Raw genomic sequence first — 139053 nt, 5'->3', positions numbered from 1 at the left:
ATCTTGGCACTCCATTGATGTGGCGGTGGATTTTTTTGCATCAGCTTCGTCACAACCTCCGCCAGGGCGAACAGCTTGGACGTAGCGGCGTCCATCTCCGCAAGGCTGATCTTGCAACTGTGCTCGGCCCCCGCTGTGCGATAGACCGCCGTTAGCATTGTGGCCTGTGCCTTCGTCTCCGAGGGTCTTGCCAATCCGCACCCCTCCAGCATCCGTGAGCAAAATGTTGTCGGCGCTCAGGGTGGCGAGCACTCTCCCCCGGTCGCGCAGATGCCTGATTCCCTCGAGGACCTGCTACACGTCAGCTTGGAGCCGCCAAGGACAAGCAAGCCATGTAGCTTCGGCATTCCCGGTTGAACAGGTCCTTATCTTTGAGGGTATTAGACGTTTTGAGTAACCTCGGTAGATCCCGTTATATTGGGATAAAGAATCTTTATTTCTTCGTATTTCTTTTGTTCCCTTCTCATTCATGATTCGGTTCGTATCCCGATTTATCACTTACTGTCTAGAATATGTGAACACAATCACTGATATGTCGCGGTGTTATAATTATAGATCAGTCCAGCCATTGGCCGGTTTGAAAACGAAATTCACCGAAAATACCTGTTCACTTTCCGCGAATCCATCAGATTCGCTTGCCAAGGAGCAATTGATTTCGTTGGATCTAGATCCTACCTTGGACATAGTTTTAGCCTAGAAGACCCAGATCTCACACCGACAGCGGCTAATTCGCAAGTATCGTGGGCTCAGGACAGTGGAATATCACTGGTCGCTGATCAACGTTCCGAGATACTGCAACGACGTTCGTTTGATGATCCATGAGAAATAAATGACGCCATGCTGACGATAAAAGCACTTTGTGTATATTTTCGCCCGTACAAAGAAGCAGGATATCTAGGGAACGACGATATCTATTATGCCATTTACCTCAGAGAGCGGACTACTCAAAACCTCGTTCGGCAAATTTGCCGCAAGTTACCGATTGACGAGACAAGGGTGAAAGAGATTGTGTACCTAAGCTCCGACAAGGTCGTAGGAGCTATGAATGACCAGGTTGTCCGGGGATTATCCAATGAATAATCATTCGATGTCGAGTCAGTGGCAGCATCTCACGACTGTCAGGGCGATATCGATACTATTGAAAGTCTGCAAATCCGAATTCACTTATGACGACACGAACCTAATTTAAAGGCCAAATAATAACATCGACTTACCTTTTATCTCTGAACAGTGAAGTGCTACAATGAATTCAGATTATGTTACTCATATGAAGGGGGCGGAGTTTCACAAAATGGATGCGACCGAAGAAGCTAATACTTAAAGCTCGAGTACGTTAGGCTATGGGGCATTTCGGCAAGCATGGTTTGGCCATGCCGGAAACTGTAATTACGGTAAATTAGGCGGGCTACCAGAGATACATCAAGAAAATACTGTGGGGACCTTCTTTGGCCCAATCGGGCCTAGCGCGTTCTAAGTGGGGCGCTGGGAAAGAAAGCCTGTGTGTACGAGGGATAATCTGTTTTCGAATTCTACTAAATGTTGACAGCCTGGAATGCGCCCTGGTTTCCGGGCCGTTTCCCCATTTCGGTAGTTGCGTTAGTGTGGACAGGGGTTGTGTGGGTTGTGTGGGTGGGGTTGTACAATTCCTGACCTATCGATAACGCCACAAATGTTCTCACTGGCTGGCAACAACCGAGTCGCAGGTTGGTCGTAATCCGAGCGCTTTGATCTTGGGAACTGAGTACGTTCATGCAGATCTATCACATGCTAGTCTCTTTTTATATTAGCTCTTCCCTGGTTTTATTTCCATTTCAAAGGCCAATGCTGCAGTTCGAGTTCTTGACAGCTACAAAGTCTCCGATCATGGCTATTGCGGAAAGTAAGATACTCTTGGGGAAATTGGAGGCCGCATGTTCGTATGCAGAGCATAATGGATGTAATCAAGTCCAGCATGTCCTGTCTGACAAGCATGTAAGCCAGTCATATCTAAATTTTATTCACGGTCTAATCAAAAGCAGTTTGTCGACTGTCTTGCAAAACTATGGAAGCACCTACCTGAGTGCTCGAAGAAACAGATTGATCCTGCCGGCCGCAAACGCACCGGGAACGCCGCAAAGCCCCCCAAGAAACAGAAAATTCAATTATCTGAACCTTTGAAAGCGAACCTTGATCAATGGGCAGCAGATAATGACTCCTTCCTGGACACGAAGTGCAACACGGAATGTTCTTCGGCCACGCGTTGTCCAGTTGCAGCGATCTATCAAGAACTTAGGGAGGCCGAAATTCGCAGTTCTGGGAATATAATGCGTATGCGTTTCCTAAAAGTCCTCTTTCATCATCTGAGTGACCGGTTCTGCGTAACCTATCTTCGACCCAACGCAGTCGAGTGGATCACTCGCAGAGTTGTCGGAGCGAACTTGGATGACGGTGACACGCTCAAAATCTCGGGCAAAATTAAAGACTGGGCTTTTGTAGGAGCAAGATATGATGCATTATGCAGAGATTTAGGGAATTATACCGTGGAAGATTACAGGTACTTAGGCAACTTGTTCCGCCTACCTGACGATGTCACCGACAGATTGTGAGTCAAGCAAGAGGCTTATAACTCCAAGCTGACCATGTCACAGTATGTTGAAAGAACTTCGAGTCAAAGGTGACTCCAGGAAAGACAAGATCGACTCGTTACTGCGCCGCGGTATCTGTGAACTGAACCAAATTTCGGCCATGGACAGTCTGGCAAATGATATTTTTTGCTCGCTGTGGAATAATATCGAGTTATCTATTTCGTCCGAAGAAATAGAAAATGGAAGCGTATTCAGCTCTTTGAAAGGTAGTGGTTGGATAACGGCCCGCAACCCATTAAGTAGATGTTGACATATTTTTTTCCACAGATTGGCGCAGTCTACCAGGCACTCGGACAGTCAGACTTCAGAATGGGGAACGCGCAAATTTAGCATTCTCCAACCCGGCACAGAATTCGGAATTGTTTTCACCCTCCACCTCTCTATACAGTGACAGCGAGGTCGCAAGCATGTCAGGTAGGCTATTGAAACTCGAATAAAAAAACTGCTTCCTTTACTGACGGTGCGCTGAAAAAAGGTGATAGGGAAACTGCCAACCGGGTGGAAGCGTATGGAACTGAACTCCAGGGAGCCACTCCGCCAGTCACTGATGCGGCGTTGGCCTCTTGCAGTTCAGATAATCAGGCCTATTACACGTTCAGGAACATGTTCGGGGACATGCCGGATCCTTTTAATACGTCTACTGAGCGCCAGGGGGCCGCTCCGCCAGTCCCTGATGCGGCGTTGGCCTCTTCCAGTTCAGATAATCAGGCCTATTACACGTTCAGGGACATGTTCGGGGACATGCCGGATCCTTTGAATACGTCTACTGAGCGCCAGGGGGCCGCTCCACCAGTCCCTGATGCGGCGTTGGCCTCTTCCAGTTCAGATAATCAGGTCTATTACACGTTCAGGGACATGTTCGGGGACATGCCGGATCCTTTGAATACGTCTACTGAGCGCCAGGGGGCCGCTCCGCCAGTCCCTGATGCGATGTCGGCCTCTTTCAACTCAGATATGTTCGGGGTGCCCTCGGATGCTTCTAGTAGACCCCGAGGTGGCACACCACCCTCTCCTTTGGGTGTGGCCGGTAGAGGTTTCTATGTTACCAACGGACTGGGCGGTGCTAGATTTGGACCAGGGGGTGTTCATACTAACGTGCCATGGCAGCCCATGACTGTTGGATAATTTCTATTCCTGTCTTTCGGAATGATGGTGTTTCTTAAGTAATATTACATCTTTTTAGATTTCATGAATCATTACTAGGTACAATGAATATCGCAGCTGCCCCCGAGCTTAATATAGGCTCATCATCAACGCAAATATAGGATCCTCCCAGCAATTGACCTCCGGGTGTTAATCTGACGTTTTCGGACAATGGTATGAGGTATCCTGGCTTTTGATCATTCAACAGTTTCGTGGGTCTTGACCAGTACACTAAGCGCCCTATCCAACGCTACTAGAGATCAATAAAATGCCCTTGTGAGCCAGTAACCGTGCTTACCTCGTCGATTTCCAATGCCACTTTCAATTGAGAAATCTTTTCATCCAATAGCGTTCCCTTGTACCTCTTGTTCCCGTTCTCATCCACGTCCTCCTCGAGAAGCTTGCCCTGGGCATCGATCATCTCTTTGATTTCATTGCGGATCACCTCGGCCGCATGAGGCAGTTGTTGGGGTTTCATTCGGGCGGCTGATGACGCAGAGCGACTGGGAGCCGTGATGGCCTATAGAGATGTTAGACAGGCATCGTAATACCCATGAGATGAAACTACACACTATGATATGTAGAGGAATAGACCTCCCTCGAAGTCTTTTCTGTGTTGCGGATAGAGGAGGGGTAAAAAAGGGGAGTGGGAGGGTAAATTTCCGAGTTGGGCACCAAATCACATGACATGACTCTATTCCGTGTTACAGGATGGATCGAAATCAGTTTCACCATTCGCACGGTGACCCCACGCCAGCTGGCGAAGGCAGCACAGAACGAGCCATCGGTCGTGTAAGAGTTATTTGGGATTTTGGAGTGTGTACGCTGTCCGTCGCGTTTGGCGGTTAACGGTGAAAGCGGTCATGAGACCGACCCACGGGCGATTTAAGTCCCGTCGGTCAACGTATGCGCAATCCTCGACTTAGATGCATCACCGTTGCCCGGATAGCAAGCACGCGTCGTTCAATGAGACCGTCAGGTCTACGGGTACGATTTTGATATTAAATGACACCTCCACATTGGACGAGGCATCGTCAGCGGCATCCTTTCCATCACGGGACTAGTGATAAACGTTTCTAGCGGATAGACTGGTGCTTGTAGACTATAAGAGCAGCCGTTGTAACAGACTGCCAAGCTACATGCCCTACCTGCACAACCGAATGGGACATATCGTCTCCATAAAGGCCTATGTCACCAAGGGTTTGCCACTCCAAATGCATATATCATTGAGCACCTTTCCAGTGCCAAGTTCTGGTCTGCCTTCAAACAGGCCAAAAGATGTAACTCCAGATTGGCCCTTTTCCTGCAACAAAGACACGACATATTGATAAAGGAGCTTTAATTTCATTTTCAAACGAAGATGACTTGACAGAATCTGTCGGGCACGCTCAAGGATCGGGACAGATGTGACGCAGTTTCCCGCGGAGCGCATGGGTTCACGCGTCGTTCGTGGAATGTGCTGAGCATGTTGAAGATTATCCCGTGGCCACCTTGAAGAGACACATAAAAGAGATCATGCTGAATTTGTAGGTACAAGCAGGGTGGATTCAGAATTCACAGCCAATTGATTCACGAAGTGATGACAGGGCAGACCCCATAGAGTACTGCCAGGAAGGTTCTCATAGTGCGTCTGAAGCCAGTAAAGCCTCCGGGAAAAATATTGAAAAGGCATTTCTGTTGATGAACTTGTGCGCTAAGTAGGTACTGTAGTTCAGAGAGGTATCAGGTAAGAATAAAGAGTGTCACAGATTTTCTTAAATCAGGCCAAGGGTAGATGTAGGCAAGCGTGGAATAGTTCTATCTACCCTTTCCGCATAACACGGTATATATCCTACCTGCTATCATTGAAGAACCGCTCGCTGATATTGTCACGCATGAGGTCTATAGATAGCCAGAAGGCAGAGTTACCGCAGCGGTCCGGACTATTCACGTCAATCCGTCCGCTGGATAGAAGCAGATTGACTGCTCCTAGCTAGCCATCACTGGTAGCAATATGCAACGCCGTGTATCCATACCCATTTTTCGCGCAAAGATCGACATTTTCTTGCCCAAGCAATGATTTGATGACTTTGAGGTTACCGAAATGCACTGCCTGCATTAAGAGCATTTTGCAGCCTGAGTTGAGGGCGTTGACATCCAACCTAACTTCAGGGGGAACCTCAAAGCGTTGATTGTCTTGGCGTGGTCTGGAAACAAATCGATCCACTCTCTGGCCGCCCTGGAGGATCTCGAATAACGACATTGTCGACTGGAACGCAGCAAAATTCTCGCTATGATTTCGTCGATGAATTCGCCCTGCATCAACGCGACATGAAGAGGTGGCATGTCCTCGGAGTCTGTACCAGAGTCTGCGCTATATTTAATAAAGACCTCCACTCTTGCATGGTCACGCGTCTTGATAGTGTACTATAGCATTTTTCGCCCTAGAGTGTCCAGTAAATCTATTTAGGGATGAATCACCGTACCCACCCATCAAAATCAATGTTTACTCGCCATATCCCGCTGAACGGGCTAATAGCTCGCGTGATGCCTCCGCGGGGCTGAGAGATGTGGGTCCGTTGAAGATTCCGGGTTTAAAGACGTAGCTGTCAAAGAATATAGTGAGTGGCTTGCTTGAGCGTGCCTAACAGATTCTGTTAAGTCGCCTAGGCCTTTGGTCGAGTACGTGGAAGTGAAGAATTTAGCTTGCGAACTTTTGAAACTTTTAGGATATGCTATGCGTGGTATTTGTGACTGGTCAATAACATCGATGAGGCATGGGCCGTAGTCGTCGCATCTATTCTTATCGCATAGTTTCCCGCTTAGTGGCCTGCTATTGCTGCTTTCTCTGGATTCGCATACTGGTGTTTTTCCGGACTTGCGCGTAGTGGAAGTCTTCCTTGAGCCGGAATCGAATAATGGTCTTTGCTCGCCCTGGGCGTGGCGAAGGCATGGTGTTTTTTGGAATTTTTTGCTTGAGGTAGACTCTAGATGGATCGTCTAACATTGGTGTGGCGTTTGATGACTTTCGCGTTCTTCGTCGCATTGGCCTGTAAGGAAAGTAGGCTACTGTAATATACTATATCGAAGTGGATTGAGCGACGGAATCGATCTATTTATGTTGTAAGATTAGCTCACGAACTAGTAGAGTTAGAACATCGAGTATGTAGTGATATTGGCGGGGCCTCCTGCCTAAGACTAAATGCGATGGTATTAAGTTCTTGATTCCCACTGTCTGTGACGGTAGAATGGGCTGGAAAAGAGGCTTTCCCCTCTTCCCTGTAATATTGAAGCCTTATACTATTTGCTCCACTGCGTGATCGTGATCTTCCGACCGAGCTCCTAATTGTAGGGCTGTCCTGATTCTTGAGGTCGCCGCTAGAAAACTGATGGTGAAACATCCTTGAATTACTAAAACTAATCTCCCACTACACCCTGGTGGGAGCTTCTATATTTGTCTGGAATACCTAAGGGGATCAAAAAGTTGTGTAGTGTGGGTAGCGATCGTGTGTTAAGCGCTAAGTCTAGCTAAGTTAATATATTTACTGAGTGATCCACATCTTTTAAACCGATTGTTAATATATATTATGTTTGATGCATTTGAAAATGATCAAGTAGCTGGTAATAAGTCTTCTGATGTGGTGTGCCCCGTTGGCTTGCTTGGCTAATTAGTAGTGTGGCAATAGACCACTGTAGTTTTCCTCTATACATCGAAGGAGTGGTAGATGTTACCTATCTGGATACTGAGCTGGCACCAAAAGAAAGTCTTTCCTATTTATATCGCCTTATAGTTGATGGTTTTGGTAGCTCTCTTAAAGTCTCCACGCGGTAGAGAAGCCTCTAGGTCACGTAGATAGAGTATAGTGCTTGTTTTGGGAACGAAGGTAGTATGGACTGTCGCCCTATGAATATGATCTACTATGATCTTTCGAAGATCAATGACCTAAGCAATACTGAGTATGGGGTCCGCATTGAGCCGACCTTTGCTAATTGTGTAACGATCCACTGTCTGGCAAATGTGTACTGATGCGATTCTACCTACTACGAACCTGACGATAACTTTGTAATTAAGGGTTGCGATGTCGGTATAGATCTGAAGGTCTCTTTTTGCCTATACTTAAGCTCTTGACTTAAAGCTTGTAATTACTATTTGACCGTCGTCTGTTGAGCCTATGGCCTTGTAAAGTTTCTAGATAATCGGAAATATTGGATTTACCCTATCTTGTATCTTAAACCTTTAGTTTGGACACTGTCACTATAGTATACGGTTCTATTGGGACTTAGTCATTTAGTACTTGACTTACCTCCCCGTTGGTGGCTCGATGAGTCGCTGGTGGCTTAATGATTATAGTTATAGCTTACGTCGCACTACTGGTGTGCCTAGCTTATCCTATTAAGATAATACTATCGATTTAAAATGGGTAATGGCTTCGTCTCTTTGAAATGACTTATATTTTTGGTCAAGAATTAACAAGGTAATATAGAAAGTGAAAATATGATGTTCTAGACCAAACATTTGTTAGATAGTAGACCCCATACGGCTTATTTAAATCTGAAGTTACCCCTACTTTGGTATATATCGGCTGTGAGTCTTTTGCTTTACTACCTCTTCGATAAGATTTCCTAAATCACGATTCTTATAGGATTTGGCAACCTCGGCTGGCAATGCTAAATTATTAGGTACTTTTGGACCTTCGAGCAGTCTGCTGACTATTATAGAGTCTTCTTGTCTTATGGCTAATAGGAGTGCTATCTCGCCCTAATAATTGATTAAATCGAGGTCGATGCGAGGATACTCAAGCAAGATGTCTAGGATATCTAGCCTTCTGTGACGAATAGCCACAAATAGCGCTGTCTCTTTATTAGGGCTGTGTAACTGGTTGATTTATAGACGATCGCCTTGCTAGATCAGCAATTCTACTATGTTAATATAGCCCTTATAGGTTGCTAAAAGTAGTAGCGAATCACTATAGCGGGTTATAGCATTAATTTATGTCTTTTTATGAGCGAGCAGTAGTTCTATAACTATAGTGTTTCCTTCCTATATAGCCAGGTAAAGAGGGGATTGAGAGCCACTGCGGAGGTTCGGGTTGAGGGCCGGTAGGCCTAAAAACCATCGAAGGGCAATTATATCTCTTCTAAAGGCTAGATGGTGAAGCGAAGTAGAGGGGTCATTATATCTCCTACTCCTTCTAAGCGCATTGACCTCGACTCCCTCCTCTTTTAGAAGCCTCTTCGTAACACTGTCATGAAATGCAAAGGTAGACCACCATAGCGTAGTCCGGCCGTAAGTGTCCTTGTAGTTTAGGAGAGAATTTGCATGACGTAGTAGAAAGTCTACCGCTATAAGATGCCCACCCCTTATAGCTATGTGGAGAGGTGTCTTCCCTTCTTGATCTACTATGTCTAACCTTTCTCCTCGGCGGCGTATTACTCGCAATCTAGAAATATCTCCGCTGCTGGTAGCTAAGAACACTATTTCTTCACTTCTAGCGATCGTGGTATCGTTCGAACTGGTTATAGAGGACGTAGCCTTCTAGTAATCTAGAAACAGGTCCTTAATGGAGCTCCTGTTGCTAATGCATACCTAGATCTATGGCGAAATCCTATCCCGATCCTTAGTATCGGGATTGGCGCCTCTTAAGAGTAGTAGATACGCCGAGTCTCTATCGCCCTAGAAGATAGTAAGCTAGAGCACTATTTGACCTTCGCAATTTAGGCGATCGATTTTAACCTAAGGGTATTAAAGGAGCTGATTCACGATAGCAGATGACTTCTTCGCCACGCCGTGCCATAGAGCACTCTATCCCCTTATGTTTCTCCTATTCACGCGCAGCTTTGTCTCACGCAGTAAGAGATTGATGACTAGCTCTAAGCCGTATTCTACGGCTATCATAAGAGGAGAGGAATCATCGATCAGTGTATTCACGTCAGCTCGGTAAGTAAGTAAAGTCTTTATAAAGGCGTAATTGTTGGTTTTAGCGGCCTAATACAGCGTAGAGCTGTTTTAGCGCTTAATATTATATTTTATCAGGGCTAGGCGTAGCTTAGGATAAAGTTCTGGGTGAGCCCGAGCAAAAGCAGAAATGTCGCCTCCCGATAAGGTACTGGCTATGATCCAAAGAACCTCTATAGGAAGATAAAGAATCAAGGTATCGCTAACGTCTATTTTGTTCGTGAATAATGTTGCTTTTTTCTAAGGTAACGAAGGAAGTTGGTGCAGAGCGATGGAACTGATGCAAATACAATGTTGCGCGATTCAGGATTAGGATTTTTCAACAAATTAGGGTGATGAGGACATAAGAAGCTGTTAATTATTATAAATGGTGGATGGGTGGATGTTTGCTTGCTAGCTAAGCCTTACCTTATCTGCTGACACACGAAGCGATATAGTCGAGGCCCTAGGAACACAGCTGTGCACCCTAGGAGCCCCGGGCATCTTAAAGTAACTTCAGAACAATTCATGTATACCGCATATATACTTTTGCCCTTAAGAGGGCTTGTTTCTAGATATTGACCAAAGCCTCTGCGACGTTACTTAAGCCATAGTGTGAGCTAAGAAGTATATTAGTGGAGAAAAGTCAAAATTCATAAAATATATGGAACAAACATAGTATGGGTTATATTTCAGCATTATGCTTGGCTAGATGTTAATTAGCCAATATTTGGCTTTCCCTCTAATCCCAGGGCTATAAACCGGCCATGCGGACATTTATCCTGTGCATCCCGTGTATATATAGATAAGGTAAATACTCCATAGCCCTTTTCACCAGTGTCCATTTAAGTTCGTTTAGAGATTTTCTGCCTTCCTAGATGCCAATTCAACCTCCAATTTATTAAAATATGATAATCTACCGAGGTTACTCACCACGTCTAATACCTTAAGGATCCGTTTAACCGGAAATGCTAAAGCTATATGACTTGCTTGTTGTTGGTAGCTCTAGGGGCCAGCTAAATGATTTTAGGAGCGGAATACGTATTCCTAGGGCCTTTGAATTGAGGTCTAGGAGCTTGACTACTTCTAGGAACGCATAGTAGCATTCCTAGGGATATAAATCATATTCCTAGGGCGAATGAGCTGATTCCCGGGCGCCGATTCAGTCCCACGTGTAAGTAGGGTTAGCTAAGATTTAGGGTAGTATAGTAGCTTCCCAGGATCATCAATTGCATTCTAGACCTAAAGACGCCTATAGCGAAAATATATATAAATGATCAGAAAGCATACATTAAGCGCACGCCTCGTCCCACCTCTTCTTTTTTACTCATTCTATATTCATAATGAGGTCGGCCACTATTTTATACTCAGCAGTGACTACATTTTGGTTAGTTATGAGGGGCATATGACTAGCGTTATTGCACTTAAGTCTTCCAGAGAGCCCGTTTCATAGGCTTAATCTAATGGTGTTGATTTCAACTTTTATGTGCTTAGTTGTGAGTCTAGGATTAAGCTATATTAAGAAGGCCAATATTAGTGTAGGAATACTAAGAGGAGTCATCGCAGTACTTATAACATTACTAGGGGTAGTGTGCAATCCTACTATGTCGTCGGAAAATGCTGATTGTGCGTTAGTATCTTAGTATTAAGGTTCACATGGCCGGCTTGGGAGGCATGTCTCATCGACTAAAAATATATTTTCCACTTTTCGTTTATTTCTCCTGCTTAGTAAAGATATCTACTGCTATATGTGGAGTCTTCTAGTATCCGCTAATGTGGTCTACGGTGACCTTCCTTCTTTTACTAGATTATTCGGTCATAGCGTTTTTCTACTAGTGGCTACGTGGGCGGACTATGCCTAGATACTAGACCCGACTTCACGTAATATTTTGTGCATGCCAACTGTCCGTCCTTTCTATAACTCTCTTAATCATCGCCATCGTGGGCTCTATTATGAAACGTTGGTTACTATTACTAGAGGTAAGTCGCTACTCCTACTTAAATAGCGGCGTATACTAATTCAAAAAGCTCCAAATACTCATTATCGTGCTCTCTTCAATTATCTTACTTCTCTTTAGACGTTGCGAGTTGGCAATAGTTTGATGGGGCTAAATATGCCGAATTTTACGTATATAATGGTTTTGATGGCTTTATCCTCGTCGTGTTCCCCTTTAAATGCTTAGGTAAGAAAGTTAGAATCTCTAGCAGCGGGGCTCTTCCGTAGTAGAAGGTCCAGCGGAATGTTGATCAACGATTGCTCCAGTGAATAGAGAAATCGGAAAAAATCATGAACGAGTCCCATCCCAGCTATCTTCTTCTTCCAATTAGGTAGTCACTTTTGACCTAGTCCAGATGTCTCATTCAATCGACACGTCTAATCTCCAACCAGCATGTCTAATATATAGCTCATTCTCTATTGGTCGGGGAAATGAAGCTCTATTTGGCGCTATAACTGGGATCATTGCTTCACCACCACACCTATTTTTCTATGGAGGACCGCGTTTAACGAACTATATTCATGGACATTTTAGACTTTATTTGCTTATACGTTGGAGATTAAACGGACGTTATTACTTAAGACTTAAGATGTGTTGAAGCGTGGTGAAGTAGTGAAGTGGTGAAGTGAGAACTATCATTTTGAGCGCACTGGATAATAGTCCGCCACCATCATGAAGAATATACCCTTATTAAGTTATGCTATTCGGTGCCCGCTGCCGTAGATTTAATATAACCTGGATTTCTGTATAACGATTTTCGCTTCTTAGATGTTGATGGTGTTAAGAATAATAATGAAATATTAATAAGGGCCAACGTGCATCATTCAGAATTTAGAGCCCGAGTCACCGCATAAATGGAGGGCGACGGCGAACAAACACCTTTTAACCTCATGAATCTGCTTACTACGATTATATATTAATCTTTACTATTAGTTAGCGAACCGCCCAAAAGCGATGCCGAGGGTGGTATATGATTAATGCGGTATCTGTCTTTAAATACCTCCTGCGGTCCTATTTGTAGCTTCTCATTGCCTCTGCTCTAGGTGTCTGACGCTAGCCATGTCTAGTTAGTTCAATTCTATTTCATGCTATTAAGGCTTAATAAATTCCTTCACCAAATAGTATCGTCTAGGGAAACTTAATACTTCTGTCGCGAAACGAGCGGGGCCATAAACCCATATATCCAAGATTATCACTAGTCCCCTAAGTCTCTATCTTCCCCACCTACATAAGCTGGACGATATCTTGGCTGCACTGATCGTGAGAAGGGAGTCCCTATGAGATACATATCTACTAGCCATCACCTATGATATCGCCGGTTAAGTGGTCATTGCCGCTCGCCGTACCCGCCTATTACGCGAGGTGGCAATCCGAAAGTATTAAAGACAAGACGCCAAAGGTTTAATTGAAGAATTCGGGCGACTTAAACATATAAACCTTCTCTCTGTTCGTGAATACTAAATTGATGGTAATTCTATGTTCGCTCTCGTTGATGACCTACCATTAATACTTAGACATGTCGTTTTTTGTCCGAGTCTCTACCCCACCGAGGTCAAATTGGGTTCGATCCTATTGTAGGTATGCCATCTCAGTCCTTTGCTCGGCACGCTATTTATTGGCTTTATAGGTTCTAGACGGCGCCTGGTATTTAGTGGCTTCTGGCCTCACTCACCAGTCATTTTTATGTCGTAAGATATTACTTAGCCTAGATGGAATTGTCAAGATTATTTAGTGATGAATCAAAAATACAACGAGAGCGCTGATATCTGATAGCGTGCTAGGACTACTGATTATACACTAGATTAGGTAGAAACCGTATACCTCGCCGCCCTGCCGTCGATCGCGATGCGGCTTATGCAAAAATATAATAAGGAGGAAGGGGTTGCCGGAGTCACTATCCTCTATCGCTAGCTGATCGATTTAGATATAGTGCGGTTCTTATCCGCCACCGCGACGGCAGTGTCGATCGCACCCCTAAAGGAGGTGCATAAACCAATAAGACCCTAGAATATGGCTAGCCATAACTAGCAACCTCTCGTCGATTCAAAACCCGCTTAGCTATTAATCTTATCATCCTTATAAGGGCGGTCCTGCTTTCCAGCTAAAGCCTATATATATAAACCATAACCTGGCTCAGTCTACTCCATCACTTTCGCTAGGAGTTTTATCCACATTGCGTGCGTCCTGCCAGTGGACGCGGTCGGCATATATCTCACCACCCTTAGGGTCGCCTAAGACACGCGCTATGTCGTCCCTAAACGGGTGGGCTGTGTGCTCAGGAATTATTATACCTTTACTTTCTAAGGCCCAAAAGCCTATATAATCAATATACAGTCCAAGTGGTTTTCTAAACAGCCAACTTCTTTATAGAGTGTGCAAGGAATCAGTTCCAATACCCCGGCTTTATTCCTGATCTACACCAACCTCATCACGCAGTTTTCCGTCTCTCTTCATAGCCATTTTTCATCTCTTGACTGTTTCAGGCGATTGATTCCCTCATCTTTTTATGTCTCGCTGTGCTAGCCTATAACCCGCGCCGGTATATACGGCCTTCTAGCACTATCTACGAAATCGCTGAGTGCCTTGATTTTTCCCCCTTAATGGCTTCCTGGAAGGCTCCGTTTGAAGAAGATCGTCACTTAATACCATATTCCTCTAACTAAGATAGTATAGCTAGCTACTCGTATTAGCTACTATCGGACACTAGAGGACTTGCTTAACATCTCGTATAGTATCTCGTAGGGCCTGGCTATACGAACAACAGAATGCATAAGAATAGCCTGCAAACTTGGACCGAAGCTCGGCACCCCTATATGGCCTCGTGAACCCTCTTACTAAGTGGATGGGATATATTCTAACCCGTAAGCTAAGCGAATAATCTATTACCCCGTTAATCCTAACCTACCTAGAGATGCTGGACACATGCGCCTTCGATCTCGTAGTTACGCTATAATATTGTTAGTCAAACCGGTCGACTTTGCCTCGTAACCCTAGGGTGGGAGAAAGATTCGTTAGCTCCTTCTAGAGAGCCAGACTAGGTCTGAAACTGGCGAATCGGGTCGTCTGCTATTACTAGGCCGCCAGGTAGGTCTTGCGACCTGCGAACTCCTTAAGAATGAGGCTACTTTAGTCTATCTCTAAATACGATATTGACACCCTTAGGGCTTCCTAATAATAAACGATGTGTATCACTTCTTTGCTCGGCATGTCTTCTTATGATCAAACCCAACGCTAGACTACTCTAGTCCTAAGCTGATCTATTAATATATCTTCTTTCTCCCCGATATAGTGATTTGCCAATCGCATCTTTGACACATTTCAGCAAGCATTAGAAGACCAATGAAGTAAGCGACTAGTAAATAAACAATCCTCTCTAAAACATGCAAACATCTCAAGATTACTTTTCATGGCGATAGCCTTGCCATGCCAACTTCATAATCTATATCTATATGCTTATGTCGCCCTATTTGAATTGCCGGTTAATAAGCCGAAAGACCAGACACGATGAAATCATGATCATTTATGATCATCCCACACCTTAATCAGTGCCTTACAACAAACGTGAGAACCCCCATCGCTTAGGAGCTCTAGGGGACGTTGAACTAGTTAATATCGATATGCTCCTCCGCGGCCTCGGTAAGTATTATTGGTATATGGGACCTTGATAAGTCGGGCCACGCTAACCTTATAAAACAACTTAATAGGATAGTAATCCTTTAAAGCCGATAATACTAGCGTGACGTACACGGATATTCTCCGCGCAAGGCCCGGCGTTAAAATCATATCCCGAAAGCCACAGAAATAAAATTCATATATCCCAGGGTTTCCTTCCTTTATATGGCGTAATAGTCGCCATATTTACGCTGTAGCGAGAGTGGAAGCTTAGAGATAAGTCATAAATTGGCATTTATGAAATTTTTCAACTCATAGCTCCGGTGGCCAAGCCGTAGATGCCTTATGAATCGATATAGCCGAGATATGATCACTCGAACCGGTTACTAAATATACGCTATTATCTTAGGTGTAGCTATGTAGCTTAGGACCATAGAACACGTGGTGATCTCGGGGCACCGTCTATAGTCCATGGCAACCTCTTTGATCTTCACGTCTGGCTTATAGATTACTCTATCTACCTTCCTAGCTAGTCGCCACGTTAGCGTCCACGCTTTTTGCATGATAGCGGGCTATCTTATTATATCTACTGCCCTATATATCCCCCTGGGTTTGTGCACCCTAAGCGCAAGGAGCCCTTGCTTCTGGTGAATACTCTAGTATTCCCTCGCGGGTTCGCCGCCGTCTATGACTATTAGAGCTATTAATAAATAAGGTGCATTTGAACGCAACTTCTAAAACGCTAAGGACGGTTTCAACTCCCACGCGTATTAATGAATAAGATTATCCAGCATCTAGTGAGAACGGCTAGTTAGTCTACTAGGGGTCCTTCTAAACCATTCATTAGCTTAGGAATCCGATTAATTTCTTCTATTCTGGCATTAAGTGATAATGGGATATATAGTCTCCCCTAGTCGACTATGGCTTGCTTGTATCCTATATGGATAAATTCTTTAATATAAAAGCCCCTAATAATATAGAAGTCGGAAGTATGGCACCGACTTTTACTAATCATTTTCGATTCACCTGACGTTTATCGTGAAGTTCTAGGAACGGTCGGCATTCTTACGTCAAGGACAACGTTAGGAAAGTGTGATGATCTAGGAGTGTATTCTTAATCTAATAATCTGATTGGATAATCATCATCTATAAAGTATAATATATCATACATTGGCTACAATTATATTCAGGAATCGCATAAGAGAAGCAGTATATTAGGATTGAGAGGGTATACTTCAAAATTTTAGGATGATGGAGCCACTTATTAACGTGGATATCTACCGCGCGAGAATCGGGTTTAATGCCACTTATTTGATACTTTAAGCCGATTCTCCTGAACAATTTTAATAAAGATCGATATCACCGCTAACATGACGATACTTGGTTCTTTATAAGAGCCGTAGTAGATCGTATCTCATGCTACTACTTAGGTAAGGGATGGATATTAATCCGGCTAAGCTACGCTGGAGCCTAGCACGTCGAGCGGCGCGATTTTATCTACCTAGGGCGCTTGGTATATACTAGGCCCCGGCAGGAACGTAGCTAGCTGTTTGTTCTAAAGTGACTCTATTATACTCTAGATGCTATATGCTACGGAGAGAAGATTAGTATGTGTCTCCTAGAGCATAGGCTAGATATCGCCCCACGCCACTTGGTTTTAGGAAGTAAGAACCGCCATCTTGAGTTATTACTTTAGCTGGGCGATTTCCTCCGCAAGATCGCTACACTTTTGCTGCATCTATATATGGTTAGAGGTGATTTGGTGTAAATTCGCCGTCGCTTAGGTATTCTTACCCCATAGTTATTGCATCGACTACGAATCCTCTAATTGTGTGCTATTGATCTCCCCCTTAAGCTTCCGGACCTCTACATTAGCCTACTCGAGATACGTTAAGTAGTCATGGTGCTTAGCCTCCTAGTCGACTTCCTCTTAAAACCTTTTCGTCGACTATAAATCCTGGCTGGTAGTCAGCGGAATATGATATCTACTGCTTAAGGGTGGGATTTCTACTCGTAGCTAGGATTTAGATCCCTATAGGGCTTTCGTCACGCGAGTGGGAGGCCCGCTAGACTGCAAAATGTTCCCACGAGGCTTAGAGGAAGCCTTTCCAGCCAACGCTCGAGGAGGGAGGGGGGGCGGAGTAGGCATCTCGTGCAACTAGGCAAGAACCGATTCTACTACAAATAACAAAGCTCAGAAAGATAGTTTATATCGTAGCCAAAGCGGGCAACTCTAATCCTAAAATACCTAGAATAAATGGCGAGGTAGCTTACTTTTCGAGTCATACTGTGAACTAGAGCTAATTCTAATAAACCGTTGGTCATGTTTTTTTCCCCTTTTTTATTTTTATTTTATTTTTTTCTTCTTTGTCTTTCAAGAAAAGAGAGGTTTCACTAGCTTACTGATTTAATAACTAGTCTAGATTAGGTCGACCACTAGTGGAGTCCTGAGTCTGGATCCATATTTTGGTCGATCAATCTCGCAATCCTAGCGGAGTCTAAGTACAACGTAATCCAGTAATATTTTACGATTAATAACTTTATAAATCGGTTAATAACCGCCGACCCACCTGCCCACTCGAGCTTAATAGTTCTTTACGACCGCTATCTAAGTAGGCCTAGCGGGGAAATAGATAACACTATCATTTAACGGAAACTTGATTTAAAGTAACAAAAAATATTCTCGTTTGGTTTTCTTATTTACTAATTATAGTTTAATTTCCGCGATATCCCCGGGGGGAAATAACAGAAATCCGCGGTCTAGTCCTTCGTAGATAGATCCGCTAGCCTAGCCACGGCGCACCGACCGTAGTGTGCCCTATTTTCACTTTGCGAGTCTCTTACTCCTTAAGGTCCTACGATAGTGGCAATTTATGTACGGTTAAGCCCATTCATGATCATGCATATATTAGTGTCGCACTCCGCAGGGGAATGTTACCTTCTCTCCTACCCAAATTGATGATCTAGCGTGCTATAAACCTAGACTTCTATTTTTATATATAACGCGGCTCTAAGCGTCTATATAGGTTATATAACTAGCCTCTTTGAACTAGCAGGATTCCTTAACTCAGTCTAGCGCTTTCGAAAAAAAGAATTCTCTTATAACCGGTTCCGATGATCCTAGTTCATATATTTTGGCCCCGAGCCCGATGGTATATGATATAGTATCCTAGATTATTTAGGGCGGGATGGTCCCGCTAAGTAATTAGGTGTTTATCGCGAGACACCGTTAACATTCCTCTATTATAGCAAAGCAGAGTAGATCCTTCGCTACCGCGTTAAAACGCGGTCAGTAGACTAACTAATCTTTCCTAGGTGAGATCTAAAGCCTTATCCATAGTTGAGATTGGTCGGGGAACTTATGGCATATCCGCGAGCCCACTTAACTCTTCGACGGATCGACTAGTATAGTTATCTTTCCATTCACGGAGTTAGAATGCAAGGGTATCGCTAGTCCTATCATGCCTAGTCCTATGCCGATCGCCGACGAAGCAGGCTTAGGATGAACTAGAACTCAAATTATAGCTGGAAGGGTCGGTTCCTGACCTACATGCCATCACTAGTCTTCGCTAATTAAAGTTTCCTTCAATAGGTATCTATAGAGCTTAGTATCCATTTTGACGAGCTAATGGGCATATTCCGCTCCACTAAGAAGGTCAGGGAGGCCTCTTCCAAACAACCGACGAGCTATCAGCAAATCAGTAATTATAAGCTACTAGGATTGTAGAGAAGCGATAGACAGAGAGAGTTAGATAGAGAGGGGTCTTCAGAAACAATAATACATTTCTGCACGATAGTATCCAAGATCATTCCTATAAGCATGCTGTCTCCTATAGTATTCAGTATTTAGAACATACTACTAGTAGTATATTACACCCTACATCTTTTACGACAATGTTTTAGGAAAAATCTAGCCATACATAAATTACACTTTATTTAACTCGCGGATATTTGATTTTATGGCCTCATATCTAAAGCACGGCGATATACGAATCCCCAATAATACGACATGACTTACGGTAGAGGGATAGCGGCCAGGCGTGGAAAATAGACCTTTGAGCCTGCGAAGCATTAGTCTCGTGATCTAGAAAGAACTCATGATAGATCTATCTCTCACCCTGCTTCCAACGTCTTATAGGGAATTTCAAGAGAGGGGACCACTGTATGGCCCCAGCTTCACGAATCGCTTCTAGTAACCGATATACTTTTAGACTAGAGTCATATAGTATCAACGATAGACGAGATACTATAGCATGCCAGTATGGCAATAGGGTCCAGCGCGGAGTTACCTAAGGCTACGGAGTCACTGGCTCGTTTTACATCCTAGAGCGCCGTCAGAGGTTATTCTGTTTACCTTAGAGAGATTCACCAGACCTCTTAATGCGGTACTATCTAAAATAGGCCTTAGAGCGTGCTTTCCAAGACAATTTTCTATGCTAGAATAGCCAACGCGGAAGATTCTTTTCTTCCCATTAGGGCCACGTGATGGCGTCGCCTCGTGCCATAATACTTCAAAATAAACGAAGGCGATAGGATAGCAAATCGTATGGCGGTAAACGGAGCCGGCGTAGAGAACATACCATCAGGTTATTGAACGGGGAAGTCTAAGGCTTTAATATACACGGCTCCTTAGAGGTAGGTCACCACGTTCAAAAACAAACTCGCGGTTGAAGAGCCTTACTTAGTAGGTAACCGTTCTTCTACAATAATATCACCTTGATATAGTACTATCGTTCACTAGCCCTAGAACGTTCTTAGATTGATTAGCGGTTACGGACTAGCTAAAGACCCACCTAGGGAAACGGATCACCTCACCACGTTTTGACTAGTGATTTATGTATTCTCTAAGGGCCAGGCCAATGATTTTCTATAGACCTATAACTATTATGGGAAACATCGGTCATCTAATGGTCTCGATTTGTCGCCTTTACTAGTCTTTAGATTTTAGTCCACTACTTTAGTCATTAGCCATTAGATACTGGTTATCTCTATCTGGGTCTCAGTATAAAAGAGTTTTACCAGAATGTTCGGTGGAGTTCATCTAAAGCTAAGGGCTGGCATCAAAAGAAAACAAAATACAGAATAGAAAAACGAAAAAAAGAAATAAAGATTTAAAAAAAAAAAAAAAAAAAAAAAAAAAAAAAAAGGAGTGCAAATAAAAATAAAACAAAAAGTTGAAAATCAAAATAAAAAACAAAAAATAATAAAAATGAAAAACAAAAACAAAAAAGGAAAGGCTAAAAAAGAAAAGCATTTTTAAAATTCTAAAAGTAAAAAACAAAAGAGAAATTAAAATAGAAAGAAAATTTAAGGGGAGGGTGGGGAGCTATCTTAGTAAGAATTAGACCGTCTATAAATTCGCCCTATATATATAAAAGTAGCACTAATGCCCTACTCGAGTTCCTATTAGGTGTTTTCTTTTCTACTATTATAAGAAGTCACCTATATCACGGTTACTTTCCACCCTATCCTAGTAGACTCTCGATAAAGAAACCTATGGACTATATGAATGAGTCCGACGAGGTAACCCATAGCTATCGGGATTAATTGCGGTAAGTCCTAACGACCACGTCGTCTAAACGAAGAAGTATCTAGAGCCTACCGGGCTCTAGTACTAGCTTAGTGAAAGATAACCCTAATTAAGATAATAGCTAGTCAAGCGAGGAAGAGGATACTTCTATAGATAGCTATAGTAACGCGGGAGAACCGTAGGATATAGATACCACGGCCCCTAAGCAGCTCGTCGATCTTGGTATAGTCATGATATATATAGTAGAGTATATTCCCAGTCCCGTATTTATAAGGTTGATTTAGTGGTATATGCTAACTACTCCTAGTTTAGATAAACGGGTAAAGTAAGTTCATTCCCGACGATACGTGCACGGGGAATTCGTCTAACCCATCATATAGATTAACCAAGTGCTCGCTTTAGAACCAATAATCCTAGAATAAAGGTATGCAGAAAGACATAGAGAGCGCGCAAGAGACCATCCAGGATTTGAAGTTGACGGTGGCCACTTTGGAAGAAAAGATAAACCTCTTAGAAGAAAAGATAAGCCTCTTAGAAGAAAATATAAGGGTTCTCTAGCTAGGACGAAATCAGGGTAATATAAGTAAGAATCCGAAAGTGGCGCCGTCTAACCAACAAACGCGCAATAGCCGTCGCTAGGTCCTATCTAGATAGTGTGCGATGGATAGTTTAGTGCCTGAATATAGCCTTAAGTTATAATTAGTGCATAAGTAGTCCGCGACGATTATATTCGATGCCTTTACCTATATAATAGTATATCGCCTACCCCTCTAGTAAATTGCACTTACTAAAATAAAAGGGGGCCGGATCCACTATAGCTTCCTAACCTCTATGGCTAGTGGTAACTTCCTAGAAAGGTAAGACACAACTTGTCCACTAGATAAGAAAAATATGTTTTACCGTCCTTATTACAAATTATGCTAGTCTAGGCTACGACTTACGCGCGAAGCTAGAAGAGGGTAATTGATCTTAGGGGTAATAAGATAGTACCACTAATGATAAGAGGACTACGAAGATCCTTGCTGAGAATGGGATGACGCAAGGATTCTCTTTCCTATGGTTCACGAAATAAGCCCCACCACTCGCCTATGTAGATCATGGCCTCCGATCATTCTGGAGCATAGTGGCATAGGCGGCACGGGCCATATCTAAGGATATACCACGGTTCGCATAAGATTAGACATGGTAGGAAGCGCGCAATAGTATGCCTGTCCTCGCTAATAGAATCGCCTAAAGGCCATTTCCTATCTATATTTCTATATAGGTGGCGTCGCTAATAGATCAGCCCTATTCCAACAGCTATTATATCCTCTAGTCTCCGTCCTCGGCGGCTTGGCTTCTATCTCTTTTAAGTAGGTCTATTACTCTAGCATTTATAGATCGTGTAATACTAGTCTAGGGGGCTAATATACGAATGGTCAGGCCCTTATACACTAAAGCGATTTACCTAGAGCTAGAGATCATCTAGAAAGGTTAAGCGGTAATCGGATTTATAGATGCTCTACTTATATAGCCAGGTCGGGTGGAACTAGAAATTTATAGATCGCTATACGACACTAAACGCGGAGCAAGGCCAAGATTTAATCGCGGGGTTTTCGACTCGCGTGGTAGCGCTAACGAGCCTAGTACACTACAATAGAGCTAAAACTCTAGCGCACACGCGGGATGGAAAGAACCCAATAAAACGCGGTAAGAGATGGTGGGGAAACCCACGACGAGACTAGTCTTAAGATCTATTAATAAGCCACCGGGAAATATCCTATTCGTGTTCCACTGAGAAGTTTTAACCACTTACTAAAACGCGCAGTGTGGGGCAGCGATCATCCCCTTATTAGCCAAGGTCTAAGCATGAGAATAGCACAATCGTTCTGGGCAGGAAACTAGCAACCTGTAAAGCTCATGAGGCCATATCCCTGGAGGTACGTCGATTGTAATCCTACTATGTAGCCACGGTTGGTGGCTATCTTTGATGGAAGTGAGTAGCTAGATCCTAAATAAGTTGCTAAATATAGTATCGTTATATTGTACATAATATATCGGCAGCACGCTATAGGGCTTCCTCTTCTTAGGCAAGTAGCTTAGGTTGATCTCACTAAACCGGCTATGGGGCGCTTAGTGGCGCATCTACTGGCTGCGGTAAAGATTGGCCTAGTAGCGAGCTAGGGCCGAACATCCCTAGCGGTGTAGTTAGGTCCGACCAAGGCCCTTAGAATACCCCGTGTCTAGGCAACAGCGACGCCAGATATCTATTCTCAAGACTTTCCATCGTGCTCTAGACCCCATACGCCGCGGAGAGGAGGTTAATATGCGTCTATTAAAGTACAGGGTGGATATCATTCTATACCGTCTAGTCCTAAGTCCCGGCTACGGCCTCGATCTCTTACCTTAGCCGTCGAGCCTTATCCTCGAGCTCTTGGCTCTTACGCGTTAGTTAGTCCTTTTCCTCCATCAATTCGCGGATTTTATCTATTATACTAGTAGTCTCGGCATGGAGCGTCTAGATCGACAGCGCGGCACGTTTTCTCTCCTAACTCATCTTATTTTGAAGCTTTTATTTGTCTTCAACAGCCTAATCTAGGACTCTCAAGCACTCGCGGTGCACTACCTCCCAATCATCGTCGGCTAGAATACCATTTTAGGCTGGCTTTGACTTTAACGCCTAAGAAACGTTAGATAGGAATAGATTAGCTCAGATATTAAAGACACTCACTAGAGTCTCTCGTAGCCTATCATCCTAGATGGCAGGGTGTGATCTAGCCTCTATCCCCGCAGCCATAGCTTAGAGAGTTCGATGGGATGAATCACCAAAGCCTAAAGCTCGTTGGCTAGGCTTACTAGAGGTCTTCCCTTTTAAGTTGCGGGATGAGGTAGAAACCTTTAGCATATTAAATCACTAGGTAAGGAACCGCTTAATATAGAAAATGCATATACTGGTGAGGCGGACTTTGTCTATAAAGTTGGATTGGAGTATATTAAGGGCTTTTAAACCCTCGAAGTCTATAGTCTAGTATAAGCGCGCTATGGCACTACTACTGGCCCCGCAATTATGAGGCTAGTGGGCAGCGTGAGCTTTCACCGGCCCCTATAGACACCTAACCTATAGCGGGTCGTATTAGGGGGGAAAGCAGGGGCTTCTTAGATGGTTTCAACGACCACCTCTTTAAATAAGGGTCTTAGCGCTAACATGCATAACCAAACAGATCATTTTCTCACCTCACTAACTAGCCATACTAAGCTTTCCGTGTTATCCGTGAATAGCCTATTGTATTAATTTCCTACTACTCGTAACCGAGGACTTCGCCTAAACTCTAAAGCCCAGCCGCTTTATTGTAACGTAATATGGCTAGTGGGTACTATGATTTTAAAGAACGTTATTAAGATCTAATTGGCTTTATAGGGAACTATGGCGGGTTTAGCCCTGGTGCATTCGCCTTTATTTGATTCCCGTCTCTTCGTATTTTCTAGTGGCGTGATAGCTCTAATAAATATTTCAGGTCCCAAAAATCGGGCTAGTGGGGATATTCTACTTAGATATCGCGGTGATTAAGGATATAATACGCGTTGGGGTAGGTGGCTCTAGATTGGAAGCCCACTTTGAATATAGAAGAGCTCCACCTATCTTTTCTTCCCTCTCTTCGGCCATATTCCTTTAATGGATATATAAATAGCACGACTAAAAAGACACTAGTCTCCCGTCGCTCCTTACCTATCTAATGCTAAACAAGAAAGATTAAAACCCTTTTCTACTTAGTACAACGGCGTGAATACCTCTAGTCCGCATACCTCTAGGGGCTTTTCCCATCCAGATCCAAAAATCAAATGGAGTAAGCAATATTACCCCGCTCGGCATATTTCTAAATCACCAGTCAGTCATAAGATTCTATCTTATAGAGTGAGCCCACATAATTAGAAGGCCTACTCGCTCACTCGTTCCACTTATAGGTATCGAACTCCCTATATAGCGACTCCCACGTTGAACTTGAATATAGAGACTTAGAAAGCTCCCCCGCTATTAAACCCACGTCTAAGATAGATTAAGCCTTAAGTAGCGGTAAGGCTTTTAGACGGGGTAATATCTGGTGGAGGGAGAGCTTTCTAAGGGCGGAACGAGAGCGACCAAAAAACGAAGCCAGAGCTCGTAGACTCTACCACAAGAAGCATTAACTAAGGAGGGAAAATCATCAACTAAGTAGTCAAAATCATCGACTATATAGTAAGAATCGTCAACTAAAGAGTGAGAAGGACGAACTAGAGGCTAGGCTTCGAGAACTATAGCAACAGCATTAAATAATTTTAGTGGCAAATAGAGATAAAGATAAATACATTCTAGGGTCGTTATAGGGAATCTATACTAAGCTGGTTTCCATAGCTTATGCGCTCTAATCCAACAAGTCGCGTGGAGCTTGATGCATAGTATTCTAAGATATACTCTAGGATATAGGGTGCGTTCTGAACAAAATTCAAAGTATAAGATGGTCTTCTCGTGAAATGCGCTAGTTTACTATACGCGGTCGATATATGTTCTCCCCGAGATTAAGGCTATCCTCTGCAGAATTCGCTACTGAATACATATTATATACTGTAAAACTTGCTTAGTGGTGAAAATGCTCAGACCCTAGTTCATTTTAGGAAACATCCCACCAGCCTATCATGGTCCGTCCAAGTTTATAGGGTTTAGGTAAATATTTTGCATCCCTTATTAAAAACTCGTAAGCACCTACTTTAAAAATAGGCTCTTCCTGGAAGACCTTTCAATGGGTATCGGTGGAAAGACTAGCGACTACACAATAACGGCACACTTAGATATATGCTATGGTAACTATGAGTGGGGGGCTGGGGACTTAGCGTGACACTGCGGGCTCTTATGGTCTCCCGTACTAGAAAATCATAAAAGAGCCTTAGGCCCTTCCTACCTTTCGAGAAAGTAGATCTAGCTTCTAGTCTTATTTAAATAGTCGGCCCAAAGCCCTCCTACCTGCTCGATTGACTAACCGTGGATCCCCTTCGTGACGTAATGCCTATAAAGTATGAAGATATTAAGGACTCGTCTCCCAGTGATACCACTATCCAAATTTGACAGCCTCTGAGACCATTCTCAGAGACAAGGGTTCGTCTCCCGGTGATACAGTAGAATTCGAAAACAGTTTACCCCCTAGACACACAGGCTTTCTTTCCCAGCGCCCCACTTAGACTACGCTAAACTGCATTAGGTCAAGAAACGTCCCCACCTTATTAATCTAATGTATTTCTGGTAGATCACAAAAGTTACCATAATTACGGTTTCTGGCATGGGGCAACCCATACTTACCGAAATGGCCTCTGGCCAAAACTAAATTCGAAAACAGTCTACCCCCCTAGGATAAACACGCTTTATTTCTCGGCCCGTACCCGAGACCATACTAACCTATATTTAGGTAAGGCGTAAATAATTATTTCCTAATAATAGACCCTTTTTATTTCCAGAACGGCGACTTTTTGTAAAATACGGTACTTTACACTACTACCTCACTACGCCTCCATACCCCGATTTCCATCCTTCACAATATCACTATCTGAGATCTACCAGAATTCCCACGCAATATGGCACCGAGACTATCCCTATCTAAACTACATCTCATTAGTGATATAATACAAAGCCAGTCTTTAACCCATTCTTAAATGGCCGAGGCAGCAGAATGCAGCGAACAGACGATCAAAAATATCCGTAGAAACTTACGACTGTTTAGACACGTCCATACTCCCCCAACCCGTGTCGGTTAGAGACGAAGCCTAACACCACCAATGGTAGAAGCGCTCTATGACCACTTGCTAGAAAAGCCAGGTCTATACCTTGAGGAGATGGCTATCTTTCTATGGGATGAATTCCGGATGCTAGCAACCACCTCGAGCATTAGAGGGCCCTAGTGTCCTAAGGCTGGTCTAAAAAGACCGCCTGATAGAGTGCTAAAGAGTAGAGTGCCGAATTACGAGAAATCTATCTTTATAACCTCTCTAAGTTTGCATCGTACCACCTTGTTTATGTTGATGAATCTGGATATAATAAACGAATTGGGTTCCGACGGATAGGCTGGTCACCACTCGGTATAGCACTATGATAGGTGTCACAATTCCACCGTGACGAACGATATCAAATTCTACCTGCGTATACTTAAGACGGTATCGTACTCTCTCGCGTCTTTCGCGGCTCAACGGACGCCACTATGTTCGAAGATTTTATCGGTGAGCTCCTTCGGCACTGTGGAAGATAGCCGGAGCCAAAGTCTGTTCTGGTCATGGATAATGCATCGTTTCACCACTCCGAGCGGATTGCATAGATGTGTGCTAATGCGGGAGTCAAACTGGTTTACTTGCCTCCGTACTCGCCGGACCTGAATCTAATTGAAGAGTTTTTTGCTGAACTTAAAGGCTTTATTAGACGCAATTGGAGCTACTACGCAGAAGATCCCGGCCGAGAATTCGGCTCCTTTCTCGAAAGGTGTATTAATCAGGTTGGGGCAAAAGAAGCTAACGCAAGAGGCCATTTTCGGCACGCAGGCCTGACTATTGAAGAATCCGATGACTGAAAATTTGCTTTGAGCGGCAGCCTTTCATAATAGTCATTCTGCATTCAGACTGAAAGGCCGCTTCAGTAGGTAGCTAGGCAGGTAGTTTTCATTTAAGCTGACCTCTCACTGAAGTGATATGCACGCCACAACTATTATGTAAATAATGAATTGTGCGTTCCGAGTATTCGAGATCAGATTTTACTCCACTCACAAATTAGCTCTCGAACCTTAATCTGAGACACGCTCATCTAACTTCATTCTTTTCCTGCTGAATTGTATCTCCTGTCTTGCGGTGATCTATCATCAATAGTACTGTGTTGCTCAATAGAGACTTGTAGAATCTCTTATGCCAACAGCCAAAACAGAGAAGGAGTTCTGACGGTCTGGTAGGATCGCCCATCTTTCTTACCCCATTCTCAAAATATAGAGGGCTTCATCGTCGCTGTTCTGACATACCACATACAGCTGTGCTATAACATCAAGCTACACGCGGCCAACCCCGCCTCTGTATTACCTCAGATCCTGATGCAGTTCTGAACACGGAAGTTGACGATGGCATCGGATGGAGAGATATGGGCTCCTGCGAAGTCTCAAGTCCCTTTGACCGCGATTTAAGCCAAGGCAAGAGATTGAATACGCCCCCGCAGGCGAAAATGCCCAACCAAAGTGTCAACTCGCTTCCATATATGATTATGCCAAGTATGTCAATAGTCGGTCTGAACACTTCTCATAAATTAGCCACCACCGCTTACCCACACATTTCACTCCAACTCACAAACGGATACGAGCGAAAATAAATCGCCAGCGGCGTCGATACCGACGAAAAAGAAACTGATTCCTCGCACAGTTCGGTGAACGTAAATGTCCCAATAATGCCTCAGTACTCCTGCTGCAAGCAGGCATGCGCTCAATACAGCCATCAGAATGAGAGGCCACCTCAAATCGTGAGATTTAGCTTCTTTCAACGCAAATATTAACCCCGTTTCGATACCACCAAAGATAAGAAGAAGAAGAGCGACCGCGGCAATGCACTTTGTGACAGAATATCTCTATTTCGCAGTCAGTACCATGTACACAATGACGCTAGGGGGCGAACGAAACCTACCTTTCCGTAGTAGAGACACTGGGACCAAGTAACAAGGCTCAAAGCTGTAAGTATCTGAGGCTGTATTCTTAACGCCACGTTGAACTCTTTCACGATGTTGTATACCCCGAGAGGGACCCCTGCCGCAGCCCATAGTAGCATCATTGACGCTTGCAGACCTTCAGTGTTGTGCCTTCTGTAATTGATGATAATTTGGGGTAGAAGCTGAGGGATATTAGCATAAGTGAGTTAAGGCGGCGTAAAACGACGACCTACCTGGATAGACCAACAAATCTGTGAGCGTCATTAGTGGGATAAATTGAGATGGCCAACTGGTGAACGAACCGCGCCAAGAGTGCCCAACACGTTTTCTGCCACAGGATTATCCATTGTTACAAGGCACCACGATGTCAAGTTTGAAAGAGAGCATAAGAATCCGAGAAGAGGGGGGAGAAGAGTTAGCGGCAAGATAAGAACGATTCATCATAGCACGTGAACGTGGGTACATTTCCTGAAATTCTGATTGGTCCCAATCACGTGAACGATCCCGTTTAGCTTCACCTCGCCAGCCAAGATGGTTGAAGTCGTGCCCATGACGGCAGCCCCACGATGAGATCAGCAACTAGGCATGACAGGCCTGGGCGAGGCTCTAAATCCGTTCAAAAAGTGATACATTCCCTATGGACATACACGGATATACTATATATATAGTGGTCACCTAACGTTTACTTCACGTGACTCAGGGACTGATGCGGTTCCTGCCGTCTAGTTGTCTTACTGCAGAGGCCCTTAATTTGCTGGGAAAAGCTAAAGAATAATGAATAAATTGAAGCAAAAAATCACTTGTCTACTGTTAAGAAAAGTTTCGTTATCTATTTCGGAGAAATGCATCCAACACATGACCAAAAACGTCATATCCAACGCCAACACGCTTTTATCTACGCCATTTCAATAATAGGTACCCCTTTCTTCACGTTCTCAACCCAGTCAAGAATATTCTCCACGAAACTCCGGGCAATTCCGGGCTTGATCCCCTTGCCGATAAAAAATTCTGGGTTTTGATCCTTGTAGATGTGTTCAAGTTCAAATCCATCGGAAAGCGTTATATCACACGCTTGTCGAAATTCGGCCTTAAGAGCATCGTCGGATACATTGGATGCGAGCCACTCACCGTATTCTTTGACAGCTACGTCTTTGAGCCCGGGAATATTCAATGGACCCATAACTCTCAGGCCAGCTGAGGCATCTCCCGGAGTTACCGAACCCAATCCAGTGGGATGGGTCGTATTAAAATTGATACTAATGGGTGGGTACGGGGATCCACTCCCATGAATACTACCGCCTTTTCGCTTTTCTTTCTCCTACCTCTGCTGCTCCTCCAAGTAAAGCTCATCCCGGACCTCGCCTGGAACATCTTTGTGTGTCTCTAGGACACCACCCTTCTCGACATAAGTGACCAGACGCCTCAGAGTCTGCGTGCGGAGTCGATAGTGCTTTTTACCCATTAGATCCAACCAACAGTACGGACCTAAGTGGCATGCAGCCGAATCGCATTTCATCAAGTCATAAACTCGGCGCTAAATGGATTGCTAACCGCAAGCATGTTCTTCAGCATTAAGCTGCGCATCTCGATTATCAAGCATTCTCTTAGTAATGGAAGATTTACCTCTCTTCTCCCCTTTCCGTCCAGCAGATAGAGTGTCGCAATCCTCTACGTAGTTAAAACAGACCTTCAACGTGAGTCTCTTTCCATGGCAGAAGTGACTAGACCAAATCCGTAACTATTTCTCGATAGAGGCCCAAACAATATCGGTCTTGTTAAAGCGCTTGGTCAAGTCACGCTAGGAACGGTTATTAAATGCCACGACAATCGCTATGTCATCGACCCTGACCCTCTTATTGCGGGTGAGTTTCTCTCGGAGGACAGTTTATAGCTTTTCCTCTAGGAATAACCGCTAGTAGGCGCTTAGGGCCAATACGAGATCTTCCTCTATATCCCTTACCATAGCCTTGTTGTTGAGGGTGACACGCCATTCTATGCAGTAGTAGATATAGCTTAGAGGATCCTCATCGTAGATTTTATCCGCATCCTACTCAGATTCCTGGAGCAGATATAAAGTATTCGGCTGAGATCGGGTTGCGGGATTAAGATCATCTTCTACTAAGATAGATAGTGACGGACTACAGTCAGACTATGTGACATCAGGGCTTCGAAAGTATCCCGGGGTAGGAGGGGAATATTGCGATTCCTACTCCTATTGTTCGTACTCTTGGGGCTGAGTGATTTCGTCATTGTGGTACAAGCTGTCATTTATATCTACACACGATATAGGCCCCTGGAGATCCGTCAGCATAAATGGGCGATACCAGTCGTGGGTAGACACCCATAATAAATGACAGCGATAGGAGGGAGCAAGAGCCATAGAAAGCGGGAACGAGAACCATATTAGCCTACCGCGGTTAGTGTTCTACAGCAGTAGTACAGATTTCGTCATATAAGAGGCGGACGAAGACAAAGACTACGAAGAAGAGGAAGAAAAGGATGGTGTCGGTCAAGCCAGATTGACAGATCCCCCTTGCCCTCTTTTCTGCGCACAGCCCTTCTAGATCCCTCTCTAGAACTTTCCATGGAATAATACGGTATAGTACTACTATCCAAATGTGACAGCCTCTGAGACCATTCTTAGAGACGAGGGTTCGTCTCCCGGTGATACTACTATCCAAATTTGACAGCCTCTGAGATTATTCTCAGAGACGAGGGTTCGTCTCCTGGTGATACTACTATCTAAATTTGACAGCCTCTGAGACCATTCTTAGAGACGAGGGTTCGTCTCCTGGTGATACTACTATCTAAATGTGATAGCCTCTGAGATCATTCTTAGAGACGAGGGTTCGTCTCCTGGTGATACTACTATCCAAATTTGATAGCCTCTAAGACCATTCTTAGAGACGAGGGTTCGTCTCCTGGTGATACTACTATCTAAATGTGATAGCCTCTGAGACCATTCTCAGAGACGAGGGTTCGTCTCCTGGTGATACTACTATCTAAATTTGACCGTCCTTGGGTTCATTCTTAGGGTATATTGAGGGTGTCAACCTCACTAAAAAGAGATACCTCCGCGATAGGTAGGCACCTCTACGTGGTGCTAGGGACTAGTACCTAAGCTTTGTATATTAGAGCCGGGAAGCCAAGACCTACCTAACCTTGTTATACCGTAGTGTACATGAATCTATTTGAGACCTTTTAAGATCTACTAAGCCCTAGCTGGAAATCTTTATAGCCCTACGTATTCTTATGTCAAATGTCAATCTTATTGGGCTTTATCCTGCGTATTACTCAACGTGACTTAGTAAGTAATATGAACATAGCTCTATAGATGGATGGAAATCCGCAATCTATATCGTATACTGGAAGATAATGTGAAGCCGCACAGTTACCTTGGGAAATAATTTCTTAGCCATTGAAAGGGAACTGGCGTAGGCCAGGCAGACTAGTGGCGTGGGTAACGCCCTCTAGTATATTGAACGGCCGTAAACTGAAATTATTTACTGCTCCATAGATGAGGGATTCTATTAGGTTAATTCGCGAGTTAAGCCCATATATAACCATTGATATAGTACTCTAAGGGTCCGTGCTATTCTTTAGTCGACTTCCTCGTTGAACTGTTGCCTCCACTAGTGCTCCATAGTAACATGCCGTGCCTAAAGACAATCCGTTAAATGTGGTCAGACCGGTCGACCAACACCCGAAACCAAGTTATAGATCACCGGGCTCATAGAAACCCGTACTTCTAGTGGTATTATAACTCTAGCAAATTTCTCGCCATGAGTTTCTTTATAAGCACTTGGTATATTACCGCAAATTTACTTTGGGGTCTTAAAAGTGTCTGCAATATGCTCTAGGAATACCGTTCTGCTTCGACTCGACTATGGCTGCAAGCACGATCTTTAGAGTGAATTCTTAGCGCACGAGTCTGTAGGAAAATAATATAAATCTACCACTTTGTCCATATTATACCTATCACAAGTCCATAGATATTATTGTAACCGATATAAACGAAAACATCTACCAATGGCAAACACCATGCCTCCATGCAACACGAATAGCGAGATGGATAATTTGGTATGTTCACAACTCCCTCTTCTCCTATAGGCTATATATTAACCTGTACTAGAATTTCCTTCAGATTCTTTCGAGGCTCGATGCTCGGGCGCTTCGGGCAGAGCGAGCCCAAGCCAAGCTCGAGTAAGAGTTAAGTGCCACCAAAGCGAATGCCAAGCAAATAGCCGCCGAACTAGATTAAGTCAGCAAGCTGGTAGAGATATTTTACGAGGTCAGTTAGAGAATGGGTCTAGTAGTGGACTATTTATTAAAGAAGCGGGGCGTCAGAGAGAGGGATCATGAGCTGGAGTCGGACCATAAGCCAGAGTCGGTTAAGAAGATACTTAAGGAGGTGTTAAAGGAGCTAGAAGGCGATTTAAAAGCCACTAAAAGATATGATAACGAGAACGAGAATGGTGGCTTTAAGGCCACATAGCCTGCCGACTGAGCAAGTTTGTGGTGGAATGGTCAAATAATACGTTGCTATGCCTATTTACCGTGTGTACTATAGTACGCTACTGGAAAATACGACGTTATAAGAGAGATAGTCTGTTTATAGTATAGCTAGGAGTATATAGTATACTAGTCTTAAAAGATATATCGGGAATTAAATGTCTTCGAAATAGTACCGCTTATCTCGATAAGCCTAATGAACTATTAGAAGCACTACTCTTGGGCCCGGACACTTGTACGGGCCCTGGAATCTGCACTAGAAGCATGTCGGCCTAACTTTTCAAAAACTAAATCGCAAAGTACGTCCATTCCCGACGCCGCCGAGAATGACCACTAGCGATAGTTAGCCGCTCCCTCGCTGGAAGCATCTTTTGATCAAAGGCTCACGCCGTAAAGGGTAGTCTCTCATTTAGTAATCCGCGCCACATGAAGCGAGATACCTATGCCTAAGCTAATATTAGTGTAGGAGCCTTGATGAGGAGGGCAGAACGTGAAGCCCATCGCCTGGGAATGCATAGTATAGGGCCGATTCTATTAGGATAGGTTCTGTTACTGAGCGTAAGAAAGGATAAATAGACTGGAAGATATCCTATTAGCAACATTGCATTCTAGGGGGGACTAGCAGTGTAAATATAGTTTATGTTTTGGATAACGCTTCGAAAAAATATCAATAGCAAAGGTGTTCGTTGTCCTGATGGCCTTGGCGAAAGTAGTAACGCTCCATCTCTATCCTTTATATATTCCGCCCTTTACCCTTAAGCTCTGCTGGGACCTATCCTGAAAGCCTATCGCATGGCCTTATGAGACGGCAGCGGCTCGCGAAGCTACCTAGGTAATAAGACATCCTATGTTAGACTAATTTAACTCTATGCATTTAGTGATTGTGTCTAGCGATTGCATCTAGCGCTAAACGTAAAGTTTTGGTCGTTCGCGATGCAATCGGCATCTACGACATAGCATGTATCGGGCCACGGTTAATAAACGCTAATTAGGAGATTCGTTAGCTAGACAGCTCTGAAATAGCATAAGATAGATCGCTACGTTAACGCGGGATTCTTTAGGCACGATATTCCGGCACTCTCTACTATTATCGTTCCTCTAGATATATCCTTTATGGTAATAAGGATCTCTTAGTAGTCGACTAAGACTATAGTAATCAAAGATGTTTATGTTAGAAAATGGGAGCGTAGACGAGTAGGAAGATACTATGTGAGGATTTCACCGTGGAATAACATAACCCATGGCTTTATAGTGAAGATAGAGATTTATTAGACGTAAGGAGGATCACCTACTCCTAGGAGGACTAGGTCTAACGCTAACTAAGAGCGTATCAATCTGAAAGTTCTAGGGTTATTAGTCTAACAACCTCAAACGGACGGTAAGTTAAACAGGCATTAAAGTACTAGTGCCTTAGGTGACCCCACGCTAGCTGGCGAAAGTAGCACCGAACGAGCTATCGGTTATGTAAGAGTTATTTGGGATTTTAGAGTATATACGCTATCCGTCGCGTCTGGTGGTTGACGGTGAAAGCGTTCATGGGACCTATGGGCGATTTACGTCCCGTCGGTCAATGTATGCGCAAACCTTGACTTAGATGCATCACCGTTGCCTAGATAGCAAGCGTCGTTTAATAAGACCGTTAGGTCTACGGGTACGATTTTGATATTAAATAACACCTCTATATTAGAAGAGGCATCGTTAGCAGCATCCTTTCTATCACGGGACTAGTAGTAAAAGTGCCTAGCGAATAGAGTCTAGTGCTTGTAGACTATAAGAGCAGTCGTTATCACAGACTGCCGAGCTACGTTAGCTGCTAGCGATACACGCCAGTTAACCTAAGCATCGGCCACCCACTATATGGCTGAAAGAAGCCCCCAATAAAAACCAATCGCCGCTTCTTTCCCCTTCGCCAGTTTCCGAGCCTACGCCCGTTATATTAGGGGCGAGGCCCGCCTTAGACCCCTCTACGCAGCCATTAACGAACGAGAGTCCGGCTTTAGCGATTCGATATATCGCGGAAGACCCTTAGCAAACCTACGAGGCGATTATTAAGATTTTCTAGACTAAACGGGTTTTCCTTGCCCGCCATCGAAGGAATAAAGCGGAGCTTATCCACGTCTAACGCCTAGAGCAATCCCCTTCTATGGCTACCTTACGCGAGACCATAAGCTAGCTATCGCATCCGAGCTTCTATACACTCCTCGAGACTTATCATCACGCGAATCATACATTCCTGGTGTGGGAACTAGTAGCACTCTCTATAAGCTAGGTCCTGGCATCTAAGTACCTCGTTATAGAGAGTAAGATCCTAGCGATCGTTCGGCCTATATATGGTATCGGCATTAATCCCGGACGATCCAAACTAACGTGTAGCAGGTCCTCGAGGGAATCAGGCATCTACGCGACCGGGGGAGAGTGCTCGCCACCCTAAGCGCCGACACTATTTTGCTCACGGATACTAGAGGGGTGCGGATTAGTAAGACCCTCGGAGACAAAGGCACAGGCCATAATACTAACGGCGGTCTATCGCACAGCGGGGGCTGAGCATAGTTGCAAGATCAGCCTTACGGAGATAGACGCCGCCACGTCCAAGCTATTCGCCCTAGCGGAGGTTGTGACGAAGCTGATGCAAAAAAATCCACCGCCGCATTAATAGAGTGCCGAGATCACGAGTCTACCAAATCGATTAAGGAGCAAGTCTATAGAGGAGCTCTTACAGGTTAGTCTTGCCTTTCTATGTCTGGTGTTCGCGACTGACCAAATAGAGCAACATCATTAGGTGGCAAACGCGGCATGACGGGGAATTGAAGTTGCTTATGTGCGTGGCCAACAAGACCGCCTATCACCGAGTTAAGTCCTTTTCTGACCGTTCGTGAAGAACGCCATAGTATTCTATCGTGACACGGCAGACCCTCGATTTTTACTCGCGAAAGCGCGAACATAGTGGACTATCAGGCGCCTAAAAAGGGGGGGGGGGGAGTAGGGCCAGCAGATGTTGCCACTAATTATGAGTTGGGATGAACCCATCGGGTTACTCTAATCGGGCTCTCCAGCCACCTGAGGCTTAAATAACCAGGCTCGAATCTTGACTCTGGAGATGGAATTGTTCTGTAGTAGTTTTCGAAATCAGTTTGACCCCAAACTCTTTCCACTTGATTGTCGGAAAATAGTTCCTTAGTTTGCGAGCTATGATTGGATGTTATTTCAAGATTCTTGAGCCCAAACCGCTTTCCACTATAGTCAACGAATCTTACAATACGTCTTCAGTACCTTTTATGCCGTAATTTACATGAAATTAGCTGAATACGGGTCCACCCTTCCCCTCATTCTCTGCATGACAATCAAGAACTTCACGTACATCGACTTTCTGCTTACCGTTGTTAGTGCAGACGACATGGCTCCATGACTCTCACCTTCAAAGCTTGCGCTTGTTCGTGATATGGTCAAGAGCAAATATTTTCGCACATCTGAAATGGCTGAGCAGGCTGAATGTAGCAAGCACACCATCATCAGTATCCGCAGCAACTTGCGACAATTTGGAAGCTTATACGCACCACAAACCCGAGTAGAGGCCACAGCGGGGTAAAAGAAGATCAACTCAGATTGAGCTCGCCGACCGCTAAGAATCAATTGTGTATTTTGTTTATGATTGGTAGATGAGACAGCGAAGTTGGCTTGGCTGCAGCTGAATTGTGGAGTTGAAGAGTAGCTGAAATGACGCAACCAGCTGGTGCCGATCCCAATTGTCAGGCATAAATAATTCGACATATTCTCGTCTCATTCTCTGGAGATTCTAAATTTATCATCATTTGCAACATACGAGGTCATCAAAATGGCATGCAATCACTATATATCATTGCTTGATCTTTCCCAGATTAGTCACTAATGTTTTCCCAGCCAACCATTATCCGCTTCGAAGATCCTGACGCATTTGGGGAACACCATGACAAGGTCGTTGAGTAAGTTTTATATATATATATGTAGGTTTAAGGACTCTTTTAATAATCTGGTGTCTTTAGGATCCTTGAAGAAAATGGCATTCCGCAAGGTAGTTATCCTGCTACCAAGACCTTTCCTCCGATATACATCGTCCCTGAGTAAGTATTATTTCCGTTGCCTTTATATGGAGATTAATTGAGCTATTAAGTGTGTCATGGGCTGACTGGGTGATCAGGGTTGAATCCGAGGATCACCCTAGCGTATCTGGTCTGAGAGAGCTAGGGGGAGTTATTGTTGATATTCAAACTGATGATGATTAATGGTCCACTACGAGGGTTTCTAGTTATGTATAGTATATATTTCGGAATAAAGGTCTTTCTATTCCAATATACTAATGGGCCATATACAATCGCTGCTTTCTATTGTCCCTATCAGTATTACCCACCTACCTCAAACATATAGATTATTTTTAAATACCCCCAAGATGCTATATCGCACTTATGCAAACAAATCTATATAGAGAAAGCGCCGTCAGTGCTTCCACATTTCCAATTTCAGATATTGGCAGTCCTTCCTGTCCCTGCCTTCGATATTCTATCTAGTACGAATATTCGACGCATCAAAAAACCGCACACTTACGGGATGACCCGTATCAGATTCGGGAGTGGCAACAAGTGCACGAATGAGATGCTTCGCATAAGATAAGATCCACGGAGAAAAATTCCCTACCAGGATCAGCTCTACTCTGTGTGATGACTGGCGGACGTACAGCGATACACGAAAGGCTGCGCTGCATGCGAGAAGAAAGAGCGGGAACTGGCAATCCAGGACTAGGACTGGTGGGAAAGCGGAGAACGGACAAACGATCTTGCCAGATCGCCAGATCTACCAAAGCAATTTGTCGGTAAAGGTGGAGAGGAATTTTACTAGCGCAATTTGTTTCATTCAACATCCATTCTCCCTGATTCCCAAGGCATCAACTGCTGAATCAGCATAAGAAACCCCCTTTATTTTACTATGAGAACTAGACAGAAAATAGACATCTCAAGTACTGTGCAATGGCCTCATTGGCTTCTTCGGGTACTAGCGCATACTGCATCTCTCAGAACCGATACAATTCTACAGGATTCGATGTATCATAACAAATTTATTACAGCACGTTGAAAATTTGGTATAGTCATTACCACCTCTTTTCTGCCCAACAAATAGAGCGGTAATACTTCCGGGAATCAAGTCGAAAGAGTTTGGGGACAAACTGATTTCGAAAACTACTGTAAGGCGAAATTGTTTGGCTAAAGTTGATAGGGTTTGTTTGATGTGGCAATCCTAGTTTGTGCACTCTATACTCGTACTTGCATTATTCCTGATGTTCCTGATTGGCAGTGTGGTGAGGTGCTTCTCTCTAAGAATATATATATACTATACGTACATGATTTACTGCCTGCTTAAAGTCGTCCGCCTATGGTTCCTTCACCAGTAACAATATAACATAGACGCGCTTTCCTTCTAATCTACCAAGGCAACAAAGCATGGCAGAGCATAGATTACTCACTGGTCAACAACCATAGCTACGACAGCAAAAACTTCCATATAGGAGTCATCACCTCGCGCCGTACTGCTTACTTGATTCGATTATCGAGTATCCACGTGATAAAGGCATCCCTACACGCTCCGGGAGTGGTCTAGTCCCATTTAAGTAGCCATCGCTCTATGATCCCTAGTATTCCTTAAGTCGTGTCCCGATCTTAATCGCAATAGGACCGGTTAAGGTCTCTGGTGTGTCATCTTTGGATGCGGTATCCTGATTCTGCAATAAATATGCCTGCAATAATTGTATTGCCTCCGCAATGCCTGTTCTGGCCCGGACCAGCTCCCTTTCCTGGTGGTCTAACTAAGATACTATAGTCTCTATTTCAGTCTAAAGTGCGCAGATTTGGGCGCGAAGACTGCGCCCTTCACTATTAGATTCCTCTAAATAGGTGCGCGTGCGATCTAACTCGAGGCTTAAGCTATGATTGGCGTATTCGAGACTATGTAGCTTGGTGGTGAAGGACCCATCTAACTCGCTATCTCGGTTTGTTTACTACTTCCGAATACCTTTAGCGTTAGATGAATAGATAGATTTCGAAAGGAGCCACGTAACTCACCTTTACTATAACTCTTCCTTTGGTTTTAGGACTAGACTAGGGCCCCTATAGGACCTGCGGCAAGATAGCCTCGAGCGAGCGACCGAGCTCTTTATAGATCGTCTATAATAGACCCACCGTTCCGCTACTCAGGTTCGACTACAACAAAAAGGCCATTAGCTCCATAACGGACCAGGCATATCCGTCCTTAGGAGGTGGCTATAGGCGGACCTAGGCGGGAGCGATAACGAGGCTAAGTCGATCGTCTAGGGAAGTTAGCGTCGAGAGCATAGCGGCGAATAAGCGACTAACGAATGTGGGCGGCTAGAGCTTCTCGATATTATTATTTCAACAATACGCGCTTCTCGTTGCTACTTTTAGCCATTTTGCTTTAGTTAGCGATACCATATTCCTACTTAATGCTTTTATTTACGGCCCCTCCACTAAAGCCCGGCGAGGAGAGCCCGTCAAAATCGCCTCTAACTTAAATATCGGTTAGATTAAGCATGGTTCGTGGTATATTATGGTTAGCTTACCTATCTATTTAAATAATGGTTAAGTCGTCCGTTAAAGCTGTCCGTTAAAGCTGGTCTTCACCTCAAAATCCAGTAATGACAATATAAACTAAAACGCTAGATTCTAGCCACACTAATGGCCTTAAGTAAACTATAATAAATAGAATTCAAGTGGGTATTATAATAGCAGTTATTTATTATCCACCACAATCACTCTTTCTTAAAGTCGGTCCCATGCGGGTCTTAGTGGGTCACTAGTTAGACCTACCTTACGACGAACTAAACTCTCCACCGTATTGCTTTAACGCTAGAAACGGCCACCGCTATTATTTTTGAGGGCGCATTTATAGTTAAATTATCTATAAGGAGATCTCTATCTAGTGACTGACATAAGTTTAGAGGTATAGAATATGAGGAGATGGTAAAGTACGAGCGGTAAAGAGAGGGTGGTAAAGAGAGGGTGGTAAAGAGAGGGTGGTAAAGAGAGGGTGGTAAAGAGAGGGTAGTGAAGAGAGGGTGGTAAAGAGAGGGTAGTGAAGAGAGGGTAGTGAAGAGAGGGTGGTGAAGAGAGGGTAGTGAAGAGGGTTTTTTAACTTTCTTAGGGAGAGCTAGCCTTTTACTCGCTGTTAGTTAACACAAACTTTAACGACCTTTGCTATGAGAGGGGCATCTCTTTATGCCAGAGCAGTCCCACCGATATTTCTAGTGACCACGTCAGATTTTAAAGGGTAGAGAAGCCGCCCTATATACATAGCCTGAATATTAATGCTTTATGGATAGTAAGTGAACTAGCATAGTAGATAGCCGCCCTAATTAAACTGAGCAGAACGCAGCGTACAACTCCCCCGTCCCGCTAGTGACCGTTAAGTCTTCCGCTAACTTATCATCGCCTTCTTTCCTCCTATAGGCTACTCTGGACGGCTCGCGAGACCCCTGCCATAGACCCTTTTGAACCAGGTCTGGAGACATAGAGGTTAATCTTAAGAGCCGGCTAGCTTGGATCGCCAGATTTATTTGCTAATGTACTGCTATTGGTTCCCGCTTAGGAAAGCATTAGCCATATGGTCACCGCTAATGGCAAATTTAATACTATAGAAAAAGAAGTACTATATAATAGTAGAATTCCCTATATCTATTAGTCGTATATTCGTAATTAATCTCTGTTACTATAAGTGCTTTAAATCCGCCCTCCTTGTGTACTAGCGCCTGCGGTCTTATCCACGATTAGTTTCTACTTAGTCTATTAGTCTCCCGAGTGAGAGTTATTAGCTACTTAACAGTCGTAGTGAACGGCGCTAAGGGCCTAATGGCTGGGATTCAGTAGAAGGACCCAAACGCCCGGCTAATCGGGTAGATTAGCGCGGACTAGGCGTGTTAGACTGGTTAGGAAGACGCAACCCTTCTACCGCTAGCCGCGGCGTAGCTATAGTAGTTAAAGCGCTAGTATTGTGTTCTAACGAGTTCGTCTATTCGGCATTAGCGGCGCTTAGTAAATAAGCCCCTTATAGCTGATATTTCGCGACGAAAGCTCTGTCGTATATACTATTCTCTAGTTAGTGATGTTCGGCCTGTATCGGTTAATCGCGCCAGATGTTGCTTACTATTATGGGCATAACGTATAATATCCAGGCCGCTATATCCCAAGCCATAGTTCTATACAGTCTAAGTAAGCCATAAACCTATATCCTCCATAATATAGAGTCACCTCGTTCTCATACTCTCCGTGGTAGATATAGCATTTCTCGCGGCGTGAATTAGAGCTTTAGGGTGATCTATAGGTGAAACGTTTAAGCTTTAGAGCCTGCGGCCCCGCCTTATTATTCACAATCATCAAGTCAGCGGGAGCCTCGTCTAATACTAACCAGATCACCTGGTTCGCCCGAAGCATAGCTAGCGTGACCTATCGGTCTCTAGATAACGGGCCGAGTTACGAAGGCACCAAGATAGATAGGCCAGTAAGTTCAACGCCGTCCATTACGCGGGATCGCGACTAACTCCGCCTTTTAGTCCGCCTTTCAGGATTAATAGCGGAGTATCTTATTAATCTAACTAGCCTTAGAGGGCGGCGAGTTACGGGTTAAGACCGGCGCGTCTAGGGCTAATTCTGAATCGCGGCCTCGTACCATCGCTACCCAACCAGGTCGGCCTAGCGCAGCTAGTGCCATCTCGTGCAGAGGAATTCTACTGCAATATCGCGCAACTTAAGCTAGAGATTATTAACACTAAAGGGTCTCTCGGCGAGGGCGTCTAGCTTCTGGCGACCACTCTTAAGAACCTCTTTTCTCACCGCGTTTTTGCACTAGTCGCGTTTTTGCGTGATGCCACAGTAGGCATTTCCGTGCTTAAAGGGCCCACTACCCATCTCATAGATTAAGAGCGGGTTCCATAACCACGAAGGATGGTCCATTTTCGGGAAGGCCAAAGTATGTTTAAACTAGATGAAAAAAGAAATACAACTATCGAACTTAATAGTGAAGAACCGGTCATCGGTTATTACAGTGGAACAGGTATTTATAGTCCTTCTCACCAGTTACTTAAATGCATCACGGGAAGATCAATCCGCGCTAGCTATATAACGGGCTAATTTTTGACCTTTCACGGAAGATAATAGCCCCTAGGAAACCATCCTAAGCTCCTAGAACCTAAGTGACGGCCTCTAGGAACCTATCACGACACCCTAGGAATGCTCTTACAGGACCCAGGAGCTTTATGTCCCCTAGAAACCAACCACCGTGATTCGGGAACTACACTACCCACTTTAAGAGCCCGATATCTATATATTAGACTAGAGAAGTCCATAAGGTGTACACGATGAGTTAAGGATAAACGATACGCGGACCATATGGTCCATCTAGGCTTACCGAGAAAGGTACTGTTCTTTTCCTTCCTCGCACAATTACGAGCTGCTTTGACGCTAAAATGCTCGCCCCTCATATATCGCTATTGACGTCTGCGCCTAGTGAGTATTAACCAACAGTCCGTGAAGGAACCACTAAACGATTACTTTTACCCACACTTCACTGTCGTTCAAGTTAGCGACAACTTAAAAACGTTTGTGGCGGATAGGTACATGAGTAATATTTATGGCATTTCATGTCTTTATTAAGATTGTGATTACTGGACAATGCAAAATTTATTGTTCGTTAGCATCGGTCGCGGCCACCAGCCGTTGAAACAACGTGGTGTGGGTCAGGTCCGCTGTTTAGTGGAAATTGTCAATTTACACCGACCTCATGAAAGAGCCGTGCAGTGAACAGTAAACAATTTTCGTTGGAGTATCACTAAGGAATAGTTGTTGCGGTCTTTAGAATTCTATACGGATCTTGGCACTTCGACTTATATCACTATGTTAGTGATTAGGTGTAGGCGATCTAGTGTAGCGAATGGGTGGATGGTCAAGCCAATCCTAGCGAATAACTAACCCTATTCTACGGATAACTTATAATATGCTAAAGTCATAATCCAGAACAGACTTCTTCAGTCCGTACAGTACAGTGAATGCTTCTTTCGTGACTAGTAGAGGAATCGTGAGAAGTGATTCCTTCTATTAGGGATATACATGAGGCGGCCTTTAAATACTATCTTTATATATGTGAATTATTCTGCCCAGGATGACGTATCTTCCAATCACTTATCTAACTAATCATTAAGAAAGCTTTAACGATTCGAAATTTGTATTAACTAGTATATAATGAAATGAGTGAAGAATGTGGTTAGATAGCGCCTATTCATGCGAAAGAGCTTTTTCTACCTCGGGTAGACATCAGAATCAAATAAGTATATTCCGCTTTAATAATGGCACTACATTATCTAAAATTCTCTATAATGTTTCGGATGAAGAATTGCGGGTTAAGTATCAATAAATTAGCTACGGGGATACTTTATAATTCCATATCGTTTATGATAAGATCCGGCATTTCCTCTTGCCGTGGACATATGTGCAGCTAAGAAAAATAGCACCTAGTGGCATTATGGCGACACTTGATTTCCTAGACCTACTCCCGCATCTAAGTAAGACTGCCTAAGATCGACTCTGTTCGAGAAAGACAAAAAGGGTACTACTCTATTAGGTCTCCCGATTATTTAGTCAACCGACAGAGCTAGAAATCGATCTAGTGTATTCTTTCCTTAAGAAGATACGCTAAAATATAGTGGAAGATATTATTAGCGCACGTGCCTAGTGACAGCGGATCTAGACTAGGCTAAACGTATAAGATCTTGTCTTCGTAGGTAAAATGGAAAAAGCAAGCAATCAGGGCTGGAGAGTTAGTATTAGGGGGTTTACTAGACTGATGACCGGGGAGACCGTGACTAGTTGCTAGACTAGGGGGCGGCGTTGATATACTATCGAACTCTCGCCATAGTAACTCAATATCTAGATTAAGGTGATAGTCTAATAAGAAGTATAAGTACGTGGTTTTTTATATCGTAGGGTCTCGATATACTGAGTGAGACGGGCGATCTTATTTCCGATATTACTAATGCGTGATATTGGTAGACTAGGTAAAGGAAGGGTTTTAGAAGAAAAGGATAGGAATAAGTATTAAGAGGGAAAATCTAGAAACTAGCTTAATATATCTTATATATGCATTAACTAAGCACGTAGTTATTAGCTTCGTTAAAAGATTACTTCTAGTTCGCCTCTAGAGGTGACTGGTTAAACTGACTATTAGTCATATAGTACTTTACGTTAAACTATCTCCTAGGAACTTTAAGAAGAGAAGAAATACGGTGAGCTTTGTGTAAAATTAGGTTAGGGAGAACTGGCATCTGCTGACTCACTAGTGTGAACTACTGGTTCGTTTTCTAGCTTCTACCCTTCGAGTCTAGAGCCGCTGTGGTGGTCCTATATACTTTGCTAAAAAACGCTTGGGTACTTCCGCTATATCCTAACCATTAGGTCCTTAACGCCGTTCATTAAGACTATCAGATGACCGTTAACTAGCTGGGGAGATAGTGGTGGGCTAACGGGCCGAGTAGACACTGACCGCGAATTAGACTGTAAGCGTAACACTCTATCGGCACCAGTACGCGGAGAGGGCATTTTGGCCGAAGCACACACTGTTTAGATAAGATTGATTAACTACGGATGTATGATCCAATGATTATGGAGATTTTTTGGATACTGAGAACGCCGGGTCATAAATCCGGGCCTATATAGTAATCCCGCGCTTTTAGCATAGAGGATGGCAGAAATCAAAATACTAGACTAGCCTACTAGATTTTCCTATTGGTTGCTTACGGTCTAATTCATAGTGCAATAAGACTTCACGGTCACATCGCCAGTGATGGGACGGAGGAACTGTGCGTCGCGTTCTGCTTAATCGGTTGGATTGGGGGCGGTCAAAATTCCTTCGTCTCTAGTCTGGTTCGCTTAAGCTGTCTATCTATCAGGGATTGGTTTCTAGGCCATGTAAGGCGGCTTCCTCTCTAAAGTCTGGTGTCACCGCAAACATCAGAGGGACTGCTATAGCATAATAGAAAGAAATGCCCTTAGCAAAGGTCAGCGGTCGGTCGTAGCATACCTAAAGCTGGATTCTTGAGTCTATTCCACTGAGTCCCGCCCACGGGCACTAGTTCTTCGATGTTCTTTGACTATAGGCTAGGTTGGCTATAGACTAGGAACTGGTCATCACATTGACCGTTAAAGCCTATGCCAACTAAAAGCGAGTAAAAGGCAAAAACCCTAGAAAAACCCTAGAAAAACCCTCTTTACTACCCTCCACCACCCTCCACCCCGCTCTCCACCGCTCTCCACTGCGTTTACTTTACTTCCTTTGGAAAATATTAATACCTCTTCATTCATGTCACTTAAATTCGCCTATGAACTCACTTAAGATGAAAGGACCATGGTTTATAAATGGCCCTCACAAATCATCTAACCTTAGTCTCTACCTCCAGCGTTGAAGTAATGTAGTTGAGGTCGGCGCCTAGTGGGTCTAACTAGTGACCCACTAAGCCCCGCATGAATTTATCGACTTAACTGACCTTAGAAAAGAGTAGGTGTGGTGGACAACCACCAACCACTGTGGAAGCACCTACTAGGATTCTACTTGTTTTAATTACTTGAGGACACCAGTGTGGCCAGAATGCAGCGCCTCAATTTACGCTATTGTGGTCGGGATTATGATGTGTAGCCTACCTATGCTCATCCGACGCTAATCTCCGTAGACGATTGACTTGGCCTCCTCGCTCCCGGTCAGGTCCGCCTCTAACCGCCCCCTAAGGACGGATATGCCTGGTCCTTTATGGAATTGAGGGCTTCCTTATTGAATTCGAACCTGAGCAGCGGGGCGGTGGGTCTGTTATAGACCTCTGTTACAGACTATCTGCAAAGAGCTCGGTCGCTCGCTTGAGGCTATCTCGCCGTAGGTCCTATAGGGGCTTCAGTCTGGTCCTAAAATTGAAGGAAGAGTTATAGCAAAGGTAAGCTACGTGGCCCCTTTCGAAATCCATCTATTTATCTAACGCTAAAGGTATTTGAAAGTAGCGGACAAACCGTGATGGCGAGTTAGATAGGTCCTTTACCGCCAAGCTGCATAATCTTGAATATGCTAATCACAACTTAAGCCTTGCGCTAAATCGCACGCGCACTCGTTTGGAAGAATCCGAAAGTAAAGGGCGCAGTCTTCGTGCCCAAATCTACGCACTTCAGACTATAATGGAGACTATGGTATCTTAGTCTGACCATTGGAAAAGGGAGCTGGTCCGGGCGAGAATAGGCATGGTGGAGGTAATGCAAATGTTACAGACACATACCAGGACACCGCTTTCAATAATGACACATAAGAGACCTTTGCCTAACTGGTTGCGATCAAGATGAGAAATCCCACATATCATAGAGCGATAGCCACTTGAATCAAGTCAATAATACAACGCGACTTAATATCTCCTACTTAATATTTTCTATCGTAGCTTAGTTGGCTATGATTATTAACCAGTGAGGGATATATAGTCGGAATTCTACCTCCAATTCAACCCTTAAAATAGGACATCATTTAATATACGTCTCTACACTTTCCCATAGATCCTTCACGCTCTGCCATATTTTTGGGGTTGATGGACTAAGTGTAACGCTAACGCATTCATCTATGGGTATTAAGTGGGCGATCTTATTTTGCCGTACATCTATTATATATGTTTATATGTCATGATTTATTCAGGACCTCATCACCATATCAACGTGAAATATAGACAATGTAGGTATACTTAGTGCACTAAGTATTATTGCCACACTAAGCCTATGAGACTAAGACTAATTTTTTCGCGCTAGACGAGTCCTACCGTCTTCAGGGCCGAGTCTAGTTATTAAAGCCCCAGGTTGCTGCAGAGTCCGACTATAAGGACCTAAAAAGGCTTATCATTAGGCGGCGCGATCTACTTAGGTCTTATAGATCACTCTCTTCACTATATAACTACGGGACACCTTATTATTCCACGGTTAAGCCTTTGCCCCCGTATTCTAACATGAGCTTCATTGATTGCCACACTTTTGGTCGAATATCTGGAATCCTTATTACCGTGAAATGCGTATATGGAGGAACCATGTTAGCGAATAGAGTCAAAAAAAAGGTTTGAGAGACTTTAGAGAACACTTAGTGAAACAGATCTCGATTCGTTTCGTAGGGTTCCGTAGTTAGACTTCGAAGTTTATCCAAATATCAAGTTTAAGCGATAGAGGGAATGTAGCAGCTCAGAAGGTAGATGGATTATTCTAACCGCATAAAATATTCTATTTGACAAGAAACTCAACGTATTGACTGGAAACATCCAGCATACATACCATTTAAGGGGGACTACTAACTATAAATCACGCTACCACCCCAGCTATTATTCCGTCATAGGTATAGGGGAGATTGTATGTTGTAAGGAGATTGAGAAATTCCAGAGCATCACTTTGCGGCTCCTTTAAACCATAGAATAACACCATCGGCCTTCCTTTATTATCGCGGAGTCGTAGGAAAGTGCACCCGTCTATATGGTAAAACCGCACTTCCCAGCAAGATTTATATCTATTAGTCTCGATAGACTAAGAGCTACCCATAAAAAGCGTTAGGCGATAGAGAAGAAGCGAGGACGTTATATAGTATAAAAAGCCATATTCTCGTAATGAGCTTCCAAAATATTCTAGTAAATAGCGCTGGTCGGATTCTTAAGCATACTCCAATTCAAACTCTTACATAGATGGGTTCCACTAAAGATTTTCGTCTCCCTATTTCACACACTCCGCCTACCGTCTTCGAGCCAATTCTATTCGATCGGGCCTCACGAAGCTCTATTTGTTTTTCAACTTTTCTTATTACTTAGCGGTAGCGTCTAACTCATTCTCGACTAACCGGTCACCCTCGTGGTAATTCTGAAGCACCATAAGATTGATCCAAGGGAATGATCTTAAGGTTTTGAAACTTTTTTAGAAGTAGATCATTTAATCTAATTCCGAAAGACGTTTAAAGTCTTCAAATAGGCTGACTATGCACGCAGTTCGATCACCCCGACGCTTCACTCTGGCCTCGGCTAAGGTCTCGGCCAATATTCTATAAATAGGTGTTAAAGAAGAGTCCATGTCATATGAGTTAACTTAACAAAGAATGAACTTTTCGACTCTAAAAATCGGTAATTTAGGAAGTATGGGAAGACCAGTGAACTTTTCCCTAATAGAACTCTTTCTAGGTGCCGAAGGAAAGGGAGAGGCGCCGAAAGAAAGGAACTGTTTCAAGTTTAAAGAGGGGGTATAGTAAAGGCAAGGAATAAGAGAAGGGTGGCCCTTATATATGCTTTTAGGCTACTATAAATAGATAGCAATATGGTGAGATCATAAGAGTAGATAACTGCAAAGATTATGCCACACTTCACTAGTCTCAAGGGTACCATTTTATTGCGTAGGTTCCTAGGAGCTCTCAGAAAGCCGCAAAACATTCCAACCTACGAAGAGCATCGGAAACTGGAGGGCAAACGAAAATCTCTGAAACTAGTGCCTTCAATTGCTGAGTGCTAGCATCTTATATTTCTCACGATCTTCAAACACGGCCTGCTTCTATAGAATGAACGTTACAGTGCCCATAGAGAGGCTCTTTCAAACCCTAATCACATGACAGGGCATTCCAAATATGGATAGCGCGAAAACCTTCCGTTTTGTAGCTAACCAGATGTTAAATACTAGTGTTTAAATTACCAGTACGTAAGATACAGGGACCTATGTGAAAGATTCGATGCAAACCCAGCAGAAAAAGTGTTCTTTGACTAGGCAATCTGTCAACAACTTCCCGCTGCATCTTGCACTTACTTCATTATTTCACTGTAGAGAGCCTAGTGCTTTTCTAGAAGCCCATCCAAGGACAAGGGTAGAACCTCAGAGGCAAGGCTTGAGAGTCAGGCCACTATTAGGCAGAGATCTGGCTAGCCCCAAAAGTGCCACGTCATCACTAGGTGGGGTTTGATGGCTAAATAATAGATACGGAAATTTCTCAAAAGTTGCTACTATGCTTCTGAATAATTTTCTCCAACTTGAAATTAAATTAAACAAATTTGATAATGAACTCGTTTAATTTTATCGACCTCGAGGATATACGGCCTTCCCTTTTGAGGCTTCGTTGCCCTCTGAGGCCCGTCTATCCGAGAATGGCGACTAGTCATCTTAAAATTCTGGATGACCTAGCGCGAGACTTGAAAGTGAACACGAATGGTTTACTAAATGCACGGAAGTTGGCTAAGGGCTACGAAGACCTCGTGGTTGTGCTTATCGAGCCCACCGATAAGGCTGCAGAAGTGCCTTATACAGAGATGTTAGCTGCCTCGCCAACGCTGCTCTACGTGAATGAAACTTTGCAATTTGCGTCCGGTGATCAGAGAGACATCGATAATACTATTGTCTTAGATGTTCGGGCTTTTCGAAGTAACTCTGTCCGAACCAATCAAAGTCTGAATGATCAGATCCGTGACGACGAGTTAGCGTACAGCAAATTCGAGCAAATCATGAATATTTTACGTCCTCGTGTCGTTATTGTGTGCCAATGCGCGACAGAAAAAGTGAACAACATGTTTGTGCGAGGTATTTGTTCGTCTGTCGAAGAAGCCGGAGATATATATATCCAGAAGTTCCCAAACGACCACGAATGTCTCTTTGTGCAAAGCTTTCATCCTATGTACTATGGAAGGTCGGAAGACTGTGCCCTTAAGAGGGTCATGCGTGAGTATTTATTCGATACCACCTTCATCATCGCGTTAAATGCGCTAGCTGGGGATCGGATATCTGGCATGGGGGTCAAGAATCTTAGAAGATGTGCGCAAGATGGGCCTGCTTTCATCGTTGCACCTGAAGGAGTCTATATTTCCTATCAGTGGGTAAATCAGCAGGACGTCGCGTCAGGCAAACTGTTGAAATGCTTACAATCTATGGAGCGCTTGCAAACCATTTCACGACCGCTTGTATGTTTCTGTCCAGTTTATGGTGCTCCTGAAGCTTATGATACAATAGGAAGAAGTTGATCGGGTTCTCGCAAGATATAAGGGAACTGAATGGAGCCGTTCTTCCTTGTTGGATCTTACATTGAAAAAGGATATATTGGAGAAACTCGGCGGAGACATTAAACCGTTACCACCTACGCAACCCCTTGCTTGGTAGTAACAATTGGACAGTATCTGAATCCTGATTTCATTTCACGCATTATGAGACAAGATCGTATGGATTCACTTCAATGCTACGACAACCTTTAGCCATATGGGTCCCCGTGGGAAGGCATACTGCGGATATCAACCTGAATTTGACAGGAATTTTGTGAAGCTTTTCGTTTGTCCGACTTCTTTGGCGTAGATAATCAAATTTAGCAAATTTCACAGCGCCAATCCCGGTGACATCTAAATACGTGGATCAATGTCATGCATAGTGTTGGCCAACCAGTCCGCCGGTCTCCCACCCGTTTGTCACATCCCGACTCATCAACAGAGACCAGATGGTACGAAGTATACTTTGAGTATTTATGTTAGTAGGGATCACTTAGTTGCGAGTTTTGTTCCTTTAATTCTTGTTGGTTTATCATATTGGTCCTGCCCGGCCGTGTAAGAGCACGTTTGACGCTCGACGACGATGACAGTACATTGAACTTCTTCCGATGAAATACGATCATCTCTTCAACGTATAGGCTGGGCTTCATAGCGTGGTGATCACAAAGGGCATCTGGCATAATACGGGTGGCCATTGATAGCTGGCTGGTGGGGATGGGGGATTTGGGGCTGCTAAAGAACCGCATATTCCTACGTATATTAGTGACTGAACGCTCACTACACTTGGCTACGTAAGCTATTTGCTAAATCGTAGGTCCCTTTTTGCTATAATCATAGGGTTTTGCTCTGCTAGTTACGCATCGAGGTTTCGTGCAATTCGGCGGCATGTTGGGAGGTTGCTGTCCAAGTTGGTACACTTACCACACCATCGCGGGCATGCTAGACTGTATATTTGGAAGTGTAAGATTACGCTCACTAATTACTTACACTAGTGTTTCCTTATTTAGCAATTCACAATTCAGCTTTAGAACGGGCCTCCAATACCAATCTAACCAAATCGGGACTGGCGCCGCATGTGATTAGGGTTTGAAAGAACTTCTTTATGTTGTCCTACATGGAAGGCGATAGCGGTCGCCACTGTACTCCTCGATCCTGTACACCTCGACTACTGTACATCATATAGTTCGACGCACGCCGGACGAGGAACGACTCGGAAAGTTGGTGTCGATAATACAGCGATATAAACTTTAACGTTGTGTACCGAGCGGGAACCATCCCCAAAGCGATGTCGGACCCACCGACGGGAGGGCCCGAGCCCTTTCCCACAAACACCCAAGAAACGATCGCCAGCATATTAGGGGAAGAACTGCAGGCTACGACAGCGGCTGACAGCTCCAGCTTGCTCTCTGAGAATCGGAAGCGAACCCGGAGCGGCGATGTCTTCGCACCTGCGGACCCCGCTGCTCGAATCACCACCAAGGAGGTGTGGAAACTCATCGGCACGCTGAAAGACGTCATCCGCCGCCAAACCGCGGCCATCGTAGCTGCCCAAGATGAACTGCAGGAGATCAAACACAATCAGAATGTTCTCCAGGAACAGAACGAAAAGCTGCACGAGGAGGTGAAAGCGTTGCGAGCACAAGTGGAAAACGCCCCACCAGCGACGCCTACCAGGACCTGGGCCACAGTTGCAGCTAGCGGCCGCAATGACACCTCCCCGCTAAACCGCCAAAAACCCGAAAAGGAGCAAAATTGCATTCGAATCAGCACTCAGAGAACCTTTGTGGACCCAAGAGACAGTAATGACGATGATGGAAACGCCTTCGGGCGATACCTCCCCATCGACGCCGCCAACAACCACATTCGCACCGCATTGCAGAGCGAAGCCGCAACGCAAGACGTCCAAGTGGCTGGAATCGGCACTACCAAAACCGGCTATATCATTCGATTCAAGAACGCGGAGTCGACTGAGGCGGCCCGCAACAACACTAAGTGGCTACATAACTTGGGCAACCACACCAAGCTGGTAAAGCCACGGTTTGGTGTCGTCGTACACCGAACCCCCACCGAAGAATTTGACCTGGAAACCAGGGCCACTCAGGCGGCACAGAAAATTATCGAAGATAACGACCTAGCTGAACACGGCTTTCGCATCGAAGAGCTGGCCTGGATGAAATCAAAAGATAAGACCCTAGGGAAGTTCGCATCTCTGGGAATTTGGTTCGACTCCGCAGACGGAGCGGAACATATGCTTCGGCAAGGGTTCCTTGTCAGCGGGAACTATATTCACCAGGTGGAGCGACGCGAGATCAAGAAGAAGAGATGCTTCCGATGCCAACGGTTTGGCCATCTAGCATGGACGTGCAAGGAAACGCCACGATGCGGACACTGTGCGGGCCAGCACGAACGGGAACGCTGCCCACCCGGAGTAAGGGCCCGATGCCTCGACTGTAGTGGTGAACACCCTACTGGTGATCGACAGTGCTCAGCTCCAGCGGCGTTTAACCCCGCTAGATGCTAGAGAGAAACCTCCGCGTCCTACAGTTGAACATAATGAAATCAGGACCGAGAATGGAGGCACTGATCAACGATCCTCAGAGCCAAGATCTGGATGTACTTTTGATCCAGGAGCCATCCATTACCACATATCGCACGCATGTCAACCACAGCGCCTGGCGACTTTATCGACCTACCACGCAGACCGACGCAGTTCGCTTCCGCAGCCTAGTCTACGTAAATAGACGAATCTCTACCTCCTCACACCGCCAGATACCTTGCGACCACCCAGATATCGCAGCCATCAAGATCTGGTCAGCCGACTCCCAAATCCTTCTCTTTTCGGTCTACATACCTCCAGCACCGCTTTTCATGGGCGACGACGAGTCAGCACTACCAGCCCTTACAGCAATACAAAACACCATCACGGCCGCGCTGCAAAACGAGCAGCGGCCGACAAACATCATTCTATCCGGAGACTTCAACCGACATCACCCACTGTGGGGCGGCAACCACATCCCACCCAGATTCATCGAGCATGCCAGGGACCTGATCGAGTTTCTCCAAAGCCACAACCTCCACAGCTGCCTCCCCCGAGGAACAGCGACTTACTGGGCCTTGAACAACCCAGGCCAAAACTCGACCATCGATCTAACAGTGACAGACCAACCAGAACGGCTTGTCAAGTGCCATCTATATCACGAGAACTACGGATCCGACCACCGTGCCACGTACTCAGAGTGGAATATTCAACCCCAGAGCAAGCCAAACGACAAAGTGAGAAAGGCGTATGAGCGCGCGGACTGGGCCAGAATAGGCGAGGAGGTAGCTCGGAAGATGAGCCCCTGGAAGGATATCAGGACCCGGCCAACACTCGACCGGGTTGTGGAGAAGCTCACAGCAGTGACAGCCCAGGCAGTCGACCAGTTCACGCCCGACACTCGCCCAACACCATACTCCAAACGGTGGTTCACACCAGATCTCAAGGTCCAACAAGCCGAAGTCAATCAACTGCGCCGAAGATGGCAGGCGAGCTGTGCGGAGCTTGGACGAGGCCACGCTAGCACTATTACAGCATTTCAGCTTATGCAACAGAAGCGCCGAGCGTGGACCCGGACCATAGAGAAGGCCAAAGCATCGCATTGGAGACAGTTCTTGGACGAGGCGGGTGAAGGGAAGCTCTGGAAAGCTGCGACCTACATGAAGCCTCGAGAAACGTGGGGGTGCACCCCGGCCCTGAAGGTGGGCTCACAAGAGCTCACCCAGAACGAAGAGAAAGCGAGGGCCTTCCTTGAAGCGTTCTTTCCCGCAATGAACACACCCGATCCCAGCCCACCAGCGTCGCCACAACCAGAGCTTCCGTGGCACCCGATCACCGAACTGGAGATTGAGCGATCACTGAAAACAGCGAAAGGGACCACTGCGCCAGGGGAAGATAATCTACCGATGCTGGTCTGGAAGAAACTATGGGTATATTTGAAGCCCTTCATCATTAGCATCTTCAGAGCGTGTATAGACTTAGGACACCACCCAAAGCCATGGCGGAGCGCGAAAATCATTGTTTTACGGAAACCGGGCAAGCCAGATTACGCGATGCCCGGCGCTTACCGCCCAATCTCACTTTTGAACACGCTCGGGAAGCTCCTCGAGGCCGTGATGGCCCGACGGTTATCTCATCTGGCAGAGAAGCATGGCTTGCTACCAAACAGCCAGTTCGGCGGACGCCCGGGCCGAACCACCGAGCAAGCATTGCTGGTGCTGTCGAATGCGATCGACCAAGCATGGTATAAACACAAGGTGGTGACTTTAATCGCATTCGACCTCAAGGGCGCCTTCAACGGGGTAAATAGGCTGAGCCTAGATGCCTCTTTACAGGCGAGAGGGATCCCAGTGGTGGCAAGAAAATGGATCGCGAGCTTCATGAGTGACCGACACGCCAACATTGGATTCGACGATTTTCGTACGGAAACAGAGCTGCTAGTGAATGCAGGTCTAGCGCAAGGCTCGCCGCTGTCTCCCATCCTGTTTGCTTTCTTTAACGCCGATCTGGTCGACCAGCCCGTTGACTCCCACGGAGGCGCGTCGGCGTTCATTGACGACTACTTCCGATGGCGAGTAGGCCGCTCAGCCGAGGAAAATGTAGCCAAAATACAGGCTGAGGATATTCCTCGTATCGAAGAGTGGGCGCGACGAACTGGATCCTGCTTCGCGGCGGAGAAAACCGAGCTCATACACCTCACCCGAAAGAAAGGAGAACACCTAGAAGGTCTAACCTTCGATGGAGCTGTCATCAAACCGTCACTCAGAGCCAAATTGCTAGGGGTGGTGTTCGACCAAGGACTTCGCTGGAAGGAACACGTTCAGCAAGCTATCAAACGCGCCACCAAGATCACTATCGCTCTAAGTGGACTACGACACTTGCGTCCAGAACAAATGCGACAGCTCTACCAAGCATGTGTCACGCCCGTCGTAGATTATGCCTCGACAGTCTGGCATGATCCGCTCCGGGACAAGACTCACCTGCGACACTTGAACACAGTACAGAGAACTGCGTTGATCCGGATTCTATCGGCATTCCGGACAGTGGCCACCGCAACGTTAGAAGTCGAAGCTCACATACTTCCTACGCACCTCCGCCTCCGCCAACGCGCGCAGCGCACCATTGCGAGGTTATATACTCTACCGCGTGACCACCCCATTTGGAGCGCATTATCACGGGCTCAGAATCGTAGAAACAATGTAGGATCGTACGCGCGTTTTCCCCTGGCGGAAGCATTAAAAACCATGGACGTTGACAGGCTCAATGAGCTGGAAACGATCGACCGACGTCCGCTGCCGCCGTGGCGAACCGACGCCTTCACGGAGATCGAGCTTGAACCCGACCGAGAGATAGCGAGAGAAAGAGCGGATTCTGTAAGGGAAACGTCAGAAATTGTCGTCTACTCGGACGCCTCCGGGCGTGAGGGTCATCTGGGAGCTGCCATGGTCGCGCTCAACGACCATGAAGAGGTGATCGAATCTCAACAGGTCCAGGTAGGGCCGATGGAACGTTGGTCCGTCCACGTAGCAGAGCTCATCGGCATCTTCTACGCGGTCGATATGGTGTTCAGGCTGGCCCACCAACATTCAATCGTTAGAAGCAGCGCGCACATAACAGCAACCATCCTTTGCGATAGCCGATCGGCGTTGCAAGCAATCCAAAACGCGAGGAATAGGTCGGGACAACGAATTGTCCACGCGATCCTCCAGACAGCGACCGAGGTTCAAGCACAGAATGTCAGGCTCCGCCTCCAATGGATGCCAGGACATTGTGAAAACGCCGGGAACGACGCCGCGGATCGACTGGCCAAGGAAGCCGCGCAGCCGGGCAAATCCCATTCTTTCCGGCCGCTGCTGACGAGGGAAAATGCATTCATTCGCGACAAGATTCATGCCCAGTGGGAGCAAGAGTGGAAATCAAGCACCAAAGGCGCTCACCTACGGAAAATTGACAGTACCCTACCGGCGAGACACACAAGAAAGCTGTACGGGAACTTGCCCAGGAATCGAGCGTATTTGCTCACTCAGCTACGCACGGGCCATAACTGGTTGTCCACCTACGCCAAGAAATTTGGCTTCCGCGACGATGATCAATGTGAATGCGGAGCGCGGGAGACAGTCAGCCATGTATTATTGGAGTGTCCCAATCTACGAGAACTGCGGGTAGAATTGAGAAGAAATACCGGGGATGCGTTTCATAGCGTGTCGAGTCTGCTGGGAGGCTCAAATGAAGGTGAGAAAGGTAAACCAGACATCGTCTCGCGAACCAAAACAGTTCAAGCTGTATTGGACTTCGCCGAGGCGTCACAGCGGTTTCGCAGTCGTGCGCCATAAGGGCAGCCTAACGATGGAAGCGGCAATGGGCCACGATAGGCCGTGACGAGGCTCTAAGTTCCTGTCAGGAAGTGGATCACTCTACATGTACATACTCGGATATATAGTTGCTGTATACTGCATATCGCTTCGGCAGTTGGTTTATCCAACTAGACCAAAAACGAATCCGTTCTCAGCCTAGTGGATGAGGTTTATAATCAACTCTCCCCCGTAAACCTTAGACACAAGGCTGGGGACGTGCACTTGAAGCTCTGCTGCTGCCTGGCTGTGTGGCCAATCATAGGCCGTATTCTGAAGGCTCTGGTTGCTTTAAGGACGCAATCTGTGAGAATCGAACCTGTGCGCTCAGAGGTCGCGCAATCCGGGCTCATAACCAGTTGGTTTATCCAACTAGACCAAAAACGAATCCGTTCGGATGAGGTTTATAATCAACTTCGGCGAGGGGTCGGTGTAAATGAATACTACTACTACTACTACACTGTACTCGATTTTCACAATGCTCTGGTTAATATGGAATTTATGCGCTAAGATGTAAGTTTAAGCAAGCCATTGTATTGTGTCGCCAGCGAAATAAGATATAAGCACCGCCTAGGTCATACTTTGCATGACTAAAGCTGGAAGACCTTGTTTTAGCTCTAGGCAGTGTATACTGTATTCTGCATGAAAAAAGCTTAATGTCCGGATCCCAAACTCATTTAAGGCAGATGATGGTCCGAAGGGAAACATTAAAGAAGAAAAATCGAGATATAGAATGACACCAAAAAAACACTGAGTTTCCGGATTGAAAACGCTGTTTTCGCGGTCCCTCGCGATGTGTAAGATGGGATGGATGGGATGGGTACTGGATGGCTTACTGCGGTGATACTATTGTAAGTGGCAAATGCTATGGAAGAAGACCTTGGGAGGATTATGGTCTCTATAGCGGGAACGTCTATGAAATTGATTTTTGATGTATAAGACGCTTGAATAGAAATAGCTTGGTATCCTGAATAGAGACTGTGATGGTTATATGAACCTGTTGTAATGCTGTTTGATGTTAGAATATGAAGATAAAAGTCTGCGAAAAGGACTCAAATCCTTACTTTCCGTTGGTGACTGAATTTGTGGAGCTGGAAGGCATATTCCATCTCGCAATATCTCCCGGCGTGCTGCGAAGAACACTGTTCCTAAATTTAGGGTAGGTCACTAGATTAGCTATTAGGCGCTTGATATATACTAGATGTTTGGCCACGTACTTATTCTAAACTGACACGTGCCGTTAAGTGGCCGAATAATAAATTTTAAAGCCTTTAGGGCAGCTGGTAAAAAGAAAATCTTGCCTTTAACTGATTTCTTATCGGCCTAGCGAGCGGGATGACTTCTTTTGTATACTTCGATTGATGTATTTCTGATGAGGGTTGATTTACTTTAATTGTAGTAATACTTGCTTTCTTTTTTTCCTAAATTACGGGAAGCGAACTTTCACCGAAGTGCCTAGGCCCACCGCTACTTCTCTCCTATGACTCCACCGTTGATGTATTAAAGAATCCTGGAATTAGAAACACAAGCTACTTAAAATATGATGGCCTGTAGAATTGAAAACGAATGAAATTGTGCCCTTAATTGGTATGACTAGGCCCTTTCCCTGAGCGATAGGCATGGCATTAACTTACTAGCGGCTGGATATGAATAGTAACTAAAGGATAGATATAAGTGATATACTTCATTTTTAGTGTATCGCCTCTAAGAAAATTGTAAATTGACTTTGCACTATCCTGATAACGCTGCCTCTGATGTAGGTGTAATTAGCCGATGGTAGTAAAATGAAGTTGTTTAATCGAGGCGAATCGTGAGAGTAGTTGCCGAATTCACCAATTTTGGGAACTAATGTTGGTGAATGCTGTTCGTGTCCGTCACTGCATTAAGCAGCCGCTTATACTTGAAGCTGCTCTAAATGATCGAATACGTTATCTCTTGCGGCCGGTTTCGATGATACGTTATAGAAACATCTCGTTACTTCCATATAATACTGGCATGATAAATTATGGCGGTATGGCTGCGTATGGTTATATACGCGTTTTATAACATACCGTTTTTGTAAGTATGGGTTAAGCTTAAGTTATATCTTTCGCTAGTTAGGACTAAAGTGAAGAATAGGGAACTAAAGCTTCCTTGGTTTATAGTAAAGCGCATGCCTTGGCTTAATGAATTTTAGGTTTAAGACTAAAGCAATCTCCTAGAATTCTAGCCACCTAGAAACCAGCGTGAATGCGCTGCGCCTTAGTAAAGTAAGTTACCGAGTGGACACGTTTAGCGTGGTTTTTAAGGGCTTGGTGCCCATGTAAGATAAGGTTGCAGAATCGATCTGGACACGGTATGCGTCCGTTCCGTTCTAATGCGCGGAGGTGTTTCTTAAAATATTCTCTGGCTTTCTATGGCGTGGTAAAATAGCACTGGAAATTAGGTTCGAAGACGCAAAATAGACAGTGTCGATTTGTTAGATAGATCGGACTATCGCGCGGCTCGGGCGACGAAGATTAATCCTGTTTTGAGTAAGACGTTACTTTATATGATAAGGTCTGATTGTCGTTGGCCGTATACTAGGACTCGGTTTTAGATATAGTCCTTTTGGATGGCACCTTTTCGACTCGACCGAGGTCGATTAATGCATTAATTAGGATAATACGCTGCCCCATATCGTCTTTCTTAGAAAGTCTTAAGAAAGCCAATTGCCTCTTAGTAAGCGACTGACTTTCATTGAGATCCTTAGGCTCCGTTTCGTTTTTAGTAGCATCCTAAAACGATAAGTGTATTAGTTCCGTAACCTGACGACGTTCTTTAAGATAGTGAATAATTGCTTTCGGCTCGTATGTACCCTAGTCTAGGTCTAGTGGCGAGGGGTCGAGTTGCTTATTGATTTCTAGGGTATTAATTGTGGTAAAATAAACCTTATGGGCGGTAATGAAAGTTCTATTCTTTAATTTTGCCTTCTTTGTCCATAGTAGAGCATCCGTCTTGTCTTTAAGCTCCCCGAGCTTTGTGCTAGTAGCTTTGCTTAAAGATCCGTAGAGTTCTTTAGCTTCCGTAGCAAGAGCATCGCGCATTTACTTTAACTATACGATCTTAGGGTAGTCTCGCTATGTTTGTTTCGCGGTCGTTAATAGATCCTTATAGTGAGATAGGGCTCGGGGGTTAATATAGCGACTTTAGTGACTGATAATGTTTATTAACGTATCTTGCGAGGGTACGCTAAGGAAGGCGGCTTAAATATGTGTCTAGACGCGTTGGTTTATGTATTTCTGAAAGGTGCTGGCATAAGCGTGGCCTATTACCTGCTGGAGTAAGGGGAGGGATATCGTTTCTGAATAATACCTTAATGTTAGTCTTGATGTACCACCTTAAGCAAAATAGCATAACTTACTATCGACGGCTTCTCTAGTGCCGCGCCGAAGATCGTAAGGTCTTATAGCCCGAATCATCCCGATAGCTAAACTTAACCGTTGAAGATAATAAAGGTAGGTGTGGTACTTAAGAGGCTTGATGCTATGGGTCTTTATTCCTGAAATGGTTGAAACGGGCTGACGGTAGATCGGCATATTTAGTTTCTCTGGTTTGAATTTTACTTTTAGAGAGCGACGAGGCGAGAGTACTCTGGTTTTAAAAATATCCTTAACAGAATTGATATTGGATTCGAACGCGTCATTAAGAATGGCCATCGTAAGGACAAGGATTATGATATCGAAGATGGGTTGCTTTACTTCCGACATCAAGAATATTTTTCTTTAAGATTTGATCAGTTAGATAAACACGACCTAAGCCACGAGTTAACTTACCTTTTTGGGTTGCTATGATGGCCCTTGGTATGTTTTAAGTCTACCTCTATGATAAGGTGGTCTTGGGCACCGCTAGGGTTTGGTAGTAAAATCAAGCTTATCTAACTGTAACAAAGAGTTTTGAGATCTTTAGACCTAAGGTCCTAGTTCTCTGTGTTATGCATGCCTTCGCTATTAGAAGAATTGCTGAAGAAGTGCTGAATATTGGTTCGCTCGTTTTTCTTAACGTATACAAGCGCCCCTGGTTGGCTTGCGGTGTAAGCTGATACTAGCAGGAGAAAGGCTAGTTGAATAATTTGGCGACCATTAGGGTAGGGGGTCGCGTCTTTGGTCTAGTGGTGATGAAGGACCACGTATAAGTCGTCGACGTTTATGACTGGTTTCTCACTAATAGACATATCGATATTATAAGATGGTACCAGGTTCTCCTTTATGAACTAAGATCGTTTGGTTAGACTCTAAAGGAGTGTGAGGGAGAGTAGCTCATATTATTTATCTCCTGGTAGCATTTTGCATAAAGACTACGTCCCACGGATTTGCGGTAGAGCTAACACCATAAACGCCAGTTTTCGTGCAGGCTGCTGAACTTCTTGATATTGTAGTTGTCTAGTATCCACTCCAAGAATATCATAACATCGCCTTTTTTTGCCGTAACAAGAAATTGGAGGGGGTCTTCTCCTAAAAAGGCACAATGCCTAACTTTTTAGCTGTAGTTCCAATAGGAAGAGTTTTCGTCCACGTTTACCTTTTCCATTTTCTCTTGATATGGTCAATATTGTTTTTTGTAGAAATAGCATACCGCTTTTAAACGACGCCTTCCTCCAGATAGCGTCGACGTTGGTGATAGTATTCAGGGCCATATATCTACTTCTTTCTCTTCCTCGAATCGCTGGCAATAGACATGATCCTAGATGCCAAAATGGCCAGTAGAGACGGACATAAAGGGAGAAGCGAAAACGACCAGGTATAGCAAAAAAAAGTGATGGTATAGACCGTCACTCCGAAGAGGTTAGAATGTAGCCAGGCGCAAAGTTTCTCTTTATATAGAGAAGATTGGATGAAGACAAGACTTAGCAGGGGAGTGAGTCCCTTAAATATTTGAGAATCGGTTATACTATGGACTACGCCCTTAGTAAGAGCGTATCCTGAAATTACATTAAGCGGCTACAAGCGGAGAGCACATAGGATAACCTCTCACGTTATTTCTGATCGTTTACCCTAAGTGTCCATGAGTAGTCCCTAAGCAGTCCATGAGTAGTCCCTGAGTAGTCCCTAAGCAGTCCCTAAGCAGTCCCTGAGTACTCCCTGAGCGTCCCTGAGTACTCCCTGAGTACTCCCTGAGCAGTCCCTAAGTACTCCCTGAGTGTCCCTGAGTAGTCCCTGAGCGCTCCCTGAGTAGACCCTGAGTGCTCCCTGAGCAGACCGGAGAAGTGGGCTAATCGGTATCACGTGCCTGAGCGATGACTCAGCCTCTGGTAAAAAGGGCGCTAAAAACGGCGTCCTAGGTAGCCATTTTCAGCGCCCAATTTACCGTCAACTAGCGTTGGGGTGTAATATATAATACTGGATTCCTCCTGAGTCAAAGCTAAATGTAGGTAAGTTATATTAGGGTACAGTACTACTACTACTACTACTACTACTACTACTACTACCTACTGAATATAAGTTCATCTCTTGTTCATTGACTAGTTAATATACTTATCTTAGTACATATGATAAAGAAGAGGTTGATGTGTATTAAGATCTTGATGATGGCTGCGGCCGTAGTGCATAACTTCACTGTGCAATATCAGAAATCCTGACGGAAAATCCACAAATACCTTTTGTTGATACTTATTTTCACGGCTCTTTTTCCCTTCTACTGGTCAAACTGCCTTCTTTTTCTGCGATGACATCGTCCCTGTGAGCTGTACACAATTTCATGCTTTGCCAACACTTGTGCTCATTGCAATTGCCTAGAAACTCATCATTCATTCCATAGCACGAGTTCTTCATGCGGGTATACAAAGCTATATCTTACAGTGTGACGATTTCAATATAAAAAGACATTTTATTGCTAATCCTGAATGGAAGCCAAGACAAATGATTGCCCGGTATCCACGGGGATCTGCCAAACTCCGAAGTTGCGCCTCGCTAACGGGTATCATCATCATATCATAGAATAATCTCTGAGTCAACCGAACTACTTGTTAGGAATATCCAAAACATAGCGTCGGTCGACCTCCATCTCCTTGTCATCTTCCTCGCCTTCGAACTTCAGACGATAGACATCTTTCTTTGCGCCCATTACCTCGGCCCTGTAAAAGGTAGTTGTATCCGGGTATCGCGCAAGCACCTGCTTGCCCGTCGGGAACGAAGGCAAAGAGCCGCTCATTTGTGGGATGGGGATGAGAGATGAGGCTGTAGTTTTGTAAACAGCGCCCTGCTCGCCATTCTCATTTGGCTCAGGATCCTGGACATCATACCACCTGCAGGGGGAGCCGTCAGCATGCGATCGGGCGATGCATCCATATAGACATACCGTTTTTTGTGTCCATCACCGGAGATGTTCTTAATGATGCATTGTATTCCCTCGCCTTCCACCCCTTGCTTGTTCTTGTTGTGCTTGAAGACCACCTGAGCTCCCACGACGAGGAGACCACTGCGCTCAGCGACAGTCCCCTTGGTCCCCTCGGACCCTTCCTCAATCTTCACAGCAACCCCTTCACTACGGCCCTCGCGCGCCTGGGTGCTTGACACGCTGGCGCTGCGCGGGACGATACCCTTGGAGCGACTCGACTTGTCAACACCCGAGGCACCAGGAGAATCAGTCGCCGAGCTCTCCATATCCGACCGTTTTTTCCGAGATTTAGATAGTGCAGATGATCGATTCGGGGGCGCTTCAGCTTCGGAAGCTTTCCTCAGTGCAGTAAGGAGCTCCAAATTCTTGATCACATCGCATGGCTCATCCATCATGATGGAGCGTTCCTCCTCGCTGAGCTTCTGGCTCTGCCGTAGCCATGTATCAAGCTGGTCATGCTCGGTCATCGTCGGTTCTTGGGGTTCAAAGTCTTACTTTTAGTCCATATCGCACATGTGGGTATCCCGCGATCAGCACGCGTCGCTCAACGCGGGGGAGACCTAGTGGGTCGTCCGTTGCGGAGGTATTTGCGCGACGCGGGAGGGAAATGCGGAACTCACTGTTGCCATTCAGGGTAATTTTCTCTACCAGAGTCTTGATTTGCGCGGATAGAGCAGCTTGCTGATCGAACTTGTCTTTGGACTTGCGGATGTCCTGACATATGCGCGTCCACAGCTCCATCTCCTCATTGTTGCCGAGCCCATTGTCTCTAGGCCGGGGTCGATTACGAGACATTATGAAATTGGTATATCGGGTGCCGAGCGGGGAGAATGCGTGCCCGGGGTAAAGAGAGTAAAGAGGGGAGATGCGAAAGCGGAGGTCAGTGTTGGAGAGCTGGGGTTCGGGAGATTCGATTCCGATAAGCAAGGCGGTCGGCTCAACCGCGCGCCTGTTCTTGGCATTTGTACTCGAACTATACCATCCAGAATTAATATAAATACTATCTAATATGAAGTATGAGCTAATAGATTAAATAGATAGAGAGGAAAAGATCTGGAAGAAGGCAGTAAATGCCCGAAAGATCTTATGATGACAATCTACGGGTGAGGTACAAGGCTTCGAAAGCCTCGGATTAGCGATGACGCTGCCTGGTGTTCAGGATGGTAAATACCTATATATTTACTATCTCAGCGTAACATGTGAGCTTTATTGGTCATGTAATAAATAAACTTTGGTTTTCTAGAAGTGTCATTTTGTTCTCTGTTGTCGAAACCGTGTTTGAGCTGTTCCACCACCTTAAAGCGGAAGTATAGTTACTACCTCAACATGACGCTTGCGGACAATATCAGGTACCCAAGTACCCTAGGTAACATTGTCATTGTTTAGTGGCAACTACCACAAACAGGAATATTGTCGGATGACTTCCCGGTGTCCACTTGGTTTCATTAATAAAAGGAACCCCCGGACCCTGAGTGGCAGCTCACCGAGAGTCTTGGCGTGGAGATTCTGCGTAATAGAAAATCACTGAGACGTCCCTTCCAATCTACTCATTCACACTCTTCACGATGCAGATTCCATTGCTTAGACTACAATGCGGTATGTCCAAGTCCATATTCAGTTGCCAACTCCGCTGACATTTTCTCGCAGGCGTCAACAGCTACGACTGGGGTGAGCTCAAATACAGCACCCACGAATGCCCCGCACTAACTCCGTCATAGGCAAGGTCGGCGAGTCGTCCGCTGCAGCTCGATATGCGGCCACAACGGCGGGCCAGGATTTTTCGATCGAGTCTGAGAAGCCCTATGCGGAGGTGAGTGGATTTGGCGATTTTCCTTGGTGAATTCGAAATACTGACTCGTTATTCTAGTTGTGGATGGGCACTCACCCCTCCCTGCCCTCGAAAGATGTCGAAACCCAGCGCACCCTCCTCGATCTCGTCCAAGATAACCAGGCTTTGCTTTCGACGGAGGTTAGCGAGCGCTATGCTAATCGGCTTCCTTTCCTCTTCAAGGTGCTTTCTATTGGCAAAGCGCTCAGCATCCAGGCCCACCCCAACAAGAAGCTGGCAGAGCAGCTTCATGCGCGGGACTCTAAGAACTACCCCGGTAAGCGATGATACTGAGAGCTGTGATGCATTTGGAGATTAACGTGGAAATTTTGACAGATGACAACCATAAGCCCGAGATGACCATTGCCATCACACCCTTCGAGGGACTGTGTGGCTTCCGCCCCCTCGCCGAGATCGTTCATGCCCTGAAAGCAATTGAACCCCTCCGCACCTTGATTGGCGAACAAGCCACCAGCGAGTTTGAGAAAACCGTGAAAGGGAATGAAGAGTCCGAAGATGAGGCTGTAGTGCAGCGAAACAAGGACGCGTTGCGCTCCGTGTTTACCTCACTGATGGAGTCGCCTTCAGAGAAGATCGAGGCTGCTTCAAAGGCCTTGATTGAATTGGCAGAGAGCTCGCCGGCGAGCTTCGGCACCTTGCCCGAGGAGGTCGAGACCAACCCGAGTGACCCAGCTGAGCTGGCTGCCATCATTCAGCGACTCAACGGACAATTCCCCCACGATATTGGTCTGTTTGTTTTCTTCTTCCTGAACTTCATCAAGCTCGAGCCTGGCGAGGCAATGTTCTTGAAGGCCGATGACATCCACGCCTACGTGTCTGGTGATATCATCGAGTGCATGGCTTCATCCGATAACGTCGTGCGCGCGGGTTTCACCCCTAAGTTCAAGGATGTGGATACCCTTACCAAGATGCTGACCTACTCGTACGCGCCCATCGAGGAGCAGAAGCTCCGCCCAACGGATTACCCGTATACGGTACTCAATGCGACGGCATACTCGAGCGCCTCGTCATCGCTACTGTATGATCCTCCGATCGAAGAGTTCAGCGTAGTCAAGACCGATTTGAAGCGCAAGGGTGCCAAGGCGACATTTGATCCGATTGTTGGACCCAGCATTTTGATCTGTACCGGTGGTCAGGGCACCATCAGCATTGGCCACAAGACCGAGGAAGTTCGTGAAGGCAACGTCTTCTTCGTGGGAGCTGATGCCGAGTGCATTATCCAGAACACTGGAAGTGGCGACGGCGAGGAGGATGTCTTCACTACATACAAGGCATTTTGTGAGCTGGATGGTGAGAGCACCGCCGATCAATAACAGGTTATCACTTCTAATTATCAATAGCTCCTGGCCGTGCCAATTTGTGAAGAAAACACTAGTACTATGGAAATTGAAAGTAATGCGTGATGATCGGATACCGAAGTTGGATTCTTATGTAAAGTTCACAATATCGCTGGTAAATAATCCCTGCAAATCTCCGCCATTCTGCAGCCGCGGATCCACCGGGAACTGCCGAGGCTATAGTTGTTCTTCACGGACTCAAGGCGGGTCCAGGGCAAGTGCGGGGAATGGCCATTACTTGTACTACAAGGCCCCAGTTTTCTAGTTTTCCAATATTCCAATCTGGTCACACATACTTTACCTATAATGTCCACATTCAAAAAAGTCGATGTCCCTGAGCTGGGCTTGTGGGAGAAGGCCGATCTGCATGTTTCCAAGCTTTCCATCATCGCCAGTGCGCTCTATGCGACTTTGATAGGCCCTTTTCGCGGCCAAAGCTATCCAAAGAAGTTCAAGCACCACTTGCTGAGTTTAATTATACGAAATGATCCCTACTCCACTCGCCAAAAGCAGTATGTGTTTTACTTGCACTCAACAGAAGAAGCAACGAGACCAGGCGCTAATGCTAACATCTGTTAATCAGATACTTAGACATGTCGACTCCAGAAGCATACGAAATAATCATGAAGAAAAGAGGTCTTGTCCCAGAACAAGTATCTCTTCCTCATAACACAGAGGGCTACTGGATCGGCAACAAATCTGCAAAGAACGTACTTGTCTACTACCACGGTAAGCCATTGGCGCGTCTGCACTCAATACACAATCTCCTATATTAGATCAAAGACCAAACAGAACCCCAAAAGAAACTAGCTTACATGAATCCAAAAACAGGCGGCGGCTTCAGCATGGCCGCCCGAACTTCTCACATCGCATTCTGGATCGATCTCATCAAACTCCTAAACGACAACGGCCATGACATCGCAGTCTTCTTCCTACGCTACACACTAACCCCCCACGGAACATATCCAACCCAACTCCGCCAAGTAGTCGGCGGACTCCGCTACATCCTCAACGAAACAGGTCGATCCCCGTCAGACGTCATCCTAGGCGGCGACTCCGCAGGCGGTAACCTAGCAATGGCAACACTGCTACACATCTCACACCCACACCCGGAGATCGAGCCTCTCAAGCTCTCTACGCCGTTGGCGGGTGTTTTCGGGTTCGCGCCTTGGATCAACTTTAGTTTCGATTGGCCTTCTATGACCGAGAATGCGTATAAGGATATTTGTACCAGTCCGTGGTTGAAGAAGCAGTCAGATAGTTATTTGGCTGGGAAGGAGGGTGATAATTGGAGTGAGCCTAGTAGGGCGCCTGTGGAGTGGTGGGCTGATTCTATGACGGAGAGGATATTGATTTTGGCGGGTGGAGATGAGATTCTGCTTTCGCCTATTGAGGCTTTTGCGAAGAATATCAAGGTATGTTGCTCTTCTTTGAACTGGTTGATGTGTGTTTTGAGGCTAATCCGTGGCTTTAGTCTGTCTTTCCCAATACAACTTTTATTGTTGGTAATGATGAGTCCCATGACTTGCATCTTTATATTGATGCTGGTGTCAAGGAGGGGACGCACACTGGAAATGAGCTGCGACGATGGGTTGCTGCTCGTCTTTGATTGTGCAGTATTTTGGACAGCATTGGACATACGCATCTGGACAGCATTGTGAAATTATACTTGGTTCTATAATATAGGATAACAGCTGCTGGGATAAGTACGTATTAAAGTGATATTATCTCAAAATCTTATTGATTGGTTCAGTCAAATATAAAGTGAAAACGAATGTTTCCAGCAATAGCACTAAGCAGAGGTCGTATCAACTCATAAACAAAGCAGGATATCAACACCCTGGCTTCAAAGAATAGGCTCCACAAAACAAACGGTGTATTTTTGCAAGATTTCAACAATGCTCCTAAAATCCAATACCACCCATTATTAAGAAGACACCTTGGGTGCGTACTTCGACGCAGCGGCGTCGAAGAAGTCACTCTTCTCCTGGATATCTGCGAGCAAGGCGTGTGATGGCTGGACCTGCGAGAGACGGCTACACTTCAGTTAGCATGATACCAAAATACCATGGGGACAAGGGTGTGACATACGCCTCCAGATCGGTGCTTGGCTTCCCTGACAGCACGTTCAGCACAATAGAGTTGGCAATAAGCTCAGAGTCTTCGGGGTATTTCTCCAGTGCGGAGTTGAGCGCGGCTTCGGCTTCGGGGAGACGGCCGAGGTGGAGCTCTGCGACAGCCTGGCCGACAATGGAGAGCGGGGCGGAGGTGCTAGGGGCGGAGGCGAGTTCCTCGTAGACGTAGAAAGCGGACTGGTACTTCTCACCACCCTGTTCGTAGAAATTGTTATATTAGCATTGCAAGGGGAAGGCTGTCAGGTGGTCTTGTTTGTGGTCACGTACAACTCTGAGGCCCACCCATGACTCGGCCAGGTTGACCAGCAGCGAGTCCTGTGCCCAGCGCTTGGCGGCCTGAACCTCCTTGAGCGCGAGATCGGCTCGGTTCTGTTGAAGGTGGATCTGAACAATCAAGGAGACACTAAGCCAGACGGTGTCAGAATATTGGCTAGGGGTGTGAAGCATGCGACAGGATAACTCACGCCTCGAGGTTACCCTGGTGCTTGGCAAGAAGGGCCAGAGCCTCCTCACTGAGGTCCTGTGCCTGCAGGACTGTAGCAGCGAGAACCTCCACGGTCGCATTATCCGGGTAGTTCTCAGCAAGATCCTGAGCAAGCTGAAGGGCGGCGTCGGTCTTGCCCAAGACCTGTTGGGCCAGGGCCTTGACAGCGGCCAGGTCGGGGGTATCTTCTTCGCTGGAGACGGTGGCGAGCACCTCAGCAGCCTGGCCGGTGGCAATCTGAGCGCGGAGCTTGAGCACGCGAGCCGGGAGCTGGTTCTCTGGGGAGAGTGCGGCGGTCTCGAAGTCGATCACCTCTTGGTACTGGCCGGAGTGGAAGGCATTGTGGATGTTGAGAAGCTCTAGAAAGGATGTGAGTAAGTTGTAATTATAGCATGGGAGCCGTTCGATGCTTACCGCCCTCTGCTGAAAAGGGATCCATTTTGTAGGGTGATTGGGGATTGGCAATGGGGGGTTAATGCGGAGGATGCGGTGTTGATGTTCCTGGGCTGCGATTGCATGCTGGCGTTTATTGCGGGACGGGAAGGTCAGCCGAGGGAAAGTCGGCCGACCGCCTTCTCTATTGTACTTCTATATCTATGAAGCTGGTGGATTTTACGACATTATGTTATGAAGACGGGTCATATGTACGTCAAAGATTGGGACCATATTAAGTCACAGGTTCATCGAGACTATATCTGGTCACATCGTCCATCATATCCATATAGTCATTTGCAGCGATTTTGCATCAATCGATCCTTTCGTACGAAGTAGCCATTCAAACATTAAAGACGTGATATCACCATTAAACCACCCATTTCTGCAGAGTAGCTTTCATATCCTCCCAAAACATCTTTGTCGCTTTTAGCTCCCAATAGTGTCCGAAATTGTGCGGGACACCCTTATAGACATGAAGCGTAACTGATACATTTCCCTCTTCTAGCTTTCTAACATACGCGATCCCCTCGTCCCGTAATGGATCCTGTCCTGCAACAAAGATCAAATGTCGTGGAAGGCCTTTCAGGCTCCCAAGCAATGGGGAAGCTTTAATGTTCAAGCTCGAGGCGGGATCCGGATGAATCAGGTTCCAAATGCCGAGCAACCCATTTGAGCCCATGAAAATATCCATGCACTGGGTGTACGAGCGGAGGGACTCTTCAGAGGGACCATATTCGGAGACTGGGAAATTACGAGGGTCGCAGAGCATGGGTACGTTGAGGATGACACCATTGATGGGGATACCTTTATCACGACAGATCTGAGAGAGAACGGCACTGATTCCTGCTCCCGAGGAGGAACCTGCCAGAATAAGTTGATTGAGATTCACTTTGATGTTTGCGTTTGAACCGACAAATCCCTCTGGGGAATCGAGTAGGGCTTCTAGGACATCCTCGGAATCCTCGATCCAGGTCGGGAAGCGGTTTTCCGGTGCTAGTCGGTATTCAACACTGACAATCACGAAGTCGAAACGCGTATACAAGGGGTACAAGAACCACAATTCTTCCAAGTTATGATTGCCTTGAATCCAGCCCCCACCATGGGTGACGAACAGAACTGGTAGAGATATTCCGTCTTGCCGTATAGGTTGGAGACGGTCCAATAGTGGAAAGGACACCTTCACGTCGATATCGGCACCATCACGGGCTCGGACTGTGGCCGATTTTGCAGTATAGCCGACCCCTTCTATGGGGTGATTTTCGGCCCATTTGGCGTTAGATGTCGCTTCCTCTGCTCGCATGGATGCGAAATCAAATTGAGTGAAGTCGATTGGGCCCGACGGTGGTCCGGGAGTGGTCGAAGGCAGTGGAATGTCATTTTTAGTGGCGAATGCTTCCCAGTCTGGATCACTGGTGAAGTAGTCTGGAGTCGACATGGTTGATTTATAGAATATCTACGGGGTGAGTCAAGTCTTAGAGTGCGATCCGTTAAATAATAATTTTCAAGGAATTTAGAGGGCGCGAGGTGGGCAGTTGATGGCGGCTGACCGGTGCTGATGCCTATCGCGATAACTCGGATGACGTGAGCAGAGTTATATTGCCTCCTCGAATGAGCCTTCACTAGCTATCTTAGCACTCTATCTGCCATTGTCGAGGTTACGTGACGACGTATCAGAGCGCTGGATGCTAAGCCTAACAAGGCAAGACTAACCAACAAGGAAATTCTCAGCCCTAGAGGCCCGCCTTCTACACATGAAATTGTTCATTGGAATAAATAAATTAAATTCCTATATTTCTGGATCAAATTTATATGACTTCGTCGTCCAGCTGCATGATAACAACGTTGCGATGAACATATGCGGATACAAGACTGATAATAAAAGACATCAGTGGTACAAGGACATGCATGAGAGATGAGAGACCCCTTGCATACATACAGAAAGGTCAAAGTCAATTAATGATAAGAACATGCCAACGGAATAAAGCCCTGATGAAGTACATCATTTGTCTTCTCTGTATTGCCCACAAGCTCACAAGAATGTTACAGTCGACTTCAAGATCACTTTGGAAAACTCCACGTATAAACATTGAAAACCAGACAAATGCAAACGAAACAAATATATGTCACGAGAGACACCTTAACTCATTAAACCATGAAGTGATCGGTAAGCCTCTCTGCCACGGACAACACTATGTCGCAGCTTGTCCATGATGAGCTTTCCAATGTTAAGCTCATCATGAATAACCTGGGATTTTGAGAGAGAAGATACAACCACGCTGGTCGTCTCGGAGTACGGCTGACTGGCCGTATGAGGCTCACTGTCAGAGGTCTGAAGCGAGCTGCAGCCATGTAAAAGCTGGTTGTCATGTATCTGCATATGTGTCGCGAACAGACTATTGCCCCACTGACTTTGTTTGGGGAAAGGAGGAACAGCCTCCAGTTGGATCGGGAACATGCGTTTCAGTTCCGCCAAGTCCTCCAAGTCGGAGTAAGCGTCTTCTATTTCGCTTTCGAAATCTGGGACCGGGTCGTATCCCACTGTTTCCTTGATGGATACAGTTTTCTGCACCCATTTTTGAACAAAATTGTTGTTGCTTCGACCTTCTAATTTTGCAAGGTTGCAACGGGCAAGCCTGGAGCTCCAGCGAGCCGGATACTGCATCCAGGCAGTTTCATGGACTTCGTAAGTCCTTGGATCAATGAAAGATTTATCCCCAGACATGGCATCGAGCCAGTTATATGATTCCGGGGATGCGAAGTACTCAGGCTCTTTGAGAGGCATCTGTGCGATTTGATATCAGCACTTGCTTCGATGGTTGGCTGTATGTGAGGGTGAAATATGATATAATACAGTCTATGCGTACACTGAATTATGAATCTTAGTTGAAGCTTCGAAGAGAGCTGAATGAGAGAGAAGTGAATATATCCTGAAAGTGAGTATATTCCGAAGATAGAGGATGTGGTTGAAGAAGGAGAAACTCGCAGCTCAAGGGCACTTATATGTCCCGGGAAGTCATGATATACCAAGCCTATTTGAAACGTCGGACTTTCTTGAAAAGGAATAGTAAGCTTATCTCCATGGTTGCCGATGCGGAATACAGATTGAATTGGTTGGATTAGGCTAGTTAATGACCTCTACGGTGACCTTGAAGGCCGCCGCTCCGCCGCCTAAATCTAAATTTATGATTCTATCGTCCGTAGAGTGACATAAATATGACAGTAAAGTGACAGCAGAGAAGGTGCAAAAGTGAAAGAAAGGGGGTATTGGCAAGATGCGTCTCATCAATAGGAACTTCTTGCCAGACCGTTGACAACAATCACCAAGACAAAGTTTATAGCCGAATATGAATATCCAATGTAAATTAGAGATTTTGCATACTCCAGTCTGTCGGCTCGTATAATCAGACGTCACAGTGACCTTATAATACTACCCATGCCATGGAATCATTTCATTCCAATAAATTTAAATATAGAAACCGATTGTTAATATCTCTTTAGAATCTATTGTTGATTTGGCACGAAATAAAAGTTCTATTATCAAGGCATCGAAGAGTAGGTCGCCTTGAGCCTGGACTATATACACACCATGTCAATGTTAGATTGTGTCGCCATCCATTATAGCCAATTATGATACGAAGAATGTGACGGTTTTGCCCTTGATGACTTCGTGCCAAGCCGTTGACCCGTCAGTTCCACAAAGTTCCACACGACAACTGAAGCTGGAAATAAATTCCACTGGACCTTCGGGGCGCCACGCAAGAATTACAGTCCCTGCGCCGACGGCGAATGTTCCTGACATATTTTCCCAGTATTCTCGCCGGGGCTCGAAACGGATAGCGGAGTACCCTAGGGCCCCGGGTGTTAGACCAGCAACATTAGCCACGAGGTCACGGATAGGCACAGCACTCCAGCCATGACAGTCACTTCTAGGCATTGCGGTTGGCTCGGTCCACGTAGTCAGATTTTGACGGATCATAGCTGATCAGGGCTTTAATAACTCACTCCGGAGCTGATCATACAGACCTGTTATGCGCGTAGCCTCAATAAGATAGAAGGACATAGAATAAGAGCACCGAACGAAACTTGGGTCAGTCAAAGCTCGCAGAAGCACTTCTTGTGCCCGATTCCCAGTCAGAGCGCCAGACAAGATGGCGAAAACTTGGGAGTGCTGATTTCGCTCTTTAAGAGGACTATCCGGACCATCGACTAGTAAGTCTTTTTGGAAACAGTGTGTCATCACAGCTTGGTTCAGACGTTCCGCGCACTGACGATACTCTGTAGTGGTATCATGCCTGCCAAAATATTCGCAAACATCTGCTGCCTTCTGCATGAGGGTAACCTCGGTGGTAAGATGGGCTGGAAGTTCTGGCTACTAGCTTGATCAATCTTGTTGTTGTGTACTTTGATTACCCAGAGACTAAAGGTCAATCTTATGAGGTTCTAGATGAGATGTTCGAGCAGAAAGTTCCTGTGCGTCGTTTTGCTATCTGGCAGTGTAGGGATGAAGCCTCAGAACTTTGATCCCCTAGCAAACATCTTATATTCCCTGTTTAGCCTGCACCTTTATATCACTACAGTACAGGAGATGCAGGCTCATTATAAATTATATCTAAGGGCAACAGTTCGAATCCCAATATACAATGTTCTATTCAATATCTTCCAGGTACTCGGGAGTCGAATATTCCTCAAAACCGTAGCAGCGAGGCTCCGCGCCTTTTCCCCAATGAGCTCCACAGGTCGTTTCCATGGTTTTCTGACTTTTCAGCGATATTATAATTGGACCGCATTATGGCGCAATAATTTGAGATCCAGTCGCTGTACGTGCGTGTCCACAAAGCTAACGAATTAATTTGCATAGAAGTTACCGTAGCTGAGAAGTCTACAGCGATTGAATGTTTCTTGTCGGATGAATAAGATTCCAATATGAGATTACTCATCTATACAATCCCATGTGGTCTAGTGGTTAGGATTGCCCGCTTTCACCGGGTCGGCCCGGGTTCAATTCCCGGCGTGGGAGCACATTTCTTTTTTTGCCCTGCCGGCCTTTTTGCCCTTCACCTTGAACTATAAAAGTTCAGAGCTATTTTATAGATAATTTTCTCGATGACTTTTGGCTTTATTATGCAATAGGCTACCTATCTATACGTTAATTAGCACAGAAGTGTTTAAAGTATATATACGAATCTTAGAATGCGTCGACCAGCATCTAGTACATCCATGGAGAAGTTATCCTAAGTTGATCAGATAATATATTTATTGATTTTCAAGATCAAAGTGCCTCTTCAATGCCCTGTTTGAACAAGCTGGAGATGGCCGACTAAGTGTGGAGGAGTGGAAGAGCCAAGCTCGCTGCCTGATAAGCAAAGCACTATTAGCATTGTATATTCAAAGATGAAAAGCTACCTGGCTCAATTGATGACCTTCTTGCGAAGATTATAAATTGGATTTTTTCTTCCTTTCTATTTCTTCTTCTCTTTTCTTTCTATTCCTTCATACCCTACTCTCTCATATTCTCCTTGACTGTTTCTCAAACTTTCTCTCTCACTTTCTCGCACTTATACTTCATTTTCATCTGATCAAGGCCATTACCTGTTTTCAAACTCAATTCCAATTTCAAAACCAAGTCATTCACCATGGCAAAAAACATGCGACCAGAGATCGGCTTTTGCAATGACTCATTGCGAACTCCTTCAGTGATGATTTCCTTATCTCAATGAGGTTTCAAGAGCGGGTAAGCATTGATTCATGTTAAGATTTGATTGAAGACTAACGTACACCACTAAGTCCATCAAAAACCGCTCTCCCTCCCCGTGTTTTATGAAAAGAGAACAAGTTCAGCTCTTCCTTGGGTCCTTGACCCTGAAGTTTCTTTCTTCTCAAAATCAAAAAGAATTTGGTTTTTGATGTTTTCCCGCAATGAGGCGAGAGCGTGGAAGCATTGATTCAAGTTGAGATTTGATTGAAGACTAATATACATGATGTATTGGATGGTTTATCAAGGGTGTTTCTTGTTGATTCCTCGAAAATCAGTCTTGCCAGAATTGGCCTTCGTTGTTTTTTCTTTCTCACATGATCGATAGGCCCTCTAGCTTGCGAGTGGACTGCACCTTTAATCTATTCAATGATGAGCGACAATGTTCCAGATCAAGATAGGTCTTCTTTGTGAACAGTGTGAGCGACTGTGAATCCTACGTAGGAGCCGCTTTTCATGCAGCCCAGAGATACAGATTCAAAATCCTTTATGGGATCCACATCAAGGGTCCTAGTACAGAGCTTCTCGCGATCTTGTTGCCATGGATCCATGGTTTATATGTGGGTGAGATGGTAAAGGATAAGCTCCACATCTCCAGCGTCCCAGATTGGCTAGTGTATATAGTGCGCTGCGTTGTTTTGAGTACAAGCAGAAGAGCGAAGCTTACAGCGACCTTGAATCAGCTTCTAAGATGAAAAGCCTAAATGATTCGTGAGGCGTGCCCACTAAGCCTTTTTGGATCAGTTGGGTGCGATCAGGCGTCCAATGCTCGTTTGTGCGGAGGTGATGGACGTCATCCCGGGAATCATCAATCGCTATCTTCACCATAAAATTCGCACGCTTCCATTTGCTCTGCTTTTTAGTGTATTGGGTTTTGGACTCAAAGCCAAAGTATTTCGGAACCAAGGGAAATATGAAAATCCTCATTGTAGGTGCAGGTCTTGGCGGCCTCGCAGCTGCGTGCTGCTTTGCCAAGGATGGTCATCATGTCCAGGAAAGTAGACTACCTGCTGAGATTTGATTGCATCTCATAATAATTTTGAACAGGTCTTTGAGAAGCGAGATGAATTATCGCCAAAGGGAAGTGAACTAATGATTCGCCCTGGTGCGTCTCGCATTCTTCAATCCTGGGGCCTTGGAGACGCCATTGAACAAGTCGCGGACAATTGTCTCCCGTTCTCCATCCGAGACCTGAAGACCGGTAAGGATAAGATACGTGCTTTGCCAGCATCCCTCTCCAGATACCCGGATTGGGGAATTCATCGGCCTATTCTACAAGATATTTTCTACCAACATGCCATCCAGGCTGGGGCCGAAATTATCTTCGGCAGTATCGTGGAAGACTTTTCGGACGAACCAGACAGAAGGCCAAATTTACAACTTCGAGGGGGCAAAACAACCTTTGGCGACCTTATCGTTATTGCCGACGGAATTCGATCACGCTTACGCGCCAAAGCCTTGTTCGACACATCTGCGGGGTGGTCAGTGGACCCCAAAATCAGCGATTCAGTATTCTATGGCGTAACAGTGCCACAGCGAGACCTAGAATTAGACAAGGATGCCTCTTTATTGCTACAGCAAGTTGAACCATGTGTTTGGGCCGGTAACGAACGTTTTGTTGTCGGTCGCAAGCCTAGAAAAAGTGAATTCTGGAGCGGATTGTTCGGGCTCAATCATGATGATGGCCAAGCTAGTATGTGGAACGAGGTATGCTTTTTAACTCCTGCAAGCCATCTGGTAAGCTAAATACCCAAGGACGGTGATATAGTCTTTTTGAGGCAGCGTTTTGAGGGGATCTGCCCACCTCTTTCTGCGGTTCTCAAATTGGCGACCAAGTGCGATAGATGGAAAATTGCCCAAATGCCAAATCTTCCTCGTTGGACGAGCAGGTCTGGCAGAGCCATCCTACTGGGAGATTCCGCGCATGCAATGGAACCCAACGCAGCACAGGTTTGTCTTAACGTCGAGATTCAGGATTAATTAAAGATACACAACTAGAGTGATATGCTAATTCTCTAGACAGGGATTATCACAGATTATTGAGGATATTGGAGTATTGCAAACATTGATTTTGTCATCTCCTTATTTGGATATCTCAATAATTACTAGATCCTGGGAAAATATCCGAAAACCTCGGGTTGAACGCATAAAGTCCTATGCTGCTTGGAACACGCAAATGTTCATCGGTAACAAAGACCGTGCGGCTTCGCATCCAAAATATCTTGATGCCGACTGGGATTCTATCAAAGATATGGAGCCCAATTCTGCTGCCGATTTCACAAGCCCTGCATTTTTCAAGTGGGCCCACGACTATGATGCGGTTGAACAAGTGAGTCTGTGTCCCGCTTGGCTCATGTGCATTCCCTGATCCGAGTGAGAAGAGAATGCAACGACAATAAATAAATACGAAATCGCTAACAAGGAAGAAGACCCACAAATACCTGCAGGAAGCCAACAAAGCAAGCCCGAAACTGTAATATTTTCCTGATGATGAATACTATTTGACAATGGATATAAAACACAGAGCTTAACACTATAGTCTAGTGTGATGGAGCACGAAGTGTATCATCACGAGGATCTCAATGTTGCCGCGTGTCATGGAACATGCAACTATGTATGCAAGGACGCCAACTATCTCACAATTAGACCGTTTACTTTCCATATCCGCTTACATAGTAGCTCTGATTACAAATAGATTAAACCTAAGAAAAGGCTCAGGCAACTACCACTCCCCCCACTCTCCCATACCAACGAGGAGGGAGGTTTTTACAAGAATTGCCCCATTCTTCATGACGTCCAACGCGATTAGAAAGCCTAACAGATGCTTTCACCTATTGCTATGTGTCGACTTCACGGCGATGCGATTCGGCTAGTATCAAGGAAACCAGCACCCCGGAAGCATGGTACAGTTGGTGGATCCCTGCAGGAGCAGCCTCCTAGAGGGGGGGTTTATCCTAAAACACTAGCATTGCCGCATGATGATCCCTGTTCCGAAGGGAACCGGGTTCCATACAAAAACATATGATGAAGAAGGTATTCCGCTGAACCATCCGATCATACTGGCAAGATTCCACTGGTGATACTCGACACTATGATCTTATTTTTAACAAATGGTAACCAAGCTACAAATACCTTGAGGTAACGGACAATGTAGACATGATATTGACTTTGAGTACGTTTGCCACTAGCTAGACCTCGACATGTATACTGTTAATATCGGCGATTGGCGATGAAGATTTAATCGACGAACATTTTGTCATTTATTTCTATTTTAATTTCTATTTTGATTGCTATTCTAATTCTATTTGTTCTTCACTATGAGAAGGTAAGAAAATGATCTTTAAGAGCTGTTACGACCATTCGTGAACTTGTCTCAGGAAAGGATAAAGTAAAAATTCCGTTGAAGGAGAATGCTTCTACGTACAATAATCGGTACTCCGTGGATGAACAGAGACGTACTCGATATTATTCAATTGCCAAAAGGCGGCAAGTAATGAGCACACATACGAATCAGAGACCCATTCTGCAGGAGCCAGGTATACTGCAGTGCATATGTGGATTCAATTACCGATCAATATGCAAAACCTAAGAGCCTAATCATTCTATGTGTAACCTACAACACTGCACGTATATACAATTCTACCAACCTAGCGAGACCAAAATGACTCTAGGCATGCCCATCATGCAGTTTCTATCAATACGTTATTCGCCAACCTCCCGATCTTCGCCCCAGCGAACCCCTTTCATGACTCTCAATCCCAAGCTCCAGACTCGAATTTGTTTGCCCCATAGGAATAGTGGAATCCACAGAATCAGAATAGCTGCGCAGATACCAGCCAACGCCCCAAGTGCGTTAAGGTATCCAGCTGAATCAATCCAAGGATTTGTATAGAATGAAAGAAGAAAGCCGAATGCCGCTAAATGATATTAGATCGATACTTCTCTGTTAGTTGAGGGTGCATACCTTTAAAGCTTAACTGTGATACGACTACTTCACCCGCGATAGGTCTGTGGGCATCAACCGCGTACACAATGGCGATATTAGACACTTGTGTGATCACAAAGCCAACTAGAACGGTCAGTAAGACACACCATGAGAACAACGAGCGTTACTCACGCATTCCCAGGCCCAAAACCGGAACTATCCAGTGCAAAGAATTCTGAATTCCGACAGCATAAAGTAGCAAAGATACTGGGCATAGAATTAATGAGATGGTTATAGTCGGCAGACGCATTTCTGGCTCCCGGATTCCACCTTGACGTTGGGTCATCCAGTCTGCAATCTCATCGGACAGCCAGCCACCACCGTAAACACCGACAAAGGCACCGATGAGAGCAGCGACATATGCCAATCCACATTGCCAGGTTGACCACCCATATGTGTTTGTGAATGCGGTCGCGAAGTTGGAACAGATGGCAACAAATGTGCCGATGCAGACGGACATGCATAGTGTTCCCCATAGTACGGACGGGAGGAACAAGACAGGGAAAGGACGCCAGAAGAGGGTCAGCAAAGATTCGTCGGTGTAGGGTGAGTTGAAAAGACGCATTTGTTGGGCATATGTCTTCTTCTCTGGGATGACAGATTCCGCATGGGCTACTTGGACTTTGTTTGAATCTGTTTCGGTTTCATCTGTGATGTCGGCGTAGGTACGCTGATATGCTGTCTCGGGCATGGTGAACGTAATGAGAATGACCAAGGCCCAGATCATCCCGGCTGCGACGTAATATATAACTCGCCAGCTTTGGTGGATTGTGATCAAACCTGAGAGAATAATGCCGCCAGAGACACCGCAAGACAAGGCAGCAGAGTAATAACTGTATCTTGTTAGTCTGAAAACTTAACATCATGCTGTATTTGGCATCTGAAACACACCTCATGATTCGGCCACGTTCATGGAGGAAGAAAATGTCGGCGATGGTGAGAGGCGCAAGACATTCAGCAGAGCCACCTGCAAACCCCATGATTATTCGTGCCGCCAGTTCTTCGTTATAATCCCTTGCCAAACCAGCCCAAAGAGCGCATGCCCCGTATATTAGGAACGAGATTATGTAGACCGGTCGACGTCCATATTTGATGATGAGTGGCATGTAGACAAGATTTGACATTCCTTGCGCGAACGAGGTGCCACTAAATGCGTATGACATTTTGGACAATGCAGATGAATATCCCGGATCTGTTGACGAAATGCCAAATAAATCTTGTATAATGCCAATCATGTCCACGCTAGGTCCAGCCGCTAAGAACTGGGCCAGGAAAATGGCTGCGCAGGAAATTATGGCGATGTAGATTCGGTAGCCTCTCGACCTGCAACAATTAGGTCCTGATCGTGAGAGGTTGGTATTTTGTGATAATCGTACCAGTTCAAAGGGTCATTGGGATCCTTTGAAGGAGTCGGCACAAGTATAATATCATTTGTAATTGGATTCCGAAGCTGAACGCTTCCGAGTGTGTTCGTATGTTTTGCTTTCAAGTCGATTGAGTCCGCGCAGCTGTCATTATCAACAGTACTGCCACGGCTCTCAATTTCAATGTCGCTCATCGGGGGTAGAAGTCTTGTGCTGTGGAATAATATGCAAAAATGACTCTCCATATCTCCAGTCTATATAAGGGACGATCCTCGTTGGGACCCCCCTGTTATGGCCCACATGTTCCGAAGCTGCAAATGCGGGGAAACTCGTCAGCTAGGGCGATCATTAACAGTCGTCATTGACCCGCAAGCCATAACTCGGAATGAGTAGTTGATTACATTGCCAACCGCCCATCGATACCAGGATCAATACTCGAGCGTCACACGATGAGCCAGAATTTGCTGTTGGCATATTTCAGCGATTGAAACAACATTTAAATAAGGTTTCGCCCTGACACCTATCAATTACTTGATCGGGAAAGGTGGACAATGTGTACAGTGTAGTCGGGTCTCTCCACATCCCGACGCAGGGATATAGACACGATGATCACAATGAGTAATCAAGGCGAAGATCTTGAATCAACACTTTATGCCAGGACTTTATGCATTCATGTGTACTTGAAATGCGTCATCCATAATCACGCCAATTATTCAATAAATGAACGCAGCTTTTTCAATTGGCATCAATGTAGAGCATAAACCTTTGGGATATCAAGCTAGATCAAGCACATAACCTACAAGCAAGTCAAGGATGATAGAGTAGAGTTGTTTGTTGAATTGATGATTTCGAAAATTCTAATCATGCAAAACAATGACAGATCAATATAGAATGCTAAAATTCATCCCAGGACTGACCCAGACAACACAAACGGAATTCAACTAAAACCATTCACATGGATACATAAAGTGATATTGCCACCAAAATAGGCAGTTTGACGGTCTGTGACCCATCTCTACTGACTGCGGAGAGCTGGTGCTGGCGAGGCGGGACTTGCTCGCTTTGAAACGCGATATCTCGCTATCGCTGCCCCCTGGGCTTTATCGGCTTTGTTGTCAGCGAGGACGCAGCTGTGGCCCATGCAGATCGTAGAATAAGTTATGTAATAACTGGCGATCAACTCTTTCTGCCTCCCTTGTTCTCCTGCCACTTTTCTCGTTGCCTCGTAAGCTGTAAGTCGCCATAAAGCAGCCTCAGTATCATTTTGGCCCTAACAGATCTCGTGTCTCTTCGATGTTGTCGAGCTCCACCGGTCATTGCGTGCATGCAGCCACGTGAAAGTGGTCTCCTTGACCTTGTCGAGAACGTCGCCGACCGTGTCAGAAGGCTCTGAGATACTCCACTTCACCCACTTTGTCTTGGAATTCTACCCTGATTTTTCAATTGTGTAGGTAAAGTGTATCTTCCGGTTTTTCTCCATAGTATCAGGCATATCAGGCAGGATCTCCGTTTTATTAAAGTCGTCGACATCGGCAAACATGTTAGAGGGCAGAGGATTGGTGGGAAGCGTTTCACTAAGAGGAAGCTGGTTATTATATGTCTCTTAGTCTCTTCTAGGAACCACAGACCTTGGAATACTGATTCGGCCTCTTGGATGCTCCCAAACGTATACGTAACGGTCGCTTCGATGCCTAGAATTGGTGTTGAAGATCCAAGAACGCCACTGTAGCCTGTAGAAACTGGCCGTCCAAGCCCTCTAGAACGGCGCGTTATCACCCACAACGAACACCTTGAATTTCACCCAAGAGCCTGTCCTAATAGGCTCTGTCAAGATCATGGCTGGGCCCGTGAACGTTGTGGATGTGATATGTAACATGATGGCGACCCACGACTTATGGTGGATGTCCGTTAAGGTAGTTGTGTATGTGAGGTAGATATGAAAGATGGATGAAGAAGGGTAGAAGATGGGGGTTCGAGGAGAAAGGGTATTGTGCTCGAGCTTATGCTGCGATGCGTTTTCTGAAGTGTGTTAAAATGAGTGTTGGAGGTACCTTGAGGGAGTTGAGCAAGTGTTTGTGCATACCTATATATGTATAGATGCAGGTGTCGATTCAAATGCTGGTATTGACACGGGCTATTCAACTTCTCCGAAGAAATCCTGGATTTGGGTAGGTAATTTGACCATATGATAAGATTTGTTGGCGAGGTCCTCGAGGTTGACTTGCTTACCGAATGCAGCGAGCTGCACGTCTCTGAGGTTGGTCATCAACAGGATTGTAGGTGATGGAAAAGAAGAAGGGGAGAAGATGGAATGAGGCTATCCTTATTGGAGTGCTGATGCCTCATGGGTTGCCAAGACTTACTTGTATGGTGAAGTCCAACGGAATATCCCATCAGATCCTAATCTGTAACCACGCATTGGCCTTAGAACACAACATTGAAGCGCGCAGGTATCTCCTTTTTCCTTTGCGCTCGCTCACTCGTGTCTATTGTCTACCGTATACATACTTTTGTTCGCTTGATCTACACACAAAGGCTTGAATACTGTCATGGCACAGTAATCTAAGATTTAGACTTGATGTCACTTCTGGCTAAAACGTTGGGATCCCTTAATTCATGATTAACATAGATCCTGCAAGCTTATCAAGAATACCACGTAACCTCTGTTTCTCTTCCTCCCCACCGAAAATCATGTCGACTGACTTCCGGCACATCTTCACCAGCTGAGCACGATCAAGCCCGAAATGCTGGGCAGCAAGCAGATACTCATTCGAGACAGGGCTACAAAAGAAGCCCACATCATCTGTCTAGAGAACGGAACCCAGCATTAGTCTGAGACCACCAACCCAATAGGATAAAAGAGGAACAAAAGGAAGACTGGGCAAAAACTTACACACAAGGCAATTGGGCATTCCTCATGCCTCCAAGACCCAAAATGGTGATCCAGAAACCCCCCATCAATCAATTTCGCATGCACATTACAAGACATGCATAACTCAAGCCCAAGCCCCCTCTTCACAATTTCCGCCTTGACATCATCAGGCACATGAATAACATGACCCAGCCGGTCAGGCTGGAACGAAAGCAACATCGCCAATTCATCCCGCGCGCCCGAGGCCGGTGTCTCGGCAAAGTGCAGCGTAAGACCCAATCCATGGGCCTTCGCCCTTGCAAACGCATCACGGTATATAGTGACGTCGCCCTGCGTCGGGTTCCCGCAGAGATCGACGCCGACAACCCCGCGCGGCTTGTTCGAGATGGCAAGGTCGATTATTTCCTGTGCTTCAGTGGCTGTCGTGTTTCCGCGGTCGAGAGCTAGAATCAGGAAGACTGACATTTGGTTTTTGGTGCGGGATTTGAAGGTTGAGATTGTGTCCAGGACTGTGTTTAGGTATTCTTCTCGGGTTATATTTGTGTTTGGGGATGCGCGGGGGATCGTTCGGAGCTCTAGATAGCGGACTCCGTCTTTGTGGAAATCTTCGAGGACGGAGTTGGTGGCGTAGGCTAGACTTTCTAGGTCGTTGCATAGTTGATATATGAGTTTGGAGAATACTTGGAAGAAGCTGTTGGGTGTTAGTGGCGTGGTTGAGTTGGATGCATATTTTGCGCTTGAGATTTATTGCCTACGTCTGTAGAGTGTAGTCGACTTTGCCTGCAGGCATTAACACTAGCGGATCCTCGACTGGCAAATTCGGATCTTTTGATTTCTTGTTCTTCCATATCTCGTGCAGGCACTGGCGACTGATACTTCCGCTGAGATGGGCATGAAGCTGGAGAAGCTATCAGTTCAATAATTCTGCTTATCTGAATGACTAGGATACATAGAGATAGCAATATGCCTCACCTCAACCTTTGGTAGACCTTTAGTGAAGCTTTCGCTAACTTGTTTTGCTGAATCCATTGTGGCTAGGCTCCTTGTCCGCTAGAAGACAGTATGCGCAGAAGAGGGGCAAGTGTGAAAGATATTGCCCGCCTTACTGCCTTAACCGACAAACGACCGCCATCAACATTTGCAGCATATCCCCTTCATTATCGACCTACAGAGCCTCAACATCGATCATCTCTATGTACGTTGCTATATTATATCATCATTAGGCGATCAACCCCACACTGCTGAACACCCACAACCATGGTTCCAGCTCCGAAAGGGACGTCAATCCGCACCGGCCGACTCCGCTCGTATATTTTGAGCTCACACACTATATGTTTGGTAGCGAGGGCATTCCGTCTGGAAACAGGTCTCACATCGAATAGAAATGTCCCCAGAAATTGCTCAATCAAGGGACACTCGACCCAGGGGTTCCGGTAATTATCATAATTACTGGAACTGAGAAGCCCACCTGGGCAGGTGTATTTTCAATGACTCTATGACTTGTCCTTGATTCAAATCTTAATTCCTTGTTTCGCATCCGGAGTATCCTAACCAGACCCCTTTTGCTGTAATTTGTGTGTTCGGGTTCAGTTTCGCATAAATTGAGCCTCGGGTTGTTCCAGATAACGATATGAAAAGTGGAGCGCGGGGCAAAAACACGAGATTACATCTTTTTACGTGTTTTCTTCCCATTTGATTCAATTCAATTTCAATTGTATAATGGAAATCCTGAATATATGAACTAAAGCGAACTAATCTACCCACAAGGATGAGTAGCGCAAGGCAAAACCGGATAATGCAAGGCTGTGTAGATGTGTTGTCACGCCGGATTAGTGTTCCTACCGATGATCCGAAGTACTGGATTCGCCGCGTTTCAAGATATGCCAACACGACATGGTCAAAATGCATGCAATAACGGTACTTGGGGAAGAAAGACTAATAATAGGTTACGATCGGGTTTGAATTGCCGTCCACATCCCTGTAAACTGGAGCCAAGCAACCACCCATCATGACTACCGTCAGCCTTCCTCACTTCCTTCGCGCACGAAGATCCACAACAGGTATTGATACGTCGCCCCGGATTGATACCGTCCAAGTCCTGAGGGCTGCCAAGACCGCGCTCGAGCAGTGAGCGATAACGGTCTGAGGGCCGACCGTGCCGTGCCGGTTAGCACACCGTTTCAGGAAATTTTGCCTTGCGAGTACATAAGGAATGCGTGGATGAGTGCCAAGGTAACAGTATTTGTATAGATCAGAGACCAACTGGGGCGATGGAAATCCATCTGCCTGAGTTCCTGCACGTAATCATGTCGGAAAAAGGAAAAAGGCGGAGTAAGTGCCAGATTCCACCCGATTTCTCGAAGCCACGTTGACCACAGCAGATTTCCTAGTGGATGTTAGATTGGCTCAGAAATAGTGGATACTTTTGTTTTTTTTTTCATTCAGCCCCAGATCCACATGATGGGTCGAAAAGCCAGCCGAATTTAGAGTGATGTCGTTTCCCCAGCCTCTAGGTTGTTTGAAGTAAACAATTTAAGTGTCCCACTGCCCGGCAGAGTAGATAGTGCCGGGGATTGCGTATCATCTAAGGCTGTGCTCCAAATATAACAGGTTCGCGCGCCCGCGATATGCCGTGCAGATCGTATGGTGAAACAGACAACCTCAAACTTCTCAAAAGTGAATCAACGAAGTCGTAAAAGAAGGTCACGCGTCGTGGACTAGAAGGGCCTTTTTGATCCTTCAAACCTCGACGGATCTTGAAACGAGATCTCGGTAGCAACATATGGAGCGTGGCGGGTTCCAGACACTCGTATAAGGAGTAGCGGCTTGCTATAGTTCAGCCCTGAATCCACACTATTACCGGTAAGTGATGCCGTACGGAAAGAGCTGCGGAAGTTAAAAGTGGGCTAAAGTAGGCTGATCCTGGGCTGCTACTGGGTCCGATTCGAATCATTAGTGCCGTTATATCATTGGTTTTGGCATTTCAGCTCGCATATCTGCGCCACATCTCTAGCCGCCAATTCGGCAGCTCGGAAATGATGGATGGCATCAGACGACCTTCCTAGACAGGAGTATGATGAATATCCGATATATTGCTTGCTCATCAAGGTCACGCGGTTTTGAGCTTCAACACTCAACGGGTCAACGGACCATTTACCCACTCAATCTCCGGGGTCTACTGCACCATCGCAGCAGAATTGGCATATCTCGAGGTCGCATGACCTCAAAAAAAGTATCGTGACTTAGAAAACCATCCGATAGACTTTTCGCACGTAGAAGATTGTCTCTGATCACCGACGAAAGGTGCCGGAATCTCTCGGAGTGAATTTCGGAGAGCTCACATCAATGCCCTCGTGCAGATCGGATCGAGCGGTGAGATATGAGGTGACGGGCACGAAGGTTCATTTCATTGGTGCCTGGATAGCCTTTTCCCATTTGAAAAATCGTCATTTTAAACCGGACTGGGAAGCATCGTCGATCCTGGACGGTAACACGCCATTTGTCGGTGCGAACCATCTCCCCTCCTGCCACTGCAGTGTAGCACAACTGTTATCAGGCCGGGACCGGGGAACAGGAGCAGGATCAGTTCTGGTGAGTCACATGGGCACAGCCAGTTAAATTGTAGGCGCGAGGCTCGCACCTTGGGAGAATTGTGATTCGGGCCGGGCTATCCAGCCACGCGACGCTATTCGATCATTAACTGGATTTCTCAGCGAAAAGACGGGCCACTGCATTCGTGGAGGGCCCGAGGATGACAGAATGACCCTCTTGCAGGAGAAGGCTGATAAGTGGGGAATAGGTAAGATCAAAGTACAGGAGTTTATTCAGCATCGAAGACGCATCGAAGAATCTAAATGGGGCTGTGCGGAGGGGTGGCTGCAGGATGAGACAATGTCGGGACTGAATGTGCCGTGTAGAGACAAGTTGAGGGAAAGCTGACCTGTTCACCGATTCTTTCCAGGATTTGGGTTTTGATTGCTTTTTCTTCAAATTGCTGGGAGGTCAATGTCCGTACGAGGATCGTGCAGCAACACGTCCACAGGTCAAGTGGCAACGAGGTTGTGTATTCTGTGGAGGTATCAATCCACTCTTACACCAATAATTTACCGACAGTAGAGAATAGAGTTGCTCAAGATGTGACACTTGAACAAAACCCAAGAATTGCACGTAAATCAAAGTAAAGTATCCGACTGGTTTGCGTGTAACCTGAGCTTAGATGCCGATAGATAGGTCCAAAGTAGAGAATAAACCCAAAATGAGGCGCAACGGTTCCATCCCGCTGGGTCTTCCTGAATGTAGTTAGTCTTGGTGTACAATGGGGGTGTAAGCTGCTAAGACCGGATCAATGCTCGGATCCGCCTGGAGATCGGGGTAAGGGAGATGAGTCAAACTTCCTGGAATGCCCCTTCTCTCCTGAAGATCCGACCCATGATTTTAGATTTCTAGCAAATTTGATTTAATTCTCAAAATTTTGTGTTTGAAGAAATCACAATAAAACTACTTTAATCCCTGTAACCCCTGAAGCTTTCACGGTGAATGGCGGACTTTAGGTCCCCTGGTTCCTATTAGCTGATAGCTGTGTACCGTTAATGAACGTCAAGTTCCCGCAGTATGAGATACCATTTGATTGAGGTCAATACCGGTCAAAAACCGTAATACATCTGAAATCCGAGCGCCATGTGTAATATTACCGCTTGCCATACCATGTAATTACTGACGACCAGAGTGGGCTTTTTGACGCACGCCTTCATGATGTCATTGGCAATTCATCATCCCGTCACCAAGGCATTGGAGAGATGAAGATAAGATGGATGGTAATCTTATTTGCGGGAACCCATTCTTGTGCTTCGAGGTGTCGTATGATCAGTAGCTAAAATTGGGCCTTATTGTAACATTAGACTAAATCCTCCGATAATTACATCTAGTCCCCGCAGAATCACAAGGACAAAGGGGGAAACAAATGTTAAATTTAAATCTTTTTTTCCCACCGACGGTTCCGTCCCATAGGGCAGGGACGGCAAATAAAGCGGGGTTTATCTAGGGCTGTTGATCGTAGCAAGGAGCGGCTGCGAGATTGACTGGTATTACTTACATGCGCATCACTTGTGCAGGGACTCTTTCATTTCACTCCTGGTCACGCTCGTGATTATTTATTTAGATTGTCTATTCGGATGTGGAGACTAATTCTTTGTCCCTTCGACGTTCGAGTTCATTTGCCACCGAGAACCCCTGAATCTAATAAACTGGAAAAACTCGTCAAAGGAGAATCGAATAGTCCCCCTAAGTCCTAGGATGTTGAGCATGCATGACTCCTTACTAAACTCGATTGGGGTGTGAATACGTAGACATTTTTCTGGGGCTCCATGGATACAGCTACCGTATCTTAAGTGATGACGAATTAATACCATTCAATACCAAGAACGACCCTGTCAAGTAGTGGGTCCAGTTCACGAAAAGCGCAACGTTAAGCCCCTCTTCAAGCCAATGGAAGAAACCAAGAATCTTGGAAGGAATCATCCTCAGACAGGCCCCAATTAATCCCCAATTAGGTTAGTGAGACGCCTAGTATGGAAAAGTTTTTTTTTCTTTTTCTTGATGTACCCAGTTTCCCGGTTCCCACCTTGGAAGCGACTATTTTAGGATCATGATTGGATCCTCTCTAAATTGCAGGTCACGAGAACAGATATCGAAATCCAAGGCAATATTAAGGCAACGAGGTACATACTACATTAAACGAGGAAATAATATAGTGAAACGCATAGTCTTCTTTTCCAGGGCGAGCTAATGAGGAATATTCCGCCACGGTAGCCACGATAGTCCCCTCTTTTCCCGCCCGCGATCATCACGATTGTCGGTCGGTCACTCCATTATGCCTCACTCTTGGCCGCTGACTGGTCATTGAGATGCTGAGAACAGACAGCGATACGGGGAAGCGGTCTGATGAAGCTCTGACCTCAGCTCGAGCACGTGAGACTTTCATTCATTGACTGTTAACGCCTATGGAGTATATTTACGGACCTTTTAGATCCCTGCTTCAAGCTCTCCATCTGACTGGTCGACTAATTTGGAAATTTAGAGATGACGAAAATGTCATGATGCTTCACTGATAACGTGGCGTCGCCCGCATACGTTGTCAGCTAGTTATGTTCTAATCTTATCGACCAGCCGAGGTGGTCAAGCCGCCACAACCGCTCGACAGTCTATGATAGCGCGCACGGATACGTGAGAAACCCCGAAATAAGAAGATCAGTGACAGGAAAGTTTCCGTTCTCAAAAGTGAGTCATCACCACGTGAATAGCCTTACGAGAGAGGTGCAGCTCTGCAAGCGGGTATGTCGACACGTTGATCTTAATTGGGAAACGTGATCCCGGGGCGCGTCGTTATCCGAGGACCGCGTACTTCGGGCGGTTCCCGGGTGTCATATTGTCAAAGTGTGCCGGGGTGAGGGACATCGATTGGCACACAGTCGTTACCTGTTACCTGGTCGCGCTAACTGTTTCGCCCTGCAACGGGTAATGCAGGCATGCAGCGAGGATCAGATCAATGAGGGGTCGTCAAGACTCAACGGGGCGACCTTCCTACCCGGATAGAGCGGGATGCGACTCAACCGGAAAAACAGAGCAAGACCAAAGAAAAGCAAGAACCAAGGAAAGCACAGCTGGCCAGCGCATCAAGTAACGCGGGGCTCAACCCCCGCAGTGTACTTGACCGCTATCAGAAAGTGCATAGCGCGGCTTGTCGCATTTCGGGGGCCTATTCTGTATCACGAAAGGCTACAGATACGGGAGCTGACGAGTACCCCTCAATGGTATGATAACTACGATTGGGGATGATTACTGGTAGACCTAGGCTATGATATTGAAAACCCTACAGACCGCTCATTTGTAGATGCGGTCAAGAAGCTGAAGCGAGGGGGAAAAGGAAATGACAATCTCCACATTAAAGACCGTAGAGCACAAATAGAAAAAGGAAGCAGAAAAAAGGGAAATGAAAAGAAACTAAAATCATGATGCTCCTCCACTAAGACGGTTCGTCAAAGAACGGGCTCCCAAACATCCCGACGATCTTGAACCGGCGCAATGCGGGGATCCACTGAGCTCCATCTGCACCGCCCAAAACGTTTCACTGCCACTCTCCAGCCTCACAGGGTTCGCAAGGACAACCTGGTTGGTGTCTTGTTTTTTCTTGGTTTCGGTCCCGCGAAAATGACGGTGTGCCGCTATCCTTATCGCCTTTTGTCTACGTAAATCTTTCTGCAGGGTAGGACTCGTTGGACCACCCCCCTTCTCTGTACCCCACTTACTAGTCGTCCTGGTCGAATAGGAGGGAATGAAGATGTGCATCGTGATCGACCGTTTGTGGCACACACCCTCGCGATTCTTCTTTCTACTGTCCGTGGTACCCTGTTGGGCAGAGATAGGGGCCTGACTGTTGAACAGAAACATATCCTATCGTCATGATAAGATTACAGGGATGACAAGGTTCAATCAAGTTATGAAGGTCTACGCGATCAAAACGCAGACGTAGGAATCCGAGGGATCCGCATCGTCTTTCCCCCAGGGACCAGAGTGTCGGGGCAAAGAAATACATGACATAAAGGTACTGGAATGACGAAGTGGGGCCTCATGTAATTGGAAAATAGCTACCGGAGCACAAAGCACAAGGCGACTCAAAAACATGGCGAGTGTGGGGGAATTGGAGCCCGGGAAATACAGTATGGAGTAGAATGTTCACACTATGGAAGTCTGAATGGAATAGAATGCCCTAGAGCTCCACTCAGAAATCCTCCGACATCCCTTTTTCTCTCTTCCCGTTGCCCCTTGTCTCCTTTAGAAATCGTCATGGTATTTTTATTTTTGTTTTCAATTTACACGCATCTGAAACACTGATCGGCCCCCGTTTGGCCGATAGCATTCCCCAGAATGCAGAGGGATCGGCCAATAACACTCATGCATTGAGATCTACCGGGGTGATGGTTATGGTTGGCGTGCCAGTCATTCCACATCGTCATCCCATCTCCTACCCAAGCTGGTTGGACACGATGATAGGATAATTCAGGGATGTCTGTAGCTGATAGAGTCACACCGTTTGTACCTGAATACCTAAAGCGAAATTGCTTTCTTTAATCCAACTTTAGGCCGTTGCTATGCGTTGTCCTTGTCTCTAAATTATTTAATCGAGAGCGTTGCCCTCGTGCGTTTCTTTTTTATTTCGCCCCAATTGACCCTTGCCAAAAGAAGAAAGATCTTTATTGTCTCCAATATATTTCTTTTTTTTAACGCACTCTTAAGCCTCATCCTGGCTATAGATAGACACAATACGCCGCTGTATTTGTGTTCTTGCCACCAATACTCTCTGTGAAACTATCTCGAGGTATATCGAAACCACAAATACACTTTTATCACCCTATATTCGACTCCGATTCCAAACGGGACTCGAGCAAGGTTCACAAATCATCTTGACGACTGAATGACCGGAAACAGCATCCAAAGTCAAAATTACGGGGAGTTTCCACCTGTAATACCGCCGACCCACTGAGATCCGATACCAATGCGGTACAGGTACTGAGTACGGAGAGCACACAGCGTAAGTACCAGTACCCACTCCAGCTTCAATTCCACGGCGGAATCGCTGGGATTGATTCATTTGCATTTATTTTCCCTTTTTCCCCCTTCCCTGAACTCTCATCTTCATCTCTCATTCCTAACAAGAAAACAAAGGACAACGCCGGTCTTGTCCTGTTCGATTTCTTTGATCCTTTCACCATCACCGTTACCATTACCATTACCGCCTGCACCGCGCATACCTAGTGGCTACCACGTAACCGTGCAGCAACGGATCAGCTCACTACCCAAAAAAGTTGTGAAATTATTCTTCAAAAAAGGAATATTAAATTCAACCGACACTAAAAAAAAAAAACCAAAATCCCCCAAATCCAACATCAGCGACTCCTCAGCTTGGCCAATTCGCCGATTACTGGTTTTTCCTCTTTGGACGGCCTGCATCCACTGCGTTGGCAGTGTCGCAATTCCCGTTTTTTCCTCATCGCATTCGCCGCCTTCAACTTTGCGCCGCAAAGTTCCCTGCGCCCTAGCACGGGTACTCCCATAGCTCGTTGGATCGTTCATACTCGTCAGCCAATCGAAGGATCGGAGGGCGTGGAACTAAGGTCATAATCCCTGGACTTTTTTTTTTCTGACTACAGCTTGCTGGCGCCGCCTTCCGAACACGCGACTGCAATTTTTTGGGGCTCTTCCTGATCGCCGGGATTGAACCCGCATATGCGCGCATCGCCGGCCTCTGACCTGTGTTGTCAACCTCGTCTCCACTGAGCACACGGCGCATTGCCCCTCCCTGGTTCGCCCAGTCGTACCGCGATCAATTGGTCCATATCGCAACCGTTCAAACCTCCCCCTCTCGCCTGCAGTACAGCTTTCCCCACGCAATCGGCAGATCGACGAAAAAAGAGGGGTCACAGTACTGGCTATCATTGGGAAGTTTCAGCTGGGTTCCCCAAAGAAGAAAGCTACATACTTGCGGACCGGAACCTTGGACTTGGAGATCATCCCCCCTCCGGTCTGATCCCTTTTTTGCCCAAGGTGACGTCTACTGTGGCTAGCATCGGGAGACTCTTTCTCTCCTGAGAGATCAGCTATTGCAACGGGGCCAGTGCCCTTTGCAATTGTTATCTGGGACTTTGTCCTGATCCTGAAACTCTTATCCAAGTCTCCTGATTCTCTCGGCTTTATCCGTGAGGTGCTCTCCGGTAGAGCTCTCCGCTTTAAATCCCAGTCAGGCCAAGATGCAGAGTTCAAAAACGAGTAATCTCTGCTGAGGAACGTGGCTGAATCATCATCTCTGCTTTTCTGACTGTGTCAGGCTATTCCGTTTCTACTCTGGTCTCGGATCGCTTTCCAACCCTAGCTTCTATCAACCCTTGAACGGCCGGCTGGTTTCCTGCCCTGCTACCGATTAGCCATTTATAAGAGTCCGGGTGACTCGGAAATTGGCACGGTTTACGACCCATCAAAAGATTTTGTCCTTATCGACAGCTGAGCTGTCGCCCTGATAACACATTAGCCGCCATGGCATACACCACGGCAACCTCACCACCGGCTCTGGATGCCGACACTCACCCCAGCTTAACACTAGCTACCTCCTTCCCTCGATCTACTACTCTACCTCATGTTTTTTCATCTCTGCCCACTGGGCAGAATCCTTCTTCAACGCCCTCCTTCACCTCCTCTCCTACGTCTACTCCCGCCTCCGCATACTTCGCACCTGGCACACCAAATGGCTTCACACCCGCCGGCACTCCTCTACAACCGCCGAGTGAGGGACCCCGAGGCCGTAACTTCGAATACCCCCTGCAGATACCTGCTCCACTTGAGCTTGGCGAATCCATGATGGGGGTACCTGGCTCCACAAATTCTAGCGATTGGATGGCTCCGAGCTCCAAGGGACCTGGTCTGATGCGGAGAATCTCTCGGGGTGCGGCTAACAAGCTGACCCGACGGAGACAGTCTGCTACTCAAAATGACAAACGAGACCGAAGCTCCGGTCCCGTTATCATGCGCCGGCGTAGTGACAGCAAGACTGGTCCCCAGCCCGTCCGTGAATCCGCATTGGACTCGAGCAATGAGGATGATGCTAGCGAAGCTTTGGACGGCCTGGGTCCGTTCGCTGGTTCTGAGCCCTCTAGCCTCCGCAGTGAAAGTCGAATGGCATCCGCTCGTGAAGTTGGTGCTGCCGCTGCTGCCGCCGCCGCCGCTTCCGTCGTCGCACCTAAAGTGGACTCCGCGCTGCAGCGTGGAACTATCTTAACAAAGCTCACTAAGAAGCGCCGCAAGCAAGTCCGCTTCTTCTTGGACTTGGATGCTGGAAAGGTCTTTTGGGATCTTTCGAACCCCGCGAAACGCTTTTATATCGACGATATCAAAGAGATTCGCGTGGGTGCTGACGCCCGCAATTACCGCGAAGAACATCAAATTCCTGAAGATGCCGAGCGTCGATGGTTCACCATTGTGATCGCGGACTCGGGAAGCTTCAAGGGCCGGACAGTGAAGACCCTCCATCTGATTGCTCCGACTGACCGTGTCTTCGAGTTGTGGACTACTACTTTGGAGCACATTGCTCGGTACCGGGTCGGTATGATGGCCGGTCTGGCCGGCTCGGGTCAAAGTGAGGCTGTGATTCAAGCTCATTGGCAGCGTGAGATGACACGACTATTCCCTCAGGGACCTCGCCCTGGAGAGGAGCAAGGTCTTGACTTCTCCGCCGTCGAGAGCGTGTGCCGCGGTCTTCACATCAATTGCTCCAAGAACATGCTTCGGGCACAATTCGCCAAAGCAGATGCTACTCTCAACGGCAAACTGAACTACGATGAGTTCAAGGATTTCCTTTGCCGACTGAAGGAACGCAGAGACGTCAAGGAGGTTTACAAGAGTCGCTCGAAGGAGCCGAAGATCGGCATGACTCAGGATGAGTTCTTCGGCTTTCTTCGCGATGTGCAGAAGGAGGACGTCGACTCTGATCGTGATTACTGGGTCGCTCTGTTTGACAAGTTCCTTCGCCGATCTAGGTCTCGTGGCTCTGATGCGTCTGAAGTGACCCCTACGCCGACTTTAATGACCCTTGACATGTTCTCCTCTTATTTGGCCTCTTCAAGCAACGGTATCTACGCGTCACGTGCTCCCCAGTCCCGATTCGACCGCCCATTGAACGAGTATTTCATCTCAAGCTCTCATAATACCTACCTGCTTGGCCGTCAAGTTGCTGGAGCTTCTAGTACCGAGGCATACATCAGCGCCCTTCAGCAAGGTTGTCGTTGTGTCGAAATTGACTGCTGGGATGGCGCCGATGGCCGCCCAATCGTGTCCCATGGACGAACCATGACCACCAGTGTCTTGTTTGCCGACTGCATCACAGTCATCAACCGATACGCTTTTATCTCGACCGATTTCCCCCTTATCCTTTCTTTGGAGGTGCACTGCAACCCGGAGCAGCAATTGGCTATGGTCAAGATCATGAAGGAGACTTTCAAGGAACAACTGGTCCTTGAGCCTATTATGACCAATTACTTCATTCTTCCATCTCCAGAGGAGCTCAAAGGACGTATCTTGGTCAAGGTCAAAACTTGCGACGAGTTGCAAACTGACTCCCGCATCGACTCTATCAGCAGTATGGGCACTATGGCCACTGTAAGCACTGTTGGCACCCATGGCCGGAAGCGCAGCTCTAGTTCGCCATTCGTTCGCCCGACCCCTCCACCTGAGTCCCTTAATGGACCGGTTCAGTCACTTTCAAGCCCTCCTACAATGATAGGTGCTATCGATGGAATTGGCCCTCTCATCTCCCAAGACAGACGCTCACTCACAGCAACCAGTTTCAGCAGTGCCACCGAGGACAGTGATGGAGCTTTGATCTCTGCACACAGCGAAAAGAAAAAGCGACGGCGCCAAAAGAGCAAGATCACCAAGCCTCTCTCGGACCTTGGTGTCTACACTCGTGGCTACAAGTGGCACAGCTTCTCGTCTGTGGAAAGCAGGAAATACAACCACATATACTCCTTTGCTGAGCGATCATTCGAAAGCATCTGTCAGACTCATGATAACAAGGTTGCACTGGAAACCCACAACCGCAAATATCTCACCCGCGTATACCCTTCAGGTTTCCGACTTCGCTCCTCCAACTTTGACCCCAACAAGTTCTGGCGTCGTGGCGTTCAGATGGCTGCTTTGAATTGGCAGACTTACGATATTGGAATGCAGATGAACCAAGCCATGTTCGCGGCTGGTACTGATCGCACCGGTTATATTCTCAAGCCTGAGAGCCTCCGATTGCCAGTCCGGGATAATGAGAACCAGAAGCGCAAGACGGAAAGACGATTGGTCCGATTCTCCGTCGACGTAATCTCGGCGCAGCAGCTCCCTCGCCCTCGTACGATTGGTCCAGAAGACAACATCAACCCTTACGTCGAGATTGAGATCTTCAGCGCTGATGACCGTGGCCAGAGTCTTGCGTTTGGCGAAGGCGGCATGGATGCCTCTGCTCGCAGCGGAATGTCCGGTATTGGATACCCGCATCGTCGCCGTACAAAGATCGAGCAGAGCAATGGCTATAGCCCTGTCTTTAACGATCGGTTCAAGCTGTCTCTTGAGACCAAGTACCCCGACCTGGTGTTTGTGCGTTGGACCGTCTGGAGTTCCTTGGATGGTCGCAGCGCCGGCAACAACAATAGCGTGCAATTGGCCACATTCACTGCCAAGCTCACCAGCTTGTCTCAAGGTTATCGCTACCTGCCTTTGTACGACGGCAAGGGTGACCAGTATCTTTTCTCAACATTGTTCTGCCGGATCTCTAAGGAGGAACCTGTACCTGTCCAACGACTAGACCTGGAAGAACTACGTGCCGAACGCATGGGTATCTTGCGCCAGATTGGACAGACGGTGTTCAAGCGTTCCTCATCTACCGACCGAGAGAAAGATCAAGCTCAGGACCGGAGTGAACCAGTCAGTCCTGAAGAAAAGGATAGCTCTCCAAGCCTCACTCCAACCGTTTCCACTACATCTACCTCATCATTCGTGCCTTGAAAGGCCTCTCCACCCCCTCTACATCCCTCTCCCAACCTAGACTTGAACCTCTTATTCCAAGTCAACACCTCCCTCACCACTCACCTACCTTCTCGGCTCAAAGCCCTAACACTCTCTTGCATCTGATGACATTCATTCCATCTCTGCCTGTTACCATTATCACGGAATTTTTGTTGCTATTGCTATACCCTGTCGCATCGATACCCCCTGTTTTATCTGCCGTGTATCATTGTCGTTTTCTTTGTACTAGCTCTCGGATGGCCATTTGTAACTGGCAGGGTATTTCATTTCATTTCATCTCGTTTTTGCGTCTCATTTTACGGACATGGGAATCATATCTGGAATTCATCGGTTTCGGCGGACACAGCCCACCATCGCATCTGCGGGAGTCACACACAACACATACTGGGAAATTCATCGTGGCTGGATCACCGGCGCATCATCACATTTTCATATTCGGGCATCTTGCAGCATTCAGCGGGATAGGAACAGGAAAGGACACGACAGGAGTCGGTCCCCATTCGCATTTCGGTTGGATCCTGGAGGCGCCGATATGTGGCTAGCCTTGCTTTTTGCTTTTTGGGTTTTTCGCTTGTGCTTTATATCCTATCTTTCCAAATGGAAGAGATTACCTCCGTCTTATATTTGTCGTTCTTTCGACAATTTCGTAAAGACTGTGGGTGTGGTATTTATATCCACTTGCATTCTTTTGGGTCTTTCCGGATTTTACCTTGATTGTTTTAATAGATGACGCGCTGGGTCGCATGGATTACTTTGCCTTATATTCCGGTCTCTTTTTCAATATTTGCATTCAAAGGCCACTTCATTGATAGATCAATCTCATCACTCATAATTTATGAACTTGTTCTCTACTTTCGACTCTTGCTTACTTTTCTCAAAATGTATGAGCACCACGGCAGTTTGTTCCCTGCTCTTGTTGATTTATGTCCCATGGTGGGAATGGCTACCTATCTCCAAAGTATCTTTACCTTGGCAGTGAAGATGGAGAGGCTCCCTGCACTCTGTAGCTTCCGACTTGATCCAATGGGTTATAGACTGTGGTCTTCAGCAACACCTTAGATCTATGTGAAAGCTCCGATGCTACTAGATTGGTCTCACTCTGTTTAAATGCCAAATACCTAGACTTTCCATATTCTGTGAGGACGAAATAATGCTGAGGAAATGCAGGTTTATGGTGCAGCCCACGTCTAGCTGGCCCACGTCTTAAATAAAACGACGAGCGATAAAGAAAGAACAGGTCTATAGTAATGCATGTTTTGATGCACATTCGTTCCCAGTGACAGATTATATGGTCTATATCTCAGATCTCCGAATTCTTAGTACGAACGGTTTTCTTTAAGAACTCCACCCTCCCTACCCACCATCTTTTCTCTTTAAATTTCGTATCACGCGTCGAAGTAAAAGATAACATTTATGCTTGAGCCTGATCCCATTCCCCTTCTCTCTTTTTGTTCGTTCTTTTCTATTCACTCGAACAAACCAATTCTTGACATTCATTCACTTCAACGCGCTCCTTTAGCTATCCATCTCGCGAAGATGTGTCTCAAGATGCCTCCTCTGTTCCTTCTGACTGTACTCTTTACCTTCTTCCTGCTACTCGGCATGAGCTTCGCGAATGTAGAGGCCTGTGGAGTTGCTCATGTCACCGTCACCGAGCTCATCGTCACAGAGCTCATCCATAATCCAACTGAAGCCACCAGCCTGCACGTTGAGCCCACCAATACGTTGGCGATTCCGCTCAATGAAAATGGAGATCCAGCCGGCCACTGTACTGTTCATGGCATTTCTCACCAATGTGGCCATACTGCTGACTTGGGCCACTATCCAAATTCTACTACCACCCAAATGATGCCAATGACTGGAGTCGCGTCTTCGGCTTCGGAGTCTGAGGCCTCTGGTTCAAAAGTTGGTAGCCACTTGACCACGTTTATCACTCACGAGGTATCTGCTCCGATAAATGTGGGTCATGGCACATCTTCGACTTCGACTTCGACTTCCTCGGCTTCGGGTGTGGGCAGCCCCTTGACTACTTTTGTCACTCACCAAAGGTCTGCTTCGACCAAGGTGGGCCATTCTATTTCTTCGATTTCGACTTCTTCGGCTACTCATGTTGGAACATCCGTCTCATCCTCCGTTCCCGGTGAGACACAGGCATCGGCAAGCTCAGCTCCATCCTCGAGAACGAAGACTTCAGCTACTGCCGAACCATATGTGTCTGCACCTGCAGGATACCCGTACGGAGGCAGCTACTCCGACAAAGTCCTGTACACGCACAACGTACATCGAGCGAATCACAGCGTGCCTAACCTGGGCTGGAATCAAAGCCTGGCGAATGCCGCACATGCATGGGCAATTACATGCCAGTTCCGACACAATACGTCAGTAATTTGATTTCATGTTTCGTACTAAACTTTTCTCTCTCATCCCGCTAACGTTTCCTGTCTCTGTTTTAGTGCCATGCTCCCGGGCGGATATGGACAGAACCTAGCCGGCAGTGCCCCCACAGCCAGTGTCGCACAACACATTTCCGAATTCTGGTACAATGACGAGCTCAGGAGCTTTGATCCTTACTATGGACAAGGGACTCCTGGTGGAGATTTCTCGACATATGGTCACTTCACGCAGGTTGTTTGGAAGGATACTACAAAAGTGGGATGTGCTACAGTTGACTGCCGGGGCTCTGCTCTTGGAATGTGGTATACTGTTTGCAACTATTTTCCCCCTGGTAAGCCATTCTATAATTAAGTGTATATGATGGATTTATATATGCTAATGCAAATTAGGCAACGTCCTTGGCAGGTTTGATCGCAGTGTGATGCGCCCTAATGGGTGGCAGACTAACTCTGATGGAACATCGGATCTCATTAAAGCCAACTACTGGTACTGAGCTATCCTGATGGACTGGGATGCTTTGGGAAAGTCCTAAGATATGGGTGAGGGACAAATGATTGATATTGATTTCAAGCCATATTGTATTTTATGTACTATTAGCCAGCTACCTTGAAAAGGGTCCTTTTGCAATGACATAGATTTTATTGTTTCATGAAGATTGTAGGCCTTAGCCTTCAGGTGTATCGAGAACCTGTGAGGCGGAGACCTCGTGTGACCGAGCTAAACCTGAATTACTCCCCGCAAACCGCATTTCCTTGAGTCACATCACGAACATGACTAACATACGACGTCAAGCCCACATATTTGAGCTAAGCCACGAGAAAAGCTTCAAACTGGCTACAGAGAATTAATCAATAGGTGTGAAGTACAAGTACATTTGAAAATAAACAAGTCGATGACCATTTTCAAGTGCTGTTCATATTACGAACCTGAACTCAGGCCCCACACGATTCTTCAAACAACCATCGCACTAATGGAACATACACCAGTATACTTCTGGAAACGAGAAAGCGAAAATGGGGCTTTAGGACAATGGTATCCATCGCCCTTTGTTTGGAAACATAGAATTGAGACGTTCAATTAAGCCAATGCAGAGCAGTGAGTGTCTTCACCAGCACCACCCATTTTCTATATGCGTCATCAATATGATATTAAGTCCATTCACTTTGAATACATGATGCATCGAAAAAACGTCCGCCATGCGGCAAAAGCATAAAGCACATAGCACAATATGATATCGAATTCCGAACGTGCCATCTTCCAGCCAAGGGGTTCTCTAAGATGCAGTCCCTTCCAACCCACCTCGTTACTATACTCATACGTTGTTTTTCCACCTATCATGCCATGACAAGACCGAATATTTGGACCCCAAACATTCCGCCTTCAACACGTGACGCAACAAGCGCATGACGACCTTGGAAAATTATAGCAGTATGATTCGTTATCGTCAAGCTAGCCCGTACGGGCGACATGCGGGGGAGGGGGCGGCCCGACACGACTGGCGCTGACATCTTCAAGCAACACTCAGCACTCTGCTATATGATCGCTTCCAAAACCTTCATTTTTGCTTATGTCACTCGAGGCATCGCGGCTGAATAAACGGCATTCATTAAGCAAGAGCATAGGGAGATATGGAGTCTACAGTGTCCTTGAGCGGCCATTCTGAGCCACTGAGAATCCTTTCTCTTGGTAAGACTTCTGTCCAAACACGAAGATCCGCTAACATACTTATAGATGGGGGCGGGATTCGCGGAATCTCAAGTCTGCTCATTTTGGAGAAGATAATGGAGAAAATCCGTGACGTTAAGCACCTTGACCGCGTCCCACGACCGTGTGACCACTTTGACTTGATCGGAGGCACAAGCACTGGAGGGTGAATACGATGGCCCCACATACCGAAATCACTTTCTAATGACATAAAAGAATCATCGCCATCATGCTCGGTCGGCTAGGAATGACTGTGGATGATACGGGCCTACCGGAAGGTTGCGCAACAGGCGTTTACTCCTAAACGGACCTCTATTCTCCCAGCGTCGCCCCGTGGAGCTTTCTCCGCCCAGGCGCTAGAGGAAGCCATTAAACAGACAGTTCGAGAATTCTGTACAGATGGGGAATGCGTGGCCCGTCGGCGCCAAGGCTCCCCGACAACTGAAACATGTCCACATTCTAATTTGGCCTTCCGTGACCAGGCTTGCACGAAAACGTAGGCCTATCGATGAAGATTTAATGCAGGATACAGAATATTAGCAGCTGATAGATTATAGGGTGGCTCTTGCAATCACAAAGTCCAACGTCGACGCGAAACCGACGCTCTTCGAGACATACGATACATCGGCTGACTTGGATGAATGCACCATATGGCAGGTAGCGCGTGCAACTTCAGCTGCAACTACGTTCTTCAAGCCGATTAAAGTTGGTCGGGATGCAGTCGAGTTCATTGATGCTGGTTTCGGGTATAATAATCCCTGTGATGAGCTCATCAAGGAAGCTCGGCGGGTGTTTCCTGGTCACCAAGAGCTACAGGTTTTGAGTCTTGGTACCGGCCTTGGAGATGTTGTCAATATCAAGGATACCCGAATATCAATCATAGATGCTCTGAAGAAGATGGCCACATCATCAAAGAAGGTTGCCACCAGCCTGGACGACCGATTCGGTGATAGTGGCCAGTACTTTCGGTTTAATGTGGATCGTGGCCTCGAGGATATCACATTGTCAGATTGGGAGAAAGCAAGCACAATATCCGCGCATACCCGCAACTATCTTTCTGAGCGGACTAGAGCGATCGAGAAGTTTGTTGATGTTTCTACGCGGGCGAGTGCTTTGTCGGCAGATAGGTCTGGCATCGAACCGGCCAAAGCTGACATATCCAAAATTCAGCCAGCAAGTAAGTTGGGCCCAATCTCGGATCCGTACGATAGCACCCGCGGGTGATTATAGTGAATTACATAGCTGTTAGTGTGATGATAATGATCGCTTCGGGGTTACCACTTGCTGATATATGTCACTAGACAGCCGTTCCCAGGGCCACTATGTCATCCCTCTTATAGCGAATCACCACTTTACTGGACGTGTGGACACACTGAACTCGCTCAAAAATCGAATCTTTATCCAAAAAGAAAACCATAAAATGGCGCTGTTTGGACTTGGGGGTGTTGGCAAAACCCAAGTCGCTCTGCAGCTTGCGTACTGGGCCAAAAAACATGTGCGAGGACATTCTATCTTTTGGGTTGCCGCGCTGAGCGAAGGAAGCTTCAAGCAGGCCTACTCTGAAATCGTCAGACAGCTTGGCATTCATAAAGCTACAGATGACGAAACAGTCCTGGAGTTGGTGCAGCGGTACCTGAGCTCGGAGGCGGCTGGACCATGGCTTTTGATTGTGGATAATGCGGACGATCTGGACCTACTTTTTGGTAGTGCCGATAATTCAGGTGGGCTCTACGCGTATTTGCCCGTCAGCCGAAGCGGCGTGATGCTGCTGACCACTCGCTCGCGAGAGGTTGCTGTGTCATTCGCGGAACGGAACATAATCGAAATCCAGAAAATGATGCCAGCGGAGGCTACGGCTTTTGTCGAGAAAGTAGTGGATAAAGGTTTGCTCTGCGATCGACAGACAACAACACAATTACTCGAGGAACTCAATATGCTACCCTTGGCTATCACGCAGGCGGCTGCCTATATGAACAGGAACGACATCTCGACTTCACGATACCTTGAATTAATGCATGGTACCGAACATGATAGGATAGGCTTGATGAGCAGGCATTTTCACGACCACACTCGATACCCCGATGCTGTTGCCACGACGTGGCTGATCTCCTTCAACAGGATAAGAGAATCTGACGCCGCTGCTGCTGAATTACTAGCGTTTATATCATTCATTGAACCGAAAGCAATTCCGAGAACGCTCTTCCCGCCTTTGGATTCTGAAGAGCAAATGGAATTCGCAATTGGCACTTTATGCGGTTATGCATTCATGACCAAACGAGATGATGGCAAAGTGTTTGACATGCACAGTCTAGTGCAGTTAGCGACGCGATTATGGGTAAATCAAGAAGGAGATACGCAACGAATACTGAAGAACACGACACACCATATTGCAGTGGCTTTCCCACTAAATGATTGGTCAAATCGTGATTCATGGAGAGCATACCTACCGCACGCTCTTACGCTTCTCTGGAAGAATGAGGTACACGACATAGAGGAGAGGTATGAGCTATGCTACAAGGTAGGCATGTGTCTCCTAGAAGATGGGCGGACGAAAGACGCCATTCGCTGTTTCAAAGAAGACTTAAGCTGGAAGGAAAGATGTTGTGATAATGAGCACCCACTGCGACTGAGAGCACAGCATGAATTAGCACGAGCATATCAAGCGGACGGCCAGATCAAGAGTGCAGTGGATCTACTCGAGCATGTGGTTGCGATACGACAGGAAGTTCTAGCTGAAGAGAACATCTCTCGACTGAATTCCCAGCATGAGCTTGCACGAGCATATCAAGCGGACGGTCAGATGAAGAGAGCAATGGAGCTACTGGAGTACGTAGTCGCAGTTCGCGAGAGAATACTGGCCGAAAACCATAAATATCGACTTTCATCTCAGCATGAACTCGCACGGGCGTATCACGTGGACGGCCAGATCAAGAGAGCAGTGAAGCTGCTGGAGTATGTAGTCACAGTCCGCAAGAGAACAATCGCTGAAGACCATCCTGATCTACTACTTTCTCAGCAAGTACTCGCGACTGTATATCATTCGGACGGCCAAAACAAGATGGCAGTAAAGCTTCTTGAGCATGTGGTCGCAGTACGACAGAACACATACGATAAAGAACATCCCTCCCAATTGGCATCCCAGCATCAACTCGCGGGAGTTTATCAAGCGGATGGCCAAATCCAAAAAGCTCTAGGACTGCTAGAATACGTCGTTACAGTGCGAGAGAGAACACTTGCTGAGAGTCATCCCTCGCGACTGGCATCGCAGCATGTCCTCGCAAGGGCATATCAAGCGGACGGCCAGCTCAAGAAAGCAGTGGAACTACTCGAGCATGTGGTCGCAGTACGCGAGAGAACGCTTGCCGAAGGGCATCCTGATCGACTAGCATCGCAACATGTCCTCGCAATAGCATATCAAGCGGACGGCCAGATCAAGAAAGCAGTGGGACTACTCGAGCATGTGGTCGCGGTACGCGAGAGAACGCTTGCCGAAGGGCATCCTGATCATTTAGCATCGCAGCATGTCCTCGCCGCAGCATATGAAGTGGATTGTCATATGATGAAGGCGGGTGAGCTGCTCGAGCAGGGAGTCGCAATACGAAAAAACGGAACTGGCGGGGAGAGCGCCTCTCGGTTTGCAAAAGCTCCAGAAGACGCTGCATATAGAGCTGCGATAGACTCTGTCTATATTACATTTGGAGGTCAGAACAGTGGTCTTCAGATTGGTATGAACAACGGGCCTATTGGCGTGGTGGGGTTCAAGCGACAATCATAGGGTGAGCCAGGTTCTCTCCGTGCTACTTCTAGTATAATTGTCTAGTCAATTTTATCGCCTGATTGCAAGAAAGCTTTTTGTGAAGAATTCTGTTACAATAAGACCGGGCCATTCTTGAGCTTTTGGATCAAAAGACTTGGGCTTACTAGAAAAATAGAGAGACTTGAAGGGTTGGAGTAGAATACTGATTCCTGGTTCCCACTTCCAGGATATCCACACACAGGTTGACGCTTGCCTCAATGGGAAACACCATCAGGTTGATATTAGGGTACCCAAAACCCCCACCCCCAACTCGTCTGGTTCGTGCTAGCTCGGATCGTTCAGTCATGACCCGAGCCTCTCATGGTATCTCTAGTGCCCTGGGAGATTTTATGAAAAGTTGGACACACATGACATGGGCCCCATTAATGATGCCACAAAATTCCCGCATTCGAAAATTGGGTTGGGGTTTGAGGATCCACCGATGTTGTGAGAAGAAATCCACTACTGCAGCTAGATTATACGTCAGTGGGTACACATACATACTACAAGTGAAGGAATTTCAACTGATGTTGCAAAGGACAGGCTTGCACCGGGGCAGTCAGCCTCAAGTCCTGAATCGCATTCAAATATCGTCTCATCATAATGTTCGAAGCAGTGAGCTTCGATATTATACATCAAAATCCAGCTCTCGCCGGTGATGTAAAGTGGGGAATCAATCATGATAAATACACAAATCCAAAATAAACGCTCCCAATATCCCAAAATATCTACATATTAGATTTTCTTCGAAGCAGAACTCAGCCCCTTCTGGTCATCAGACGGGAGCGAATCTGAGATAGATCTCCTCTCCCCGTAGTTGGATGTGCGGTCTCCATCCATCACCTCCTGTCCGTAGGCAACGGACACATCCTCGTAATCGATGTCAACTTCATGCCACTTATCACTGGTTGCAGGGATAGGGAAGAAATAACAGAGGATCCAGTACATGCCACCAGAAACAATGACGCCAGAGAAGTAGTTGATATTGTAGATGTACTGAGCACCAACGGGGACTTTAGGACCGACTTGGCCAACGAATCCGACGATGTTGATTAGGATGCCGCTGAAGTAAGCGGCGTAGGCGCGCCAGGAGAAGCCATAGGTGTAGTAGTATGGGTCTGTCTTGCGGGCGCTGTAGAGGCCTTTGATGTCTAGGAAACCACGGCGAACAAAGTAGTAATCGCAGATCATAGGTCCCGCAATGGCAGACAGGAAGAGAGAGTAGGCGGATAGATAGGTAGTGAACTCGCTAGAGCCGGTGACAAGTTTCCACTGTAAATGATTGTTAGATGTTTTCTTTATGATGGATTTGGTTTCTAATAAAGACATACCGGGCACATTGCCAAACTGATACCTGCACAGATATAACTGCCTCGTCGAATGTTCAGGTACCGAGGCATCAATGCTGTCAGATCGGTTCCGGCGGAAACGGAATTGGCGGAGATGTTGGTTCCCAACTGGGCCAGGGTGAATCCCAGGGCGATGATGAAAATACCGAAGCGCTGTCCAGAGCTTGCTCCTTCCAGGAACATGCCTAGAAGAGTAAGAGGGTTCCAAACTTGGGTGCCGTAGATCACCGTCGCGGATGAAGATACGATGATACCAATGAATGATGTGATTCCAAAACCGATGGGAATAGTCAAAAGCTGAGACCACAACGCATCTTTCGGCGTACGAGCGAATCGGGAGAAATCAGGATCGTTCATAATGAGGGCTGCAAAGTTTCCAATGCAGGTCATAATACCCGTGACGACTTGCCATGCCAGGGTACTTCCGTGGACCGTGTTGGGCTGGTGGATAATAGGACCAATGCCGTTTGCCCTTGAAATGGCCCAGGCAAAGAATGCGATAGCAGCAATTGGCGAGTAAATTGCCTTGACGGTGAACAAGTGGCGCACCTGGTGCACAGGGAACCACAGAGCCGGAAGAGAACACAGCCAGAAGAGGAAGAAGCTGACGAAGCCCTGGGTTGTGACGCCGGCGCTGGCAGGGATTGAGTTGGGCAGATTCTTATAGCTAGGCCAAATAGCCGTAATCATCACAGTCACACACTCGCCTGCATATATTGTTAGATAATGTGGCGGATATGGGAGAAAAAAATCGCATACCTCCAATGTAACCCTGCACACCATACCAGATAATCGCCATCACCACTCGATTGATCACCGGCCAGAAAGAACCCCAAATTCCAAAGGATGCTCGGACGGTGACTGGAAATGATGTATGATAGACAGCACCAATGCGACCGGTCAAACAGACAAAACCCGCGGCGAAAAAATATCCAACCCAGACACAAATCCATGCCTGCCACCACGAAAGACCTGCGATGATCATTGAGGACGAAATCATCCATGTGTTCTGGATATGTCCTGTTAGAGATATTTCGATATTGGATCGAGGGATCGAGGACTCACGATGTTCAGCGAGTCCGCAATCCAAAATGCGATATAGTTTAACCAAGTCCATTGGCGGCGTTCGGGTTCAACTATAGCAAAAAAATAAAGATCCAGGTTAGTTCACCTTTTTTTAAAACGCCCGAGGACAGAAAAAAAGAAACATAGAGGGCATTGATAGTAAGGCGATCTTACCTGGTCGTAAATCATCATTGGTTAACATCAACTGGGCATTAGTGAGCCCTGGCTCATGAGCCACAGAAAGTTTATCGAGACCCCATCTAATCTTGTCCATAATGCCAGATTATCTGCAAATATGCAAAAAGAATGAACCCGGTGTATGACCTGGGGTAGGATTAAGGAGAGAGAAAAAAGTGATGACCTAGAAACCATGTGGCAGGAGGCCTATGATATAATGAGTTCCAACATCCAAGATGTTGCATCCTTGTATGATAAGGGTGGGCTGCGAATGGTCCCATCGGGATAATCATCGACACGCGGACCCGCCACAAACGATATGATTCCCCAGAATCGGCCTGGGGCCGGGGTTTGAGCACCGAGGCGTGTGTGCCTATCATTTTCAATTACGCCGATTGTCTAAAAGACCAACGTTATCAATGATAAGCGGGTGCAAACGGGGGATCCACTTTCTCCGCAAGCCACCACGCCCGTTGCTGATTGGTCGATGGCCTATCTAATCATGGGGAATGAAAGATTAGTTAAAAAGTGGATTCTTCATTGACTCGATGCCATCGAGTAATAGCTTTGGTCACGTGGTCTTCGATAGAGAAGGAACGGAGTGGTTCATTTTGATATTGTCCCACCATCATCCCACCTATGACCGAAGTATTACGGATTTTGCTTCATCGTTCCATATGCGCTTTACGTTCTAACACGTGCAACACTCGAGCACAATCTCAGAATTCGGAAAACAGGATCCATTGAACTAACACATATAAAAGCTCAAACGGCCAAACGACAAAGAAAAAAACGCCTTCAATGCCGAAGCAGTGGACGCTGACCGACTGGTCACAATACTGGATATCGGTCTAGGATTTTTGTTATCTCTAAAGAACCCCGGCACCGATCTCCCGTCTTCTGTACAGTATCGTACACGATGGGGAACACATTGGCAACCGTTTACCGGCGCAGAGCGTCAGTGATGGACGAGCCACCGCGGCGGAAAGAAGCTATATGGTGAGTTAGCTGATCTGGACGTTAAAGACGTTTTGCCAAGCTTCCAAAGCTCCCCAGAAATAGCACTGTCACTCTTCAAGCAGTCGGGTGGATCCTGCGTGCAGCTTTTAAAGCTAGGAATCGACTTGGCAGCGGCATCCCAGCTGAAGCTTGTAGAAGCCATAACCACCTCCCACAAGATCTGACAGTACCAGTCCTTGGATGGACAACCTCGCGCAACTAAACCAAAGCAATTGTAGAGGTAAACATACCATCAGACTCCTCCCAGGCACGACCGGCACCGAAACCAAGACCAACCCAAGCGGGCCAAGCTCTCCGCTTGAACAGGAGCACTGAGAAGACAACACCGAAGGAGAGGCCGAGGGAAGACTTGATGATCATTGAAGAGATGGCACGGTCCCACTATACATTTGCAGTTCAAGAATTAGCCCATGTTTCCGAATTAAAGCTTCCAAGAGCATTTATTGTCTATGTCTCCAGCGTGCAATAAGACTGCATGGAGGTAGCAGGTTCCAGAAGTGTAGATACCTTCTCGTTAAGCAAAGCCTCACTGACGGGCTTGGTGGCCCGCGCGACCGACCGGGACTCGCTGGAATCGGCCATTGTGAAAAATCTGAAAAACGATACGTTAGTTTCGAACCAAATTTCTCGCTTCGACCAGCATAAGTACGTACGTAGAATTGAGAAGGGCAATTGAAGAGAGTAGATGGGGTCGAAAGAGAAGAGTGCAAGGAGTCGGGAGTTCACGAGGAAGATCGGGTCGAAGGCGGTGGGGAATTTCGCCGCGGTTTTTTTTCCGTTGGACATTCTTTTTTGTTTCTCGAGTATACCAACCCCTCCAGTCCATCGGTTCGGTTTCACGATGCCTTCACTCGTGGAGGTAAGCTCTACCGTCTTTCAACATATGATTCAACGCTCCTTGGTACTAACACATGGTGTTTTAGCGCCCGCGATCGTCGCAAGAGGCGCTCCTCCGCCTCGAAAAAGGCAGCGCTTCTCCGAGCACCCAATTACACGAAGCGGCACAGATCTTAGGATTGGATCTTTCGTTGTGCGAAAGTCACCCAGAGACACACCGAAATGACAAAATCCTAATCAAGGCTACTCCAAAGGAGGAGTGGGTGTTGCGATGGTTGCTGAAGAGACTGAGAACGGGAAAGAACTATCGCGTCGATCCTGCGTCATTCCTGCTACTACGACAGCTGATCGACTTGATCTCACCAAAAAACATGGCGACAATTATGAAGGAACAGAAATTTTTGTCGATCATTTGCGAGACGATTGCGGACTTGGAGACCGACATTCATGCGACAGTGGGAAGTGGCTTATCGAGCTTGGATTCGGACTCGACGCTGTCCGGCCCTTCCTCCGCAGATGAGCCACATGGGACTCAGGGCATGAAACGGAAGAGGGGCAGTGCAGACAATGACCCGGATGCTATGGATATCGACAGCCCTCCGCAGAACCCCGCCTCGTGCTTCCTTGCATTCATCCGCGCACTGGACTGCTTGCACGGAGTGGTGGCCCTCGCTCAGCGAACAATTGGCACCGATGAGATTGCCAACTCCCATCTTAAGCTAGCTTTGCGAGGTGACCCCGATGTGGTTGCTTTATTGCTGGGTAGGGCATTCCAGCTGGCTTCTGTAGCCATTGCCCAATTTACTCAAGCAGCCAAAACAACCGATCTTCAACACTTGCTTTACGTGTTCCCAGCAATGCTCGAGCTATGGGAGTCGAGGTCTCTTCACCACGATGATAATGATAACAAAATAAGCAATGACTGCTTTGCGAAATCCAGTTTCTCCCATGCTCTCAGGCTTCAGTTCAGCTTGAGAAAGGTGAACCTCGATACGGATGAGAGAGCATACCTCCTGCATGCTGTTGAAAGAATCACTGCCCTTCATGTGCTACTCCCAGCGCGGGCAGCGTTCTTTGAGCGAGGGGGTTCTGGCATCGATTACTCGCAGGAAGAACCAGACTGGAGTGCGGTTCAGCCAGTGACTGCCGCGTTACGGCCAATCATCCGCGAGCAATCGAGCCTTCAGGGTACCGAGACATCCGAGAATGGATCCTTCCACGCCCTTTGGCAGTCAATTGAGCTTCTTCCAGAGCTGTTTGATAATGCTGTACGAGCCGTTCCAAGAGACGATTTCAGACGCCAAACCCATGAGGCTCCGTGGTTGGAGACTTTGTTTGTGGCCGTGGCAGAGCTGGCATATTCTACATCTCAGGAAGATGATCCCGACAACTTTTCTTCCCGCTTTGTCTCCGTACTAGAGCAGCTCCTTCGGGTGGCTCTCGAACGCAATGTTGGCCTATCTCTTCACACTATTCTCACGCACGCGAGCTACACCGGTTTGCTTGAAGAGGGCTTAGAGAAGGTCCAGTGGACTGTCACCGCTCTGGTAATCAGCCTTGGTGTCGATGTCTTTTTACCAAATTCCGGACTTCGCGATTCCCGCAAGTTCCTGGACGCTTTACTTGGCAAGATCCTTCTCGAATGGCGCAGTGATGTTCCCAGCAAGCCTGAGAGCTACGATATCATTAAAAATGATATTGCGCTCCCGTTGCTGCGTGGTTTCGCAGCTGCAAGAGATCTGCCATTTTTCTTGGAGGTGTGGCACAATCAACTAGTCGTTATCGAGGAAGCTCGTGCTCAAGATAAGAGTTTACCCTTGTTCTCAGTCTGGGAGGACGATGATTTGTGCAATACGTTCAGTGAAGTGATCCGAACGACTCTCAGTGGTTCAATTCTGACAACTCTTATGCAAACCGCTGCGGTGGAGACTAGGGCTGAAGATGGCAAGGTCTCCAGCTCTCCTCAGTCATATGCAAAGATTGTCGTCATGGAGGCTAGCTCGCGCGGAAAGGCACTTCAGTTCACCGACTCAGAGAAGACAATGTCCCACATTTTGGAAACATTGACGTCCACTCTCTCTTCAAAGCAAAGCTTGCACTGGCGCTGGCGCTTGTGGCGGTTTATGCGCAATATTCTGCAGAACAACATTCATTCGCCCGATAATGCCCTAGCACAAGCGGCACAGTCCCTTGTGGTTGCTGCTTCGAAGACCGTGCATCGTAACCATAGAAACCTGACCAAGGCGCCTCTTGCCCCACTGGAATCTTGGGAAGCGTACAGATTTGCCTTGGTTTCCGTGAAAGGCAAACTCAAGGAAGAGCAGCTGGAGGCTTTCAACACCATCTCCCAGGATATCACAAGCCTCGTCACCTCTGTTTCACGTGAGGATGCTCAGGAATCGATGAAGGCACCCTGGAACGGCCGGATAGACACCCTCAACACTGCCACTACTTTGGCTTTGGCTTATATTCTTGCTCTTGTCAGGGTTCCCGAGGTCTGGGAACGCATCTCAACCGATCACCGATCGCGTCTTTTCCAGCAACTTCTTGCTCTGGCTGCAGCCCAGTACCATTCTACCTCGTTGCCGCTTGAGGCTGTGGCTGATGATGCTCGGTTCCTACAGGCATGGGCGAGCATCGTATGCCACGAGTATCTGCTCAGCGTACCATGCCTTGTGCCTGATCTGGCACTTCTCCTTAACGAACGCATCGAGAAAGATTCTTCTGATCGTCGTATCTATGTCGATAGTTTGCAAAGGATTCCAACTGCCTTGATCACTCGCGGTTTGAGAACTGCTATCCTGGACAAGCTCAACGATGTGTTGGTCCAGCAGGACAGCATCCCCGAGGTTACTCTTGGGATATTAACTATGATGGCGAAGTTGGCCGCCATGCCGAAGTGCGATGCCAACGTCACTGGCGAATGGGAACCAATCTGGACTGCTGCCCGGTCCATCTCCCTTGAAGGCACTGAGCTGGATCTTCAGATCATGAAGTCATTCCGAAGCCTGTACCGTGCAATCCTTGCCAAGCTGCTCGTTCTCGCCAAGGAAGATCAGTCTGAGACTTTTAAGAAGTTGTTTGCCAGAGTCTCCAAACAGGCCTCTAAATTGCGACAGATTGATCGTGACTCCATGCCCTGCTTCCTCTTGCGTCTGACTTTGTCGGAGCTCTGGGTTCACCGCGCGAAGTTGCAAAAAGCCATCTCTGAAAACGAGCTTGCTTCTTGTCGCGAGCGTGTCTTCGGTCTGGTGCTGGCGGATATGAAGTCTGTCAAGGATCGATGCAGAAAGCAAAAGTTAGAAGAAACCATCACCCTTATCAAAACCATTGATGCTCTAGAGGACTTCGAGGACCTTGCAACAAACCACATTGAAGTGGAAAAGTTCCTGTCCAAGATCGAGCATTACATGGAGATGTCGGTTGACTCAGAACCGTCTCGGTTGATCCGCCGTCGTCTTCTAGCCACCAAGGGCCCCGAGAGAAGCATCACCGAGCCGGTCCTGCAGTGCGCCGAGACCATCACACTCCAGTCTCTCTATGCCGAAGACCAACAGCTGTTCATCCGAGCTACCACCGAGCGTTTCCGTTCCATGACCACTGCTAGAGTCACTCAATCGATCCGTGAAGTCCGCGAGCTTGGTTTGACTGGCAACAATGCCGGGTACCGCATCCTCGTGATCTACCTCGCTGTCATCTCACTCCCATCAGTGGACGACAAGGATAGCGACGTCGCACGCGAACTGTCTCTTCTTTCCGCAGATCTAGCGGAAGCCATGACGCACAGCACCTCAATTGAGCAGTTCTGCTTCGCAGTCGAGAGTCTCGCCCTCCTCCTCCGCGTGCACACCCGCGCTCTTGCCCAATGTAACATCGACGCAATCCTAGCCGCAATCGCTTCGTCTGCCTCAAAGGTCGGTCCGCGCATCTCTCCGCAATACGCGCCTACAATCTTCACCCGTCTCTGCCGGCTGATGGGTATCGTCCTGGGTCTCCAGCGTCTCAAGGTTGGCGGTCGTTTCCATCTAGTCGTCCCGGCCATGCAGCGTCTACTATCCTGCCTATTCGCGCGCTCCCGGAAACGCTCTCGCTCAGCCCACTTCCCATCCTCCCTCTCTCAACCCTTCTGGCTCGCTCCCCTCGAAGCCTCGCACACATCCTCCTACACCCGTCTCCTCACAACCCTCAGCGACCCCACTACGTCCGCTGTGCTCAGATCCCAAGCTGGTGCTTCGCGTGACGCTCTCAATGATGAGACCAAAAAGGCAAAGCGTATTGCTGGCCAGCACTTGCAATATGTCGTGATGGAGTATGCGCAGTGCTCGCTTCGTGGATCTCTGTTGCCGGATGTCAAGGCTGCTTTGATGCCGGGTATGTATGCGGCTCTGGACGTGATGTCTAAGGAGTCGTTGCGTGCGCTCAATGCTGGACTTGATGTTTCCGGACGGGCTATCTTCAAGTCTCTCTATGACGACTATGTTAGATTTGGAAAGTGGAATAAGGCATAATTGTATTTTTGTTTTCTTTGGTTCTGCATTATCCGGTGTATCGACTTTTTTCTACTTGAAGAGGGTTTTCACATTTCTCTTCTGTACAACATTTTTCTACCCAGACTTATGATATCCCCGAATGCATATGATTGTTCTGAAGTTTATATACAAGTAGAGTCACGTCAAACACCATTAAGCTTACTGGGTACTTGTACAGATCAATTATTATAGGATGTGCTACCACACCATAATAGCCCCCGACTGATATGTACTGGTATTAGATGTGCAAACATTCGCACGCGAATTGGTTTGGAAGGAAAATAAATGTAAGAATAAAATAAATGCATAAAAGCTAAATTGTAACGGTAGATGTGTCAGATAAGCATGAACACATTTAAGCATCGTTAGGAGATTGGTCTAAATAGGTGGGTATCAATAGCTAATTGGTCGTAAATCCGTGAAATCGTGAAAATGGGTGCATAGCTTGCCATCCATATTAGACGGAAACTATACACCCAGATATTTCTAGATCAGATCATTGGGTGTGAAAATTGCGCGGACTCAAGCAGGGCACTGAGACGTTTTCCAAGACTGGAAATCGGGAGCCTGTGGAGCCATCAGAGGTTGGGACAGCCATTCCATGACATTGTGTCTGGGACCCTGTAGTATTGGCGCTAGATGTTTCGGGCAAGGGCGCATCCAGAGAAATACCGTTGTGACCGCTGTGCGTGACGCACCCAAAGCAGGTGCAGTCGTTGCCGCATTGACAGCTCCCTGTAACGTCAGAGCAGGCTGAGGGTATTCCAACGGGGTATTGCAGAGTCAGATAGTCTGATGTTTGCATCAGCTGATTGCCTGCCGGTAGAGGAGACGCGTATCCGCTAGGTACAGCCGAGTTGAGATCTGAGTACTCATGTTGATTTATGCTTTGGTGGATGTGATGGTCCATGGGATGCATAAATTGTTCAAAAGTCATCGGAGTGCTGTGCAATGGATGGGGAGTTCTCCAGGGTTCCGTCATGGGTTCGGTTGATATTTCATCCCTGTCAAAGGACAGCATGGCACTCATCTCTTGAACATGCCGGCGAGTTGTATTATTGTAGGGGTGAGTGGCACAGCCTAGACACTGACATTCATCTCCACATTCGCACTCGAGACAGCTGCCAGGAGTTGCTGCCGGTGCCGGAGCATAGGCATTCTGAGCGGCAAACGGAGACATGGAGCTTTCGGAAATATGAAGGCGATTCATGGAGTGCAAATATGACGCAGAAGGGATATTTGGCGTGAAACCATTCACGTACTGTTGGACTGGGGTCGGTTGCATGCCGAAAGGCTGCATAGGCGATGCCTGCGTTGGGGGCATTGAACTTTGCCACGGGTAACCCATATAAGGCAAGTTGTTCTCATCCAAAACAGGATGCTGGGTTTGGCTAGACATTTGCGGAGTCGAGGGATTCGGTGCTGAGGGAGCATTTGTCTTTCCACCGCAACATGACCTTCCACTGCTCGGGGCAACAGGTGGAGGCGAGGGTGTTTCATTGAGGTTTGGAGAACGTTTGTCATTCAGACCATGCTGGTGCTGAGGAAGGCCAGCAAGGTATTTAGGGGCCCCATCCTCCAACTTTAACTTGTCCGGCATGGCTTCTAGGGCCTTTGCTATGTTCTCCGGTGCCGCTTGGATATGGCTCTGCCTCCTTGTAGACTTCTGAATTTTGCCCGGTGCCGGCGATGTAGCTTGCGGTACGGCGGGAGTAGATTCATCTGAATCGTTTGGAGTAGCAGGTACTGTATAGACCGGTCGGCACACACAGCCAGAACCTAGTGACAGTGTCAATGTGGTCCCATGCTAAGAGTTGAAATTTCTTACCTCTGGGAATCCGCACCACTACGAACCATGTCTTTACACAGCCGCAATTACCTTGGGGATGCGGACACTTTGATAAGGGTCGCCCAGCCTTAGGCACTCTTGCCATCACCCGCTCGAAATGCATACATTTGGAGGATCGATGGCCACGAACGCAAGGTTCACTATAATTCGAATCAAATTAACACAGATCCATTTTTATTCCCAATTCTTCTTTTCCTACCAGGACCACTTGTTTCCTTCTTCGTCGAGCGGCATTTTCGAAGGCGGGTGTATGGTTCAAAAAGTTGGGATCTGACCGTATGAGCCTGTGATGACGGATCGATATCGCGCAAAGCGACGCAGGCGCCGCGTTATCGATGTGGAATTCTGCGCTTTCGGTATAGGTGGAGAGGTTGATGGCTTCCGTTACAGTACGTTTATTCGTGGCGACCTGGTATTGATCCCATATGCGATGGGGTCGAAACGGTTTTTGGAGATTGAGCGGGGTTAAAATGCGGCGGGAGATCTTTCGGGCGGAACAGACCGGGGGGTCGAGGTCATCGGTGACGATACCTCGACAAGACTTGTAAAATTGTAAGCAAGTAACAATATGCAAATTGACGCGCAAGTACAGATGGGACCGAAAATCGGAAGGAAAGAGTGTCCGAGGTCAAGATCGTCGCAAGTGACAGGTACCTGAAGAAAGGGCTCGACAAAAAACGTGATGCGTAACGTGATTCGTTGCGGGGGGATTACTAATCCCCCTTGGATTCGCCGCGGCCTTGGATTTGAAGCTACAGTATTATGATTGGTTTCAGACACCAACTACACAATGCCTCCGGCTACTGAGGCTGTACAGCCTGAAAACAAAACTCCATCCTTCTTTACCGTTCCTACTCCCATCAAAGCTCTTTTTGACAAGTTCCCCTTGGCTACTTATCCTGCAAATGACATTCCGCAACGTTCTCCGTTCCGCCGGCAAGAGAACCAGTTGTTTGTCTTCAGTGAGCCTGCCAATGCGCGCCATGGTCGCCCGTCCTTTAATCCCCAATGTCTCAAATGGCAGGTGTGTTGCGATCCTTGCCCCTAAGGCTTCCACTTTATACTGATCTCTGGTCTGGTTATAGGCGTACCTGAAATTTCTCGGAGTTGATTTCGAGATTACGCCGTCCAACAACCATGCATCACCAACTGGATCATTGCCTTTCCTCCTTCCATCTCTTCCCACCAATGCACCGGAAGCCATCCCTTCACACAAACTCCAGAAATGGGCCATTGAGCAAGTCCACTGCGAAGAGGAGCAGCAATTAAACCTCCGCTTTGAAGTCTATGCCTCTCTCCTGGACCACCGGATACGAAATGCATGGGTACGTACTGGCATTTTCCTTTGCGATCATTGCACCCCAACCACCCTAGTCCTATCGATAATGCAGCTGCTAACATCATATTCCCAACAGCTGTACACGCTTTACCTCGATAGTGAGAACTTCAATGCCGTCGCCCGCCGGCTCTACGTGATTCCGGCAAGCACAAACACCCTCGTCCGCACCACCCTCGGATTCCAGCTCCAGACAGCCGCCCGCGATGAACTCCTCAAGTCATCATCATACGTTGATGCTGCAGAGCTGGAAGCTGATGCAGCCAGCGCATTCCAGGCCCTATCTGCCCTACTCGGCGAAGATGACCACTTCTTTGCCCGGCCGAATCCCGGCCTATTTGACGCCAGCGTATTCGCCTACACACATTTGATTCTCGACGAGGGAATGGGTTGGAAGCGGAATCGACTGGCAACGCTGCTCCGAGAGCACACCAACCTTGTACAACACCGTGAAAGACTTTTGCGCTTTTTCTAGACTTGTTTTATTATCTACTACCCAGGATCCGGCGACCAAAAGTGTCTGAAATAATATCTCCTCTGATCACCGCCATCTATGTTCATTTTTGATATGTCCCGCTATGCTATACCTTCTTAAAGCATACTCCAAACCATACTTTGACCCCAACCCACTTCTTCGCCCGCGCGCCCAGCACTTCTCCCAGGTTCTCATCCACCGCTCTCTCTAAAATACCAGCGTCTCCACCTTCGACCAAATTTGCTACTTGGAATCCTGCCGCTTTGGCTGCGTCTAGCACCTCCGGAATAGAGTGACAATAGCTCGTAGGCCGGATCTTAACCCCAGTCTGCGGATCCGTAAACCCAGCCTGACTGATCGCCCCCATCTCCGCATGCATATTCGTCACGAGAAAATACGCCCCAGATTTCATAACCGCTGACGCATTTTCAAAGAACTCTTTCAAAGGAAGATGTTCCAGTACAAGTGTAGAAATGATTCCGTCTGCGCCAGACCCTTGTAGGGAAGTAGGCAGCATCGCATTTGGAACCGGGTTGAGAAGATCGAAAACATCCAGTGAAACTGGTATATCCGGTCCGTCAGAACCAGTAGCAGATTGAATCGCAGTTCTCGCAACCTCCAGCATTCCCGGCGAAGCATCGACTCCTACAACTTCAGCTTGCGCAGCGAAGGCCGCCGGGCTGATTCTTTGTGTAGATATAGCTTTCAATAGCTGGATGGTGTTTCTGCCTGTTCCACATCCCAGATCTACTATCTTGAGCTGCTGATCCGATGCCTGTGTTTGGAATTGTGTATTCACATGCTCTAGGAACCGGGGGAGAAGCCCGTGCATTTCGATCGTATCGAGCTTTTGAAGGAAGTTTCCATCTGTATCGTACACCTATAAGAAACATTAGACCTATGCTTATTAGAATGTAGCTACCTGCGTGGGTGAAGACTTACCTCTGCCCATTTATCGTATGCCTCTACGGTACCGATATACTCGACTGGCTGATTTTTCTCAGTGTTGAGCTTCTCAGCTAGCATTTCTTGAATAGTCTTTGACATATTGTGCAGTGTTTTGATGTTCCAATGCTCTAATCAAACGTTCTTGTTTTGCGCATTGGGGAAAAGCGGATGCATATACTACGAGCTCCGCCCCGCACCTCGGTTCAGATAGAGAAGATCCCGACGTTGAGTCATTTCGAGTCACCACAAATCAGAGATGACTCAATTAAGGTTTCTACCTAGTACCTACCTAGTACCTAGTTCTGATCTCAGAACCTTCGTTTACGCACAGCGTCTATTAAAATTCCTTACATCGCTAGTTACCATCGCAGGGATGTTGGCAAAGCAACAAACTTAACCCTTGAAAATATGTCTCCTTGGAAACGAATACATAGTCCCCTTGTAAACAAGGCCTAAGCCACTGATTTCCTTTGATATTTACAAAATAATTACAGAATAATACACAAGATAAAGGTCTGATTATTTGTTTCATAAAATTGGTGAAGTTCTAGCTGATTGGAAATAGAAACAAAAAAATTCGTACACGATCATGCCGCCATCATAGACAGGGTAAGGAAAACGAGACACAAAGGTCTGGGGGATTGACACAATTCCAGAATTGGAGAAGGATGAAAAGAAGACGAGACGAAAGAGGTAAAAAAGTATCAAAAGTTGAAAGAACACTGTGGGGCAACATCTGTCGAGTCAAATCAAATATCCAGGGTTCGGGATATAACATCAAGTCTTGTCCACATAACCACGCCGTACCGGACGGAACGTAAAGCTCGTGAAGAATCGAGAAAAGCAGGCTTGAAGAAGAAAGAAGAGGGCTCAAGAATGAAGAAGGCAATAAAAGAAGAGGAAAGATAGAGGGAAGATCGCATTGGTGTTCGTCATCGCCAGCGGTCTAGTAAACCGTAGCTCCGAATGGAGCCGTCTCCTTGAGGTCCTCCACCAGGTCCTCAACATTGTTCAAATAACGACCCAGCAGCGCCTGTTTTTCATCCGTTGTCCGTGTATCCCGTAACATCTTAGCTCCGCCCGCAGAGGTATGTGAGCTTTGCGACATAGGGCGATTCGAGATCTTACTCGGACTGCGCTGCAGGCCGGGCGGGGGACTGACGCTCGCGCCACGTCCCAGAATCGGAGTCTCGGGCATAAGGTAGAAGTACAAGAACTCGACCAGCTTGAGCTTGACTTCGCGCGAGGTAGCGCGCTGTTTAAACAGGGATGTCACGGTGAGAAGGCCATCAAGGTCTTCGAAAGTGCGCGTATTAGCCGGACAGTCCAGTAAGGCGGTGACGAGGGTGAGTAGTGTTGCGGACTGAATGGCTGGGCAGTTGATTGGGTCGAGGAGGTCTAGGAGGAGGTTCATGTAGATTTCGCGGGCGAAGAGTGTGCGGGATGGTGGGTGGAGGAGAAGAGCGCCTTGGATTAGGTCTAAGGTGCACACAATGAGCATATCATTTGTGCCGTTGCTTCCGCGGCCGAGGAGGTGTTCGAGGCAGGAAACTAGGCGCATTGCGACTGTAGCGGGTTGTTAGTTGTTGATATTTGATATTGAGGCATGAATTTTCATAACACCATGGGGATGGACCCATGGGATCAAAATTTGCATCAAAACTTTAAAAACGCACCATTCCATTGAAAGCCATCTTGAATTTTAAAAAATTCGCGAAAGGCTGGGTCATCGTGTAGTTCGGATAGTGCCTTTGGTACCGGTTGTGATTCCGTGGCCAAGTAAGATCTTCTCCGATCGGATGTGGATTTCGGCTTTGAGAGGCAGATTTGGGCCAAGAGGCCCTCAACCTGACGCAAGCCCTTGCGGATCTTGCTGGGCTCGTATGAGGAGAGGTAATCGAATGAGTGAGCCAGTAGATTCTCCATGAGTGTGAGGATAGATGATGTGAAGGTGCAGAGAGAAGTGGAAAAAAAAATAAAAAAGAAAGAAAGAGGCTCAGCTCTTAACAAAAACAAAAGTCAGCTCAGCTGAGAACATCTAGAAAATTAGATTTGCAAGTGGCCCGTGTCGATGAGGTCAGTCGGCACGGCAGGTAAATAAAGGGTGGTTGGGAGCCGTTGCCCCGGACGACCCACTATATATTGGTTCCTGATCTTCCATCATCAGTTGAAGGTTATTTCTCTGACACTCTAAAACCGGTTTTGAGATCTGGGGTTGGCTATTCTTGTTTTTCACCCTAACCTCCCTTCGTCTAGCCCCTACTCTGATCTCATTGACCTATATGGAAAAAGAAAAAAAAAATCGTTGCCATAGCACGAGGTTCAACGGTCCTTGCAGGACAACAATATGTTGAGCTTAGTATTGTTTAACGCCAGGGCACTGGTTTAACTATTGTTCTCCCCACTTGCTGCGCGGGGACTGGCAATGTGATATGTCGACTCATCACACTTGTGACATGTCTCTTTGTCCTAGTGATAAGCATCCATGGATTTTCGTCGAGCAGCCGCCGGGTGCGGCCCGATTAGGTTTAGCGTAGTCGCCCGATCCCACCTGGACTCTGGCGATATTCTAGATTTCCTCGATAGCTTTAACTCTGAGAGTCAAAGAATGAATGTATCAAAGAACAACTCGAGACATAAGAAGGCGAGAGTGACATGAGTTATCTTTTCGTCTGTGCCTAAATAGGCTGCTACTTTTGTTGAATTCACTGTCCATCTGCACCCCTCATTTTTACTTATCTAACCCCTCCAACCTCTTCCCCTCACTACGTCAGTGACTCCAAATCGTCCGAGATGGCCTCCAACATGAATTTCGAACCCCCATCCTCCATCCCACCGCGGACCAGCTCTGCAAACGCTACAAATGGCCCGACAAGCCCATCGGGCAAGTCGAAGCACCGCCGCAACAAGTCCAGCGTGGATGGCACCAAATACAAGCATGGCACCTGGTCCCCGAAAAACGAGGAGATCCTCATGGGTCCCTACGACTACCTCCAAGCTCACCCAGGCAAGGACGTTCGCCGCGCCATGATCGAAGCTTTTAACTCCTGGCTCCAGGTCCCACCAGCCAGCCTAGCGATCATCACCCGCGTCGTAGCCATGTTACACACGGCCTCACTGCTGTTAGTTCGACCCCGGGACCCGGAAACCCAAATCGCACTGGCAACTTACCTCAAGCATCTGACTGACATGTACTACCCCAGGATCGACGACGTCGAAGACAACTCAGTCCTCCGCCGCGGCATCCCCGTTGCACACAACATCTTCGGCACAGCGCAGACCATCAACAGCGCAAACTACGTCTACTTCCTCGCGCTGCAAGAGGTCCAAAAACTCAATAACCCCGCCGCGATCAACATCTTCGTGAACGAGCTCTTGAATCTTCACCGCGGTCAGGGGATGGACCTCTTCTGGCGTGATACGCTGAATTGCCCGACGGAGGACGAGTACCTTGAGATGGTGGGCAACAAGACGGGCGGACTGTTCCGACTTGCGGTGAAGTTGATGCAAGCGGAGAGCGCGACGGGTAAGGACTGTGTCAGCCTCGTGAATGTCTTAGGCCTTATCTTTCAGATCTGTGATGACTATTTGAATCTCCGCAACACAACGTACACGCAAAATAAGGGCATGTGCGAAGATCTGACGGAGGGCAAATTCTCGTTCCCAATTATCCACAGTATTCGTTCGAATCCGGGGAGTCACCAGCTTATTAGTATTTTGAAGCAGAAGACCACTGACGAAGAGGTTAAGCGATATGCTGTTCAGTACATGGAGAGTACGGGCAGTTTTGATCATTGTCGCAATGTTGTTAAGGGATATCGGGAACAGGCGTTGCTGTTGATTGATGAAATTGATGCTACCCCGAATACCAATGGGGCTGGTGATGGAAGTCTGGTGCGGGCGGTTCTGAATAAGATTGTGAATTCTACTCTGGAGAGCACATGATCTACTTGGTGAGTGGTCTTTTTGCTTTGGATCCCTTAGCAATGTTGAAGAATCTACGATGTTATGATAATACCAGAACTGTCTCCTTCGAGACATAGCATTGAATTGATGTACTTGAATGGATAGTTCAAAGTCGTATTGCATGAGCCTATTTCGTTGACTTGTTCTATCTACACCATCTCAAGCAGTAATCTGGACGAGGTTCTATGTATACGGTGCCTATGAATAGATTAGATGGATCATGGGGGAAGTAGCTGTGCATGAGCATAATTTCAAAGCGATTGAATTCCGGCAGGTTTGAAAGGTGGTATGGGAACGGGCAGGAACATGCAGGGTTTCTTCAGTTTCTCCACGGTAGATCACTATACGTACCGTGTATGAACCCTCCCTTCTATTCCTCACCTCGAGTATATAAGTGGAATCGGCCAGGATCCATCTTCACATAGACAAAGAATGGCTAGATGCTGTTGAGAGATGCCATTCTCTACTCAATGAGAAACTTCTTCAACCGCAGTGAGAGCTTTTCTTACTCCATCCAGTAGTTTCTCCGCGTAACCCACACCGACCCTGATGTGCACGATGTGTCGCGGGACTCCATTTGCCTCGGCCAAGTCCAAATTCCGGAAGGGGGCTAATTGTGCGTATGGAACTGCGAGAGTGAAACATGCGCCAATGCTAACCCCTTTGCAGACATCAAGAGCGCCATAGAATGCCGCGGCACTGTGTGGATCATGGAAAAAGAAATACTTAGAACGTAGCCATATCAGCCGTTCTGGCGACGGTATCTCTCATACAGGTGTCAAATGGGCACAAGTGCAGGGTAATTGACCGTTGCCACTGAAGGGTGATCTGAAGGGATAGTCACGATGCTTAACGCACTGTGACTGCAATATTGAATGCGCTCCACGAAATCAGGGTAATTCATAGCGAGAACACTAACATCTCCCGGGCAAAGTATGGCCATTCCATGTCGCGCCGAGACGTGCATGATTTATTTACGGAATCGAGATTGTGGGTCCACATTGACGGTCCCACACATCAGATCGGACGCTCCGCTGAAGATCTTGGGACTGGTTACAGAGGAGATACAGTACCTAGCGCATCATCTAGCAGCCCTCTTCCTAGTAACTATGGAGCGGTCAACAAAGGTTTGTGCCAAGGCCATGGCATGTGGACCCGAGAAAGGAAAAGCATTCGTTACAAAGTGGGTTTCACTATATATACATTATGTACACTACATCGGGATTATTCTCCATTCGTTCTATTTGATCACCTGGGATATGTAGTTATCTGTTATTCTACTGAGAATGTCTATAGCGTGAATTGTTGATTTGAATTCACATTTGTCTTGAAAGAAGAAGTTTGAATTTCGAGATGCGTCACGAATTAGCAACGATAGCCTCGCCTCATGCACGCATGCATGATAGTGCTTCAATCACGTGGCCAAAGCGGCTGCACGAGGTCAACTAACTTTTTCCGTATCTCGAATTCCAAGGTTGTAGGGACTTTTAGCCGGGATATCCTATCGATTAGTCTGGACTTTATCTTACAGGGCTACGTCACGGCTGTAAGCCTAGGCGGGGTTCAGGTTCAGAGACATCCATGAAATCTCCCCCTCAATCGTGTCCTTCATAAGGCATGCTTAAGGTTTTTGCGTCTCGATATTTGACGTTGATCTAAAGTAAGGGCCCTGCCAGTAGCCCGATCTGGACAAAGTGGCCTAATTTTGGTTATGACATTTACATACAACGCAAGGAGTGCCTAGCCGTAGTGTGATTAGGTTGCTTGATTGGTGCAAAGAGTGAAGAATCTTTAGGTCATACAGGAGCACAGCTGGGTGAATACGGTGTAACAATGGTATATATAGATAGCTGTCACTGACCTCTACTTCCAAATCGTCCCGTCAATTTACATCTCTACAATTCCACCCCCTTGAATATCCTCCCCAGTATGACGATCAACTACAAGAACACAGTGTTTCCAAATGATGTGGTTCTCTGTCAATTGATGGAAATGGCGTTTGCTAGCAAGCGCGATGCCATAGTGGACGTTCCTCGCGGTATTACGGCTAGCTATGCCCAACTTTTGACAGACGTGCTCAAAACACGTGAGAGAATATGGGCCGAAGCGCCCAGATCTATGTTCGATGATAAAGGCATCATCACGCTTGATTCGCCATTCATTTTCATTCTTAGCTCCGCAAGCTACCTTGTGCCCGTTGCAGCCTTTGCGGTCCTGTCCGTAGGAGCTGCGATATGTCCGATGTGTAAGATAAGAGGGATATTTGCACTATACTGTTCATGGCTGATACTATTTGGGCTCATAAGCACCAAATACAAAAGAAGCGGAAGCTCTGCGCTCGCTGCAGAAGGCAAATTCATCAATCGTTGTCGCCGACTCCATGCATATGAAGCATGCCTTAGGCATTCAAGAGTACGCCGCTTCGCAAGGAAGAAACATCACTATCATTCCAATTTCCTGCCAAAGCCCTAGCCCACCGACAGTATCCGATCTGAACATTCTCATTGATCCAGATTGGCAGCTAGACCCTGACCGACCAGGGGTATTAATGATGACTTCAGGGACAACAGGACCTAGCAAAGGAGTCATACACGCCCGAAAACTCTTCGCTCTCGCACACCCGAAGCTGACTAGTGAAGATGTATACCTGTGTCATCGCTCTGCAGCCTGGATGGGCGGTTTGTTGCCATTAGTCACCGGCTTATGCCGCGGAACACAATTGGAAATTGTGGAGCGTGATCCATGCCAGATCTGGGAGCGACTACGGCACGGGAGACTCACTGTTCTTCGATCAGCTCCAGTAGTGTGGTTGAACCTGATGGAATATTACCAAGAGGTAATCTGCAAGCTAGCCCCAGAAGTTATAGAGGAATACACACGTGGCGTGCGAAACCTCCGTTCAGCCAGTACCGGTTCGGGGTATCTACTACCTCATGTCCGGCGATTTTGGATGGATGAAATGGGTCTACCGATGCTTATGGTATATGCTGGAACGGAGATGGGAGGGCCGGTGACCGTCAGAAAGTCCTTAATCTACCCAGATGATGAGGTTAGTAAGACGAACGGCCTGAACCATTTTTGCGACCTGCGCTAATATGTCAAGCAGCGTCGCATTGGGGAAGCGATCAAGAATGTTACAGTCAAACTTTCTCAGGGGAATCAGGGAGAAATCCTGGTCAAAAGCCCATCCATGTTCTTGAGGTATGTTTAATTCTCCTTTGAGTATGAGGAAGACTATTTGAAGTTGACTGTGGTAGATACCTTGATAATCCGGAAGCAACAAAGGCTGCCTTTGATGAGAATGGCTTCTACAAGACAGGCGACCTAGCCCGTTGGGAGAATGATGAATATATATTGATGGGTCGTACCTCCGAATGTGAGTATAAGCGTCTAACGCATTGCCGAGGATGAGGACAAGAAAGCACTGACCAGTTAGTTGTGCGATACAACGGGCATAAAGTCCCAATGCACGACGTCGAGGCCTATATTTGGAAGCTTCCTTACATTTCTGAAGTATGTGCGCTTGCTGTTCCCGTAAGCAACAGTGCCTTCACTTCAGAGAGAGTCGGGGTTCTTGTCCGCCTTAAGGCTCTGGATGGACAAGTACACGGGCACTGCTGTGAGCACAAATTTACGCTAGAGAAGCTGAGAGAAGATCTATCAACCGAGCTGCCGTTCCCTATGCTTCCAACAGCTATGCATGTTCTCCAAGAAGGTGAAGAAATCCCGAAGACAATCTCGGACAAGGTCATCAGAAAGGAGGCAGTGAGAAAGTTTTTCCCAGGTGCAGAATGCAGCCCTCAAGCAAAGATCTGGGATGCAGAAGTCTGTCTTTCTTAATGTCGTTTAGCAGAAACCCTAGTTGTCTGATGTTCCATCTCCAAATTGATTCTCGCGAGTCATTTGAGGAAATAAGACCTCATACTCGAGCAAGCTCGGTATCGACGGTCAGAGCCAACAGTTATCTGTAGATCCGTAGATATTTCGGTCACAAGTGGCGCTGGGAAGCTGGATCATACTGTGACTACTGGTTTTGCTAAGAAACTAGAATATCTTGCCACTCGCTAGACCAGTAATAATAGACCGATAGGTATATGAGTATAATATTTCTTAATAGGATATTCAGAGATAGACTTATGGCTATTTAAGGGGGTGTAACCTCTTTACGCTAAAAAGTTAATGATAGCCTAAGATAATAGTAATCGCTACCACACGACTTAAGTACAGCTAAGGAGGTATCGTCGTTGGCTCTTCATCATCGCATTATGATATTCATTGTAGCAAGGGGATTTCAGTAATCGCTTCGTGATCCTGAGATTCGGGAACAGTTTCCATGGCTTAGTGTGGTGCAGATGGCATTGAAGGTGATTATTTCCAAAGGATGTCCAGGTCTTGGTGCGCGTGGACAACAATAGAAGAAAAATGAGACTGTTTCAGATGGACTTTCCATAGATTATGAAAGCGGTGGTGATATATTCTGCATCCAAACTCCGCTTTACTTATAAGTGGTATAAATGGCAAATTACAAAAGAAAGTCCAGGTTAGATCCCGTTAACGTATTTCACAAGCGAGCAGAACACCCGGTCAGCCGGGACACTACTGGACATATAGTAAATGCGATAAATTAATCTAATCTCAAGAACCATGAAACTTCTTAGATCATCCCTATAGAAACGTATTCTTTATGCTATCTAAAGTCTACCCTCGAGATTAGATTATTCTCTACATGTGGTTGTGTCGAGACTGAGACCGGCCGTGCTGACTCGGGCTCAAATGCTGCAACCATGATGACCGGACAGGTAGTTGTGAGGTTTGAAAGACAAAATGATTAGAGCGACGGGTGCTGGAATGTGTACTTTTTTTCTCTTACGTTTATTTTGGGGCCTTACAAATGACTTGCTATCAGACGGTTACATTGCAGTAGAAAGTTGATGTGGATCCATTTCCGGATTCCGAAGTCCTACACTAAAGTTCATTGATGTACGTTGGCCCTACCATTCGATTGGTCGGGTTCTGGTCAAACACATGATTTCCAGCCGCGGCATACACCTTGTTGTCCACATTATCAGCTAGATTCGATTCATTGCCTCGCCGACCATTGCAAAACAGGTTTTCTCAAGCTAAGTATCTGCCTCGTCCCCAGACTAATGCATAACAAATTCTTGGCGTGGCTGACATTGAACGTGCACCTAATTCACATAGATCCTTCTCCCTAAGTCCCTGTGCTTCCAACTTCGAAAGCTTGATCCTATCTTCCGAGAATCTATAAAGCATCGAAGAACATCACTCGTCATGACCATCATCTATTTAGAGTTTTCTCAAAGCCCAGTCTCCGAGGATTCGATCGCTCTCGTCACTGAAGCCCTTCAGAAGATAAATACCGACCTCATCGAGACAGAGCGAACCGAAGATAGTATCACCTTCACTTCACCCGATCATCTTGTCGACATATACGGTGACATCTTTCAATCATGGTTGAATTCAGATCCCCCGGTCATAGACACCTGGCGTATGATGGCACACTATTGACCGCTGGTTTGGGTCTTCTGGTGCTAGCCAGCCCTGTCGAGTCTTCTTCTGTTGCTGCCCCTGCTTATCGATGCTGGTGCAGATGGAGAGGGGTTTAGATATAAATGTCACAATTCAAGTTTGCTATGGAGCACTGCAGCGAACTTCGAGTCAATTCCGGTAGATCCATGGGGGTGGAAAATGGACGACACAGTGAATGGCATCTTTCAAGACAAAGAGAAGCATAAAGTGAGCGACCGCCCTGATAGCTGACACGAATGCCGAATGCATGACCAGAGTCTAGAAACCCAAAAAATCATACATTAAATCATTTGCCTCCGCGCCTTGACGATGGAGATGGGATACATGATAAGATACACTCTAGAATGTGATGGGAAACCATCTATCAAGCTCTCTACATAACCAAATAAAGATCTCTCAAATCCTGCTCAATAAAAACCAAAATGAAGCGGAATCAGTGTCTAGTACGCTAGTTAATAATGAGTTTACGCCAGACTAGGCTTAGCCGGCTCCCGGCTCCCAGCACCCCTAGCGCCCTGAGTATCCCCTCCTTCCTTCATTTCTTTTCTCCGTGGTGACCCACCATCTTCGCTTTCGAGACACATTACCTAGCTTACTGCCTGCTTCATGGATAATAAAATGACTGCCTACGGCGAGATCCAGACAACGCCATTCGGAAAATGGGATAGTCTCATTACAGACGACATGATCATTTCTAAAAGTATCGTATTTACTGAGATCTACGCTGCTGTACGTCTCAAGGATTGGTAGATTAACCTTAACTAATAACCGAGCAGAAAGATGGTATATTTTACGTGGTTGAAGCCCGCCCAGCTGATGCTGGACGGTGCTGTATTGTTCAATGGATCGACGGGCAGGCTAGAGATGTGCTACCTCCAGGTTACAGCGCGCGAACGGCAGTTCATGGGTATGGTGGAGGCGCAATCTGCCCTCTAGCGAATAACAAAACATTAGTATTTTCAGATGCAAATACTCACGGAGTTTGGATCCTCGATCCTGCGACATGCGACGTTACAATAGCCATCGTGCCAAGTCCCCAGGTCTATTTTGCTGATTTTCATGCTCAACCAGGTGAGGAAAAATGGATCTTGGCCGTTTGTGAAGAAAGTATCTATTACTTCCATAGAATATACTTTTATTATAGCTAATTATCAATTACTTGATCATTACGGTAGGGAGCAACTATACCGCCAGGTGTGGGGCGACTCAAAAAGGGCACAGTTACACCACATCTATGTATTACATAGCGGTAGCACGAGACTGGAGCTGAAAACTTATGGATCTAATTCGCATCTACAGCATGATGATCACATCACAATTACGTTACCCAGATTGCCGATCAATACGACTATAGGCCATGAAGGATTCCCAATTTTCAGCGGGCATGTTCAGCTCAATATCGTTGACCCCTTATCCATTCGATCTCACATTTAAACTGATCATGAAAATTCTCTGTTTACATGGAACTTTCTGCAGCGCAAAAGTAAGTTCTAGATTGACAGATACCACGTTTGCAATCTTTGACATCGCTAGACCCTCAGAACCCAACACGAGATATGCGGTCGTTTTTGTGTGGTTTCAATAAGAAATTGGCGATCGAGTTCATCGAGAAGTGGGAATCGGGAGTTGGCCGGTACGGGGGGAGAGATTGAGTATCATCGCGAATAGCTTCATTTTGTAAGTATTCTTAATATCATCGTGTTTGATAGTAGGGTGCTACTTTTGAATGCGAGAAGGGACTCAGTCAACTGGCTCTTGTATAGTTCACAGATCCTAGAACGGCACTGGGGGATTAGATCCTTTGCTCCATGAGTTATGGCCACGGTTGTATAGGTCGGTGGAAGAAGCATAGAAATTTTCTCTCTCTGTAATTAATGCTTCAATATGGCATAAGATCTCCGGGGTGACAAGGTGGTGAATTAATTTGGTGGTGACACCAGTGAAGGGGGTGGGGCGAGAAATTGTATTCTGAACAGACCGTGGACGCCAAATTCAAATGGTTAGTTGGGGCGACGATCAATGAACATCCTGCTCCAAGTGAGCTATCGACAGCTAAATTATTGGTTCATATTCTAGAGTATTGGCTCGATCCTACTTATTCAGATCCCTCTTCAATAAGGATTCGCTGCCTGGAAACATATATCACACCCCAAGACAAGTCCTACAAGAGTCAGCCATGACTGCTGAGGAGTCGAAATCGACATATTCCGGCACGTCGGAATATCGAAGCCATGCGCCCTCTAGCATCTCAGAGGACATTTATCCCTTGCATACTCTTGACGACACTAAAACGTTCCGTTATTTCGTGAATTGGACAATGTGCTTTAACGATGTTCTTGACCCCGAAAAATTACACCATTCTTTGTCGAGACTACTCAACATTGGGGATTGGAGAAAACTTGGGGGCCGGCTAAGGGTCAAGGTATGGAGAAAACACTCCACTTTTTCTAAAATAAACAGAACAGCCTACTGACAACGTGTAGGAGAATGGAAAGCTCGAGGTCTATGTCCCACGTCCGTTCACAGCTGAGCAGCAAGCCGTGGCATTCACTCATGCTGCTTTCAGTATGAAAATTGAGGAGCACCCGGTGGCTTGTCGTTTATCTAAGCCGACGGATCGCCCGTCTATTCAACATGTTTCTCAGGACTTCCGGCCCTTCATGGCACGGCAGGACTTTCCGGTTACGATTGAAGAAATGATACGGCAAGATGTACCTCAAATATCATTGCACATTACTTCGTTCAGTGATGCAACGCTTGTTGCTCTGACATGGCCTCACACAATGATGGACGCTTTAGGCCAACAGGCTTTATTACATAGTTGGTCGTTGGTGCTAGCTGGCGAGGAAGGAAAGGTCCCACCATTTCTCGGCGCGCGAAAGGACATTCTTTGGGAGGCACAAAGTTCAACCAACTATAGAGATCAGGGAGAGTTTGTGCTCGAACGGAAACGTCTGACGGGGATGAGTAAGGTCATGTTCATATTCCGATTTTTGTGGGACAAATTCTGGAACCCTCCCAGGGAATATCGGTTGATATTTCTTCCCAGAAATGCTTTTGAACGACTGCAAAGGCGGATCCGAGAGGAAGTCGCTGACGCCGCTCAAAGCGGTGCCCAAATTCCTTTTGTCAGCGAAGGTGACATTCTCACAGCATTTGTCACTCGCGCGGTGGCATCATCTGAGCCACATCCACGTCCGATAACTATAGCGATCATCTCGAACGCCCGGTTCCGGCTTCCACTACTGATTGAATCAGGAGGCGTATACGTCCAGAATATGTTACTTCTGGCATTCGCATTCATATCCTCTCAGCTCGCTAGAGGGCCTGCTGGACCGATTGCTCTCAGCCATCGACGTCATCTCGCTGAACAGATTACCGAGGAACAGACCCTTAATTTATTGAAGACCATGCGCCGAGATATAGAGTCTCATGGAAAACCGAGACTCGAATTTGGAGAGTCAAATGCTTGCATGATTGTATTCAATAACTTGACCAAGGCCGAAATAATCAAAGCTGCCAATTTTAGCCCAACAGTCTTACGCCAAGGCGAGGCAGGAAATTCGAGGACCAATCCTCCAGGGACTATGAAAGCATTCTTTGTCCGAGACATCAATATGCCTGTGCTTGTGATGAACTTTTTCTCTGTGCTTGGTAAAGACTATGGTGGGAACTATTGGCTCAGTGGGAGTCTCCTTCCACGGGCATGGGCAAAGATGGAGGAGGAATTGAGGAACATATGACAAATTTTTTGATCGATTCTCGTGTGTTCTGTGGCTTTCTGTCTGTCTTCCTGAGTCGTCGACCAGTGGCTGTGTTGAATTTATACGGTGTAGAAATAGGTATATGCTTTTATCTCAAACCTCTCGTCGAGCTCCTAAGAGGGTTCGCCTAATTTCAGGTCATGCGATACGGAATGCCCTTTCGAGTAGCCCCTGTGCTCTGTTATCCGAAGTAACGAGTATTACCTTCCCATTGCTGAGTTGCTGAGATATATGATAATATCATAGTTTCCAGTCTGCTAGCCTGTAAAAATTCGCTCTGTCCAATACGAGTCAAAGAATTGTAGAGACATAACCTCAGACAAGGTTAGTTAGGTAGTCAGCATACTGCCTGAGGACTCCAGGATTCGCTGCCTGTAGCAATTGTCAAGGGAATGGAGAAATGAAGGGTTGTTCGTTCGATGACGCGTCCGACTCTGGACGGTCGCCTCCTCGTTCTGCTCGCCGCCGTCAGCCAGCTTCCCCAACGGCGCCCAGAGCAGATCTTGAGAAACCAGGGAAAGAGAAGCATGACAGAGCTTGCCAGGAACTGAAAGGCATGTGTCAGGCGCGAAGAGTCCTGAAAGGGAAAAAGAACCTTTTCGACTGATTATACGAGAAGCGCGACTCGCATCCGCAAAGGTTGCCGAAATGAACCCTCGGCATTGCGATAATTTCTCAGTCCATCGGAGAGTTGATCTTACCGACGAATACCAGCCATTTTTGTGTGATAATATTTTGCGATCGCAGCGGGCATTGACCGCCCAGATGATCGCCCAGATCATATCACATATTGAGGAGATTGTGACCAATGATCTCTATCTATTGGACCGTGGGCTTCTGGTGAATGATCGCATTTCGTTTTTAAATCACAAATTATTGCGTTCTAAGCAGGAGTTGAGTCTGATTTCGAGAATATTAATAGCACCGTGATTTGATGGACCATGTTTCAGCTTAAGTTCAGTTACTGGGCATGTGACAAGCTTTCACGATTCTTACTAGGAGTAAATCAATTCCTACAAGACCGTCTCGTTGGACTCAATGTCGAGAACATTCCTGTATTTTTATTTCCCTAGGCCCGACTCCTGAGCTCCCAAGTCATGATTTTTGACTAAATGAATACTTGACCGAGTTCACATTCACAGACCAAACGAGGGGTCAACTGATATAGTAATAGCCCGGCGGTGCAGCCCCTCAAATTAACCGAGATCCCGTTGAGGTCTATCGGGATCCTGTTCTTGATTCAAGATATTTCACAGTTACTTTAAGTATGTTCTTATTCCTCATATTCATCGCGTGATGCCGCGAGAAAGTACGTGAAGCCATGTGGTCATATCGCGTGAAACTGCGTAATGCCGCGTGAATCTCGTCACAGCCTCAATCCGTACTATGTCCATATGCTGTCTGTTGATCTATCGCGCTGATAAATACCCCTCCCAGACCGCAGGACTTCGGGACTCACTTTCTAGGCCATGCAATCATATCACCCTCCTCTACTAGACTAAACCATACGTAGGCTTCAATGCACTAGGACCATTCAGCTTGTTCTGACTCTCCGCCAACCATGTCGCCTCGTGGTGACAGCATACTACGAGATTGGTGCATAAGTCTTATTTAATACAATCGCCACATGTCCTAAAGAGGTATACTAAGTCGTCGGAATGCTTTGAAATCCATTTTCCAGAGGGCGTTCTAACTCTGGCCTTTTTTACCGCGATGAAGGTAATTAAAAGAGTAAAGCACACTATTTCTAATCTTTATAGCTTCTAGAACCCGACACTATTTTATATTAACTTATATATCTTGGATATTTAGTAGAGGCTAGTAGGTCTATATAGTTAAGTTAGTTAGTGACGGCACGGTAACTAAATATAGATCCTGATAGCTAAGAATCTTTGGTTTGGAGGAATATAGATCGACTACGCACTCCGAAATTATCTAGATCTCTAATCTGATGGAAGGAAACTTGGGTACCAAGCATCAGGGTCTATGTGCGACTTTATTAACCTTCTGATTTAGCGAGCGTTGATTTTTTCCCCCTCCTATCATCTAATCTCATATGGCTGTTATCTAATTTAGTTCATAAAATTTCTCTAATATATTCCCCCTGTCTATCTAACATAGTGTGGTAGTGAATGTTATCACTTCGATTTGATAATGGAGAAGAAACAATGGATGTGAGGAAGAGGTTGGTAGAGACCATATATCACATAAAGAATCAGTAGAATCACCGCACGTCTCGATCTATCGGCATTTGGTGAAAATTTCCCTCTTCATCCTGTGCTTTGCCATCTCCACCATCATAAACAGGGATTAAGCCCTCGGGAACAGTGGGACATACTTGTGACATGGTACTCCATTTCAAATTCAGATACAGCCACCATAGAGGACCAATTTCCACACGCATAAAGCCGCTATATCTCGACTCATTTCCAGTATAGCGCCCGTCAATCATATTAACATAGCCCTGAGGTGGATCAGGTGTTTGACTGCCCCTTCCGCCGAGCCAGGGCTCAGGAATGACGGTTGCAACAATCGATTTCAGCGACGGCTCATCTATCATAAGGCACCCTTCAAAACGATAGCCTCGACCCTTGCTTGCATCTAGATACTCGGCAAAATGTTGGCGAATCTTCTCAGTTCCAGCCCCATCCCAGTACTTCTTGTTTGAGAAGATAACATCCTTGTAAGTCTCCTTCACTAATCGCTCTGCGTTCGAGTCAGGCTCTGGATCCTTCGGATTTTTATGGCGAATTGTTGCATGCAGATCTGCGTCGATACAATAGTTTCTCATCTTGGCAAGTTTGTCTAAAGCGATAGGCCACAGTTTGTCTGACTCAGTTGTATAAACCGTTCGGTATATGACATAACCCCAGGGTAATTGAAAAGGTAGTAATTTGGTAATGAATCTTTTGGGTTGACGGTTATTATCTTTGAACCAGGGCTCCTTTATCCAACGCTTTTTATAATTGCCGGTAAACTCCGGATGCGACCATCTCTGGGGCCAGGAAGGGTGGTGATAGAAAGAGTCGATGTCAATCTCGTTAACCACTTCGTTTATCTGAGCTGGGTCGAGACTCGGCGGAGAAGACGACGGTATAGTAGTGATGCGCTGGAAGTGAAAGACCATGAAATATCCGAAAATCAGTAAGAGGAGTACATAGTAGATGATTTGAAGATTCATTCTGTGGTGGAAAAAAGACTGTGAGACCCTGGGAATATAAGTGGGTATATAGGGGTGAGTGTCGCCATGGTGAGAAATGGGTGAGAGCCGCTTTAGCGCCGCGCGACCGGGGAGAATAGTGAGTGCGGAATAGGTAGGGCGAGAAGCAGGGTGCGGGTAAGAGATCACCAAAATTTGGAGTGAATTACTATAGTATCTTGGATTTTTATTCCTGACCAACTTTACATGGATCTTTCAGCTAGTCCTCTATCCTTCTCACCTCTGGTGGTATTGCATGGGTTTGAAACCAGCCTTTCAGACCGCCTACAGTGCCTCCTCGAAAGTTTGAACACACCTGGTCACCGCCCGTTCTACCGCCTACCATAATTAGCTTGCCTAGACAACTCCAGAAGCAATATATATATATATGATAGATCAATTCAAAACAATAACATCAAAACAACAACAAACCCCTATTTCTCAACGCTATTATATCGAAAATTCTAATCAAATCCAACATGAATTATACCACGTTTTCAATATGCCAGTCCCACGTGTGGAGCTCTCTCCATCTACACGCTCGCGTATATGTAGCCTCCGAACGGCAGCGAATTGGACTTATGGTCAAATTCAAGCAAAATACCCATCAATTCCACGTTCAACAATTATTACAACCTGCCGTAGAGAGGCAGCCCGTGGAAGCGAAAACCAGACGTTAAATCGGTCTGGAAGACCTCGGAAATTGACAGAAATAGAGCGAGATATGATCTATGACGCTATTCAAGAGACCCCTAGCATTACACACGAAGCTTTACTTGATCTCGTTGACCACAAGATCACGCGTGAAACCCTTCGGAGGCTTCTTAAAGAGCTTGGCCTTCGAAAATGGCGAAAGATCGAGCGACCAATGTTAACCGTGGATCACGCACGTCAACGTCTTGCGTGGGCAATGAGATACGCTCATTATACACCTGAAGAATGGGTAAGAGTCTACTGGTCGGACGAGACTTCGATTGAGCGAGGCTCTGGCGAAGCCGCGGAATGGACATTTTGTCGACCAAAATATTAAGCTTTAGCGGGCGAGGTTAAACCTATTCCTTATGGAAAGCAACTTCGGCAGATGTTCTGGGCCTCATTCTCTGGTTCTCCACGTCGAACAGCGCTCGTCCCTCTTTTTGGTCATCCAGAAGCACGACGAGGAGGGGTTAATGCGATTCGAATCCTCGAGACATATCGACTATGGCTTCCAACGTTAATATCTAATCGATCTAAATCGATCTTTATGCAAGATGGTGCCTCTACCCATACAGCTCATATTGTTCGGGATTGGCTATACGAAGAGGGCTTTATTGTGATGGATTGGCCCCCTTATTCTCCAGATCTAAATCCAATCGAGAATCTATGGGCGTTATTAAAGGATAAAGTATTAAAGCTATTTCCAGAATTATATGATATGCCGAATAACAACCACACGCGTGATTATATGATATCTTGTGCCCAGACAGCGTGGCAGGAGCTTGATCCAGAGATCTTGAAGAGCTTGTCAGATAGTATGCCTCATCGCGTGCAAGCTATTATTGAAGCACAGGGCTGGTATACCAGCTATTGATCCATAGATTATATAATCGAATTCTTGAATTCTTCCGGCAGAAAATTACATAATATAGTGTGGGTGGGGCTAGGTGTGTTCAAACTTTCGAGGAGGCACTGTACTATGTAAAGCTTACCGCCTATCAATACGCAGTGCGCTGACCAAAACTAGAACGCCGGTCAACACACGATTCTTGTACATGAATCATATTCTTAGATGACATTGGACTTGGGCGTCTTGTTTGGTATCATGGTACTATGCTTTAATTTGTCGGGAACGGATGTGAACCGCCATATAGTCATTGGCCATACGTCATTATTACTATTACACCGGTATAAGTATCATAAAGAAAGAAAGAACGGTCGGAAAGATATGCCAAAATTCAGTCATCAACAAACAATATTCTCGATATGGCCAGGAAGTTTATGACCTTATCCCCTGCGACGGAGGACGATCCATTTGCAGACGACGTTGTGGAACTAGAGACGAAGCGCAGCGCCAAACTAAGCGACCTTTTTACTTACTTTATAGATTCAGAGCAGCCTTTTTTCAGATGTCACGAAATTCGCTTTCTTGGCGTGGATGTGAAAGCTCTTCGAGATATCAATTCCTTATCATCCGAGGGGCGCCACTTTAGAACTCTCGATTCTCTTGGCTCTACCACTGCAGCCTACCCTTCAGAGGATACTCACTACAAGGTCATGAAACCTTCTCCCGATCATTTGAATAGGCAGAAATCAATTATCAAGGTTCTACACAAGAGTAGATATGTGTTATTCAGTGGACTTCCCGAACGTCCCCTTCCGGAAGTCATCCAGAAGAATGGGTATTGGAATCCAATCTTGTATGGCCCTTACGAACAGCATCCATTACCCTCCAAGGCGTACTAACGAGGTTATTTCCGGTCCACAGTGCACCCATAACTTTTTCGGGATACCTTGCGGCATGTATCTGGGACCAGACCCAACATGTGAAATGGCTTCTATTTTCGAGTGGATTAATCCAACATTCGAAGAAGGGAATCTCAATCCGCCTCATTTGAAGATATACATGACCACTACATGTAACGGAGCAGATACCATACTCAACCGAGGTGAAATGTGTATTATTATGAATTCATTCTACAGCCGAGTGTACGAACCAGGTTATGAAGGCCATTCAGTGTTTCCAGTGAGTCTTTTTTAAAGATCCTAGAGGAAATTTCAATGGCTGAAGTGTGGCTGCATAGATTCTGCTTATCTCAGAGTATTATTGGCGCCGTGTCCGCATCATTGAAGCAGTATTTGACCAGCTTCGTGACAAGTTCGTCGTAAAATTTACCCCGATTTGTGATTCTACAGAAAAGGATGAGCTTCTTTGGAATACATTCTTGCGTCATGAAGGGAGCGAGCCACAACCTTTATAATATACATCGTATAGTGTCTGAATTCACTACATTTGCTCTTAATTAGGCTAGGGAAAGAACTCTTTGCATGTAGTAAAATGATAGCTATTCTGATAAGGTTGGTTAGCTAAGGCATAGATTACTGTCTAAGTAGTCGGAAGTTTCCATGTATAGGTGTGATATATTCAATGACGAGGACTAGGTAAAATGTAATAGTCATGGACATTAGGACTTTCTGTGGCCTTTCTCAACCCATTCTCGGCCTATGTGGTCGTATAGTCTTGCGCATGCATTGATGAAAAACAAATCGGGCAAATTTATCAAAGAAACTGTCGATTGGAAGATGGAAATAGTTGTCCGAAGACTCATAGGTCAATTGTTCTCTGTGTTAGCTACAAGTCATTCCGGTCCTTCTTGCCCTTCTTACTCTTTATGCCAGTGCTAAAAGCTGCGGCAGGATCAATATAGAAAGACAGAGAGAGAGGCCTTACTATTATACTCGGATCAGGGCGAAGCGTGCCTAGCTTGACCCCGGCTATGATAGCTAAGTCTTCTTCTGGACTTCTTCCGAAGTCGTTAGCGGCGGCATCTATATGACTTAGCACGTGTCATGCACTCCTTAAGCTCGTCCTTGGGGTTCTTCTTTAGTAGTATATCTAAAGCGGTAAGAAAATTACTAGGTAGTAACTTAATTAAAGCACCCTAAGCTGTTATACATTTATTACAAATTGCCAGGCAAGGTCAGTATCCCAGGTGGGGCCGATCACCCCTAGGTGAGAATTCTCACCCCGTTCTCACCTCTATCGCCCAGTCTGCAAAGTGCTCACCTATATCACCCATACTCACCTAGCGTAAACCTGTCGCCGCTCTAGTGCAATAGGGCTTTAGAGAGAATTGGCCATGCGGATATAGTGTGGCTTAGATACGGCTAAGCGGACGGGAAGCCGTGTCCTCCACACCCTATGGTCATATGTACTGGAATCACCAGTAATAAAATATATGCAGTGCTTTTCTTTGGAGCGTTCATGCAGGCATAGCCCAGTAGTGAAAGACTGGCATCGGGAATACCTATATGTGCCCTCTATAGAAGATGAAGTTTGTTTAAAAATGGAGAGCAGTATCCTAGGCCACAGAAAGATTCATCGAATGCTTGATTAGTAGGCTCCCTTGAATGGAAGTCTATGGACACCGATCCGGCAGCCGTTTTGCACGATATTTTTAACGGTGTTACAGCTCACCAGAGATGGAGAGGAAGATTGGAATGAGAGGGAGAGCTGATCAATCTTAATACCTGTATGTATTTAGTAAAAAATAACAACCTCGCTGCTTGAAGAGCGCATATGATGATCTTAAGAAAAAGCTCAAGGGCGTAGTCATGTTGTAACCTACCTGTGCATCATTGAGAACGTCTTTTTCATCCAGGGATTTACTTTACAATCGCCCCGTCGGCTGCGGTGTCGCGGCTCTAGTTGTCTAATCTTTCATCTCCAAATTGGTTATCGCGAGC

General features: G+C 46.4%; 35 protein-coding genes across 35 annotated transcripts; 17 read left to right on the top strand and 18 right to left on the bottom strand.

Moving 5' to 3' along the window:
- Nucleotides 1-3227: 3227 nt before the first annotated feature.
- Nucleotides 3228-3749, top strand: N7503_004282 (uncharacterized protein; the record flags this gene model as incomplete). The annotated part of the gene is made up of 1 exon (XM_057063829.1): nucleotides 3228-3749. One exon carries the CDS (start codon nucleotides 3228-3230, stop codon nucleotides 3747-3749), a length of 522 nt encoding a protein of 173 aa, XP_056924744.1.
- A 271-nt stretch (nucleotides 3750-4020) lies between these two features.
- N7503_004281 (uncharacterized protein) lies at nucleotides 4021-4245 on the bottom strand (the record flags this gene model as incomplete). The annotated part of the gene is made up of 1 exon (XM_057063828.1): nucleotides 4021-4245. One exon carries the CDS (start codon nucleotides 4243-4245, stop codon nucleotides 4021-4023), a length of 225 nt encoding a protein of 74 aa, XP_056924743.1.
- Nucleotides 4246-5739: 1494 nt separating this feature from the next.
- On the bottom strand, nucleotides 5740-6009 carry N7503_004280 (uncharacterized protein; the record flags this gene model as incomplete). The annotated part of the gene is made up of 1 exon (XM_057063827.1): nucleotides 5740-6009. One exon carries the CDS (start codon nucleotides 6007-6009, stop codon nucleotides 5740-5742), a length of 270 nt encoding a protein of 89 aa, XP_056924742.1.
- Nucleotides 6010-27843: 21834 nt separating this feature from the next.
- N7503_004279 (PQ-loop repeat-containing protein) lies at nucleotides 27844-28839 on the bottom strand (the record flags this gene model as incomplete). Its single annotated transcript, XM_057063826.1, has 5 exons — nucleotides 27844-28088; nucleotides 28141-28414; nucleotides 28471-28674; nucleotides 28726-28743; nucleotides 28795-28839. The coding sequence occupies 5 exons, from the start codon at nucleotides 28837-28839 to the stop codon at nucleotides 27844-27846; spliced, it is 786 nt and encodes a 261-aa protein (XP_056924741.1).
- A 548-nt stretch (nucleotides 28840-29387) lies between these two features.
- On the bottom strand, nucleotides 29388-30092 carry N7503_004278 (uncharacterized protein; the record flags this gene model as incomplete). The annotated part of the gene is made up of 3 exons (XM_057063825.1): nucleotides 29388-29748; nucleotides 29815-29977; nucleotides 30044-30092. The coding sequence occupies 3 exons, from the start codon at nucleotides 30090-30092 to the stop codon at nucleotides 29388-29390; spliced, it is 573 nt and encodes a 190-aa protein (XP_056924740.1).
- A 6797-nt stretch (nucleotides 30093-36889) lies between these two features.
- On the top strand, nucleotides 36890-37263 carry N7503_004277 (uncharacterized protein; the record flags this gene model as incomplete). The annotated part of the gene is made up of 3 exons (XM_057063824.1): nucleotides 36890-36963; nucleotides 37024-37101; nucleotides 37179-37263. The coding sequence occupies 3 exons, from the start codon at nucleotides 36890-36892 to the stop codon at nucleotides 37261-37263; spliced, it is 237 nt and encodes a 78-aa protein (XP_056924739.1).
- An 11939-nt stretch (nucleotides 37264-49202) lies between these two features.
- Nucleotides 49203-50205, top strand: N7503_004276 (uncharacterized protein; the record flags this gene model as incomplete). Its single annotated transcript, XM_057063823.1, has 2 exons — nucleotides 49203-50009; nucleotides 50059-50205. 2 exons carry the CDS (start codon nucleotides 49203-49205, stop codon nucleotides 50203-50205), a joined length of 954 nt encoding a protein of 317 aa, XP_056924738.1.
- Nucleotides 50206-51369: 1164 nt separating this feature from the next.
- N7503_004275 (uncharacterized protein) lies at nucleotides 51370-56453 on the top strand (the record flags this gene model as incomplete). Its single annotated transcript, XM_057063822.1, has 2 exons — nucleotides 51370-52512; nucleotides 52599-56453. 2 exons carry the CDS (start codon nucleotides 51370-51372, stop codon nucleotides 56451-56453), a joined length of 4998 nt encoding a protein of 1665 aa, XP_056924737.1.
- Nucleotides 56454-62447: 5994 nt separating this feature from the next.
- Nucleotides 62448-63620, bottom strand: N7503_004274 (SAGA-associated factor 29 family protein; the record flags this gene model as incomplete). Its single annotated transcript, XM_057063821.1, has 3 exons — nucleotides 62448-62733; nucleotides 62787-63300; nucleotides 63446-63620. 3 exons carry the CDS (start codon nucleotides 63618-63620, stop codon nucleotides 62448-62450), a joined length of 975 nt encoding a protein of 324 aa, XP_056924736.1.
- A 770-nt stretch (nucleotides 63621-64390) lies between these two features.
- On the top strand, nucleotides 64391-65987 carry pmi1 (mannose-6-phosphate isomerase pmi1; the record flags this gene model as incomplete). The annotated part of the gene is made up of 5 exons (XM_057063820.1): nucleotides 64391-64421; nucleotides 64473-64493; nucleotides 64544-64635; nucleotides 64693-64930; nucleotides 64990-65987. 5 exons carry the CDS (start codon nucleotides 64391-64393, stop codon nucleotides 65985-65987), a joined length of 1380 nt encoding a protein of 459 aa, XP_056924735.1.
- A 330-nt stretch (nucleotides 65988-66317) lies between these two features.
- Nucleotides 66318-67620, top strand: N7503_004272 (putative 6-hexanolactone hydrolase; the record flags this gene model as incomplete). The annotated part of the gene is made up of 4 exons (XM_057063819.1): nucleotides 66318-66523; nucleotides 66595-66740; nucleotides 66843-67426; nucleotides 67486-67620. 4 exons carry the CDS (start codon nucleotides 66318-66320, stop codon nucleotides 67618-67620), a joined length of 1071 nt encoding a protein of 356 aa, XP_056924734.1.
- A 318-nt stretch (nucleotides 67621-67938) lies between these two features.
- Nucleotides 67939-69069, bottom strand: N7503_004271 (putative Coatomer subunit epsilon; the record flags this gene model as incomplete). The annotated part of the gene is made up of 5 exons (XM_057063818.1): nucleotides 67939-68047; nucleotides 68103-68341; nucleotides 68414-68549; nucleotides 68611-68989; nucleotides 69045-69069. 5 exons carry the CDS (start codon nucleotides 69067-69069, stop codon nucleotides 67939-67941), a joined length of 888 nt encoding a protein of 295 aa, XP_056924733.1.
- Nucleotides 69070-69432: 363 nt separating this feature from the next.
- On the bottom strand, nucleotides 69433-70500 carry N7503_004270 (alpha/beta hydrolase; the record flags this gene model as incomplete). The annotated part of the gene is made up of 1 exon (XM_057063817.1): nucleotides 69433-70500. One exon carries the CDS (start codon nucleotides 70498-70500, stop codon nucleotides 69433-69435), a length of 1068 nt encoding a protein of 355 aa, XP_056924732.1.
- A 702-nt stretch (nucleotides 70501-71202) lies between these two features.
- Nucleotides 71203-71847, bottom strand: N7503_004269 (uncharacterized protein; the record flags this gene model as incomplete). Its single annotated transcript, XM_057063816.1, has 1 exon — nucleotides 71203-71847. The coding sequence occupies one exon, from the start codon at nucleotides 71845-71847 to the stop codon at nucleotides 71203-71205; it is 645 nt and encodes a 214-aa protein (XP_056924731.1).
- Nucleotides 71848-72690: 843 nt separating this feature from the next.
- N7503_004268 (uncharacterized protein) lies at nucleotides 72691-73395 on the bottom strand (the record flags this gene model as incomplete). The annotated part of the gene is made up of 2 exons (XM_057063815.1): nucleotides 72691-73043; nucleotides 73068-73395. 2 exons carry the CDS (start codon nucleotides 73393-73395, stop codon nucleotides 72691-72693), a joined length of 681 nt encoding a protein of 226 aa, XP_056924730.1.
- Nucleotides 73396-75730: 2335 nt separating this feature from the next.
- On the top strand, nucleotides 75731-77185 carry N7503_004267 (FAD-dependent oxidoreductase; the record flags this gene model as incomplete). Its single annotated transcript, XM_057063814.1, has 4 exons — nucleotides 75731-75745; nucleotides 75865-76510; nucleotides 76662-76767; nucleotides 76837-77185. The coding sequence occupies 4 exons, from the start codon at nucleotides 75731-75733 to the stop codon at nucleotides 77183-77185; spliced, it is 1116 nt and encodes a 371-aa protein (XP_056924729.1).
- Nucleotides 77186-78519: 1334 nt separating this feature from the next.
- On the bottom strand, nucleotides 78520-80360 carry N7503_004266 (uncharacterized protein; the record flags this gene model as incomplete). The annotated part of the gene is made up of 5 exons (XM_057063813.1): nucleotides 78520-78734; nucleotides 78782-78886; nucleotides 78935-79635; nucleotides 79694-80125; nucleotides 80179-80360. The coding sequence occupies 5 exons, from the start codon at nucleotides 80358-80360 to the stop codon at nucleotides 78520-78522; spliced, it is 1635 nt and encodes a 544-aa protein (XP_056924728.1).
- Nucleotides 80361-82775: 2415 nt separating this feature from the next.
- On the bottom strand, nucleotides 82776-84067 carry N7503_004265 (putative adenosine deaminase; the record flags this gene model as incomplete). Its single annotated transcript, XM_057063812.1, has 4 exons — nucleotides 82776-82973; nucleotides 83060-83729; nucleotides 83794-83945; nucleotides 84011-84067. 4 exons carry the CDS (start codon nucleotides 84065-84067, stop codon nucleotides 82776-82778), a joined length of 1077 nt encoding a protein of 358 aa, XP_056924727.1.
- Nucleotides 84068-93124: 9057 nt separating this feature from the next.
- On the top strand, nucleotides 93125-96631 carry N7503_004264 (putative 1-phosphatidylinositol-4,5-bisphosphate phosphodiesterase Plc1; the record flags this gene model as incomplete). Its single annotated transcript, XM_057063811.1, has 1 exon — nucleotides 93125-96631. The coding sequence occupies one exon, from the start codon at nucleotides 93125-93127 to the stop codon at nucleotides 96629-96631; it is 3507 nt and encodes a 1168-aa protein (XP_056924726.1).
- A 1569-nt stretch (nucleotides 96632-98200) lies between these two features.
- Nucleotides 98201-99539, top strand: N7503_004263 (PR-1-like protein; the record flags this gene model as incomplete). Its single annotated transcript, XM_057063810.1, has 3 exons — nucleotides 98201-99030; nucleotides 99106-99377; nucleotides 99436-99539. The coding sequence occupies 3 exons, from the start codon at nucleotides 98201-98203 to the stop codon at nucleotides 99537-99539; spliced, it is 1206 nt and encodes a 401-aa protein (XP_056924725.1).
- Nucleotides 99540-100674: 1135 nt separating this feature from the next.
- N7503_004262 (uncharacterized protein) lies at nucleotides 100675-104525 on the top strand (the record flags this gene model as incomplete). The annotated part of the gene is made up of 6 exons (XM_057063809.1): nucleotides 100675-100732; nucleotides 100778-100916; nucleotides 100967-101028; nucleotides 101075-101246; nucleotides 101308-101927; nucleotides 102052-104525. 6 exons carry the CDS (start codon nucleotides 100675-100677, stop codon nucleotides 104523-104525), a joined length of 3525 nt encoding a protein of 1174 aa, XP_056924724.1.
- Nucleotides 104526-105281: 756 nt separating this feature from the next.
- Nucleotides 105282-107234, bottom strand: N7503_004261 (nucleobase cation symporter-1 family protein; the record flags this gene model as incomplete). The annotated part of the gene is made up of 5 exons (XM_057063808.1): nucleotides 105282-105818; nucleotides 105878-106602; nucleotides 106655-106904; nucleotides 106961-107031; nucleotides 107135-107234. 5 exons carry the CDS (start codon nucleotides 107232-107234, stop codon nucleotides 105282-105284), a joined length of 1683 nt encoding a protein of 560 aa, XP_056924723.1.
- A 596-nt stretch (nucleotides 107235-107830) lies between these two features.
- Nucleotides 107831-108845, bottom strand: N7503_004260 (MICOS complex subunit MIC10). Its single transcript, XM_057063807.1, has 4 exons — nucleotides 108811-108845; nucleotides 108665-108749; nucleotides 108388-108538; nucleotides 107831-108129 (listed from the first exon to the last, which is right to left on the bottom strand). The coding sequence occupies exons 2-4, from the start codon at nucleotides 108737-108739 to the stop codon at nucleotides 108080-108082; spliced, it is 276 nt and encodes a 91-aa protein (XP_056924722.1). The 5' UTR covers nucleotides 108740-108749; nucleotides 108811-108845; the 3' UTR covers nucleotides 107831-108079.
- A 132-nt stretch (nucleotides 108846-108977) lies between these two features.
- On the top strand, nucleotides 108978-113502 carry N7503_004259 (ribosome biogenesis protein URB2; the record flags this gene model as incomplete). The annotated part of the gene is made up of 2 exons (XM_057063806.1): nucleotides 108978-109016; nucleotides 109081-113502. The coding sequence occupies exons 1-2, from the start codon at nucleotides 108999-109001 to the stop codon at nucleotides 113500-113502; spliced, it is 4440 nt and encodes a 1479-aa protein (XP_056924721.1). The 5' UTR covers nucleotides 108978-108998.
- A 517-nt stretch (nucleotides 113503-114019) lies between these two features.
- Nucleotides 114020-115606, bottom strand: N7503_004258 (copper fist DNA-binding domain-containing protein; the record flags this gene model as incomplete). Its single annotated transcript, XM_057063805.1, has 3 exons — nucleotides 114020-115302; nucleotides 115352-115512; nucleotides 115572-115606. 3 exons carry the CDS (start codon nucleotides 115604-115606, stop codon nucleotides 114020-114022), a joined length of 1479 nt encoding a protein of 492 aa, XP_056924720.1.
- A 556-nt stretch (nucleotides 115607-116162) lies between these two features.
- Nucleotides 116163-117183, top strand: N7503_004257 (putative mitochondrial outer membrane protein (Sam35); the record flags this gene model as incomplete). The annotated part of the gene is made up of 3 exons (XM_057063804.1): nucleotides 116163-116396; nucleotides 116458-116697; nucleotides 116788-117183. 3 exons carry the CDS (start codon nucleotides 116163-116165, stop codon nucleotides 117181-117183), a joined length of 870 nt encoding a protein of 289 aa, XP_056924719.1.
- A 106-nt stretch (nucleotides 117184-117289) lies between these two features.
- On the bottom strand, nucleotides 117290-118230 carry N7503_004256 (class I SAM-dependent DNA methyltransferase; the record flags this gene model as incomplete). The annotated part of the gene is made up of 2 exons (XM_057063803.1): nucleotides 117290-118063; nucleotides 118126-118230. 2 exons carry the CDS (start codon nucleotides 118228-118230, stop codon nucleotides 117290-117292), a joined length of 879 nt encoding a protein of 292 aa, XP_056924718.1.
- An 847-nt stretch (nucleotides 118231-119077) lies between these two features.
- On the bottom strand, nucleotides 119078-120057 carry N7503_004255 (cell division control protein 14; the record flags this gene model as incomplete). Its single annotated transcript, XM_057063802.1, has 2 exons — nucleotides 119078-119697; nucleotides 119808-120057. The coding sequence occupies 2 exons, from the start codon at nucleotides 120055-120057 to the stop codon at nucleotides 119078-119080; spliced, it is 870 nt and encodes a 289-aa protein (XP_056924717.1).
- Nucleotides 120058-120924: 867 nt separating this feature from the next.
- Nucleotides 120925-122076, top strand: N7503_004254 (FPP/GGPP synthase family protein; the record flags this gene model as incomplete). Its single annotated transcript, XM_057063801.1, has 1 exon — nucleotides 120925-122076. One exon carries the CDS (start codon nucleotides 120925-120927, stop codon nucleotides 122074-122076), a length of 1152 nt encoding a protein of 383 aa, XP_056924716.1.
- A 1950-nt stretch (nucleotides 122077-124026) lies between these two features.
- On the top strand, nucleotides 124027-125937 carry N7503_004253 (ANL family adenylate-forming protein; the record flags this gene model as incomplete). The annotated part of the gene is made up of 5 exons (XM_057063800.1): nucleotides 124027-124342; nucleotides 124404-125146; nucleotides 125201-125298; nucleotides 125355-125473; nucleotides 125534-125937. The coding sequence occupies 5 exons, from the start codon at nucleotides 124027-124029 to the stop codon at nucleotides 125935-125937; spliced, it is 1680 nt and encodes a 559-aa protein (XP_056924715.1).
- A 1452-nt stretch (nucleotides 125938-127389) lies between these two features.
- N7503_004252 (uncharacterized protein) lies at nucleotides 127390-127626 on the top strand (the record flags this gene model as incomplete). The annotated part of the gene is made up of 1 exon (XM_057063799.1): nucleotides 127390-127626. One exon carries the CDS (start codon nucleotides 127390-127392, stop codon nucleotides 127624-127626), a length of 237 nt encoding a protein of 78 aa, XP_056924714.1.
- Nucleotides 127627-128265: 639 nt separating this feature from the next.
- On the top strand, nucleotides 128266-128583 carry N7503_004251 (uncharacterized protein; the record flags this gene model as incomplete). The annotated part of the gene is made up of 2 exons (XM_057063798.1): nucleotides 128266-128376; nucleotides 128428-128583. 2 exons carry the CDS (start codon nucleotides 128266-128268, stop codon nucleotides 128581-128583), a joined length of 267 nt encoding a protein of 88 aa, XP_056924713.1.
- Nucleotides 128584-129823: 1240 nt separating this feature from the next.
- On the top strand, nucleotides 129824-131390 carry N7503_004250 (uncharacterized protein; the record flags this gene model as incomplete). Its single annotated transcript, XM_057063797.1, has 2 exons — nucleotides 129824-130069; nucleotides 130131-131390. 2 exons carry the CDS (start codon nucleotides 129824-129826, stop codon nucleotides 131388-131390), a joined length of 1506 nt encoding a protein of 501 aa, XP_056924712.1.
- A 2245-nt stretch (nucleotides 131391-133635) lies between these two features.
- N7503_004249 (uncharacterized protein) lies at nucleotides 133636-134202 on the bottom strand (the record flags this gene model as incomplete). Its single annotated transcript, XM_057063796.1, has 1 exon — nucleotides 133636-134202. One exon carries the CDS (start codon nucleotides 134200-134202, stop codon nucleotides 133636-133638), a length of 567 nt encoding a protein of 188 aa, XP_056924711.1.
- A 1232-nt stretch (nucleotides 134203-135434) lies between these two features.
- Nucleotides 135435-135620, bottom strand: N7503_004248 (uncharacterized protein; the record flags this gene model as incomplete). The annotated part of the gene is made up of 1 exon (XM_057063795.1): nucleotides 135435-135620. One exon carries the CDS (start codon nucleotides 135618-135620, stop codon nucleotides 135435-135437), a length of 186 nt encoding a protein of 61 aa, XP_056924710.1.
- Between the last annotated feature and the right edge of the window lie 3433 nt (nucleotides 135621-139053).

Source organism: Penicillium pulvis (assembly GCF_028828015.1).
Source record: "Penicillium pulvis strain IBT 33274 chromosome Unknown contig_1_segment0_segment0, whole genome shotgun sequence".
In the NCBI taxonomy this organism is placed as follows: Eukaryota; Fungi; Ascomycota; class Eurotiomycetes; order Eurotiales; family Aspergillaceae; genus Penicillium; species Penicillium pulvis.
This window is presented reverse-complemented; position numbering and strand designations above follow the sequence as displayed.

Coding starts and splice junctions, on each gene's coding strand:
- N7503_004260 (XM_057063807.1), bottom strand. CDS start 108,739: ATGGCCGATTCCAGCGAGTCCCGGTCGGTCGCGCGGGCCACCAAGCCC. Junction 108,539..108,664: donor AGGCTTTGCTTAACGAGAAG/GTATCTACACTT, acceptor GCAAATGTATAG/TGGGACCGTGCCATCTCTTC. Junction 108,130..108,387: donor TGCCTGGGAGGAGTCTGATG/GTATGTTTACCT, acceptor CTCACCATATAG/CTTCTTTCCGCCGCGGTGGC.